The following is a 142,323-nucleotide window of genomic DNA, read 5'->3' on the forward strand; positions in this document are numbered from 1 at the left end:
AGAACTAATAAAAGGAAACATTTCTTCACGCAACGCATGCGAGTAGCAGACTAGATGGATTCTGGTCTGAAATAGCAAGGCGCTTTCTTATGTTCTTAGCCAGGGAAACAGTCGGCACCCTTTTCAAGCCCGCCAACCCCACTTGCAGATGGTCTTTGTATGGCAATAAAGGCAAGGAGGTCATAGGTAGAGCCAAAACATCAACACTGCCCATGAGACTTTTGGAAGGAGTACATTAGGTGACAGTAGGGTTGATGAAGAAGGGGGACATGAGTAGGTTGATGAAAAAGGGTGGGGTTGATGAAGAAGGAGGACATGAGTCCTGCAGTTGAGTGGTGGCCAGTAGGGGACAGAAACCTGATTGGTTCCTGAGAACAGAAGGGGCAAATCAGGTCCTTTAATAAGGAGGCTTCTCAGCTAGGTCATTGAGAAAATAGTTAAACTTTATTTGCTCTCCTGTAGAATTTCTTGTAAAAACTGATCTTTGTATACATAGACAATAAAGATCTCGAGCTTGCCCAACCTTTTGCTAAGCCAAACGTCTGCGTCCACTAATTCCCCACTCTAAAAGGGAAAGACTCCCACTGTTACTTCAAGTAACAGAGTGGACAATAGTTAGTTTTAATAGGAAAATTTAACACACTAACTGGATGAGTGAATTTTAGGAACATAGAAGGGTATGTTCATGTCAGAAAATGCATTCCAAAATACCCCCAGACAATTTGGTCTTGGTAAAATTGCCAAGATGAACAGGCTGAAGCTCTTTAGTGTTCCAAAAATCCAAATTGGACACAGTGGATGCAGGACTTGAAGAGCACGCAAAGTTCCCAGCTATCCATTACGTGGGAAGCAAAATTGGGATCCAACACACAACCTGTGTTTTCCTTACTGTCTGCATCCTCCATTAAGATGTTCCAACAAAAGAGGTCTGAATGGCCCAATAAACAAATACCTGCAAGAGTTTAAATGCAATCAGTAGGTTCAAAATACCTACTTCTTTGATGCTCAAGGCAGATTTGAATCCTTCATGGATTTTGCTAAAATCAGGACAAATATATCGCAGTTAGGACTATAATCTTCAAAATGAAACCAGCAATGGGTGCCTGGATTTATTAAATTTGAAAGACCCCTGAAGAATGCTAACAAGTCTAGTTGAGAAGTGTGGCTGGAATGGACTTGTGCAGCAGTTTTGAAACGGCAAAAAGCTGACTCACAACCCTTCAACTATACAAAAGGACTCACAAGATACAACTCTTTCAACTTCTCCTTTTTGCTACTTCTGATTTCTTGAGGGCCTGGTAAGTATATAAACTCATCTTGGTTCTCTTAATACCTTGACCCTCTCCCTAGTTCTTTCTGTCCTTCCTTCAGAGAGCCAGTGTGGTGTAGTGGTTGAGAGCAGGTGCACTCTAATCTGGAAAACCAGGTTTGATTTCCCGCTCTTCCGTGGGTGCTGCAGGGCTTGAAAATGTGGCTCACTTCCTGGATTGATAAGTCCCACCCGCAATACAATACTATCAACCACATCTTTGCATAACAAGTTCCACCCAAACACTTACTGATTGGTTCCCCACCCTGGGACATGGACAAAATATTCCCCAAATATTCCCTTCTCTCTGGACACAGTGTATAACAGACTTCCCTCTGTGATACACCTCTGAAGATGCCAGCCACAGATGCAGGTGAAACGTTAGGAACAAGATCCACCAGACCATGGTCACACAGCCCAGAAAAACCACCAGAACCAGTTGAATCCAGCTGTGAAAGTCTTCGACAATACGTTCTGGAGCTAACTTCCCTACTTCCATTCATGTTAAACGGATGATGGGATCATCAACATGAATTTTTTTAAAATCTGTCTTGAACATTACATCAAGCAAGCCTTCTCCGTCCCAGCATCTGGTTTTGCTATACGGACTTTTCATACTATAGTACTAACCACTAAGTTGCCTGCAGAAGTGGTTTTTCTTCTTGCACAACCTGCGATTACTGCAAAGATTTAGAATATCAAAAACTCCTTCCCTTCAGTGGCATATTTGCAATGAGGACAGGGGGAATCAAATGTCCCCGGGCACAATGGAGGGGAGGCGCAAAATTGCCCCACTGCTTTCTCTCCCATGACGCCTGTCGGAGCCACCCCCTGTGTCTGAAGCCCTGGGGAGGGCAGGAGGCAGCCTGCAGGGAAGCCGGTTGCAGCTCCAACAGGCACCGCTGCAGTGCCTGTCTAAGCTGCCCCCACCCTAAACCCCTGAGCACAGGGGGTGCAGGGCCAGGTGGGCACTCAGAGCAGATGTTGACCCCAGGTGTCATTTCCCCTAATACACCTCTGTTTGGCTTAGCAAAAGGTTGACTTAGCAAAAGGTTGGGCAAGCTCGAGATCTTTGTTGTCTATGTATACAAAGATCAGTTTTACAAGAAATTCTACAGCAGAGCAAATAAAGTTTAACTATTTTCTCCATTCCCTAGCTGAGAAGCCTCCTTACAGCCACCCATATGCTCTCCTGGGTCACTGAAATTAGTTACCAGTCGTGGTAAGATGGCACAATACTTTAACAATCTCAGAACCCTTCACATCGTAGAGCTTTCATGCTTGCCAGAGTTTATGCCTTTCCCTCTAACATCATGGCAGGAAGATTTTAAGGCACTCCAGCTTTAGAGAGGCACTGTTCACGTTCTGTAAATTCAGTGGACTCAGTCCAGCACATTCTTCTGGATTTTAACTTCATTCTATTCCATGCAACATCCATTTACTTCCGCTTCTCAAAGCAAAAAACAGAATGTCTATGTTCCATGTGGTGTCCTACCTACTGAATGACCATTGTCCTGAGATAACTAACAAAGTTGCCCCTTTTTTAGTTGCAGAGGTGAATGAAAGAGGACAGCTTTCTAAACTGATCTGATTTTAACTAGTCTGATTTAATTATTGAAAGAATGTAGTGATATATATATTAATAAGCTTTGTATTTTTTAAATTCTTTTTAGTTTTATGGGATATTCTAATATTGCAGTGTTTGAACCTTACGGTTGAAATGTAATGTCTCTACATATGACACGCCTAATAAAGGTCCTATTGATACTGCAAAGAAGGCGCTGACCTCTCAGAATCATGGATGAATCATGAAAATGACCTATTTTCTCAAGATGACATAATTTGCCGTTTCTGGCCTCTTTGTACCACTGAAGACACTTTGTATCATTAAATCTGGCCCCTGTGTACCACTTTGTACCTTTAATTAACAGCATCCTTTGCTTTCTGCTTGGTGCCGTACAGCCTGTGACAGTTTTTTAACAGGTGGCCCAGCAGGCAAGATGACAAACAAATATATATATATATATATATATATTAATGCTGGATAATCTTCTGAGAAATGCTGCAGGCTTCCTAGTGAGGGCACCTTATGATGGGTTTATGGAGCTGAACCAACCTCCACATTAACAAGGCAATCAAGGACGGGAGACTTCCTAAGTGGTTCATGTTGTAAGTGACCCAGAACCCTTCAAATGTATAAAAGCTCTAGCGAGTCACAACTGATGATACTCCCAGGAGCTCCTTGCAGCCTTTCTTGACTTCTCCCCTGAGAATCTGGTAAGTGAGAAAACTCAAAAGTCTCACAATGCTTCCTTAATATGTTAGCAGTGGCCTCTATTTCTCTCTGAAGATCAGCTCCTTCTCTTTTAGAAAGGAATCATCCTACCGTATTCCTTACAGCAACGCAGTTGGTCAGTGTAATGATTCTGATATCGCAGAAAGGGTGCTGAGTCCAAGGGAGAAAGCCTCCATACGATCCACCCCGTGGTGCTGAATCCCAGGCAGAACGTGAAGCAGGAAATGTGTTGGAAGTTACATGAATATTTTCTCCACCATCTAGCAAGGGACGTGCAGAGCCACTCCTGAAGCAATTGCAATGGACCAGCTAAAAGTATTGCGCAGGAGTCCAGTAGAACTTTAAAAACTAGCTAGATTTATTTCTTTACGAGCTTTTGTGACCTGTGCCTGATTTCATCAGATTCACAGAGGTGTTCATCAACAAGACATGGTTAAACACCCAGCAGTGAGCAGTGGCGTAAAGGGCAGTGGCGTATCAGGCCTAAATGGCGCCCGGGGCATGACCACCTCCCCAAGCCCCTCCCCCTGGTTCCCCACACTTACAGGAGCCAGCAGGGAGGACGGGGCTCAGGAGTGGGCCTTGTGTGAAGCTCAAAGAGGTGCCATGGTGGAAGGCCACCTCCTGTGCTCCTGGGCTGACCTGTGCTGCAGCACCTGCCTGGGCCGCCCACCATGGTGCCCCACCCTCCTGGCCTGTCTGCAGGCTGGCTTCTGCCCTCCCCAGGCCCTGGGGAGGGCAGGAGCCGACCAAGAAGAAGGAGGAGGAGGAGGAGGAGGAGGAGGAGGAGGAGGAGGAGTTTGGATTTATATCCCCCCTTTCTCTCCTGCAGGAGACTCAAAGGGGCTTACAATCTCCTTGCCCTTCCCCCCTCACAACAAACACCCTGTGAGGTGGGAGGGGCTGAGAGAGCTCCGAGAAGCTGTGACTAGCCCAAGGTCACCCAGCTGGCATGTGTGGGAGTGCACAGGCTAATCTGAATTCCCCAGATAAGCCTCCACAGCTCAGGCAGCAGAGCTGGGAATCAAACCCGGTTCCTCCAGATTAGATACACGAGCTCTTAACCTCCTACGCCACTGCTGCTCAGACCTACAGAGAGACAAGGAGGAGGCGGGGCTCAGCAGTGTGCGGATCGGGCACATGTCTTTTCATCACATGGGGGGATGCCCCCCACGTGACAAAACAGCATGCACCCGGGGATATGGCATACCCCATGTTCCCATTAGCTGTACGCCGCTGTGTATGAGGGTTACAATGTGTCCTGGTTTCAAAGAAAATTCAGTCAAAAGGGAAACCAGTTCAATTTTTCAAAGACAACGGAAGTCTCTGTCACGTACAATCTTTCAATCTAACACATTCGTCTCAATGTCTCTTACCTTGAAAACCCTGTGGGGTCACCCTACGTCAGCTGTGACTTGATTGATTTGATTTGATTTGATTTGATTTGATTTGATTTGATTTGTATACCACCCTGCCCATAGGGGCTCAGATGGCAAACCCCCCCAACACTAAGTTCTGCAACCCCCCTTATGTTTTGACATTGCAGCTTCATAAGCTTCTAAATAGCTCTAGTGTGGAAATATCTGAAGCTGTTGCTATGTTTTTGCTCGGTGTACTGCAAGTTGAATAATAATGATCTTTTTATTGTATTTGAAATTCTTGGCACTGGTTTTATGCCTAATAAAGGTTTTTGGATTTGGATTTGGCATTGCAGCTTCATCTGGGCTAGATGGCACCCGGAGACAGCAATAGACTTGGCGCATGCTGTGATGACCCCGCCTACTGGAAACAACTGGAAGGAAAGTCCGGATTTTGGTTGGCATTATGCATCTGCCTTTATTATCCCAATTAGCCTTATGTTGGCTGTTTCAATCATGTTTGGCCTCTGTATATGGAAGACCTGTCCATAAGGAATGCCAATCAGTTATCCTGATACGATTGCATGAAAGATGATGTCACCGGACTGGGTGTTAGAAATGCTGAGCGACCCTAATCCAACCCCGCTGTTAACGGGATCTCTCGGTACTTGAGCCAATCATAAATATTTCAGGCAAAGCAAAACTGTCTGTTCTTCCACCTTTCTTCCCTTATGTCATGATCTTCATGAGAAAATGGCAGTTCAGTTCTGTGCTTTGTAAAGCACCCGTATGATCTGTGTTATTCAATAGAGCCTCACTGCAGCAAAGCGTGTATCTTCTGTTTTGTTGTCTCTGTGTCGGGAATCACACCACGTGCCTTTTCAAGGCAGAATCAGCCCAAGGGCAGCGGGGGGGGGGTTTGGACTTCTTAACCCAGGGGTAGGGAACCTGCGGCTCGAGAGACGCATGCGGCTCTTCTGCCCTTGCACTGTGGCTCCACGAGCCGAGCCGCCGCTCCCATCTCTTGCTCCGGCCTCTGCGACGGCAGTATATGGCGCACTAACTGCCGCATAACGGTCGGCTGGGCCGCGCCACGGGCTTCCCCTCTTGCCTGCCCCATTGGAGCGGGGTGGGTGCTTTCTCGGCGGCCGGCGAGGCCAAGCCGCCGGCTTCATCCTTGCCTGCCCTGCAGCCAGCAGGGCGGGCGCATCCATGCGCTTCTCAGAATGAGCGGAGTAAAAGGTAAAAAACCCTATATATATAGTGTTATCTTTATTTTAAATGTCAAAAAAAATTTGCGGCTCCAAGTGTTTTCTTTTCCCATGGAAAACGGGTCCAAATGGCTCTTTGAGTGTTAAAGGTTCCCTACCCCTGTCTTAACCTAATATATTTAGCAGAGTAGCAGAAACGAGACCATGGACAGTTGCTTTATAAAAGAGTTCACTTCCTATTAGGGAGGGTTTACACGGAAGAAAATAAAGAACAGCTTTCTAATCCAAAAGTAACTTGGTTACATAGCTTAGCACCATGCGATCCCACCACGGTGCTTACCAAAGGTTTTTTCCTCCTGTGGTTCAAACAAAGAAACATACTTTACTTTATAACTTCTGTCTAATGTGACTAGTCTCACATAGGCAATGCTGGGGTTAGCTGACCCATAGCTTGATCAATGGACTGGCCACAAAACTCTGACCTCGGTAGCTAATTAGCATGCACCCAGTTAACCCCTTCATGTCTGAATTGTGACAGACCCTTGCAAATACCAACAGGTTGGCATTTAAGGGAACTTTTGACAAGGGCTAATGTCCGCTGATCAATATGTACATTGGAAACATCCATTCTGGATTTTCCCTGGAAGGATGTATTTAAAGGGAGTGAGGAAGGTTTGGACTATTACCTGAAGACCTCCAATAACGAATGGGTGAGGCTCCAACCAAGGGCCAGACTTTCTCAAACAGGCTGAGCTTGGCGTTCACAGCCTTTAAGTTCCTGGAAACATATGCAACTCATCTCCGAGTACCAGACTGTTGCTGGAAAAGTGTTGCTCCTAAACTCTGATCTGAGGTAGTTAGCTCGGTACAGAATGACTCGGGGTGATTCCGCACAGCACATTCTGTTGAGCTCGACTTGCGTCCGCCTGAGTTTTTCTTCATGAATCCGACTCGCTGTCTGTCCGCACAGCGGCCGAGCTCGAGCTGCCATGAAAAGTTGGTTAATCCGCACGTTGCTGTGCTCGGCTCTCCTTACCTGAGCTCAGTGGGTGGGGTCGACTCTGTGCGTCAGCCACCCCTCTGCCCCGATTGGTTCCCTTTCCCTGATGGGAAACATGAAAATCCTTTTGTTCTGTGTGTGTCGCAAGGTCGGAGGAACTTTACGACACCATCGCGGAGTTGCTACTTTACGTGCTTCCACACAAATAGGCTGGTGAACCATCATGGATCCTGAATCGGAGGAGCTCTTTGCTGCCCTGTGATACCCTTTTATGCCTTTTCCTTCCTTCCTTCCTTCCTTCCTTCCTTCCTTCCTTCCTTCCTTCCTTCCTTCCTTCCTTCCTTCCTTCCGTCCTTGATCTTACATCTCATTTGATGGATCTCCCTCCCGTCATTTAATAGCTCTATCAAGGAAGTGTCTTCCTACTCTGCTGTGCGTCATCCGCCCCTCTTCCCCGATTGCAAACACAGGTGCTGTCACAATTCAGTATTTCTTATTACTTCCCAGTACTCCTGCCTGTTCAAAGTCAACTATCCCTTCTCGCGTAATCATCCTCCAGCCATTCTGGGTGGTTCTGCAACCGCTTTCCTTGGTGTCCTCTCCCTTTCGGGAAGGATGCTGTTGTCCAAATGGGGAACAACAGCCAATGTGCACACAACTTTAATCCTTTAAGAATGGGAATTAATGTGACACTGAAGCACGTTTTGATTCGTTATCCACTCAAATTGCTCTAATCTGTACCCAGCATTCCAGCAATAAACTAAAGTAAAGAGACAGGACTCATTTGCTGGTGAGAAAGTGCCGGTGAGATAGTGAGTGTGGAAGATTGGCAGCGGTGCCTAATCTGGAATGAAAACACCAATGCATCATTTAATATAGGCATTCCCTTCTCCAGAGATTTCTGTTTGAACCAAGAAACCACAGAGCAAGCTGTCACAAGTTACAGTCCCCTGCTTTGTTTCAGTCCAGCAAATGCTTTTCGGGCGCCGCAAGTTTCCAGCTGTACGCCTGCTCTCAATGGTCGATTATGATTGGCTGGCCAAAAGCGCGCCGTGATTGGTTAAAGGGAAACTAAGCCCTGATTGGGCAGAGACAGGAACGACGCAATTGGCTGGAGGGGCGAGTCGAGCTCAGCAGACTGTCCGCGCAAGTTGAGCTGGACACGAGTTCACCCAAAAAGGATTAGGTCGGAGCAGGGATCGAGAAGACCCCGCCGAGTCGAAGGAGAGTCGGACTTGTGTTGACATCTGTGCCAGTGCGGACTACCCAAGCTGGACCTAAGTCGAGCTCTGCTGGCAATGCACTGTGCGGAAACGCCCCAGGTAACATCTGCACCTGAGCTGGCACATAAGGGAGGCTACATGTTATTTGGGCAAATGCTTTTTGCTGTTTGACACACACACACCCCGCCTCCTCGCTCGGTGCTTCTTTAACAAAGCATGTCGCAGGCAAGCCTTGTCCTCGAAGGCCTCAGTGAAGTGTTGAGAGAAGTTAAAGGTCACTAGCAGGGCTCTTAAAGACAAAACTTCATTAGGGGTAGGTAACTTGGAGATGACTTGGACCCTTCTACCATGAGCCCCCAGATGAGAGCTGTCTGTACAGCTGTCTGTACTAATTATGCCTTTCCATGACTTACATTGGGTCCTTTGTCCAAGGACATTATGGGTGATTTCATGTGTCTTTCCTTCCATATGTGAGCACACCAACATGTCATTCCACAATAATCTATTATCCTGGGTAGGCAGTCTCCACTTAACTTGGTGGAATTAAGACACATAACTGGGATCAATAACCTTTGTACACCAACCTTGTCCCTGGTGAGAACTTTCATATGAACAGTCAGTTGTTGGCACTGAGATGAATTTTATTCATTCAAGGTAATGAATTTTGATCAAACAACATATACACCTAAAACACACAACAACTAGTTACGGGAAAGAGAGGGAGTTGGAGCACCTTCCTTATGAGGAGAGGCTGCAGCGTTTGGGACTCTTTAGTTTGGAGAGGAGACGTCTGAGGGGGGATATGATTGAAGTCTATAAAATTATGCACGGGGTAGAAAATGTGGACAGAGAGAAATTTTTCTCTCTTTCTCACAATACTAGAACCAGGGGGCATTCATTGAAAATGCTGGGGGGAAGAATTCGGACTAATAAAAGGAAACACTTCTTCACGCAACGTGTGATTGGTGTTTGGAATATGCTGCCACAGGAAGTGGTGATGGCCACTAACCTGGATAGCTTTAAAAGGGGCTTGGACAGATTTATGGAGGAGAAGTCGATCTATGGCTACCAATCTTGATCCTCTTTGATCCGAGATTGCAAATGCCTTAACAGACCAGGTGATCGGGAGCAACAGCCGCAGAAGGCCCTTGCTTTCACATCCTGCACATGAGCTCCCAAAGGCACCTGGTGGGCCACTGCGAGTAGCAGAGAGCTGGACTAGATGGACTCTGGTCTGATCCAGCTGGCTTGTTCTTATGTTCTTATGTTCTTATGTTCTTATGGCTAGCGTTTTGGGAAGGATGATAGTTACCCAAACGGCACAACTTTTTTGTTTGTTTATTGATTGATTGATTGAATTTCTTAATCACCCCTCCCAGAGTTGGGTCGGGGCAATTTACAAATCGACAATGATACAATAAAAGTGTCTTGGCATATGAAGACCATAACATTGGAAACCGGGTGACAGTCTAAATTTTGTAATATACCCTGTTTCCCTGAAAATAAGCCCTATCATGATTTTTCAGGATTTTTGGAGGAGGCTTAAAATATACTCCAAAAATAAGCCCTACTCCAAAAATAAGCCCACATGAGGAGGAAGCAACGAGGCTGCCGAGAGCCCGCCTGAATGAATTGTGAAGGTATTGTATTTCCCTTAAAAGAAGCCCTACCCCAAAAATAAACCCTAATGCATCTTTTGGTGCAAAAAAGACCCTGCCTTATTTTCAGGGAAACATGGTAATTAGTTTAGTGAGTTAAAACAATCCAAATTAAAAATTTATTCGATATTTAAAATTTTAATAGATCAGGAGTAAAGGGGCTCCTAGTAATTTCTGGCCCACATGAGGTTTGTTTGGCCTCAATGTGGGCCAGGGCCTTTTCAGCCTTGGCCCCTACCGGGTGGAACAGCCTCCCCGAGGAGATCAGGGCCCCGCAGAACCTCATGGAGTTTTACAGGCCCTGCAAAACTGTTCTGTTGAGGCCCGGCTGTTTCATCTAACCCCCGTGGGTATGTGCTGCAATGTACTGTCGCCATCATTTATCGGTCTGAATCTTGAATAATCCTTTGAGTTTGTTCGATTGTATGAACACCATCTTGGCATCACTACAAGAAGTCCTTTCCTCCTTAGATCTTCATTCCAAACTCCTGCTTTGATACCACTGAGCAATACCCTTTCCTCATTCCCTACCTCATTCCTTGTCTTTTCTATCCCTGATGTTATTCTTACTCATGCCAAAGTGTCCACTAGGCTTCCAGCTTGGGCACTCCTTGGGCTTTATTGCACCCGTGGATGAACCGCAGGAGAGTCCTTGAAGAAGTCGTGGAAGTAGGTGCAAGCTGCCGACACGAATCGGATATACTCCTCGAAGTCCACTTGGCCGTCTTTGTTTGTATCAAGCAACGTCATCAGCTCCTCAAAGGCTCCCTCTTTTATTTTTAGCTGGAAAGGGGAGGGAAATGGGGAGGGGGAAGAATGAGCAAATTGTTGAGGTCCTTCTGGAATTATTAGGCCTGTCTTGGATTAATGCCACAGCTTCCTTTCTACAAGATCTTCAAAAGCTTGAGCTCTGTGGTGGGGCTTATAATCCTGGAGCTTGCCCCCCAACAGAGGCACAGCTCTCATGGGGACATGTGGGGTCATATGTCCCCAGGAGCACCCCAGCTGGTCACGTGGGGGTGGAGAGTCACCCCCCCAAACACACACACTTCTCCCCTCTGGCTTCCCCTGCTAGGCTGCTCCTTCAGCCAGTGGAGCCATCGGAGTGCTGTGTGGTTTCCAGGCTGTATGGCCGTGTTCTAGCAGCATTCTCTCCTGACGTTTCGCCTGCATCTGTGGCTGGCATCTTCAGAGCATCTTCAGATCCTCTAAAGATACCAGCCATGGATGCAGGCGAAACGTCAGGAGAGAATGCTGCTAGAACACGGCCATACAGCCTGGAAACCACACAGCACTCCAGTGATTCCGGCTGTGAAAGCCTTCGACAATACAGTGGAGCCATCGCCAGGCGCCCCTTGGCCCCACCCCACCAGGCTGCTTCCCTCAGTCCCGCCCTTCAGCAGTCTCCCACTGACTAAGTTAAGTGGGGCGTGGAGGGCACGAGGTGGGGGAGCGGCCTGAGCAGGTGTTGCCCCAGGTGCCATTTTCTCCCCCTAGGCCTTTTCCTCCCCCTAACCCCTTACACAGTTCCTGGCTACGTATTGCTGCTTATTGCTGCCTCCTGTTGGGAGCTTGGGACTCGAGAGGCTGATCGCATCAGTATTATGTCACTTAGGTTCACAGGCATTTGGCTTTAATCTGTGCCTGGCTTCTCTTCCCAGCCTCTCAAGCTCCACGCTCGCATGGCCCCTGCCTTCCTAAACCCAGTAGCGCTGGGCAACCAGCAATAATGAAGCTTTGCTACGTAAATCACCTAGCTAGGAGTAAACATTCTGACTATCCTTGCCTTTCCTAGATGCAAGGGGGGGAAGGGCGGAGTTGTTCAAGCTGTCCCCATGTGGGGGTTGTTCAAGCTTTTTCTCCCCTTGGCTTTTCCACATTCCTCAGATCTGACTATGAAATAGTATAATTAATTGCCTTGAACGGACCTTCAGTAAAGACTACCATTATAAATATCAGAGTCTGGTTAATGTCTATTGACAGCCAACCTTACGGTCATCAGATTATAATTATAATTATACTTTTTATTATAATCGTTCAGTTCGAAATGAAGGAAAGCAAACAAGGATTACCCCTGATCTCGAGTAAATCCTGACACACCTGTTATACCTGTTCAGTGCTATGAATGTAGAGGGGGAGGAGAAGAGGAAGAGGAAGAGGAAGAGGAAGAGGAAGAGGAGGAGGAGGAGGAGGAGGAGGAAGAGGAAGAGGAAGAGGAAGAGGAGGAGGAAGAGGAGGAGGAGTAGTTTGGATTTATATCCCCCCTTTCTCTCCTGCAGGAGACTCAAAGGGGCTTACAATCTCCTTGCCCTTCCCCCCTCACAACAAATACCCTGTGAGGTAGGTGGGGCTGAGAGAGCTCTGAGAAGCTGTGACTAGCCCAAGGTCACCCAGCTGGCGTTTGTGGGAGTGTACAGGCTAATCTGAATTCCCCAGATAAGCCTCCACAGCTCAGGCGGCAGAGCTGGGAATCAAACCCGGTTCCTCCAGAAGAAGAAGCAAATGGGACACCAAACCACAGAGATGTTGTAGAGGGGGTCAAGTTCTTGCCCTGCAAGATGGCTTTTACCCATGTCTTTGTGTTAGTCTTTTTCTTTAAAAAAAATTATTCTATTTTATTCTATTCTATTCCCTTTGCAGGTTCAGAGCAGCCTCCAACATAAGATAAATACAATAAAATTATACACAAAGTCTATCAGCCTAATCTATGTACAAACCCTATCCAGACGGTGTTAAAACTCTCATAAATTAAAAGGTAGTAATCTAATCTAGTGCTGTCTAGGGAAATCCAGAAGTGATGTACAGTAGCTCTGGGAATTACCAGAAAATCTATGGTAAATCCTGGAAGTGACATAGAGCAGCTCAAGGAATTGCCAGAATTCTGGGGTAAAATCATAGAGAGAATTATTACGGTAAAACCATAGAGTTTTTGACAATTCCTAGAGCAACCCTATGTCAGCTCTAAGGGTGTTTTATATATATATATATACCAGCCATGGATATATATATATATATATATATATATATATCGATCGATCGATATATATATATATATATATATATAGAGAGAGAGAGAGAGAGAGAGAGAGATAACCAAACATGACCTAGTGATATGTAATACTTACTGTTTTCAGACTGGGGAGCTCTGTTTTCAATAGGTCCATCAGCTCCCCTCTGCTGAGTGTATGTTTGTCGCCTTCCTTCCGGCAATAGCGCTGGAAGGTACAGGTGAGCACTCCGAGGGCTTGCTCTAGATTATTATGCATTCCGTCCATCACAGAACATGTACAAGGAGCTCTGCAAACAGGAAGTAAACAGATGAGTTAGTAAACAGAGCTGGGAGACTCAATGGGACAGATGCCCTTTGAATGAACCAGCAACTGGAGAATCCCCAGACTGCTAGCAAAGGTCAGCCAAGAGCACCCCCCAAGAGCAATATAAAACTGTTCACTTTGGATTGACTTGAAGAGAGCAGGTTGTGGCTCTAGATGGATTAAACATTCAGATTTCCATCCGTTCAGATAGAAATTTGTTGGGGTATAATATCATTTTAACAAGGCATTTTAACAAATGTTCATGATCTTTAATACCCAATGTGGCAATTATATTTATTTATTTATTTATTTACTTATTTATTTATTTATTTATTTATTTTTATTGAATTTATAGGCCGCCTCATCCCTGAAGGGCTCTCCCCTTTCTCTCCTACAAGGAGTCTCAAGGCAGCCTACAAACTCCTTTCTTCCTTTCTCCACAACAGACTTGTGAGGTAGGTGGGGCTGAGAGAGTTCTGAGAGAACTTCAGCTAGCCCAAGGTCACCCAGCAGGCTTCATATGGAAGAGCAGGGAAACAAATCTGGTCCCCCCTCATGTGGAGGAGTGGGGAATCAAACCCAGTTCTCCAGATTAGAGTCCACCTCCTCCAATCCAATCTAATACTTCACTTTTTTTGACCAGTTCTTGTGGAAAAATTGATCAAATGCAGCCATCACGGTGCATAGGTGTTTGGTACTTGTGAGTGTTTAGATGGTCTTGCTTAAGCACTGAAATCTTGTTCATTAGTATAATTAACCAGTTTTTAATAACAGTAACTCCAGTTTTGAGTGTATACTTCTTTGGGTTCTAGGCAGTGGTGGAGCCACAAGGGGTGGGGTGTGTGCCGTGCACCGGACGCACACCGGGGGGGTTGTGAAAAATCACCCCCAGCCCCCCCTTCCCCCCCTCCCCCACGGCACCTCCTTGCAGCGCCCCCCACCCCCCTTCCCACACTTACCTTAGTTCCTTTCCTTTTCCTAGAACTTTTTCAGGCTGGAAAAAAAGGCCTGTTCACAGTACAGGCTAAAAACGGCCTGAGGAACTACAGTTCCCAGGAGACCTTGGGGCTCACAAGGTCTCCTGGGAAATATAGTTCCTGGGAAGTATAGTTCCCATAACATTTCATTTTAATTCTCATGTTTCCCACCCCAAAAAAAGAATTCTGGGGATTGTAGTTTATCAGATGTGCAGCAATCCCCATGAAAGATTACTAGTAATCAAGGTCAGCTCTGTGGTGCAGGCTTGTCATGCAGAATAGAGAAAGACTTGCAATAGCTAGGCAAGCCGTGAAATAGCTAGCCACTCTGTGCCCTTAAGAAGAAACAGCAACCTATTGGAATGCCCGCTGTGTAAAAATAATCCCGTTTTTGGTCCTCTGCTGTAAGTCTTTCCACATTCTCTCTTTCTCCTCTTCTCAAAGTTCCTGTTTCTCCCTTGTGCCTTTTTAAAATTCCGCACAAGTTTTGCTCTCTCTGGGGGTTGAGGTGATATCACACCTTTTTTTTTAATCTGGTTTATCTTTAGATCATGTGACCATTTTGCCTTTTACTAGAAGAAGCGTTTAAAAGCTGCTTCATGAATCATCAGAGAAATAAGATCGATTTAATCTTCTGCATAACAAATCGGCCATTAGAGAGAGTAAAACATGTGTAGAACTTTTAAAAAAAACAGGAACTTTGAGATCAGGCAATGTTGCAGGAACAGCCCGAACAGGCCGGACTAATCCAAGCTTGTCAGAGCACAAAAGTTAAGCAGGGTTGACCAGGGTCAATACTTGAATGGGGGACCACTTAAAGCAGAGGTCTTCAAACTATGGCCCTCCAGATGTTCAGGAACTACAATTCCCATCAGCCTCTGCCAGCATGGCCAAGTAGCAGGGCTGATGGGAATTGTAGTTCCTGAACATCTGGAGGGCCATAGTTTTCCCCCCCCCCCCCCACCCCCCCCCCCCCCCACCCCCCCCCCCCCCCACCCCCCCCCCCCCCCACCCCCCCCCCCCCCCACCCCCCCCCCCCCCCACCCCCCCCCCCCCCCACCCCCCCCCCCCCCCACCCCCCCCCCCCCCCACCCCCCCCCCCCCCCACCCCCCCCCCCCCCCACCCCCCCCCCCCCCCACCCCCCCCCCCCCCCACCCCCCCCCCCCCCCACCCCCCCCCCCCCCCACCCCCCCCCCCCCCCACCCCCCCCCCCCCCCACCCCCCCCCCCCCCCACCCCCCCCCCCCCCCACCCCCCCCCCCCCCCACCCCCCCCCCCCCCCACCCCCCCCCCCCCCCACCCCCCCCCCCCCCCACCCCCCCCCCCCCCCACCCCCCCCCCCCCCCACCCCCCCCCCCCCCCACCCCCCCCCCCCCCCACCCCCCCCCCCCCCCACCCCCCCCCCCCCCCACCCCCCCCCCCCCCCACCCCCCCCCCCCCCCACCCCCCCCCCCCCCCACCCCCCCCCCCCCCCACCCCCCCCCCCCCCCACCCCCCCCCCCCCCCACCCCCCCCCCCCCCCACCCCCCCCCCCCCCCACCCCCCCCCCCCCCCACCCCCCCCCCCCCCCACCCCCCCCCCCCCCCACCCCCCCCCCCCCCCACCCCCCCCCCCCCCCACCCCCCCCCCCCCCCACCCCCCCCCCCCCCCACCCCCCCCCCCCCCCACCCCCCCCCCCCCCCACCCCCCCCCCCCCCCACCCCCCCCCCCCCCCACCCCCCCCCCCCCCCACCCCCCCCCCCCCCCACCCCCCCCCCCCCCCACCCCCCCCCCCCCCCACCCCCCCCCCCCCCCACCCCCCCCCCCCCCCACCCCCCCCCCCCCCCACCCCCCCCCCCCCCCACCCCCCCCCCCCCCCACCCCCCCCCCCCCCCACCCCCCCCCCCCCCCACCCCCCCCCCCCCCCACCCCCCCCCCCCCCCACCCCCCCCCCCCCCCACCCCCCCCCCCCCCCACCCCCCCCCCCCCCCACCCCCCCCCCCCCCCACCCCCCCCCCCCCCCACCCCCCCCCCCCCCCACCCCCCCCCCCCCCCACCCCCCCCCCCCCCCACCCCCCCCCCCCCCCACCCCCCCCCCCCCCCACCCCCCCCCCCCCCCACCCCCCCCCCCCCCCACCCCCCCCCCCCCCCACCCCCCCCCCCCCCCACCCCCCCCCCCCCCCACCCCCCCCCCCCCCCACCCCCCCCCCCCCCCACCCCCCCCCCCCCCCACCCCCCCCCCCCCCCACCCCCCCCCCCCCCCACCCCCCCCCCCCCCCACCCCCCCCCCCCCCCACCCCCCCCCCCCCCCACCCCCCCCCCCCCCCACCCCCCCCCCCCCCCACCCCCCCCCCCCCCCACCCCCCCCCCCCCCCACCCCCCCCCCCCCCCACCCCCCCCCCCCCCCACCCCCCCCCCCCCCCACCCCCCCCCCCCCCCACCCCCCCCCCCCCCCACCCCCCCCCCCCCCCACCCCCCCCCCCCCCCACCCCCCCCCCCCCCCACCCCCCCCCCCCCCCACCCCCCCCCCCCCCCACCCCCCCCCCCCCCCACCCCCCCCCCCCCCCACCCCCCCCCCCCCCCACCCCCCCCCCCCCCCACCCCCCCCCCCCCCCACCCCCCCCCCCCCCCACCCCCCCCCCCCCCCACCCCCCCCCCCCCCCACCCCCCCCCCCCCCCACCCCCCCCCCCCCCCACCCCCCCCCCCCCCCACCCCCCCCCCCCCCCACCCCCCCCCCCCCCCACCCCCCCCCCCCCCCACCCCCCCCCCCCCCCACCCCCCCCCCCCCCCACCCCCCCCCCCCCCCACCCCCCCCCCCCCCCACCCCCCCCCCCCCCCACCCCCCCCCCCCCCCACCCCCCCCCCCCCCCACCCCCCCCCCCCCCCACCCCCCCCCCCCCCCACCCCCCCCCCCCCCCACCCCCCCCCCCCCCCACCCCCCCCCCCCCCCACCCCCCCCCCCCCCCACCCCCCCCCCCCCCCACCCCCCCCCCCCCCCACCCCCCCCCCCCCCCACCCCCCCCCCCCCCCACCCCCCCCCCCCCCCACCCCCCCCCCCCCCCACCCCCCCCCCCCCCCACCCCCCCCCCCCCCCACCCCCCCCCCCCCCCACCCCCCCCCCCCCCCACCCCCCCCCCCCCCCACCCCCCCCCCCCCCCACCCCCCCCCCCCCCCACCCCCCCCCCCCCCCACCCCCCCCCCCCCCCACCCCCCCCCCCCCCCACCCCCCCCCCCCCCCACCCCCCCCCCCCCCCACCCCCCCCCCCCCCCACCCCCCCCCCCCCCCACCCCCCCCCCCCCCCACCCCCCCCCCCCCCCACCCCCCCCCCCCCCCACCCCCCCCCCCCCCCACCCCCCCCCCCCCCCACCCCCCCCCCCCCCCACCCCCCCCCCCCCCCACCCCCCCCCCCCCCCACCCCCCCCCCCCCCCACCCCCCCCCCCCCCCACCCCCCCCCCCCCCCACCCCCCCCCCCCCCCACCCCCCCCCCCCCCCACCCCCCCCCCCCCCCACCCCCCCCCCCCCCCACCCCCCCCCCCCCCCACCCCCCCCCCCCCCCACCCCCCCCCCCCCCCACCCCCCCCCCCCCCCACCCCCCCCCCCCCCCACCCCCCCCCCCCCCCACCCCCCCCCCCCCCCACCCCCCCCCCCCCCCACCCCCCCCCCCCCCCACCCCCCCCCCCCCCCACCCCCCCCCCCCCCCACCCCCCCCCCCCCCCACCCCCCCCCCCCCCCACCCCCCCCCCCCCCCACCCCCCCCCCCCCCCACCCCCCCCCCCCCCCACCCCCCCCCCCCCCCACCCCCCCCCCCCCCCACCCCCCCCCCCCCCCACCCCCCCCCCCCCCCACCCCCCCCCCCCCCCACCCCCCCCCCCCCCCACCCCCCCCCCCCCCCACCCCCCCCCCCCCCCACCCCCCCCCCCCCCCACCCCCCCCCCCCCCCACCCCCCCCCCCCCCCACCCCCCCCCCCCCCCACCCCCCCCCCCCCCCACCCCCCCCCCCCCCCACCCCCCCCCCCCCCCACCCCCCCCCCCCCCCACCCCCCCCCCCCCCCACCCCCCCCCCCCCCCACCCCCCCCCCCCCCCACCCCCCCCCCCCCCCACCCCCCCCCCCCCCCACCCCCCCCCCCCCCCACCCCCCCCCCCCCCCACCCCCCCCCCCCCCCACCCCCCCCCCCCCCCACCCCCCCCCCCCCCCACCCCCCCCCCCCCCCACCCCCCCCCCCCCCCACCCCCCCCCCCCCCCACCCCCCCCCCCCCCCACCCCCCCCCCCCCCCACCCCCCCCCCCCCCCACCCCCCCCCCCCCCCACCCCCCCCCCCCCCCACCCCCCCCCCCCCCCACCCCCCCCCCCCCCCACCCCCCCCCCCCCCCACCCCCCCCCCCCCCCACCCCCCCCCCCCCCCACCCCCCCCCCCCCCCACCCCCCCCCCCCCCCACCCCCCCCCCCCCCCACCCCCCCCCCCCCCCACCCCCCCCCCCCCCCACCCCCCCCCCCCCCCACCCCCCCCCCCCCCCACCCCCCCCCCCCCCCACCCCCCCCCCCCCCCACCCCCCCCCCCCCCCACCCCCCCCCCCCCCCACCCCCCCCCCCCCCCACCCCCCCCCCCCCCCACCCCCCCCCCCCCCCACCCCCCCCCCCCCCCACCCCCCCCCCCCCCCACCCCCCCCCCCCCCCACCCCCCCCCCCCCCCACCCCCCCCCCCCCCCACCCCCCCCCCCCCCCACCCCCCCCCCCCCCCACCCCCCCCCCCCCCCACCCCCCCCCCCCCCCACCCCCCCCCCCCCCCACCCCCCCCCCCCCCCACCCCCCCCCCCCCCCACCCCCCCCCCCCCCCACCCCCCCCCCCCCCCACCCCCCCCCCCCCCCACCCCCCCCCCCCCCCACCCCCCCCCCCCCCCACCCCCCCCCCCCCCCACCCCCCCCCCCCCCCACCCCCCCCCCCCCCCACCCCCCCCCCCCCCCACCCCCCCCCCCCCCCACCCCCCCCCCCCCCCACCCCCCCCCCCCCCCACCCCCCCCCCCCCCCACCCCCCCCCCCCCCCACCCCCCCCCCCCCCCACCCCCCCCCCCCCCCACCCCCCCCCCCCCCCACCCCCCCCCCCCCCCACCCCCCCCCCCCCCCACCCCCCCCCCCCCCCACCCCCCCCCCCCCCCACCCCCCCCCCCCCCCACCCCCCCCCCCCCCCACCCCCCCCCCCCCCCACCCCCCCCCCCCCCCACCCCCCCCCCCCCCCACCCCCCCCCCCCCCCACCCCCCCCCCCCCCCACCCCCCCCCCCCCCCACCCCCCCCCCCCCCCACCCCCCCCCCCCCCCACCCCCCCCCCCCCCCACCCCCCCCCCCCCCCACCCCCCCCCCCCCCCACCCCCCCCCCCCCCCACCCCCCCCCCCCCCCACCCCCCCCCCCCCCCACCCCCCCCCCCCCCCACCCCCCCCCCCCCCCACCCCCCCCCCCCCCCACCCCCCCCCCCCCCCACCCCCCCCCCCCCCCACCCCCCCCCCCCCCCACCCCCCCCCCCCCCCACCCCCCCCCCCCCCCACCCCCCCCCCCCCCCACCCCCCCCCCCCCCCACCCCCCCCCCCCCCCACCCCCCCCCCCCCCCACCCCCCCCCCCCCCCACCCCCCCCCCCCCCCACCCCCCCCCCCCCCCACCCCCCCCCCCCCCCACCCCCCCCCCCCCCCACCCCCCCCCCCCCCCACCCCCCCCCCCCCCCACCCCCCCCCCCCCCCACCCCCCCCCCCCCCCACCCCCCCCCCCCCCCACCCCCCCCCCCCCCCACCCCCCCCCCCCCCCACCCCCCCCCCCCCCCACCCCCCCCCCCCCCCACCCCCCCCCCCCCCCACCCCCCCCCCCCCCCACCCCCCCCCCCCCCCACCCCCCCCCCCCCCCACCCCCCCCCCCCCCCACCCCCCCCCCCCCCCACCCCCCCCCCCCCCCACCCCCCCCCCCCCCCACCCCCCCCCCCCCCCACCCCCCCCCCCCCCCACCCCCCCCCCCCCCCACCCCCCCCCCCCCCCACCCCCCCCCCCCCCCACCCCCCCCCCCCCCCACCCCCCCCCCCCCCCACCCCCCCCCCCCCCCACCCCCCCCCCCCCCCACCCCCCCCCCCCCCCACCCCCCCCCCCCCCCACCCCCCCCCCCCCCCACCCCCCCCCCCCCCCACCCCCCCCCCCCCCCACCCCCCCCCCCCCCCACCCCCCCCCCCCCCCACCCCCCCCCCCCCCCACCCCCCCCCCCCCCCACCCCCCCCCCCCCCCACCCCCCCCCCCCCCCACCCCCCCCCCCCCCCACCCCCCCCCCCCCCCACCCCCCCCCCCCCCCACCCCCCCCCCCCCCCACCCCCCCCCCCCCCCACCCCCCCCCCCCCCCACCCCCCCCCCCCCCCACCCCCCCCCCCCCCCACCCCCCCCCCCCCCCACCCCCCCCCCCCCCCACCCCCCCCCCCCCCCACCCCCCCCCCCCCCCACCCCCCCCCCCCCCCACCCCCCCCCCCCCCCACCCCCCCCCCCCCCCACCCCCCCCCCCCCCCACCCCCCCCCCCCCCCACCCCCCCCCCCCCCCACCCCCCCCCCCCCCCACCCCCCCCCCCCCCCACCCCCCCCCCCCCCCACCCCCCCCCCCCCCCACCCCCCCCCCCCCCCACCCCCCCCCCCCCCCACCCCCCCCCCCCCCCACCCCCCCCCCCCCCCACCCCCCCCCCCCCCCACCCCCCCCCCCCCCCACCCCCCCCCCCCCCCACCCCCCCCCCCCCCCACCCCCCCCCCCCCCCACCCCCCCCCCCCCCCACCCCCCCCCCCCCCCACCCCCCCCCCCCCCCACCCCCCCCCCCCCCCACCCCCCCCCCCCCCCACCCCCCCCCCCCCCCACCCCCCCCCCCCCCCACCCCCCCCCCCCCCCACCCCCCCCCCCCCCCACCCCCCCCCCCCCCCACCCCCCCCCCCCCCCACCCCCCCCCCCCCCCACCCCCCCCCCCCCCCACCCCCCCCCCCCCCCACCCCCCCCCCCCCCCACCCCCCCCCCCCCCCACCCCCCCCCCCCCCCACCCCCCCCCCCCCCCACCCCCCCCCCCCCCCACCCCCCCCCCCCCCCACCCCCCCCCCCCCCCACCCCCCCCCCCCCCCACCCCCCCCCCCCCCCACCCCCCCCCCCCCCCACCCCCCCCCCCCCCCACCCCCCCCCCCCCCCACCCCCCCCCCCCCCCACCCCCCCCCCCCCCCACCCCCCCCCCCCCCCACCCCCCCCCCCCCCCACCCCCCCCCCCCCCCACCCCCCCCCCCCCCCACCCCCCCCCCCCCCCACCCCCCCCCCCCCCCACCCCCCCCCCCCCCCACCCCCCCCCCCCCCCACCCCCCCCCCCCCCCACCCCCCCCCCCCCCCACCCCCCCCCCCCCCCACCCCCCCCCCCCCCCACCCCCCCCCCCCCCCACCCCCCCCCCCCCCCACCCCCCCCCCCCCCCACCCCCCCCCCCCCCCACCCCCCCCCCCCCCCACCCCCCCCCCCCCCCACCCCCCCCCCCCCCCACCCCCCCCCCCCCCCACCCCCCCCCCCCCCCACCCCCCCCCCCCCCCACCCCCCCCCCCCCCCACCCCCCCCCCCCCCCACCCCCCCCCCCCCCCACCCCCCCCCCCCCCCACCCCCCCCCCCCCCCACCCCCCCCCCCCCCCACCCCCCCCCCCCCCCACCCCCCCCCCCCCCCACCCCCCCCCCCCCCCACCCCCCCCCCCCCCCACCCCCCCCCCCCCCCACCCCCCCCCCCCCCCACCCCCCCCCCCCCCCACCCCCCCCCCCCCCCACCCCCCCCCCCCCCCACCCCCCCCCCCCCCCACCCCCCCCCCCCCCCACCCCCCCCCCCCCCCACCCCCCCCCCCCCCCACCCCCCCCCCCCCCCACCCCCCCCCCCCCCCACCCCCCCCCCCCCCCACCCCCCCCCCCCCCCACCCCCCCCCCCCCCCACCCCCCCCCCCCCCCACCCCCCCCCCCCCCCACCCCCCCCCCCCCCCACCCCCCCCCCCCCCCACCCCCCCCCCCCCCCACCCCCCCCCCCCCCCACCCCCCCCCCCCCCCACCCCCCCCCCCCCCCACCCCCCCCCCCCCCCACCCCCCCCCCCCCCCACCCCCCCCCCCCCCCACCCCCCCCCCCCCCCACCCCCCCCCCCCCCCACCCCCCCCCCCCCCCACCCCCCCCCCCCCCCACCCCCCCCCCCCCCCACCCCCCCCCCCCCCCACCCCCCCCCCCCCCCACCCCCCCCCCCCCCCACCCCCCCCCCCCCCCACCCCCCCCCCCCCCCACCCCCCCCCCCCCCCACCCCCCCCCCCCCCCACCCCCCCCCCCCCCCACCCCCCCCCCCCCCCACCCCCCCCCCCCCCCACCCCCCCCCCCCCCCACCCCCCCCCCCCCCCACCCCCCCCCCCCCCCACCCCCCCCCCCCCCCACCCCCCCCCCCCCCCACCCCCCCCCCCCCCCACCCCCCCCCCCCCCCACCCCCCCCCCCCCCCACCCCCCCCCCCCCCCACCCCCCCCCCCCCCCACCCCCCCCCCCCCCCACCCCCCCCCCCCCCCACCCCCCCCCCCCCCCACCCCCCCCCCCCCCCACCCCCCCCCCCCCCCACCCCCCCCCCCCCCCACCCCCCCCCCCCCCCACCCCCCCCCCCCCCCACCCCCCCCCCCCCCCACCCCCCCCCCCCCCCACCCCCCCCCCCCCCCACCCCCCCCCCCCCCCACCCCCCCCCCCCCCCACCCCCCCCCCCCCCCACCCCCCCCCCCCCCCACCCCCCCCCCCCCCCACCCCCCCCCCCCCCCACCCCCCCCCCCCCCCACCCCCCCCCCCCCCCACCCCCCCCCCCCCCCACCCCCCCCCCCCCCCACCCCCCCCCCCCCCCACCCCCCCCCCCCCCCACCCCCCCCCCCCCCCACCCCCCCCCCCCCCCACCCCCCCCCCCCCCCACCCCCCCCCCCCCCCACCCCCCCCCCCCCCCACCCCCCCCCCCCCCCACCCCCCCCCCCCCCCACCCCCCCCCCCCCCCACCCCCCCCCCCCCCCACCCCCCCCCCCCCCCACCCCCCCCCCCCCCCACCCCCCCCCCCCCCCACCCCCCCCCCCCCCCACCCCCCCCCCCCCCCACCCCCCCCCCCCCCCACCCCCCCCCCCCCCCACCCCCCCCCCCCCCCACCCCCCCCCCCCCCCACCCCCCCCCCCCCCCACCCCCCCCCCCCCCCACCCCCCCCCCCCCCCACCCCCCCCCCCCCCCACCCCCCCCCCCCCCCACCCCCCCCCCCCCCCACCCCCCCCCCCCCCCACCCCCCCCCCCCCCCACCCCCCCCCCCCCCCACCCCCCCCCCCCCCCACCCCCCCCCCCCCCCACCCCCCCCCCCCCCCACCCCCCCCCCCCCCCACCCCCCCCCCCCCCCACCCCCCCCCCCCCCCACCCCCCCCCCCCCCCACCCCCCCCCCCCCCCACCCCCCCCCCCCCCCACCCCCCCCCCCCCCCACCCCCCCCCCCCCCCACCCCCCCCCCCCCCCACCCCCCCCCCCCCCCACCCCCCCCCCCCCCCACCCCCCCCCCCCCCCACCCCCCCCCCCCCCCACCCCCCCCCCCCCCCACCCCCCCCCCCCCCCACCCCCCCCCCCCCCCACCCCCCCCCCCCCCCACCCCCCCCCCCCCCCACCCCCCCCCCCCCCCACCCCCCCCCCCCCCCACCCCCCCCCCCCCCCACCCCCCCCCCCCCCCACCCCCCCCCCCCCCCACCCCCCCCCCCCCCCACCCCCCCCCCCCCCCACCCCCCCCCCCCCCCACCCCCCCCCCCCCCCACCCCCCCCCCCCCCCACCCCCCCCCCCCCCCACCCCCCCCCCCCCCCACCCCCCCCCCCCCCCACCCCCCCCCCCCCCCACCCCCCCCCCCCCCCACCCCCCCCCCCCCCCACCCCCCCCCCCCCCCACCCCCCCCCCCCCCCACCCCCCCCCCCCCCCACCCCCCCCCCCCCCCACCCCCCCCCCCCCCCACCCCCCCCCCCCCCCACCCCCCCCCCCCCCCACCCCCCCCCCCCCCCACCCCCCCCCCCCCCCACCCCCCCCCCCCCCCACCCCCCCCCCCCCCCACCCCCCCCCCCCCCCACCCCCCCCCCCCCCCACCCCCCCCCCCCCCCACCCCCCCCCCCCCCCACCCCCCCCCCCCCCCACCCCCCCCCCCCCCCACCCCCCCCCCCCCCCACCCCCCCCCCCCCCCACCCCCCCCCCCCCCCACCCCCCCCCCCCCCCACCCCCCCCCCCCCCCACCCCCCCCCCCCCCCACCCCCCCCCCCCCCCACCCCCCCCCCCCCCCACCCCCCCCCCCCCCCACCCCCCCCCCCCCCCACCCCCCCCCCCCCCCACCCCCCCCCCCCCCCACCCCCCCCCCCCCCCACCCCCCCCCCCCCCCACCCCCCCCCCCCCCCACCCCCCCCCCCCCCCACCCCCCCCCCCCCCCACCCCCCCCCCCCCCCACCCCCCCCCCCCCCCACCCCCCCCCCCCCCCACCCCCCCCCCCCCCCACCCCCCCCCCCCCCCACCCCCCCCCCCCCCCACCCCCCCCCCCCCCCACCCCCCCCCCCCCCCACCCCCCCCCCCCCCCACCCCCCCCCCCCCCCACCCCCCCCCCCCCCCACCCCCCCCCCCCCCCACCCCCCCCCCCCCCCACCCCCCCCCCCCCCCACCCCCCCCCCCCCCCACCCCCCCCCCCCCCCACCCCCCCCCCCCCCCACCCCCCCCCCCCCCCACCCCCCCCCCCCCCCACCCCCCCCCCCCCCCACCCCCCCCCCCCCCCACCCCCCCCCCCCCCCACCCCCCCCCCCCCCCACCCCCCCCCCCCCCCACCCCCCCCCCCCCCCACCCCCCCCCCCCCCCACCCCCCCCCCCCCCCACCCCCCCCCCCCCCCACCCCCCCCCCCCCCCACCCCCCCCCCCCCCCACCCCCCCCCCCCCCCACCCCCCCCCCCCCCCACCCCCCCCCCCCCCCACCCCCCCCCCCCCCCACCCCCCCCCCCCCCCACCCCCCCCCCCCCCCACCCCCCCCCCCCCCCACCCCCCCCCCCCCCCACCCCCCCCCCCCCCCACCCCCCCCCCCCCCCACCCCCCCCCCCCCCCACCCCCCCCCCCCCCCACCCCCCCCCCCCCCCACCCCCCCCCCCCCCCACCCCCCCCCCCCCCCACCCCCCCCCCCCCCCACCCCCCCCCCCCCCCACCCCCCCCCCCCCCCACCCCCCCCCCCCCCCACCCCCCCCCCCCCCCACCCCCCCCCCCCCCCACCCCCCCCCCCCCCCACCCCCCCCCCCCCCCACCCCCCCCCCCCCCCACCCCCCCCCCCCCCCACCCCCCCCCCCCCCCACCCCCCCCCCCCCCCACCCCCCCCCCCCCCCACCCCCCCCCCCCCCCACCCCCCCCCCCCCCCACCCCCCCCCCCCCCCACCCCCCCCCCCCCCCACCCCCCCCCCCCCCCACCCCCCCCCCCCCCCACCCCCCCCCCCCCCCACCCCCCCCCCCCCCCACCCCCCCCCCCCCCCACCCCCCCCCCCCCCCACCCCCCCCCCCCCCCACCCCCCCCCCCCCCCACCCCCCCCCCCCCCCACCCCCCCCCCCCCCCACCCCCCCCCCCCCCCACCCCCCCCCCCCCCCACCCCCCCCCCCCCCCACCCCCCCCCCCCCCCACCCCCCCCCCCCCCCACCCCCCCCCCCCCCCACCCCCCCCCCCCCCCACCCCCCCCCCCCCCCACCCCCCCCCCCCCCCACCCCCCCCCCCCCCCACCCCCCCCCCCCCCCACCCCCCCCCCCCCCCACCCCCCCCCCCCCCCACCCCCCCCCCCCCCCACCCCCCCCCCCCCCCACCCCCCCCCCCCCCCACCCCCCCCCCCCCCCACCCCCCCCCCCCCCCACCCCCCCCCCCCCCCACCCCCCCCCCCCCCCACCCCCCCCCCCCCCCACCCCCCCCCCCCCCCACCCCCCCCCCCCCCCACCCCCCCCCCCCCCCACCCCCCCCCCCCCCCACCCCCCCCCCCCCCCACCCCCCCCCCCCCCCACCCCCCCCCCCCCCCACCCCCCCCCCCCCCCACCCCCCCCCCCCCCCACCCCCCCCCCCCCCCACCCCCCCCCCCCCCCACCCCCCCCCCCCCCCACCCCCCCCCCCCCCCACCCCCCCCCCCCCCCACCCCCCCCCCCCCCCACCCCCCCCCCCCCCCACCCCCCCCCCCCCCCACCCCCCCCCCCCCCCACCCCCCCCCCCCCCCACCCCCCCCCCCCCCCACCCCCCCCCCCCCCCACCCCCCCCCCCCCCCACCCCCCCCCCCCCCCACCCCCCCCCCCCCCCACCCCCCCCCCCCCCCACCCCCCCCCCCCCCCACCCCCCCCCCCCCCCACCCCCCCCCCCCCCCACCCCCCCCCCCCCCCACCCCCCCCCCCCCCCACCCCCCCCCCCCCCCACCCCCCCCCCCCCCCACCCCCCCCCCCCCCCACCCCCCCCCCCCCCCACCCCCCCCCCCCCCCACCCCCCCCCCCCCCCACCCCCCCCCCCCCCCACCCCCCCCCCCCCCCACCCCCCCCCCCCCCCACCCCCCCCCCCCCCCACCCCCCCCCCCCCCCACCCCCCCCCCCCCCCACCCCCCCCCCCCCCCACCCCCCCCCCCCCCCACCCCCCCCCCCCCCCACCCCCCCCCCCCCCCACCCCCCCCCCCCCCCACCCCCCCCCCCCCCCACCCCCCCCCCCCCCCACCCCCCCCCCCCCCCACCCCCCCCCCCCCCCACCCCCCCCCCCCCCCACCCCCCCCCCCCCCCACCCCCCCCCCCCCCCACCCCCCCCCCCCCCCACCCCCCCCCCCCCCCACCCCCCCCCCCCCCCACCCCCCCCCCCCCCCACCCCCCCCCCCCCCCACCCCCCCCCCCCCCCACCCCCCCCCCCCCCCACCCCCCCCCCCCCCCACCCCCCCCCCCCCCCACCCCCCCCCCCCCCCACCCCCCCCCCCCCCCACCCCCCCCCCCCCCCACCCCCCCCCCCCCCCACCCCCCCCCCCCCCCACCCCCCCCCCCCCCCACCCCCCCCCCCCCCCACCCCCCCCCCCCCCCACCCCCCCCCCCCCCCACCCCCCCCCCCCCCCACCCCCCCCCCCCCCCACCCCCCCCCCCCCCCACCCCCCCCCCCCCCCACCCCCCCCCCCCCCCACCCCCCCCCCCCCCCACCCCCCCCCCCCCCCACCCCCCCCCCCCCCCACCCCCCCCCCCCCCCACCCCCCCCCCCCCCCACCCCCCCCCCCCCCCACCCCCCCCCCCCCCCACCCCCCCCCCCCCCCACCCCCCCCCCCCCCCACCCCCCCCCCCCCCCACCCCCCCCCCCCCCCACCCCCCCCCCCCCCCACCCCCCCCCCCCCCCACCCCCCCCCCCCCCCACCCCCCCCCCCCCCCACCCCCCCCCCCCCCCACCCCCCCCCCCCCCCACCCCCCCCCCCCCCCACCCCCCCCCCCCCCCACCCCCCCCCCCCCCCACCCCCCCCCCCCCCCACCCCCCCCCCCCCCCACCCCCCCCCCCCCCCACCCCCCCCCCCCCCCACCCCCCCCCCCCCCCACCCCCCCCCCCCCCCACCCCCCCCCCCCCCCACCCCCCCCCCCCCCCACCCCCCCCCCCCCCCACCCCCCCCCCCCCCCACCCCCCCCCCCCCCCACCCCCCCCCCCCCCCACCCCCCCCCCCCCCCACCCCCCCCCCCCCCCACCCCCCCCCCCCCCCACCCCCCCCCCCCCCCACCCCCCCCCCCCCCCACCCCCCCCCCCCCCCACCCCCCCCCCCCCCCACCCCCCCCCCCCCCCACCCCCCCCCCCCCCCACCCCCCCCCCCCCCCACCCCCCCCCCCCCCCACCCCCCCCCCCCCCCACCCCCCCCCCCCCCCACCCCCCCCCCCCCCCACCCCCCCCCCCCCCCACCCCCCCCCCCCCCCACCCCCCCCCCCCCCCACCCCCCCCCCCCCCCACCCCCCCCCCCCCCCACCCCCCCCCCCCCCCACCCCCCCCCCCCCCCACCCCCCCCCCCCCCCACCCCCCCCCCCCCCCACCCCCCCCCCCCCCCACCCCCCCCCCCCCCCACCCCCCCCCCCCCCCACCCCCCCCCCCCCCCACCCCCCCCCCCCCCCACCCCCCCCCCCCCCCACCCCCCCCCCCCCCCACCCCCCCCCCCCCCCACCCCCCCCCCCCCCCACCCCCCCCCCCCCCCACCCCCCCCCCCCCCCACCCCCCCCCCCCCCCACCCCCCCCCCCCCCCACCCCCCCCCCCCCCCACCCCCCCCCCCCCCCACCCCCCCCCCCCCCCACCCCCCCCCCCCCCCACCCCCCCCCCCCCCCACCCCCCCCCCCCCCCACCCCCCCCCCCCCCCACCCCCCCCCCCCCCCACCCCCCCCCCCCCCCACCCCCCCCCCCCCCCACCCCCCCCCCCCCCCACCCCCCCCCCCCCCCACCCCCCCCCCCCCCCACCCCCCCCCCCCCCCACCCCCCCCCCCCCCCACCCCCCCCCCCCCCCACCCCCCCCCCCCCCCACCCCCCCCCCCCCCCACCCCCCCCCCCCCCCACCCCCCCCCCCCCCCACCCCCCCCCCCCCCCACCCCCCCCCCCCCCCACCCCCCCCCCCCCCCACCCCCCCCCCCCCCCACCCCCCCCCCCCCCCACCCCCCCCCCCCCCCACCCCCCCCCCCCCCCACCCCCCCCCCCCCCCACCCCCCCCCCCCCCCACCCCCCCCCCCCCCCACCCCCCCCCCCCCCCACCCCCCCCCCCCCCCACCCCCCCCCCCCCCCACCCCCCCCCCCCCCCACCCCCCCCCCCCCCCACCCCCCCCCCCCCCCACCCCCCCCCCCCCCCACCCCCCCCCCCCCCCACCCCCCCCCCCCCCCACCCCCCCCCCCCCCCACCCCCCCCCCCCCCCACCCCCCCCCCCCCCCACCCCCCCCCCCCCCCACCCCCCCCCCCCCCCACCCCCCCCCCCCCCCACCCCCCCCCCCCCCCACCCCCCCCCCCCCCCACCCCCCCCCCCCCCCACCCCCCCCCCCCCCCACCCCCCCCCCCCCCCACCCCCCCCCCCCCCCACCCCCCCCCCCCCCCACCCCCCCCCCCCCCCACCCCCCCCCCCCCCCACCCCCCCCCCCCCCCACCCCCCCCCCCCCCCACCCCCCCCCCCCCCCACCCCCCCCCCCCCCCACCCCCCCCCCCCCCCACCCCCCCCCCCCCCCACCCCCCCCCCCCCCCACCCCCCCCCCCCCCCACCCCCCCCCCCCCCCACCCCCCCCCCCCCCCACCCCCCCCCCCCCCCACCCCCCCCCCCCCCCACCCCCCCCCCCCCCCACCCCCCCCCCCCCCCACCCCCCCCCCCCCCCACCCCCCCCCCCCCCCACCCCCCCCCCCCCCCACCCCCCCCCCCCCCCACCCCCCCCCCCCCCCACCCCCCCCCCCCCCCACCCCCCCCCCCCCCCACCCCCCCCCCCCCCCACCCCCCCCCCCCCCCACCCCCCCCCCCCCCCACCCCCCCCCCCCCCCACCCCCCCCCCCCCCCACCCCCCCCCCCCCCCACCCCCCCCCCCCCCCACCCCCCCCCCCCCCCACCCCCCCCCCCCCCCACCCCCCCCCCCCCCCACCCCCCCCCCCCCCCACCCCCCCCCCCCCCCACCCCCCCCCCCCCCCACCCCCCCCCCCCCCCACCCCCCCCCCCCCCCACCCCCCCCCCCCCCCACCCCCCCCCCCCCCCACCCCCCCCCCCCCCCACCCCCCCCCCCCCCCACCCCCCCCCCCCCCCACCCCCCCCCCCCCCCACCCCCCCCCCCCCCCACCCCCCCCCCCCCCCACCCCCCCCCCCCCCCACCCCCCCCCCCCCCCACCCCCCCCCCCCCCCACCCCCCCCCCCCCCCACCCCCCCCCCCCCCCACCCCCCCCCCCCCCCACCCCCCCCCCCCCCCACCCCCCCCATGTCAAACTCGTGGCCCTCCAGATGTTATGGACTACAGTTCCCATTATCCCCTGTCAGCATCATGCTGGCAGGGGATGATGGGAACTGTAGTCCATAACATCTGGAGGGCCACGAGTTTGACACCTGTGGCTTAAGGCCTTAAAGATCAACACCTTGAAAACAATCTGGAATTTCTGGGGCGTTGTGGGGTTTCCGGGCTGTATGGCTTTGTTCCAGTAGCATTTGCTCCTGACATTTCACCTGCATCTGTGGCTGGCATCTTCAGAGGATCCGATGGTAGTAAAGCCTTTGAGAAGATCCTCCGAAGATGCCAGCCATAGACACTGAACATATTAAGACCATACATGGTGGTGGTGGAAAGTGCTATTTTAAAAGCCAACTTATGGTGACCCCCCCACTAGGTTTTTCAAGGCAAGGGGCCATAAGACATGGTTGGCCACTGGCTGCCTCGGTGTCACAAAATCCCTTGACTTCTTTGGTGGTCTCCCTTCCAAAATATGAACCAGGACCAACCCTGCTTAGCTTAAGAGATCTGATGAGATTGGGATAACCTCAGCTATCCAAGACCAGGCAAAGCTACCCTATATTTAGCATAGCACATAGCAAAGATGTGGAGAACCCAAAATTTAACAAAAATATGAATAACTATAAAAAGAAATAAAAAGAGGGAGCAGAAAACAAAGCTCCCACTGCATGGCCTCACCTGGATAAAAGCGGGCATCTCTTGAAGAAGCAGCTCCCTCATCTCGGCCTTGCTGAGCGTATACTTGTTCCCAGTCCTACCCGAATATTTGTGGAAGGTGTTTATCATCACTCCCAGAGCCTTTTCGAGGGGTGCCTCCATCTTGGCCTCTGAAAAGAAAGAAACACAAGATTAGCCCCTCCGGAATCAGAAGACATGCTTGAGTCTGTCTACTTTTGTGCTGGAAACTCCATGTTCTTCTCCTCAAGACTTCCTCATAAAAAGATCAGTTTGCAGTCAAGTTGCAACTGATGTGTGGAGCCCCTTCCATGGAAAGGTCCCTGGCTCAAAAAATATCTGGTTGTCCTCAATCAGAGGAGAAGAAGAAGAAGAAGAAGAAGAAGAAGAAGAAGAAGAAGAAGAAGAAGAAGAAGAAGAAGAAGAAGAAGAAGAAGAAGAAGAAGAAGAAGAAGAAGAAGAAGAAGAAGAAGAAGAAGAAGAAGAAGAAGAGGAGGAGGAGGAGGAGGAGGAGGAGGAGGAGGAGTTTGGATGTATATCCCCCCTTTCTCTCCTGCAGGAGACTCAAAGTGGTTTACAATCTCCTTGCCCTTCCCCCCTCACAACAAACACCCTGTGAGGTAGGTGGGGCTGAGAGAGCTCCAAGAAGCTGTGACTAGCCCAAGGTCACCCAGCTGGCATGTGTGGGAGTGCATAGGCTAATCTGAATTCCCCAGATAAGCCTCCACAGCTCAGGCGGCAGAGCGGGGAATCAAACCCGGTTCCTCCAGATTAGATACACGAGCTCTTAACCTCCTACGCCACTGCTGCTCCAGAGCGTTCTCAGTTCTGGCCCCTTCCTGGTGGAACAGTCTGTCAAATGACACCAGGGCCCTGCAGGACTTATCTCAGTTCTGCAGGGCCTGTAAGACAGAGCGATCCCACCAGGCCTATGGTTGAGGGACCGCCAGTGGAGTAGGGGGTGTAACATCCTGGGCGGAGCAGCAGCAGAAGTGTGGCTGGGCCGCCAGGGGGGCATTCCGGGGCAGGGGCAGGCAACGCCACGGCAGGGGCGCAGGGTACGCACACGCCCTGGGTGTAGTTCCCCCTTGCTCCGCCTGTGGCAACAGCTCTCTCCATCATCACAGGCCTCCCTGTAGCCCTTTCTGCACAAGCAGAATAATGCACTTTCAATCCACTTTCACAGTTGTTTGCAAGTGGATTTTGCTGTTTCGCACAGTAATATCCAGCTGCAAAGTACATTGAAAGTGGATTGAAAGTGCATTATTCTGTAGGTGCCGAACAGGCCTCTTCCTCTTCCCTAATCGTCTTCCCTTTCCCTTTTTGTTTTATATTTTTCCCTTCATTTCACTAGCTAGAGTGGAATTTTAAGGCTCTGTTAAGTGTTAATAATGTAACTGGGTTTTAACTGGATTTTCTGTGAGCCATGCTGAGCCCACTACGGGAGAGGGCAGCGTATAAATAAGTACATACATTAAGTAGCGCGGGGTCCCCTTCACTCCCCACTACAGGGGCGGCGACAACGCAGCTGCCCCGATGCTGCCGCTGTCGCGCCCCCTCAGTGCGCGTCATTCCTGGCGCTCCTCAAAACGGCGCCTTTTGATGACTCTGCACAAAGCGCGGGGTCGTGGGGAAGCCCGGGAGCGCGCCAGAAATGACACGCGCTGAGAGTAGCGCGCAGCACAGGGTGGTCGAGGTAAGTGGGGAAACGACCAATGTGTCCTCCCACCAGGGGGTGGGGGCCGGAGATCTCACACTGAATATCTCCGTTCAGCTTCAGAAAATGACGGCTTCTCAAAATGGTTGGAATATATTTGGGAACAAATTCAGTTAGAGATTTTTGAGAGACTGGCAAAAAAAAATACACTATGGCAAGAGAAACTAAAAGATATTATGAAGCTATGGACATTGTATGACAAATGGATGGAAGAAGCCGGATTTAACGAAGAACCATGGAACAAGAGAATAAGAAGAATGAACCTTCTGCTGCTTGCTTGAAATATTCAATGGAAAAGAGGGGGGAGGGGGGTGAAAAAGGAAAAATGTATAGTTGGAACAAACATATTGAATGTAACAAATATAATAATATTCTATACAATTAAAAATTATTTTTAAAAAAAGAGAAAATGACGGTTTTGGTGGGTGGACTCTATGGCCGTGGTGGCGAACCTTTGGCACTCCAGGTGTTATGGACTACAATTCCCATCACCCCCTGGCAGGGTCTGATGGGAATTGTAGTCCATAACATCTGGAGTGCCAAAGGTTCGCCACCACTGCTCTATGGCATTATACCCCACTGAAATACCTCTCCTCCCCGAGCTCCGCCCTCGCTGTTCTCCGCCCCCACAATCCCCAAGACTTCCCCAACCCAGAGATGGCAATTTGAAGCGTTCCCTTGCCAGAGATGCGGGCCAGAGTTCCCCCCAGCTGCCTGAGACCCTAGCCACATCTGGAACGACAACCGTCAGGTTTCATTTGAGCCTGACCACTCTTCCGACCGAATACACATCTGGCTCTCTCTTTTTTTAAAAAAAGGATTCAAGGTTAGAAGAAACAGCAGTTTGCAAGAGGTGGGAAAAACCACTCACCCGGAGGTGCAGAGGGGGGGAAGCCAGCAGTTGTGGGGAAGAGAAGAGAGGTGATCTGAGCCAAAAAGAGGTGTGTGCGCATTCAGTGAGCCTCGTATACCGCCCACACCCCCAAGTGCCAGCCGATTGTTGCTCTACCACTCTGTCGCTATGGGCCCTTGCCAATTCTTTCCTCCCCAACCAGTTTGAGCCTCGCCCGGAACAATTCATTCCCAGGAGAGGAGGGAAGGGGTTTTTTTCTCATCCTTCCAAAATTAGGTTTTCTCAAAGCCTGAATGGCACGGTGAGGTCAGGGAGGCTGTGCACTCCCTGCGCACTCCCACACACGCCAGCTGGGTGACCTTGGGCTAGTCACAGCTTCTCAGTGCTCTCTCAGCCCCACCTACCTCACAGGGTGTTTGTTGTGAGGGGGGAAGGGCAAGGCGATTGTAAGCCCCTTTGAGTCTCCTGCAGGAGAGAAAGGGGGGATATAAATCCAAACTCTTCTTCTTCTTCTTCTTCTTCTTCTTCTTCTTCTTCTTCTTCTTCTTCTTCTTCTTCCTCTGCTCTGATCATTCCACAGAAAGTGCAAAATGGAAAGCCTTTTCATATTGAGGAATAAGGTTAACATGTGTTGGATTTAGGTCGTTTAAATCACTTTATTCCTTGCTCACATTGCAGTATTTACTACCCTGATCCCCAATTTTGCAGTTCGGCTCTGTTACATGATTTGGGATGTCGTACTGTTCTCATGTATGCATTGTACTGTTTTCAGGGCACTGATATTTCATTCATTGTCAGTGGTATATTTTCCTTTGCTCCTGTTTGCACCAAGGCCCATAAGACTGACTAGGCTGAATCTTAGAGGCCCAGTCAATTATTTGTTTGTTTTGTCGAAGGCTTTCACGGCCGGATTCAACTGGTTGTGGTGGATTTCCCGGGCTGGGTGGCCGTGGTCTGGTCAATCTTGTTCCTAACGTTTCGGCTGCATCTGTGGCTGGCATCTTCAGAGGTGTATCACAGAGGGAAGTCTGTTAGGACACAGTGTGTAACAGACTTCCCTCTGCAATACACCTCTGACGATGCCAGCCACAGATGCAGCCGAAACTTTAGGAACAAGATCGACCAGACCACGGCCACCCAGCCCGGAAAATCCACCATAACCATTTATTTGTTTGTTTGTTTGTTTTGCTGAGGCGCTGTTACCAGCACCCAGAGAGTATCTATTATTATTATTATTATTATTATTATTATTATTATTATTATTATTATTATTATTAATTGGATTTAATATACCACCCTATCCCCGAAGGGCTCAGGGCGATGAACAATATAAAATCATATATAAAAAAATATACATACAATTTAAACAGTTACATTTTAAAACAATGTCCCATGAAACCTATATACAACCCTCCCAGAAAAGAATAATGGTTCCCGATGATATTAGGGACCCCTATAGAGCAGAGGGGGGGAGGGGGGCAAATGTAGCCCAGTGCAAAATCTGAATGTGTCCACATACACCGCCTCCCCCCCCCACCCCGTATGGGCAGCTGCTCTCCCCCACCACGACCAAACAACTTTTTTTGCACCAGGTCTCAAAGTCAGTGTGTGGACCCGGGGGAAAGGAGGAGGGGTGTGGGCAGTGGTGGGAGTCAAATAATGTAACAACTGGTTGGTAACAAGCACCATTTTAACAACCAGTGCTGCCAAAGTGGTGCGAACCGGCTGAATCCCACCACTGGGTGTGGAGGATGATTTTCCTTCTCCCGTATGACTAAATGGTCGCAGCCCAGGGATATTTGACCCCATATGTTGTATAATAAAATACAGGATTGCCATAAGTCAACTGTGACTTGACGGCATTTTGTGCACACATGTTACATTGTCTTAAACTGTATAAATCCGTCTTGAGTCTCAGCAAGAAAGAAGGGAAGAATTTGGATTTATACCCCTCTTTTCTCAAACATAAGGCTTACAAACTCCTTTCTCTTCCTCTCCCCACAACAGACACCTTGTGAGGTAGGTGGGGCTGAGAGAGTCCTGAGAGAACTGAGACTAGCCCGAGGGCACCCAGCAGGAATGTAGGAGTGCAGAAACGCATCTGGTTCACCAGCTAAGCCTCTGCCGCTCAGGTGGAGAAGTGGGGAATCAAACCCAGTTCTCCAGATTAGAATCCACCTGCTTTTAACCACTATACCACATTGGCCACACAAGATGAAGTTCCAGTACCTATGAGCTGAGTTTGATAGGGCTGGTTTTTCTCCATCCCCAAAGCACTAAGGAGCAGTTGAATCCACCCAATGTTCTATAAAAGGGTAGCATCCCTGAGCTTTAAGTCATTAATCTCCTTTTTTTAAAACATGCCTACAGAGTTGTATCAGCAGCCTGATAGCCCAGCCTAGCCTGATCTTGTGAGAACTTGGAAGCTAAGCAGGATTGGCCTTGGTTAGTATTTGAATGGGAGACCACCGAGAAAGACTGTGGCTGCTATGCACAGGAAGGCAGTGTCAAAACACCTCTGTTCCTCTCTTGCCTTGAAAACCTGCTGTCTTAAAGTTGCCACGAGTCAGTTGCAACTTGACTGCACACAACCATTATATGATGTATCATCTATCTGGAAGACACCTACCATTTAGGAGAAATCCAGTAACCAGTTTTTTCCCGGAGATTAATATTACTTCTTCCAATCCGAACAGGCTCAGACCTAACCAGAGACACTGGGCATTCCTTGAAACCTGCCAAACAGGTATTGGAATAAGACACTCCCAGGAATTTGCATTTCTCTCTGCTCCTGGGGCCTCTATATCTAAGAAGACTCATGTTCCAGGGGGGGACATGATAGCTATGTTTAAATATTTGAAGGGATGCCACGTCGCAGAGGGAGAAAGCTTGTTTTCTGCTGCCTCGGAGACTAGGGGCGATTCCGCACACGAGTAAAATAGGTTCGACCCAGTTCCCTGAGAAGGATACTGACCTAGGTCAAAGCCATTGTTGTTCCCCACTGCAACCAGCTTGATCCCAGCTCGGAGGGCAGAATCATCCTGTGCCTCTTCACCGCTCCGTTCCGATTGGCTACTGTTCTACGGCCATGTTCCGTCTATCCCCACACACGTTATAAAAAAACTGCCACAGGAATGGAGGGACGAAGGTGGCGTTTTTTGATTGGCCGGCTGTACGCATGCCCAAAACACTCAGCTGTGATTGGCTGAATGGGGGACTCCTGGGACCAGAGATTCCGCACTTTACTGGAATTGAGCTGAGCGTGGTTCCCTGAAAAAGTAGTAGTTCCCAACTGGAGTCGGAAATTTGACTGTTACATGGGGCGAAGCTGGTACAAAACCACGTCGATCCCAGTGGATGTGCGGAGCACTTAGGTCGAATGCAGCTCGAACTTAGGTCGATAACCCAAGTGCGGAATCGACCCAGGACACAGAGTAATGGATTCAAGATGCAGGAAAAGAGATTCCACCTAAACATTAGGAAGAACTTCCTGACTGTCAGGGCTGTTCAACAGTGGAATTCACTGCCTCAGAGTGTGGTGGACTCTCCTTCTTTGGAGGTTTTTAAACAAAGGCTGGATGAACATATGTTGGGAGTGCTTTGATTATGTGTTCCTGCATGGCAGGGATTTGGACTGGATGGCCCTTGGGGTCTCTTCCAACTCTACGATTCTATGATTGTATGCATCATGTACTGTGTGCCAAGGTCCTCACAACTACCAAGCCCAAAGACCCTCAAACACTGTGTGCTGTTAGTTTCCAGCCCCCAAGAGCCAGCCTCCCAACACAGTCCTTCCTAGTTACCAGAATATTTAAGCCTTCCAGTCAGAGGTGGGATCCAGCAGGTTCTCACCAGTTCCCGAGAGTGGGTTACTAATTATTTGTGTGTGGCGAGAGGGGGTTACTAATTGGGTCTGCTTTTCCGTTAAAAATTCCATGAGGACCAAAAATCATAAAAGTCCTGTCGTTTCCTATGTGGCTGGTTAGTGAAGGTAGAAAACGGGATAATTCTCCCTGTTGGGCTGTTTTAAAAACATGTTTTAGAAATATGGTCAAGTTCCTTGTTTAAGGAAAGTATCCTTCTTTTGATTTCTAGAAACAAAATTAAGTATTTGAAAGTATTAAGTATTTGACAGGCAGTCAATGAGAGGAGAAGTAGTTGTTTCTGTTGGCAGTAGATGATAGGACTTGCTATAATGAGTTTAAATTATGAACAGAAAGATACCAGCTGGAAATTAGGAACTTTTTTTTACAGTAAGAGTTTTTTACAGTAACAGAGAAATTATTAATGCCCCGCCACCGGAATGCCCGTCATGCCCCGCCCAGCCCCATTGGCGCTACGCCACTGTGAATCCCACCACCATGGGAACCTGTTACTAAAATTTTTGGATCCCACCACTGCTTCCAGTCCTGCGGAAGGAAGTTCACCTGCAAATGGACATCTTCCAGAATCTAGCTACAATAGATGCAAAAACAACACACTGCATAGGCGAAGTGGAAAGCTGACTCGGAATGAAAGTAAACTGGGCTGCGAATCAAATAGGGTTGACAACTCTGAATGGGGAAATGGCTGGGAATTTGAAAGCAGAACCCAAGGAAAGAAGGGAACTCTGCAGGAACGTGATCCCTTCGAGTCTAACTTCCCAAGGTGCCATTTCTTCCAAAAGCTGATCTCTTAAGAGCAGCAGTCGCATAGTGGTTAAGAGCAGGTGCACTCTAATCTGGAGGAACCGGGTTTGATTCCCAGCTCTGCCGCTTGAGTTGAGAGGTTTATCTGGGGAATTCAGATTAGCCTGTACACTCCCACACACGCCAACTGGGTGACCTTGGGCTAGTCACAGCTTCTCGGAGCTCTCTCAGCCCCACCTACCGCACAGGGTGTTTCTTGTGAGGGAGAAGGGAAAGGAGATTTTAAGCCCCTTTGAGTATCCTACAGGAGAGAAAGGGGGATATAAATCCAAACTCTTCTTCTTCTTCTTAAATCTGGAGATCAGTTGCCCAAATCTAAGCTCTTCTAGGAAGTCACTAGCTGAGCTAAGGGCTACACTGTGTGGGGATTCTGAACCTAGAATAGTTTGGGGGTGCCACACAGAGAAAGGGAAAAGGATAACCTTTCTCCCACTACCATTTTCCCTGGTTGGAAGTCCTCCCCCACCCCCACCATACACAGACTGCTTTAAGCTTCAAGAGGGGAGAAAGACAAGCTACCTGTCTTGATATATTAAATTAGAGGAAAAAGAAGAGAGAAGATGAGTTTGGATTTATATCCCCCCTCCTTTCTCTCCTGCAGGAGACTCAAAGGGGCTTACAATCTCCTTGCCCTTCCCCCCCCCCACAATAAACACCCTGTGAGGTAGGTGGGGCTGAGAGAGCACTGAGAAGCTGTGACTAGCCCAAGGTCACCCAGCTGGCATGTGTGGGAGTGCACAGGCTAATCTGAATTCCCCAGATAACCCTCCACAGCTCAAGTGGCAGAGCGGGGAATCAAACCCAAGGCCTTTCCCCACTTACCTTAAGCCCCGCGCTACTCTCCTCAAGTTCCCCAGGCAGGGTCCCCAGGCACTCCCCACAACAGGGGCGGTGACAGCGCAGCCGCCCTGACGCTGCCGCTGTCGCGCCTCCTCAGCGCGCGGCATCCCTGGCGCTCTTGTAAACGGCACCTTTTGATGACGCCCAGGCCCGCGCCAGGGATGCCGTGCGCTGAGAGCAGCGTGCGGCATAGGGGGAATCGGGGTGAGTGGGGAAACGCCCCCAGTTCCTCCAGATTAGAATGCACCTGCTCTTAACCATTACACCACTGCTGCTAGATTAAGATTGATTAAGATAGATTAGATTTAGACAGACAGACAGACAGACAGACAGACAGACAGACAGACAGACAGACAGACGAAATATGACTACAGGCGACTATCTTATTCCCTTCCAAACTCAAATATTAACATGAAGAACTTTGAACGCACCAAATGAGCTACAGAGAGAGTTTATAAGCAAAAAAGACTCCAGTTCTTCAGAAGCAGAATGAGTAGGGGATAAAGATGAAGATAAAGAGTCGTGGTGTCAAGAGAAAGAAGATGAATTGATTTACTCACCAGGCCCACAAAGGGAGGTTAAGAGAAATAGAAAGAACCAGTTGTGTCTTGTGAGTCTTTATACAGTTGAAGAGTTGTGAATCAGCTTCTTGCCACTCCGAATTTCTTTTCTGCACGAGGCCATCCCAACAACCCATACTTACCAACCGGGCTTGTCAACATTCAGGAGGTGTCGTACATATTATATAAAATTCAGGCGCCTGTTTCCAGTTATATTTTGAAGATGATACTCCTGCTTGGAATATTCTTGGGCCTTTCCCCACTTACCTTAAGCCCCGCGCTACTTGAGGAGAGTAGTGCGGGGTCCCCCGGCACTCCCCACGACAGGGGTGGCGACAGCATACCGCCCCGATGCTGCCGCTGTAGCGCCCCCTCAGCGCGCGGCATCCCAAGCGCTCTTCTTAAGGGCTCCTTGAGGAGAGTAGCGCGGGGTCATGGGGACGCCCAGGCGCGTGCCTCGGATGCCGCGCGCTGAGAGCAGCGCGCGGCATAGAGGGGATCCAAAAGAGTGGGGAAAGGCCCCTTATCTTGTTTTCATTGAAATCCAGAGCTGTCGCACAGGGGAGGGGACGTGTCCCCTGACGTGGGCGATGCGCTGGAAGGTTGGAGGGAAGGGAAGGCGTTCGGGCAACGGCGCAGCGCTGCGCCGTCTTCTCTGCCCCTACGTCGGTGTCATGTATGCCGACGCACCCCCCCAATCGTGACTGTGCGGAAACAGCCTCCCTCCTGTTGACTTCAATGCCGCTATCTTGCACTACACTTGGTAGACCTTCCAAAGCATACAAGCAGGTAAAGGTTCAAGCTGCGTATGTTCTCCGCTAGGAGATTCTTGCGGTGGCTCCCCAGGTAATACAAAAGGAATGCAGCAGTAGAACAAAGAGTCACTCAGAACAACACCAGCAATTCATCCCCAAATATCCAAAACGTGCTCTGCGGTAAAATGGTCATGTTTTCCACTGTTAGTCTTCGTTTGCGGAGTACTGTATGGTTGTTTCTATTTGCTGTAGATTGATGATATCTTTATGGTTCTGGGTGATGAATCAGTGGGTGAGAGATGTTGTCAGTTTAATGCTACAATTAAATTTACCCACACTACCAACACAAAAAAATTAATTTTGGGGGATACATTTGTGTTTGTGGACAAAGAGAGAAAGTTAGCTATTAAGCCATATTTTAAGCCGACTGATCAAGACATGGCACTACACTGCCATTCTCATCAACCTGAACATTTCAGGAATAGTCTATCATACAGTCAACTGGTGATAATAAAATAAAATTCCACATGCCATCAGGATTTTGTAAATGAGAGCAGGAAGATGCTTGATCAGTACAGAGCATGGGGATATCTTGAGTATACTTTAGTGCGTGCATGGAATAAAATACAAACCATTGACAGGAAACAGCTCCTATACTTAAAACATAAAGTACAGAATGATAGGATTACAGCAACCCTTGAATATTCAGCAAATGCAAATGAAATAAAGGGGATTGTTTATTGACACTGGCCTCTGCTTTCAGGCATACCTGGTTGTCTTGAATGCCCAAGAATAGGTTTTAGGAAAACTCATAACATCAGACAGATATTAATCAAATCAGATTTTTTTTTAAACAGAGAGGAAATTACACAGGGCAGTTTCAGATGTGGCAATTTTTGCGCATGTGGACTGTCCTTGAATATCAAGGTGTTTGTCACCCATTTACACAATTTAAATAGACATTGCAATTTTTTCAGCATATGAAACGTGTGTGTGTGTGTGTGTGTGTGTGTGTGTGTGTGTGTGTGTGTGTGTGTGTGTGTGTGTGTGTGTGTGTGTGTGTAATACATATATATATATAATGTATGTGGGGATTCCTGTATGAGGGTATGACAGCTAGGAGATTGTGGACTTGAATTTTTGAATATTGGTGTAACATCAACAATAGATGAATGGAGGCTCCCCTAATACAACACTTTTTGGGCAAAAATTGTAAAAACGTCAGATTCTGAGTCTTGCATAAGTTTCAAAAGAAAGCACACAAAATGGCTGGCATTAAAAAGATAATGGTTGATTCCGCACTGTCCAAATATCCTGGGTTGAGCAAGGGAAATATTGGTTTGGCCAAGAAGTTTGCATGCTTCCCGATCCGAAAGTGGGTTTGTCCTGTATGATTTCTCTCCTGGGTTTTTCAAAATCCACTAAAATGTTGATCTTTTTCCAAAATCCCATGTTAAATTGCTTTCATGCGAAGGCCACGGGAACAAAAGCGATTTATTTTTCCCACCCCACCACCTGATCTCCCTGTCTTACATCATGCTCTTTTCCATTTCTTGGACATCTTAGCTCAGTTGAAGGTTCTTTAGACATCCATCCTGGTTTCTTAGACACCTCCCATTGTTCTTCCTCATTGGAACTGTTTCAAATTGTGCCTTCAAGATCTCACTTTTAAGAAATTCCCATCCATCATGCACTCCCTTCTCTTTTAGTATTTTTAACCATGGGATCACACCCAGTTGTTTCCTAAGCTTACTGAAGTCTGCTTTCTTAAAGTCTAGGATGTGTGACTGACTACACTTAGTATCCCCTTTCCACTGTTTAACAAACTCCAGGAGAACATGATCACTCCCATCTAAAGATTCTACTCCACTTCTACTCCACTAATCAGGTCATCATTATTGGTTAGAAGCAGATCTAAAATAGCCATTCCCCTTGTTGCTTCTTCCACCTTCTGGACCATGAAATTGTCTGCAAGGCAAGTGAGAAATTTATTGGACCTGATAGTCTTGGCAGAGTTTGACACCCACATTAAACACGTCACCCACTAGGCAGCCACTTTAGGTTTGGTATTTCTTATATATTAACAATGCTCATCACGTACAATTGTAATCATATATCTATCTCATATCAACAGAATTTCATCATTCACTGTTGTATCATCACATGAATTATTTTTCTCTTTTTCTATTCAATAATCTAAACATAAACAGTCCCTTCAAAGGCGTTTCCACGTTCATTCAAATTCCAGGTTCTTGCAGTTCATCACAAAAGTTCATTAATAAGAGTTTGACTCCCAACAAATATCAGGATAATTGAAATCTCCCATTACTACTACGTCTTTCCTTTCTGAAAGTTTGGTCATCTGTTGCAGGACAGCTTCATCCAACACTTCAGTCTGGCTTGGGGATCTGTAATAGACCCGCACAATTATGCTGTGTGAAATCAACCATTGTTACAAGCAGAAGCCAAGTGGATCCACAGACTAAATAGCTATTCTGAATGCGGACTAGACAATAAAATGGACTGACCATGCTTGCTGTAAATGAAAAAAACATTTTATTATACAATTATTATGCTGCTGTAAGATTCGATGGTATTGCCACTGTAATTGACATGATGGATTGTTTGGGATTCTTATATTTGTGCTTACTTGACAAATTGCATCTTCTGTAATGAGAAAAAACAGTGTTATTATTTTACTTTTCTCCATCCCCATCCTCCATTTTACTTTTAAACAGTATTATTATTTTACTTTTAATGGTACACTTACCTTTAAGAGCAGCGCAGCTGCAAGTAATTAATATATAACACTCTAATGCGAAGCAATGCAATTATATGATGCCAATGTAGGTGACTTAGCCTGTTCGGGATTCTGCCTGACAGAATTTTCCTGTGTGTAATATGCACTGTAACCTATTGATTATTTCTTGATTGTATGCTTTGTTCACATTCTATTCTATATTTATGTATTATTTTAGTTTCAGCCTGGGATTGGCTCCAGGCAAGTGGAATAATAATAATCATACAACCACTGATGAAGACAAACAGTTGAAAACATGACCATTTACCACAGAGACCGTTTGGGATTTGGGAGGATGAATTACTGTTGCTGTTCTTTGTTCTACTGCTGCATTCCTTTTGTATTACCTGGGGAGCCAACGCAAGAATCCCCTAGTTGGAGAGCATACACAGCTTGAGCCTTTATCTGCTTCTGTGCTTTAGAAGCTCCCCCGAATATATTACGAAAGGGTGGGTTTGAAGTCAACAGGGCGTGTTTTCACTGACTTGCTCTGTAGTACATCCTTGAATGGACAATTGTTTTTGAATATCTTATTGCTGCCAAGTATATCTCGCAGGAATGATTTTCAGTAGCGTGCACATGGTTGCTGGCTTATCTTTACTGCACTGTATTTATTAAATTGCACTGGCTACGCCATAGTGATCTTTACTTAGTTGCCAGGAGTACAGTCATCCTTCACTTTTCTTTCCAGTCATTACACTTCGCTCCCCTTTTCTTATCTCTGTCAGAGAGAAAAAGAGGCCACTGGTGACTTATTAAAGAAGCATTAAGAACATAAGAACATAAGAACATAAGAACTAGCCAGCTGGATCAGACCAGAGTCCATCTAGTCCAGCACTCTGCTACTCGCAGTGGCCCACCAGGGGCCTTTGGGAGCTCACCTGCAGGATGTGAAAGCAAGGGCCTTCTGCTGCTGCTGCTCCTGAGCACCTGGTCTGCTAAGGCATTTGCAATCTCAGATCAAGGAGGATCAAGATTGGTAGCCATAGATCGACTTCTCCTCCATCAATCTGTCCAAGCCCTTTTTAAAGCTATCCAGGTTAGTGGCCATCACCACCTCCTGTGGCAGCATATTCCAAACACCAATCACACGTTGCGTGAAGAAGTGTTTCCTTTTATTAGTCCGAATTCTTCCCCTCAGCATTTTCAATGAATGCCCCCTGGTTCTAGTGTTGTGAGAAAGAGAGAAACATTTCTCTCTGTCAACATTTTCTACCCCATGCATAATTTTATAGACTTCGATCATATCCCCCCTCAGACGTCTCCTCTCCAAACTAAAGAGTCCCAAACGCTGCAGCCTCTCCTCATAAGGAAGGTGCTCCAGTCCCTCAATCATCCTCGTTGCCCTTCTCTGCACTGTTTCTATCTCTTTGATATCCTTTTTGAGATGTGGCGACCAGAACTGAACACAGGACTCCAAGTGCCGTCGCACCACGGCTTTATACAAGGGCATGACAATCCTTGCAGTTTTATTATCAACTCCTTTCCTAATCATCCCCGGCATAGAGTTTGCCTTTTTCACAGCTGCCATGCATTGAGTGGACATTCCCATGGAACTATCAGCTAAGACGCCCAAATCCCTTTCCTGGTCTGTGACTGATAGCACTGACCCCTGTAGCGTGCATGTGAAGTTTGGATTTTTTGCCCCTGTGTGCATCACTTTGCATTTTGCTACATTGAACTGCATTTGCCAGGCTTGAGTTTTCTCACTTACCATTTCCGTAGAAAAGCAATGCAGGAGCCCAATTTGAACAGGGACCACCATGTGGGAGGCCTTCCCTCATTCTGCTTCATGGAACCAAAACAACGCAGGGGCATGGGATGTGTTCTTCGCCCTATCAAAGGGGCTGCAGCCGAAGAAGAGATGGGTTTTTAAAATCTTGTCCCAACCCATTAAAACCTTATGATAACAAAGGATCTTTGGGTTGGATTGCAACTTAAATGAAACGTGTAGTATTCCTTGATCTGATGCCACTATCTAGGTCAGAAGTCAGAACCCAGTGTTTTCCAGATACTCAGGAACTCCACCTCTTATCAGCCTCTGTCAGCATGGCCAATTGGCCATGCTGGTAGGGGCTGATGGGAATTGTAGTTCCTGAACATCTGGAGAGCCGCAGGTTCCCTACCCCTGATCTAGGTCAGTGGTTCTCAACCTGGGGGTCGGGACCCCTTTGGGGGTTGAATGACCCTTTCACAGGGGGCGCCTAAGACTCTCTGCATCGGTGTTCTCCATCTGTAAAATTGATAAATGTTAGGGTTGGGAGTCACCACAACATGAGGAACTGTATTAAAGGGTCGCGGCATTAGGAAGGCTGGAGAAACCACCGCCCAAGACTCTCTTGCATCAGTGTTCTCCATCTGTAAAATGGATGCAAATGTTAGGGTTGGGAGTCACCAAATACGAGAGGAACTGTATTAAAGGGTGGCTGGTCACACAGGGAAGGTTGGAGGAACCACTGCCTAAGACTCTCTGCATCAGTGTTCTCCACCTGTAAAATTGATAAATGTTAGGGTTGGGAGTCACCACAACATGAGGAACTGTATTAAAGGGTCGCGGCATTAGGAAGGTTGAGAACCACTGCCTAAGACTCTCTGCATCAGTGTTCTCCATCTGTAAAATTGATAAATGTTAGGGTTGGGGGTCACCACAACATGAGGAACTGTATGAAAGGGTCGCGGCATTAGGAAGGTTGAGAACCACTGCCTAAGACTCTCTGCATCAGTGTTCTCCATCTGTAAAATGGATAAATGTTAGGGTTGGGAGTCACCACAACATGAGGAACTGTATTAAAGGGTCGCGGCATTAGGAAGGTTGAGAACCACTGCCTAAGACTCTCTGCATCAGTGTTCTCCATCTGTAAAATGGATAAATGTTAGGGTTGGGAGTCACCACAACATGAGGAACTGTATTAAAGGGTCGCGGCATTAGGAAGGTTAAGAACCACTAATCTATGTAATGCAAATACGCCCTGCCGCTTCAGCCACTTTTCAGATAAACTCAATGTTTCTGAGGATAAATTAAGAGAGATTATGGTTGCCTCATTTTCCCTAAGCAGTTTTCTCTACCATAAGAAGTCTAAGAAGGGAGCAGCAGTGGCGTAGGAGGTTAAGAGCTCGTGTATCTAATCTGGAGGAACCGGGTTTGATTCCCAGCTCTGCCACCTGAGCTGTGGAGGCTTCTCTGGGGAATTCAGATTAGCCTGTATTATTCTTCATTATCGTGCTAGTTGCGGGACCTTATTAGTCACAGCTTCTCGGAGCTCTCTCAGCCCCACCCACCTCACAGGGTGTTTGTTGTGAGGGGGGAAGGGCAAGGAGATTGTAAGCCCCTTTGAGTCTCCTGCAGGAGAGAAAGGGGGGAATATAAATCCAAACTCTTCTTCTTCTTCAAAGTGGTTTACAATCACCTTCCCTTCCCTTCCCCACAATTGGCACCTTGTGAGGTCAGTGGGGCTGAGAGAGTTCTGAGAGAACTGTGATTATCCCGAGGTCACCCAGCAGGCTTCATGTAGATGATAAAGAATTGAGTACATGAGCATACTATACACATATGTGGATAGAATGCAAAATGGTGAAAAAGTTCTGGGAGAATATTTTAAAATATGTAGAACTACTGGTCAAAGTAAAGATTGAAGTAAACAAAGAATTATTAATTGTGGGGATAATAGATGACAGTAGAGTGAATAGAAGTCTAGAACCAATGTATAAAATAATGATCGGGGCAGCACACGCGAAAGTGTTGGCGTTGGGCTGGAAAGATAATAAAAAATGGACAGTTTCAAGATGGTTGGAATATGTATGGGAACAAATACAGCTAGAGATATTCGAAAGACTGACAAAAAATATTTTATGGAAAGAAAAAATAGAAGATATTAAGAAGATATGGACAGTGTATAAAGAATGGATTGAAGATGCTGGATTTAACGAAGAGCCATGGAACAAGAGAATAAGAAGAATGAACCTCCTGCTGCTTGCATGAAAAAATCAGCAAAGAGAAGGGGGGAGGGGGGTGAAAATGGAAAAAATGTATAGATGAAAGAAAAATATTAAATGTAACAAATGTATAAATACTCTATACAATAAAAAATCTATTAAAAAAAAAGAATTGAGCGCAGCTCTCCAGATTAGAGCATGCCACTCTTGACCGCTACGCCAAGCTGGTTGTCATCCAGCAAGAATCCAGTTCATATGCAGCCCTCCCAAGGGACAAATAATACCCCCCCTGTTTCAATTCAGCTCTGTAAAATATCACAAAGAAAAGACAGTAACCCCATCCTTTGTGGCTGTCCCGGTCCAAACTGGCACCTTGCAGCAATTTCACAGTGTTGCCATCCAGAACTGGCAGTCGTAGTTCGGCTGCAAGTCCCCAAGGTGAATTTGTGTAAAACATAACATATAGCCTGGCCCCAAGATGGTCATCTGTGTTTACGGGCATTTCCCCACTTACCTTGGCCCAAAGGTTGCTGCGCGCAATTCCCAGCGCGTGCCATTTCTGGCGCGCGCCCGGGCTTCCCCACGGGGTCATCAAAAGGCGCCGTTTCAAAAGACGCCAGGAATGTCGCGCGCTGAGGGGGCGCGACAGGGGCAGCGTCGGGGCGGCTGCGTTGTTGCCGCCCCTTTAGTGGGGAGTGCTGGGGGACCCCACGCTACTTGAGGAGAGTAGGCCACCGCTTAAGGTGAGTGGGAAAACGCCCTACATCTACTTGTGCCTTAAGGAAAGACAGGTGCTAAAGACAGAGTGGGGAAACCTAGTTGAATGAGGCAAGGCCTGGAGAGATCTTGTAATTCATGGGCATATTGACTTGGACTCAGTAGCCACTAATCTTGTCCCAACCCATTAAAAACCTTACGAAAACAAAGCATCTTTGGGTTGGATTGCAATTTAAACTAATGAATAAGATTTTGATCTGAGAGTTGCCATCGGTGCGAGACGAACACACCCTACGGCTTTTGCCACTTTTCAGCTAATCTCAAAGTTTATGAGGATAAATTAAGAGGGATTATGGGTGCAGCGTTTTCCCCTAAATACTAGCCCGTGCCACAGAATAAACTTATGCTATTGAATGCCGGAAGCACGTTCAACTCATTCTTTTTAAGATTTCACTGGTCATCTTCCTTCCGGGAATATTTGTGGAACATGACATTTGTGGCGAGAGCTTTCTCCAGAGAAGTTGTCCTTTAGAGTCTGACCTGAAATACCACAAGAAGGATCTCAGTTCTGAGGAAATTAAGCTCCGGTGTTGGGTGGTTTTAGGAGCGTGTAGAGAGGAGGAATGAGGGAGAAGCTGGGGGTAGAAAATTAGGTGGGCTGGGAAAGTTGAGAAATTGTGTGGATGAATGCAGGAGAAGTCTGCAGAGTTAAATAATGAACATAGGGACACAGAATATGATGGAATAAGTATTGAGTGGCAAATGAACGTACACAGTTATCTGTATGTGTCAAAAAACAGTTGCAAAAGCCTCTATGACACTCTGATAGAACCAAGAACATAACTCAGAATGTTTCTAATATATATTTTATCCTGCCTTGTTTCTAAGGAGTTCAGCAGGATTTTCCCCTCTTCTATTTTATCTTCCCAACAACTCCATAAGACGCTACACAGAGGCCTCTTCCGCACATGCAGAATAATGCACTTTCAATGCACTTTAGAGCTGGATTTTACTGTGTGGAATAGCAAAATCCACTGGCAAACAATTGTAAAAGTGGATTGAACATAAGAACATAAGAACATAAGAACAAGCCAGCTGGATCAGACCAAAGTCCATCTAGTCCAGTTCTCTGCTACTCGCAGTGGCCCACCAGGTGCCTTTGGGAGCTCACATGTAGGATGTGAACGCAATGGCCTTCTGCGGCTGTTGCTCCCGATCACCTGGTCTGTTAAGGCATTTGCAATCTCAGATCAAAGAGGATCAAGATTGGTAGCCATAAATCAACTTCTCCATAAATCTGTCCAAGCCCCTTTTAAAGCTATCCAGGTTAGTGGCCATCACCACCTCCTGTGGCAGCATATTCCAAACACCAATCACACGCTATGGAAGAAGTAGTTTCCCTATTAGTCCTAATTCTTCCCCCCAGCATTTTCAATGAATGTCCCCTGGTTCTAGTATTGTGAGAAAGAGAGAAAAATGTCTCTCTGTCAACATTTTCTACCCCATGCATAATTTTGTAGACTTCAATCATATCCCCCCCCCTCAGTCACCTAAAACTAAAGAGTCCCAAACGCTGCAGCCTCTCCTCATAGGGAAGGTGCTCCGTCCCTCAATCATCCTTAAGGTCTTTCTCTGCACTTTCTCTTTTTCTATCTCCTCAATATCCTTTTTTGAGATGCTACACCAGAACTGGACACAGGTACTCAAGTGCCAGCCTACCACTGCTTTATATATGGGCATGACAATCTTTGCAGTTTTATTATCAATTCCTTTCTAATGATCCCCAGCATAGAGTTTTGCCTTTTTTCACAGCTGCCATGCATTGAGTTGACATTCCCATGGAACTATCAACTAAGACTTAAACTCCTTTCCTGGTTCACAGACTGATAGCACTGGCCCCTGTATGTGAAGTTTGGATTTTGGCCCTCTATGTGCAATTTCACTTTTACATTTTGCTACATTGAACTGCATTTGCCATTTCTGCTCACTCATCTAATTTATCAAGGTCCGCTTGGAGCTCTCAAGTAATCCTTTGTGGTTCTCACCACCCTGCTAATTTGGTATCATCTGCAAACTTGGCCACCACGCTTACCCACCCCTACTCTTTGGTGGTCATTTATGAATAGGTTAAAGAGCACTGGTCCCAAACGGATCCTTGGGGACACCCACCTTACATCTCTCCATTGTAGAACTCACTTGCATTCCTACTCTTTGTTCTGTTTCAACCAGTTTTAATCCATAGGAGGACTTCCCCTTATTCCTCATTGCTGAGTTTTCAACAGTCTCTGTGAGGAACTTGTCAAAAAAGCCTTTGGAAATCCAAGTAGACAATGTCCACCGGGTTCACCCTCTGTCCACACATGCCTGTTTACACCCCTCAAAGAACTCTAGTAAGTTTGTAAGACAGGATTTGTTTCTGCAAAAGCCATGCTGACTCTTTCTCGGCAGGTCTTGCTTTTCTACATGTTTTATAATTTTATCTTTAATGATAGATTCTACTAATTTCTCTTACTCAGGAACAGGATGTCAAACTGACTGGCCTAGAATTTCCCGGTCCCTCTAGATCCTTTCTAAAGATTGGTGTGACATTGGCCATCTTCCAGTCTTCAGGGATGGAGCCTGATTTCAGGGATAAGTTGCATATTAAAGTGAGAAGATCAGCAATTTCATGCTTGAGCTCTTTAAGAACTCTTGGGTGAATGCAATCTGGGCCAGGGGATTTGGTAACATTTAGTTTATCAATGGCTGCCAGAACTTCTTCCTTGTCTAAGAACTTCTTCCTTGTCTAACAGTGTGGACAATTTTTCACAGGACAGTGCATTATTTTGCATGCGCGGAAGGGGCCAGAGAGAGTGAGAGAGCATACATTGAAAAAAAAAATTCACTGGGCAAGCCAGTAAAGCATATGTGACTTTTTTTTGGACACCATAGTTTATATTAATAAGGAATGAAATCTGGATGTGAAACAACTTAGCAAATCCACAGATGAGAATATGGTGCTTCACGATTCACCATTCCATCCCAAACATCTAAAAAACTGTCTGCCATTCAGTCAACTAGTCAGAATAAAAAGAAATTCCTCGAGCATCAAAGATTGCAGAAAAGAAGGCAGGATTCTTATAGACAGATTTGCTGACAAGAGGATATTCTAACGATGTTCTGTCTCATGTCTGAAATAAAATGGAAAATGTACCATGGGAATCTGTATTCAAAGAGAAGTCAGAAAATGAAAGAATTGGCTGTACCTTTAATTATACTCTATTGGGAGGACAACTAAAATCTATTATTCACAGATACTGATACACTGTGAGAGACTTACCTGCAAGGACGTAGGTAAGGGTGGGTTCCCGGGTTCAACCCCCCCCCCCATTACATGTCTGAAGCTCCTAAGTCCCCCCCCGCCCCCGTTGCTCCTGATACAAAGTGTTCCGAAAGTGGATTCAAAGTGCATTATTCTGCATGTGGGGAAGCGGCCTGAAAAGGGAACTCCGTCCTGTGAAAAATTGTCCACACTGTTATCTCTTAATAATGCTGGCCGTTTCCCCACTTTGAAAAGAAAAGCAAGGCTTACTGAGCTTCGTTAACTGCGGGTGTTTCTGAGCGTGCAGTCATGCTCCCCACTGCCTGTGCTCTGCGCGGGATTTTGCAAAACGCGCCATTCTGAACAGGACCAGAAATGACGCGCACTGAGGGGTAGCGAGGGCGGCAGAATTGGGGCGGCTGCGTTGTCACCGCTCCGGTAGTGGGGAGTGCTGCTGGACCCCGTGTTACTTGGAGCGAGTAGCGCACAACAAAAGGCGAGTGGGGAAACGGCCGCTGTCAGCTTTGCCATATCTACATATTCTGTAACTTTTAAAATCCAGTTCTCTATCGTTGGTGTCTTATTGTATCCCCATTTTTTTTGCATATAGAGTCCTTGCTGCAGTTGCCCCCATACATAAACGGAGTTCCATATTGCTTAGGGAGGTCTTCACCTATTATTCCTAACAGAACAGCTTCAGGTTTTTTCAAAACTGCTATTTTAAAAAAAAAATCAATTCCTTATGTATCGTACCCCAAAAGTATAATATCTCATTTTTACACATCCACCACATACGGGTAAGAGCCCTCTTGTGGTTGACACTTCCAGCATCTCTTTGACACACCTTTATACATCCTTGCCAAATGTTTTGATGTTAAATACAGAGTCTGCTACTCTTAACTACTACGCCACACTGGCTCTCTGTTAGCTGATTTCCTCAATGAGAATATTACAAGGAGGAGGAGGAGGAGGAGGAGTTTGGATTTATACCCCCCCTTTCTCTCCTGTAAGGAGATTCAAGGTGGCCTACAAGCTCCTTTCCCTTCCTCTCTCCACAACAGACTCCTTGTGAGGTAGTTGGGGCTGAGAGAGTTCTGAAGAACTGTGAGTAGCCCAAGGTCACCCAGCAGGAATGTAGGAGTGCGGAAACACATCTGGTTCACCAGATAAGCCTCTGCCATTCAGGTGGAGGAGTGGGGAATCAAACCCAGTTCTACAGATTAGAATCCACCTGCTGTCAACCACTATACCACACTGGTTCTCCACACCTTTTCCACACCACCAGTCTTCCCAGCCAATGCCCATCTAGCGTGTGAGAATTGGGGATGTCATAAGGGAGCACTCTGAATTAGTGTCATTGAGGTGAGGCCTGGTAAACCCCACCAGTGCCCTGTGTGACCCACTTCTTGGGTATGCCCCAGAATTCCCCACACAGAAGCTCCATAGCAGGAACATTGAGCTTTCCCCAGCTGGCAAATTGTTGTGGGAAAGTGCAAAGCTTCAAAACCATGGCTTACTTGAATGAGTAAATCATTTATTTCTCGGTAATTAGTCGACAGTTTCATTGTAATTTCAGTAGACATTAGATGATCTGTATGATAGGCAGTAGCAAAGGATTCAGGAGGCAAGGAGAATTCCCTGATACCTCAACCCTGAAACTGAACTTGGGAGATTTCACATGAAAAGCCGGTGCCTTACCACTGAGCCACACCTACTCCCTTTTGTTAATCCAAATGCTCCATTAACACCCTGGAAACCTTCAATTTTATCACCACACACTCAAGAAATTACTAGATCTACCATTTCTGTCTTGTCAGCATTTCCAACCTGTCTTATCTTCTCTGTACCTACAATCTGAAAACCACTGAGCGAGTCTGTGGCTGATTTCAGAACAGGGCATTCAGGTCCATATATAATAATTTATTCGTTGGATCTGTATAAGCTTTCCTGCCCGTGGGCATGCACAGATGAATGCAAGAAGCTGTCTTACATTGAATCAAACCATTGCTCCATCAAGAAGAAGAAGAAGAGTTTGGATTTATATCCCCCCTTTCTCTCCTGCAGGAGACTCAAAGGGGCTTACAATCTCCTTGCCCTTCCCCCCTCACAACAAACACCCTGTGAGGTAGATGGGGCTGAGAGAGCTCCCAGAAGCTGTGACTAGCCCAAGGTCATCCAGCTGACATGTGTGGGAGTGTACAGGCTAATCTGAATTCCCCAGATAAGCCTCCACAGCTCAGGCGGCAGAGCTGGGAATCAAACCCAGTTCCTCCAGATTAGATACACGAGTTCTTAACCTCCTACACCACTGCTGCTCAAGGTCACAAAGTGTTACACACTGTGTCCAGATAACTGTGTTTTTATTTTCTCTGTGATACCCCTCTGAAGATGCCAGCCACAGATGCGTGCGAAATGTTAGGAACAAGATCTACCAGACCACGGCCACACAACCCAGAAAGCCCACAACAACCAGTTGAGTCTGGCTGCGAAAGCCTTCGACAGTACACTAAATCAATCTGTTTGCTCTTCCAGCCGGGGCATATGATATCTGCATTCCCTAAGTCAAGTTCCTGGGGGTGCGGTACAGCATGCATGTATGTAAAAACCGCACATCCTTTTGGCTGTTTGTTGAAGTGAGGGAAAGGAGAAATTATTTGCAAATTTTATTGTCTTCCGTTTACCCTGTCGGAACGACAATGCGCGCTTGTTTGGTCAGGAGGCGGAAAGTCAACGCATCAGCTTGTTCTGAGAAAGTTCCCAAGCTGTGGGCGAGGTCCTTTGATTTCAGAAGAAAAAAGTGACCGGGGGGGGCGAGGGGGAGGTTGCCGATTAAGCAAGAATTGTTTTGGCGCGCTCCTTAGGCTCTGTAAAGGTGACGATTCGTCTCTCCGAATCTGCATTCCGCCTTCTTCCTTCCCTTCCCTTATAATCATCTATAATTGTCGGGATGGTTGGCTCTGGTTGGCTCCTAAAGCTTCATTTGATTGATATGGCTTACAGGACGTACCATTCTGGCACCACAAGGAAATTCCAGTTCACCTTGTGGGGTGGTATAGCCTATGTCTGGACCATACCATTTCCAAATGAAAAGGGGGGGGGGGTTGCTGAACATCTCCCCATGAGGAAAAAAAAGTATCTGTATGTAGAAAACTTACCTGGGAGAAGGGGGTTAGAAGCCTTACCTCTGGCACGCTAGGTTTTTACCTAGAATTTTTCAAGAGGGAGGAAGAGACCCATGGAGCCACCCACACCTGAAGAGGTAACGGCCAGACACAAGTTCACTATCACATTGAGAATGAGGAAATAGGAAAGCCAGGGCACTTGGACAACCAACCTTACAGCACCTTGACTTTGGCCCCTTCCACACATGCAGAATAATGCACATTCAATCCACTTCCGCAATTGTTTGATTTTGTTATTCCACACCGTAAAATCCAACTTCAAAGTACATTGGAAGTGGACTGAAAGTGCGTTATTCTGCATGTGCGGAAGGGGCCTTTGAAATGACACTCAAATGAAACAAAAGTCTGTCCTTTCCTCTTTTATCAGCCAAGAAACTGGATGGATGAAAAATGGCTGGACAGGAATTTGGAGCTCTGGTCTGGCAACCCTACCCTCCAGGTAGCCCTACAGTCTTAAGAGTTTTGGGGGGAAATATAGTATTCAGTCATGATTGCTAAATGGAACTTCCGGGTTCAGAAGCAGTATACCCCTGATGGAAAGTTGCTGCGACTTCAGAGCACAACACTCTTTGTGTCCTGGCAGTGGGCCTTCAAGTCACATTGGGATGGCCTCTCTTAGGAAGAGCATGCTGGACTAGAATGCTCTGACTCTGATGTCCTCACTTGTATAGCTGATGCATTACCAAAGCAAGCTGTGGGTTACTGAATGGTGCAATAAATCCGTTGGGAGACAGCAAACAACCGTTGGAACTGGATACAAAAGATCTGAGATGTTCCAAAGGTCATGTCAAGGGGCAGCGCCCAGGGTGGGGCCAGTTCCTTTGACATACCCATTCTGTACCTCCCGCACAATTTCCCACCAGCTGGCCTTTCTTGCTATTCATCCCCTCCACACCTGTTCCATTGTAGAACCAAAGAGTACTGTTTCCTCCCGGGGATAGCGGTTCTGCACAGCTGCCTTCCAAGAGACACCTCCTCGGTAGTCTTCTGTTCCCCTCCCTCCACCCTAGCAGTTGCCGATGGTCTGAGACCCCTTCCGCACATGCACAATAATGCACTTTCAATGCACTTTCAACACACTTTGCAGCTGGATTTTACTGTGCGGAAGAGCAAAATCCACTTGCAAACAATTGTGAAAGTGGATTGAAAGTGCGTTATTCTGCGTGTGCAGAAGGGACTTGAGAGCAAATCAGCCTCACACAATTGAGGGTCAACTTAGAAACAATCTCAAAACAATTCATTTATATAATACCTTGGACCAAAACAAAGAATCATTTCAAAATCATCTCTACATGCATCTAGCAAAAATGTACAACAGAAAAAAATGTGACATATACATTCACAGATGTCTCAGCGATAGAAAGTAATCCAAACGTGCAAATTTTTAACACACGCATCAAAAGTAATACCTCCTCCAGATTGGGTAGGTCTTTCATACAGATCTTTTTCAAGCTTCAAAAAAAGAAATTCACCTTTCTTGAGAGTCCGGAGAGCAGCTGGTGGCGGGGGGGGGGGGTTACAGTCAGTGGTGGGATCCAAAATTTTTAGTAACAGGTTCCCATGGTGGTGGGATTCAAACTGTGGCGTAGCGCCAATGGGACTGGGTGGGGCATGGCGGGGGCGTGGCCAAGCATTCCAGGGGCGGGGCATTCCTGGCCGGGGCTGTGGCAAGGACGCAGCTGCTGCGCCAGTCCTTGGGTGGGAAACGAATGCATGCAGGCGCAGGCTGCCACGCATGCTGGTGCACCTCCTGCTAGACTGCTTCAAGTTCTGCGCGCTACTGCTGAGAGGAGGGGCGTAACTAAGGCAAAAATCACATGGCAAAATCACCCATTAGTAACCCCCTCTCGGCACACACAAATAATTAGTAACCTACTCTAGTTTTAGTTTATTGGTAATGTTTTATATTGTATATTGTACTGTTATTGTTTTGCCTTGTTGCTTAAATTAGTTTATTGGTTATGTATTGTCATGAAGTTTACATATTGATGCGCTGGAGACATTTGGTTGGAAATGTATCAATATATTTCTGCTTGATTGTTGTGTATTTCTACTCTGAGGTTGCTAATGTATTGATTTATATTAACGTATTAGATATTGTATTTAAGGATGTAGGTAAAGGGGGGGGGTTCCCAGATTCAATGCAGAGGTGGGATCCAGCAGGTTCTCACCAGTTCCCGAGAGTGGGTTACTAATTATTTGTGTGTGCCGAGAGGGGGTTACTAATTGGGTCTGCTTTTCCGTTAAAAATTCCATGAGGTCCAAAAATCATAAAGCCCTGTTGTTTCCTATGTGGCTGGTTAGCGAAGGTAGAAAACGGGATAATTCTCCCTGTTGGGCTGTTTTAAAAACATGTTTTAGAAATATGGTCAAGTTCCTTGTCTCAGGAAAGTATCCTTCTTTTGATTTCTAGAAACAAAACTAAGTATTTGAAAGTATTAAGTATTTGACAGGCAGTCAATTAGAGGAGAAGTAGTTGTTTCTGTTGGCAGTAGACGATAGGACTTGCTATAATGAGTTTAAATTATGTACAGAAAGATAGCAGCTGGAAATTAGGAACTTTTTTTACAGTAAGAGTTTTTTACAGTAACAGAGACATTATTAATGCCCCGCCCCCGTCATGCCCGGCCACGCCCCCGTCATGCCCCGCCCAGCCCCATTGGTGCTACGCCACAGTTTGAATCCCACCACCATGGGAACCTGTTACTAAAATTTGTGGATCCCACCACTGGTTCAGTGGATTTAGTAGCTACCTGACTTGTCTTTTAACGCTGCTGTTTTTGTTCTTAGAGGTTGTATAGCCTGAAGTGCCAAGCCGCCATCTGAAATTGGCTCGATTTAGCCTTACGTATTTTATTACTGTTACTGTTTGTTACTGTTATATTGTTGAAATGTATCGTTTATCATGTTGTTAGCCGCTCTGAGCACTTCAGGGATAGGGCGGGGTACAAATAGAATTGAAATGGAAATGAAATGGGAAAAAAATGGGTATGATCCCCACCTCAAACCATGCTCTCTCCAGTCCCTGCCCACCAAATAGCCAGGTATTTCCCAGCTGTACTTTAAGCAGGAGCCTGACATCCACACTTCTTCTCTAGCAATTATCCGAATTCCTTCTCCACACTTTGTCATTGCGAGAGAGGCAGCAGCTGCCGAGGAGTCGTCACAGGTGGTCTGAAACAAGGAGTGAGGCACACAGACCCATCATTAAGTGGTGCCGCCCGCTAGCCCAGCCAGCGCCTGCAAACGAATCGACAGCCCAGCTCTGAAATGACAAGTTGGGAAGAATTTCTCCAGCTTTCCGCCCATCCCCACCCCCCAACTTCTGGAGCTGTTCTTAGACCTAATTTGGGCCCCTTCCACACCTGCAGAATAACGCACTTTCAGTCCACTTCCAACGCACTTTGCAGCTGGATTTTACTGGGTGGAATATCAAAATCCACTCGCAAACAACTGTGAAAGCGGATTGTTAGAAATGTGGGTTTGGCCACCCTAAAAGGAAACTGGACGAAGTTGGTGAAGCAGCAAAGCTTTATCGATTACCGTATGTTCTTGCAAGAAGGAGGAGGAGGAGGAGGAGGAGGAGGAGGAGGAGGAGGAGGAGGAGGAGAAGAAGAAGAAGAAGAAGAAGAAGAAGAAGAAGAAGAAGAAGAAGAAGAAGAAGAGAAGAAGAAGAAGAAGAAGAAGAAGAAGAAGAAGAAGAAGAAGAAGAAGAAGAAGAAGAAGAAGAAGAAGAAGAAGAAGAAGAAGAAGAAGAAGAAGAAGAAGAAGAGGACGAGGAGGAGAGTTTGGATTTATATCCCCCCTTTCTCTCCTGCAGGAGACTCAAAGGGGCTTACAATCTCCTTGCCCTTCCCCCCTCACAACAAACACCCTGTGAGGTGGGTGGGGCTGAGAGAGCTCCGAGAAGCTGTGACTAACCCATGATCACCCAGCTGGCATGTGTGGGAGTGTACAGGCTAATCTGAATTCCCCAGATAAGCCTCCACAGCTCAGGTGGCAGAGCTGGGAATCAAACTAACCAGTAATTGGTACAAGCTTTTGTTCTCTAGCCCCAGACGCTTTTTCCCTCCCTCTTTTCCCCATTGGCTGGATACTTAGAGGTTTACAGCCAGTGGTGGGATTCAAATAATTTAACAACTGGTTGTTTACAAGCACCATTTTAACAACCGATTCCACCGAAGTGGTGCGAACCTGCTGAATCCCACCACTGTTTACAGCCTATCCCATCCGCCTAAGCACATTACATGAATCCCCGCCCCGATTGCATCTCCCACTACCCAAATTATGCAGCCCCTACTCCTATTTACATCCATCCTTATTTGGTCATAGTTTCTATCAGCTATTTGTAGCTGTCAGCCACTCCGTATCTGTTTCCTCTGCACTGTCAGCTGTCCGGTATTTGCCTATTTGAAATGTCTACTCCAACAGATGAGGATTTATTTGCTTCACTCCCTTATCGCATCTTCCATATTTACAGTTTTGGCTAAGTTATACTTCCTTATACTTCTCATCCCAATTATTTTTGCTGTGAAACCGCTCTGAAGATGCCAGCCACAGATGCAGGTGAAACGTCAGGAGAGAATGCTACTGGAACACAGCCATGCAACCCGGGAAAACCCACAACACCCTAAGCACAAATTTCTTACAAGCATCTGCGTTTCCTTTACTGTCAGCTCACACGATCAGCTACAACAGATAAGTCCAGCTAGAAGAATTTTTATTGGTCCCACTTCCTCCTAGCAGTAAATACACAATTTCAGTAGACGCCTCCTATCCTTGTAAAATTGTAAACCATTCCTATCCCATTGGACTTTTTAAAAGTGTCGTGTGGACAAATACTTAATTAGCAGAGTTAATGTGATAATGAGGCAGAGACCAGTTGCTTTACTGGAATAAAGTTTACTTACTACAGGGAAGGGAAACTTGGAAGAAAAACAATAAAGAAGAAGAAGAAGAGTTTGGATTTATATCCCCCCTTTCTCTCCTGCAGAAGACTCAAAGGGGCTGACAATCTCCTTGCCCTTCCTCCCTCACAACAAACACCCTGTGAGGTGGGTGGGGCTGAGAGAGCTCCGAGAAGCTGTGACTAGCCCAAGGTCACCCAGCTGGCGTGTGTGGGAGTGCACAGGCTAATCTGAATTCCCCAGAGAAGCCTCCACAGCTCAGGCAGCAGAGCTGGGAATCAAACCCGGTTCCTCCAGATTAGATACACGAGCTCTTAACCGCCTACGCCACTGCTGCTCCTCTTTCTTACTAGCTAGCACCAGCAGCCAGCTTGCTGCTTAGACTATTACATGGCTACTAAGCTATAGACTGAACTGAACTGAACACGTGCAGAGTGCAACACAAAGAAGATTAGATATATCTGCAGTGCAGACCTGCCTGTAGCCCACCCAACCAATAGGTATCAATTACCTGGTCACTGACTTCTGACCTCACTAGCTAATTAGCATGCAACAATTAACTCCTTTATTGCTGGATTGTGTTACTGGCATTTGCCAAATCCCATCGCAAAGCAACCTTCTTTTCTTCCTCCCACTCTGTGCTGTGTAGAAACCACCACTGACAAAAACCCAGCAGACCGTTTTCATTTGCTGGTTTCACAGCTTTTTCCTTTTGTTTGACCACCATCCCACGGCAGGATATTCGAGCTGGCCAGCTGCCCTGCCCGTTTCCTTTCCAAACCGAACTGACGATGAGCACGCTTAAAATGGGACCGGGAAGATTTTGAAAGAAAAGAACCGAGAAAACCGCTCCCAAGTTTTCTTGATTCCTTTCTTTCAAAACCTTCCTGGTCCCATTTTGAGCGTGCTCATCGTCAGTTCGGTTTGGAAAGTTGTTGGGATTTCCAAGTGTCCGTCACAATTCAGATACTAAGGGGTTAACTATGTGCGTGCTGATTAGTCACTGAGGTCAGAGTTTTATGATCAGCTCATTGATTAAGCTATTGGTGAGCTAACACATTGCTTTGTGGGACAAGTCACGTAGGTCAGAGGTTATAAAGTTATCTGAGTTTCTTTGTCTCACTCAGTTGAGTTGTTCAGTTCAGACTCGAGGTATCTTTTTTGTTGAGATTCATCTTAAGAGATGAATCTTAAGAGATGAATTCATCTTAAGAGATGAATCTTAAGAGATGAACTCATCTGCCTTGCTACATAGGTACCATGTGGGCTCACCTGGTCCTAAGCAATGTAACCAAGTTAAGTTACATTGCTGAGGAGCAGCGGTGGCATAGGAGGTTAAGAGCTCGTGTATCTAATCTGGAGGAACCGGGTTTGATTCCCAGCTCTGCCGCCTGAGCTGTGGAGGCTGATCTGGGGAATTCAGATTAGCCTGTGCACTCCCACACACACCAGCTGGGTGACCTTGGGCTAGTCACAGCTTCTCGGAGCTCTCTCAGCCCCACCTACCTCACAGGGTGTGTTTGTTGTGAGGGGGGAAGGGCAAGGAGATTGTCAGTCCCTTTGAGTCTCCTGCAGGAGAGAAAGGGGGGATATAAATCCAAACTCTTCTTCTTCTTCTTCTTATCCCTGCACAAGGAAATGAGATGCAAATGTTTTAATGACATAAGAACGTAAATTGAGAAAGGGCTTTTAGAAAGAGCTTGGTTTGAGAAACATTTTTCTGGGCAAATTCTCTTTGGGCTACAGGTTAGGTTTAGAGTTCATAGAATCATAGAAGGGCCATCAAGTCCAACCTCCTGCCATGCAGGAACATACAATTAGAGCCCTTCTGTCAGGTGGCCATCCAGCCTCTCTTTAAAAACCTCCAAAGAAGGAGACTCCACCACACTCTGAGGTAGTACATTCCACTGTCGAACAGCCCTTTCTGTCAGGAAGTTTTTCCTGATAGCCCTGAGCCCTGAGAATGTAAGAAGAAGAAGAAGAAGAGTTTGGATGTATATCCCCCCTTTCTCTCCTGCAGGAGAATCAAAGGGGCTTACAATCTCCTTGCCCCTCCCCCTCACAACAAACACCCTGTGAGGTAGGTGGGGCTGAGAGAGCTCCGAGAAGCTGTGACTAGCCCAAGGTCACCCAGCTTGCATGTGTGGGAGTGTACAGGCTAATCTGAATTCCCCAGGTAAGCCTCCACAGCTCAGGCGGCAGAGCGGAGAATCAAACCCGGTTCCTCCAGATTAGATACACGAGCTCTTAACCTCCTACGCTACTGCTGCTCCTCCTACACCACTGCTGCTTCAGAAATAGCTGAAGTATATTCCACTACCTCAACTACCTGCCATAGCCTCATTCCCACCTAGCGTTGCCAAGTTTGTGTTGGAAAATATCTGGAGATGTGGGAGGGGAAAACCTAGAGAAGGCAGAATTTGCAGAGGAGGAAGACCTCAGAGGTATATTTATGCCATACAGTCCACCCACCCCCCCACCCCCACCCCAAAGCAGCCATTTTCTCCAAGGGAACGATTTCTGTAATCTGGCGAGAAATTGTAACGCTGGGAGATTTACGGGCCCCACCCAGAAATAGTCAACTGTATTCCCACCTTGTTCTGCGGTGTGTGATGTTGTGCCCTGGGCTCACCGCCTTTTTTGAGACACACCTGCGCCGTTCCCACACCTGCACTCCTCAGGTCTGTTTACCCTGGGGCGTTCCGTCAAGAGCCTTCTGCTTGCGTGCCCAAACACACACGCCTTCGTTCATTGACTTTCTCGCAACCGCAAATGTTTAACCATTCCGTGCACACACATATGTACAAATGCTTTACTTTGTCCTCAGGGCCGGCCTGTAGAATCCATGCTCTTCTTCTCACTGGTAGTTTTCACACGGCCCGAATATAATGGGCTGAGGGAGCTTTTCGTCCAGTTTTAGAATCACGGAGTTGGAAGAGACCCCCAAGGGCCATCAAGTCCAACCCCCTGCAATGCAGGAACACACGATCAAGGCACTCCTGACAGATGGCCACCCAGCCTCCAAAGGAGACTCCGCCACACTCCGAGGAAGCGTATTCCACTATTCCACTATAGCCCTTACTGTCAGGAAGTTTTTCCTAACGTTTAGATCATAGGTGTCAAACTTGCGGCCCTCCAGATGTTATGGACTACAGTTCCCATCATCCCCCGCCATCATGATGTTGACAGGGGGTTATGGGAACTGTAGTCCATAACATCTGGAGGGCCACGAGTTTGACACCTATGGTTTAGATGGAATCTCTTTTCCTGCACCTTGAACCCAGTGTTGGAATTCAAATAATTTCACAACCAGTTCCGGTGGTGGGATTCAAATAATTTAACAACTGGCTGTTTACAAGTACCATTTTAACAACCGGTTCTGCCCGTGCAAACCTGCTGAATCCCAGCTTTTTAAAGAGAGGTTGGATGTCCACCTGACAGGAGTGCTTTGATTGTGTGTTCCTGCATGGCAGGTGGATTGGACTTGATGGCCCTTGGGGGTCTCTTCCAACTCTATGATTCTATGAAACACTACACTACCCTGGGGCCTCCCTTTTGCAGATGTGGGCTGATAAAGGCCCCCTCCACACATGCAAAATAATGCACTTTCAATCCACTTTCACAATTGTTTGCAAGTGGATTTGGCTATTCCACACAGCTGCAAAGTGCGTTGGAAGTGGATTGAAAGTGCATTATGCTGCATGTGCGGAAGGGGCCATTGGGGAACCAGTGAGGCCCAGCTAGAAATCCATCAATAGAAGTCCAAACAATATACATAACAGCATTATTTCCAGTTAAATAGCTGGAAATTGTCATGATATATAAAAAAGAGAGAAAGGTTCACAAAAAAGGTCATCTTCTAAGTTAGCAGAAGTTTGCCCAACCCCAAAGGCCGGAGACAGTCAGTCTAGGGGCGATGGAGCAGTTAACCTTTACTATGATTGGTGAGTTCAACTGTGACTCTAGACCAATGAGAGGCTGATGCCGGGGCGGGGAATAGCATTCAGTTGGATGTATAAGCAATGCATTGTATATGCTAAGTTCAGAGATAGAGTCTGTGTTTAAGAAGAAGAAGAAGAAGAGTTTGGATTTATATCTCCCCTTTCTCTCCTGCAGAAGACTCAAAGGGGCTTACAATCTCCTTGCCCTTCCCCCCCCCCTCACAACAAACACCCTGTGAGGTGGGTGGGGCTGAGAGAGCTCCGAGAAGCTGTGACTAGCCCAAGGTCACCCAGCTGGCGTGTGTGGGAGTGCACAGGCTAATCTGAATTCCCCAGATAAGCCTCCACAGCTCAGGCGGCAGAGCGGAGAATCAAACCCGGTTCCTCCAGATTAGATACACGAGCTCTTAACCCCCTACGCCACTACTGCTGTGTATGTTCACTGTGTTCTTGCTGAAGAGTTCTGTATAGCTTTATAGTCTTGTATAGAGTAGACTTGTGTAACCTTGCAACTGCCAAAGTGAAAACCCTTCCTATGGGAAGAACATATTGCGGGGAGAGTATTCTTTTCCAGAGCGGTAGGAGGCTGCAGTGAGTGCAACGAGACTATAGACCTTCTCATCTTACCAGAGTAGCTCCGCTTTAAACTCTGCTGATAGAAATAACATCCTGGCATCGTAGGACGCTGTTCCCCCACTCCCCGGCTCAGTTTGAAAAACAGTCATGATGGTGAAATGCTGGTGGGTCTGGAGGGAGTCAGCATTTTCGGGACATGCCATGCTCAAGAAATCCTGCAGAGGGCCTGAGGTGGAATCCCACCGCTGCCACCACACAATACATTTTTCCTCTTAAGCCCTGACTCAGGCATGTGTCCGGCTAACTGAGCTGGTTTCAATTTTCTTCTTATTTGCAGACACAATGACTCAGATCAGCCGAGCCCACTGGCCAGAGCAATGATTCCACAGCAGTGATTCACCCGGCAAACACACGCTTTTCTCGCGTTGCCAAGAGACTGCAAATGAATGCATTTAACCCCCACCCGCTTCGCTCGCCCGCACTCCTTTGGTCTTCTCTGCACAAGAGGAAAAGGCCATTTATATTTGTTCGGTTCCTCGTTTTGCGGTCTTTGTGGGGCGTTTTCCAACATCAGTTGCCTTTAAAGCAGCACAAAAAGAAGCTGTAAACACTGCAAATGTTTTTCATGTAGGGCGTGGGGCAGACAACCTTTAGATTGGGTCTGGAAACCTCTCCGAATTCATAAACAAATAAGGGCGGGGGGGAACTAACTTAACCCTGCAAGCTAGAATTAAGAAGAAGAGTTTGGATTTATATCCCCCCTTTCTCTCCCGTAGGAGACTCAAAGGGGCTTACAATCTCCTTAAAGCCATATGTGTTTCTCTGATTGTTTTGATTCTCTGATTATCTTTAAATATGACACTGTTTGGAACTTATGGTGAAAACCAGGCTACCCCATTTTGACTATGATCCTTCCAGTGGCGTAGCACTAAGGGGACAGGGGGGCACGATGCACCATGGGCGCACCAGTGTGGGGCGTTCTAGAGGCATTCCAGGGGTGTTCTGGGGCATGGGGGCAGGGGCACAGGGTGCACGCATGCTCTGGGCACAGTTCCCCCTCGCTCCGGCCCTAGATCCTGTCCATCAACCTGGCTCTCTTTCCTTTGCTAAACCTGTGATGACACCCTACCCAAAGACAGAAACAAAGACTAGAGCGACAGATGATTCTGTCACAGTTCTAGATGGAGGAGAGAGGCTGATACCAAGTAGTAGGTATAATGCTGGACTGGGACCGAGGAGACATGGGTTCAAATCCCCATTCTGCCATGGAAGTTTGCTCAGGGGCCTTGAGCCAATCACCCTCTCTCAGCCTGACCTACGTTACAGGGCTGTTGCGAGGATAAAGTAGAAAAGAGGAGAGCCGTGTTTTGACCCCTTTGAGAAAGGGCAGGGTGAAAAATGTACTAACATATATACATCTCCCTGGAAACCAAGAGAGGAGTCACATCGTTACAATGCTAGATTGGAGTTATGGTTGCCAAACTCCAGATGCAACCTGGAGTTCTCCCGGATTTAAAACTAATGGCCAGATTTCCAAGAATCGGTTTTTCTGGGGAAAAAAGGACGGATGTTATGACATCCCATCTCTGCTGAGCTGCCTCCCCCACCCCAAAATTCTGCCCTCCTCAAGCAACCCCTCCCCCAATATCTTGAGGAATTTCACAAGCTACAGCTGGCCACCCTGTCTCTGTGCAACAGATGTTTCTGAGGATGTGTAGAGTGCCTTCCTTTCTCTCACATTCACGCCCACTCCAATAAGTACCCAAACCAGCCTCCACGTATTTCTGATTGGGGAACTAGCAAAACCGTTGAGAGGAAGTGGATTTTCGTAGCTGGGTTGTTGTTTGCTCTCATTTTAAATACTTTCTACTGCTGGAGGCCATCTCAGAATTGAGTGTGAACACTGGTCATTCCACAACCTTCAGTTGCCTGTTGCTGCCCCCCAGTGATTGCTGCTGCTCACTGCAGGAGTACACACCTAAAATAGGACAGCAGCGTGATTCATGTCTTACAGAACATTTGCTACCCTCTACTGGATACATCGAAGAACTGCACGTCTGAAAGACCTTTTGCTACCCTCTACTGGATACATCGAAGAACTGCACGTCTTAAAGACTTTTTGCTACCCTCTACTGGATACATCGAAGAACTGCACATCTTAAAGACCTTTTGCTACCCTCTAGTACAGTGTTTCCCAACCTTTTCGAGGTCAGGGTACCCTTGACCTCACTCTTCATATCTCACGGTACCCCTGCCGCCACCCCCCACCTTCCCCTCCCATTGCCCCTGCTTGCCACACACCCCACCTTCCCCTCCCAGGGTGAAGGGAAGCACTGGGGGGGTGGCTGCTGACCTTGTGGCAGCCCCTGCCCCATGGGCCAGTTCCATGTCCTTGCTGGCGCCGGTGGGAGACACCACAAAATGAAGGGGGGCGGTAGTGTTGCCGTGGTACCCCTGGGACATGCTCACGGCACCCCAGGGTACCACAGTACCCTGATTGAGAATGGCTGCTCTAGTAGATACATCGAAGAACTGCACGTCTTAAAGACCTTTTGCTACCCTCTACTGGATACATCGAAGAACTGCACGTCTTAAAGACCTTTTGCTACCCTCTACTGGATACATCGAAGAACTGCACATCTTAAAGACTTTTTGCTACCCTCTACTGGACACATCTAAGAACTGCATGCACATCTATTTTTTTCCCCAGATGAGTTGCTGATATTAGTCAGGGTCATTAGCACATCTTAGCATGCAGCCATGAGAAGAAGAGTCCATACAAGTGGTGCCTCATGGTGAGCTCCCATTCCAAAAGACATGTGACACTTCTTTTGGAGTAGTGAGAAGATACCAAGCAGCCGAGGTTAAAGGAATATTGAGAAGATGGATTCTCCCAGAGGACAAAGACACTTTGAGTCAACTCTAGATTTTATTCAAATAATGTTCCAAAGATGCTGTGCTCCCCTGAATTATTAACCCAAAACAAAACCTCACCCAGTTGCCGTATCCCCCAGTATAGTCCAGAAGAGGGAGCAAGTTCCCATTCCCAGCCTCCTCTGAGTTAGACTTTACGACACAGTCAGGAAGAACCTCAGGAAAGGAGGCAGATGATACATGTAGGACCAGGTTCAGCCAGCAGGGGGAGCTAGAAAGACATCAGTGGTTGGATTGTTTTGGGGCCGGCAAAACAGTAAGTCTAGAAGGGGCGCGAGCAGATGAGACATTGGTTTCCTTTTGCTCACTGCTACGAGTCGTCCTTCTCCGGCTCTTCCATCGTGGACAAGTGTGACATGGCAATACTGCCCATTAAAGTCCAGTACTCGTGAAAACGGATCAGCCCGTCTTGATTCTTATCATAGGTTTGCCTCAGATCGTCAATCGCCTGCTTGTCCTCAGTGTGCTGGAGGTGGAAAGATAGGACAGGAATGGTGAAAACGCAGAAGCAAAAAAAGCTGGAAGGGACCTCAAGGGTCATCTAGTCCAACCCCTGCCCAACAAGGTGCTGGTATTGACCTTTAAGGCCTTACGCGGCATGGGGCCCTCATACCTGCGGGACCACATCACCCCTTATGTCCCACATAGGCCACTGCGTTTGGCAGCAGCAGAACTGCTGGTGACCCCTAGCCCCACGATGATACGGCTGGCCTCGGCCCGGGCCAGAGCCTTTACAGCTCTGGCCCCTGCCTGGTGGAATGCTCTACCTCCAGCTGTCCAAGCCCTGCGGGACCTTGGTGAGTTCCGCAGGGCCTGCAAGACAGAGCTATTCCACCGGGCTTTTGGAGGGGCCGGCCGTGGTTCTGCCGCCCCCCACTGAAACTGAGGCTGCCGGGTTCCATCTTTTATTACGGTTGGGCCTGATTTATGGATTCCATCGCGGGCCCGGCCTACTCCCTCCCTTTCTTTTTAGCCTGAGATCGGGCGCCTGTTTTTAAACAACTTCTGTTTTATAAAAAACCTTGGTTGTCTTAATTTACAGCTCTCTGCTGTTTGTAATCGCTGCATAGGTTTGAATGGGTTCAGTGTTTTATGTTGTTGATTTTATGCTGTTGATTGCTGTCCGGTAGAACAGCCGTATTGTGAGCCGCGCCGAGCCCTTCGGGGATGAGGCGGCCTATAAGTTCAATTAATCAATAAATTAAATAAATAAACACTGGAAATTCACCACTACCTCCCCTCCTGACTCCCCTAGTGACCCCTGCTTTATGTCTAGCAATAATGACAGCTACCTGCTGAAGTGCTGGGAAAAACCTGCCCCCACTTATTTCTGGAGATATTTTTTATGGCCAAACAAAAACATCGCAGCAAGTCAAGTACACTTATCTGTAAAAGCAAACATGTAATTTATGTAGGGTTGCCATGCTGAGCTTGGTAATTTGTGGGAGAGTTTCAGGCATGGGTGAGGTGGTGTGTGACGGGCATGATATCACTTGGGGGGGGTCTATCACAGGGGTAGGGAACCTGCGGCTCTCCAGATGTTCAGGAACTACAATTCCCATCAGCCCCTGCCAGCATGGCCAATTGGCCATGCTGACAGGGGCTGATGGGAATTGTAGTTCCTGAACATCTGGAGAGCCGCAGGTTCCCTACCCCTGGTCTATCAGCTGGCAGAGACAGAAAAGCTGGACTATAAAGTGTTAAACTCTAACGGAGCCTGAGAGTGTGAGTGACAGGCGGTGAGAAGGTGGCTTTTAGGAAGAGTTGGAACTTCAGGCAAGAATTGGACATGTTCCACTCTGAGTTGCAGGGACAGCAGACACGTTTTAGTGCAGTGATGGCGAACCTTTTCGAGACCGAGTGCCTAAATGGCAACCCAAAACCTACTTGTTTATCGCAAAGTGCCAACACGGCAATTTAACCTGAATACTGAGTTTTTAGTTTAGGAAAAAACGGTTGGCTCCGAGGCATGCGTTACTCAGGAGCAAGCTTGGTGGTAGTCGGTGGCTTTGCTTTGAAGCAACTGTGCAACTCTTCCAACGGGTGAATCATGACCCTAGGAGGGTTTAGAAACAAGCCCCATTGCCAGCAACCGAGCTTACTCCCAGGTAAAGGATCACGCTTTAGTTCTTCGCATGAAAATCAGTGGGGTTTAACAGCACTTAACAGGGTTACCTCCACTGCTTCCCCAAAACTAGGTCTTAGGTTTAATGCTAATAATCAAGCCCAGCGGCCCAGGCCAGCCTAGATGTGGGGGGGGGACTCTGTTTGTGCGTGCCCACAGAGAGGGCTCTGAGTGCCACCTCTGGCACCCGTGCCATAGGTTCGCCATCACTGTTTTAGTGTCTGGGAGAAACCTTTAATTTTGGTGGGAGGTGAGAGCGTTGGGAGAGAGAGGGTCCTGAAATCTAGCCAGGAAGGGGATTTACTTCTAGAAGAATTCCTAGCCCAGTTTCTTGGAACAGAGCTAATCAGTCTTCTGGTCAGAGTGAGTAGAACTGAGGGAGCTGACAGGGAGAAACCCCAAAGTGAAAAAGGGAGCTCAGGGCTGGGAATTCCCCAACTCCTCTGGGGACTTAGCAACCCGGGATACAGGCAAACATAGGATTGTGAAGATATTAAGTAGGGTTGTTCACGTGTTTATAGACATGTGTATCCACTTGAAAACTAAATAACAGAAATGCCCAAAAGCTCCTTCTGAGCCTCACAAAAAGCTGGAATGAAAACCAAAACGAGTGGGGTTTTAAATGGCTGGGGGGAATGAACAGCTGGGAAACTCTGTGGGCCCAATCAGAAGCTTGGGGTCACAGCCCCTGCCCCACCTCAGTACAGACACCTGCCCTGCAGTGGCATAGCTAGGGAAAATGGAGCCCGGGACAAAATCTGAGTTTTGCTGGTATCATCAGGAGAGTCACCTGACGATAGCCTGAAATTTTGGTGCCACTAGCCTAAAAACTGCGCCCCCTGCAGGCCAAAATTGAAAAAACAGTAAAAAAATACAGAAAGCCACAAACGAACCTGCAATTTTTGCGCCCGCTACAACGTGGCGCCCGGGGCACTTGTCTCCGGATGTCCCCATGGTAGCTACGCCTGCGCTGCCCTGTCTTAACCCCACTGATTATTGCTTTAGTCCAGGGGTCCCCAAACTTTTTAAACAGGGGGCTAGTTCACTGTCCCTCAGACTGTTGGAGGGCCGGACTAAAAAAAACTATGAACCAATTCCTATGCACAAATGATTGTAAAATGTTTGATTTCACCTTTCAGCCTTTCTGTCATGGTCTATTTTTAGAACAGTGACCAAAGTATGTCAAGTACAGGGTGGGCTCCAAATATTGTTGGGGAGGCTGTGGAATACCTTCCCCTGTAAAAAAAAAGCAGAACTTTCCCAATGAAGCATTCCATCTAACCCCAGATCAGGTATCTTCCTGGGTTCTTTCCTCCCTAGCAGCCAGTGAGCGATTCGCCAGCCTGGCTGATGCCAATGGGAGTGAGGCGGAACAGAAAGCCTGAGAGCAACACATGGAATAGCTGAGAGGGAAGGGCGGAGCAGGCGTTGCCACATGTAAGGTTTCCAACTCTGGGTCAGAAAATTCATGGAGATTTGGGGGTGCCATCATGTAATTGCAATCAACAGCTGTTGGGGCCGGTTCCTCCTCTCCCTCGAGCCCCCACTGCACATGAATGGAGCCATCGCCGCCATGCCTGGCGGGCCGGATAAATGCCTTCAGGGGGCCACATTTGGCCCCCGGGCCGTAGTTTGGGGACCCCTGCTTTAGTCGGAGATTTGGATCTACCATCCCATCTGCATCCAAAGCCTTCGATCCAACAGTGGATTTAGGGGTACCAGAGGGATCAGGTGACCCGGGCGCCACTCTAACATATCACATGTGGGGGACATGGGGCAATCCCCCTGCCCTCCCCCCCCCAGAAGCAAGTCATCTGCCCACTGCACGCCCGCTCACTGGCCACTTAGTCAGCCACTTCTTTGGAGCAGCCTCCATCTGCGGCCCCCACATGCCATATGCATGCCAAACTTCAAGACTCCTCCGCCAATGACCAGGGCACCTGGCTATGATGTCAGGACCCAGGGCACCCGGTGGAGCCCAGGGCGAGCCCAGCATTCCTGTGGGCTCCTGAAGCACCATGGTGGTGGGGTGAGTGACTAGGGAGGCTCTCAGGCCAGAGGCGTAGCTGGGCCAAACTGCGCCTGGTGTGCATTTTATATTTTCTCCCCCCCCCCGCAAACGCCCCCCCCGCAACGTCCCCCCCTTCCCACACTTACCTTAGTTCCTTTCCTTTTTGAGAACTTTTTCAGGCTGCAAAAGGCCTGTTCTCAGTAAAAAGGTCTGATGGGAACTATACTTCCCAGGAGACCTTGTGAGCCCCAAGGATGCTCCCTGGGAATAACAATGATGGTCCTCCAGGGTTTTTACTGTGAACAGGCCTTTTGCAGCCTGAAAATCATGAAAATGGAAAGCAAGTGTGGGAAGGAGGGAAGGCTACTCGAGGGGGCACCACGGAGGGGGAGAGGGAAAGGGGGAGGGGCCTGGGGCAATTTTCTACGCCTCCCCAGGCATGCGCCCGGTGCACGGGGCACACCCACCGGTCCCCTTGTAGCTTCGCCACTGTCTCAGGCACAATTGTGGGGTGGGAGGAGTGGGTGTGGATGGTGCCCGGAGCTTGCCTTGGACACCACTTTAGCATGGTACACCTGTCTTGGCCTCTCATCTCACCATCAGGGCGTGGTGGAGCTCCTGGCTCACCATCTTCTGAAAGCTGTCCTTGCTGATCCCACGCTTTCGCGAAAAGAAACCTCTGGTGGCGTACTTGTCATAGTTTTTCACCAGCGTCCCAATGGCCTCCTCCAGCTCTGTGAGCTCACTCGCCATCGTCTCTGCTCCCGGCGCCCCTGCAGGAAGAATGGAGATAGGCATCCTTCTTTGCTGATGTGTAGACACACAACTCTGCTTTAAAATGTGGTTCAAGGAAGCACTGCGGCACTGCGGCAGGGGAGGGGAGCCACATAATGCTGAGCATATATTTAGCACCTCCACATGAGCCACCACAAGTCTGGGGAACTAGATTAGCTTGTGTACACCAACACATGCCAGCTGGGTGACCTTAGGCTAGTCACAGTTCTTTGGAGCTCTCTCACAGTTCTTTGGAGCAGCAGTGGCATAGGAGGTTAAGAGCTCATATATCTAATCTGGAGGAACCAGGTTTGATTCCCAGATCTGCCGCCTGAGCTGTGGAGGCTGATCTGGGGAATTCAGATTAGCCTGTGCACTCCCACACACGCCAGCTGGGTGACCTTGGGCTAGTCACAGCTTCTCGGAGCTCTCTCAGCCTCACCTACCTCACAGGGTGTTTGTTGTGAGGGGGGAAGGGCAAGGAGATTGTAAGCCCCTTTGAGTCTCATGCAAGAGAGAAAGGGGGGATATAAATCCAAACTTTTCTTCTTCTTCTTCATGCAGATGAAGACTGTATCTCTCACCATCCAGCCACATAGATTAAAATAGAGAACCTCTCTCTCCACTTTTCTATCCAGAATGGAGTGCACCAATTAGCAGTGGCGTAGTGGTTAAGAGCAGCAGTGGCGTAGCGGTTAAGAGCAGGTGAATTCCAATCTGGAGGAACAGGGTTTGATTCCCCGCTCTGCCGCTTGAGCTGTGGAGGCTTATCTGGGGAATTCAGATTAGCCTGTGCACTCCCACACACACCAGCTGGGTGACCTTGGGCTAATCACAGTTCTACTAAGCTCTCTCAGCCCCATCCACATCACAGAGTGTTTGTTGTGAGGGGGGAAAGGAAAGGAGATTGCAAGCCCCTTTGAGTCTCCTACAGGAGAGAAAGGGGGGATATAAATCCAAACTCCTCCTCCTCCTCCTCCTCTTCTTCTTCTTCTTCTTCTTCTTCTTCTTCTTCTTCTATTAAAGCCTCCTCTTACTAGTTAGAAACTATGAATTGGCTCCAAGTTTTTTTTTTGTTGCCAGCAAACACGTGCATGCCTGAGGAAGCACTTCTGTGTTTTGCCTCAGCACACCGTGCTTATAATGCAAAGGTAGCTCTTACCAGAGAATTACCAACACAATTGACCTCTAGTTGTAAGCTGCCTTCAACCTGTTGGATCCGACAGCCTGGCATGCAGCAGGCACGGAATTCTGGGAGAGCTCAGCGAACATTCTAAAAGTGACAGTTGGAGACTGCAGCTCTCTGACTGAGGAAAGATGTTGTCAGTGTTCTGTTAACTAAAGCAACGTAAAAGCCTCTGACTGGAAGTTTAATACTGTAAACTGTGCTTGTTATTGGTAACCAAATTGTAACCAAAATGATGAACTGTAAATGTATTGACATATAAGTGTTACTTTGCTTATATATATTTTTCTCTCCGTATAAGTAAAGTTCTTTTGCTTATGATTTCTGAGGTAAAATGGCTGGTCTTCACCAAGATGGCTGTTGTTATTTAAAGTGGCACACACACAAAATCGATAGATAGATAGATAGATAGATAGATAGATAGATAGATAGATAGAGAGAGAGAGAGAGAGAGAGAGAGAGAGAGAGAGTGAGTGAGTGAGTGAGTGAGTGAGTGAGTGAGTGAGTGAGTGAGTGAGTGAGTGAGTGAGTGAGTGAGTGAGTGAGTGAGTGAGTGAGTGAGTGAGTGAGTGAGTGAGTGAGTGAGTGAGTGAGTGAGTGAGTGAGTGAGTGAGTGAGTGAGTGAGTGAGTGAGTGAGTGAGTGAGTGAGTGAGTGATTGATTGATTGATTGATTGATTGATTGATTGATTTTGTACCCCCACATGACCAGATCAACTGCGCCGGGGAATCTGTAACTGGGGCTTATTTTTGGAGTAGGGCTTATATTTCAAGCATCCTCCAAAAATCCCAAAAAATCATACTAGGGCTTATTTTCGGGGTATTTTCAGGAAAACAGAGGGGTGTGCGATCGCGTGCGATCGCGTCGCGTGCGATCGCGATCGCGTCGCGTCGATGGCGTCGCGTCGCGTCGCGCGATGCGTGCGTCGCGTGGCGATGCGTGCGTGCGTCGCGTCGCGTCGCGTGCGATCGCGTGTACACATATACACATGTAAATACATCTGTTAACCTTCACAACCAAGGGGGGGAGTGGGAAGGCATGCAGTCACTGTTTCAATAAATAAATAACAAGAGGGCGCAGTTCCTCTGGGGGAAATGGCTGCTTTGGAGAAGGGAATACTGTAGCATTGCACCCCACTGAGGTCCCTTCCTTAACTCCCCCCACCCCCCAAATCTCCAGGCATTTCTGAACTCAGAGTTTGTAATCTATGAGTTTCTGCCTGGTCCCTAAAGCTCAACAGGAGAACTGATTCCAAACTAACCTCTGCTGGAAACTGGTTTAATCACTGGGGATAGTCCTATTGGGACACCTTCAAAGCACCCCACCTTTGACTTCAAACTCTTGCGTCCTTGTTTCCTAGAATGACTTGAATAGGAAGAGGAGCTGGTTTTTATACGCCAGTTTTCTCCCCCTTTAAGCAGTTTCAAGGTGGCTTACGAACTCCTTTCCCCTCCTCTCTCTGCAACAGGCACCTCGTGAAATAGGTGGGGCTGAGAGCATTGGGAGAGAATTGTGACTGGCCCAAGGTCACCCAGCAAGCTTTATGGGGAGGAGCAGGGAATGAAACCCAGATCTCCAGATCAGAGTCCATCACTCTTAACCATCAAACCACTCTGCCCACCAGCAAGCCCACAGAAGGAATTGTTCCCTTTACCCCTGGGTCGAGGACACCCTTGTGCAAACAGTACATAAACCAGGAAATTCCCATGTTGCTTCTCCTGCCTTCTGTCATTCCTGTGAGCCTGCAGGAGGGATCACAACAGGGGTCGTCAGATCCAAGAAAGAGGAAAAAATCGGCCCTATATTGATCCCAAACTTGGACTCACATGCTTTGCCGCCCTTTCTCCATAGCAAGAAGCTTTGATCAATCTGTTGGTAGAGATAGAGGCGTTGGGGTTTGGAAAATAATCGTTTACCTGTCACAGCCGGTCCTGGGTTCCGAAGGCCGTTTTCTGTGTGCGTTTTCAACGTCCAGTCCAGAGCTGCCCCTTTCTGTTTGCTAGGAGAAAGTCCAGATGCTCAGAGTAATTTACTTAACTCTGTGTTGAAGGTGCGGTCATCCCTCCGAGCAGGCCTCGAGTGGAAATGGAGGATGCGGCGCCATCCACAAAACAGCAGGAAAGCCAGCCCTTCCTGTCCAGATACCCAATAGGGATGAATGGATTTTCTTTCCTGGTTTCTTCTCGCTTTGTTGTGTGAGTTCACTTCAGGTTCAGGCCAAGTTCCCCGTCCCTGGTTAAACAGACAAAGGGAAACAAACAAGCTATTGATGATGTTTTGGCAGAAACTGCGAGTCAGAGTATAATTCTGGCCAACTTAGTATTGTCTACTCTGACTGGCAACCGCTTTCCAGGATCCCTGCCAGAGAAAGGTCTTTGTCAGCACCTGCTACTGGGATCTTTTAACTGGAGACACTGGAGATAGAGGATGGAACCTGTTGTACGCAAAACAGGCGCTCTATCACTGAGTAGCATAGTTAAGAGCGATTATTTTAATTCCTCCTTACCTAGTTTTTTTCTTCCAGAAACCGTGTATTTTCTTTCTTTTCAGGTGTCCAGAGGCTTTTTCGGGGTCGGAAGAGAAGATCTGCAAAATTTCAGATTGCTCTCTGCAAATGCTCAGAGGCAAACAAGCGGCGTCTTCCCTATCCATCCTCCTGCTGCAACAGGAGGTGGTGATGGCCACTAACCTGGATAGCTTTAAAAGGGGCTTGGACAGATTTATGGAGGAGAAGTCGATCTATGGCGACCAATCTTGATCCTCTTTGATCTGAGATCGCAAATGCCTTAACAGTCCAGGTGCTCGGGAGCAGCAGCAGCAGCAGAAGGCCATTTCTTTCACCTCCTGCATGTGAGCTCCCAAAAGCACCTGGTGGGCCACTGCGAGTAGCAGAGAGCTGGACTAGATGGACTCTGGTCTGATCCAGCTGGCTTGTTCTTATGTTCTTATGTTCTTATGCTCACTAGAGTTCCCTGTGGTGAGAAACGTGAACTGCTGCCTTGTGCTCCCGTAATTATATTATTGTGAAACTGTCATTTTCAAACGATGCGGACGGGCTTAGAAATGCAGCCAGATTCCCTGCACGTGTTTGAAAATGATCTTGGTATTTCTTGTTTTATTGTCGTGCCCTTTTTTATTTATGATCCTGCCAACCTTTGGTTGAAGGGATTGAAAATGAAATGAAGTTTTGATTGTTAGCCAATTTGGAAATTTGATGCTCAGAGGCAAGCAGCGTATCCTTCCTGCCTCTATTACAGCCCCCCCATGGTGCATAACTTAAAAAAACTTTGGCAAGGGCTGAAGTTACAAAACGGTGCAAAGAATCTCTGGAAAGAAAACACGGAACTTCATTTTTACATATGACAATAGCAGCATGAATACTCTTTGCGCAGAAATGGAAAACTCCAGCTATGCCTGTGTAACCTGTAACTGTGGGTTCTGTGGGGCAGAACCTGGAATGAGTTTGCAACAACAATTTTTAAAAACAAAATGGTTCACTTTCTTAACATATAACATCAACATTTAACATCACACTTCAAGGTCCTGTTCAGGTTGCATTTTCAAGTCCTTATATTTACAGTCTACTGATACTGCCAAGTCCAATTCTTCTTTGCAAGTGGGTTGGCTCCTGAAGACTCCAAGGGCTTGATGAACAGGATTCAACATGATGAAGGTTTCCAGGAGAACTCTCACCCATTACAACCACAAAAAGAAACCCTTAACAAGGTGTTAAGGGCTTATACAACCAAGGTCCAAGTCTGGTAGCCTTGTCTCCTCCAACTACATGAGGTCTGCTGCAGCCTCTTGCTGCTTTGAGTCTCCACCCCTTACTGGGTCAACCCATTCTGAGCATGGGGGTTACACCTGCAAGTGGAAAAGTGAAGGTAATAGAGCTGGCATTGACTTGTTAATTTAAGAAAAGAATTTTTTGGATAATTGGAAAGCCTTGAAAGGTTATTTGGATAAAACAGGGGGGAAACTGATTGTATGTGGTTTTGAAGGTTAGGGTTTATTAAAGTAAGAGCCCACAGAGAAAAGTGGGTTTTTTTTTTATTTGTAGTAGCACTAAAGATCCAATTTTACCTAGGTTGTTAAATCAGCAAGTGGTTAAAATATTTTAGTGTTACTAGCGCAGACAAAACTGGGAGTCCTTATGGAAAATGTACTTGGTTTTCCTGCGTTTCTTTTTTGTGTCCTTTGTGATGTAAACTTGTGTAAGTACTAATTAAAACATTAGCTTGGCAAAACAGCATGTAGAGATGGAACAGAAAACTGCAAAGAAGAAGAAGAAGCAGAGTTTGGATTTATATCCCCCCTTTCTCTCCTGTAGGAGACTCAAAGGGGCTTACAATCTCCTTGCCCTTCCCCCCTCACAACAAACACCCTGTGAGGTAGGTGGGGCTGAGAGAGCTCTGAGAAGCTGTGACTAGCCCAAGGTCACCCAGCTGGCATGTGTGGGAGTGCACAGGCTAATCTGAATTCCCCAGATAAACCTCCACAGCTCAGGTGGCAGAGCTGGGAATCAAACCCGGTTCCTCCAGATTAGATACACGAGCTCTTAACCTCCTACGCCACTGCAGATCCAATTTTACCTAGGTTGTTAATCAGCAAGTGGTAAAAAAAAAATTAGTGTTGCTAGCGCAGACAAAACTGGGAGTCCTTATGGAAAATTTTCACAACTGTTGGCAAGTGGATTTTGCTATTCCGCACAGCTTCAAAGAGCACTGAAAGCAGTTTGAAAGTGCGTTATTCTGCATGTGCGGAATGAGCCAGAATGTGTTTTCTGAGGACTGGAATTGCCACTGGTTGGTAGCCACTCTTTCCTGCAGAATTGCGTTACTGTTTAACGCCGTCCCCCCAGAGTGGGTGGGCCTTTATTTGTTTGTTTGTTTACTTGTTTACTGATTGATTGATTGATTGATTGATTGATTGATTGATTGATTGATTGATTGATTGATTGATTGATTGATTGATTGATTGATTGATTGATTGGGTTTTGTATGCCGCCCTACCCCCGAAGGGCTCTGGGCAGTGAACAACATAAATCACATATATACAATAACCCTTAAATACATTAAAACAATTTAAAACGCAGCGATCAGTAACAAACAATGTCCGCAATAACCCTCATTAAAACCCTCCCAAAAGGGGGGGGGGGAGAGGCGGGTCCCATAGGTGGTAAGGGACCCAGAGGTGAAGAAGAGGAAGAGGAGGGGGCACCTATCAGCGTTTGGACACTCCAAAAGCCCGGCGGAACAACTCCGTCTTACAGGCCCTGCGGAACTCACCAAGATCCCGCAGGGCCCGGACAGCTGGAGGGGCAAGGGCTGTAAAGGCCCTGGCCTGTGTGGAGGCCAGCTGCATCATTGAGGGGCCAGGGACTACCAGCAGATTGGCCTCTGCTGAGCTCAGAGGCCTAGTAGGGACATATGGAGTAATGCGGTCCCGAAGGTACGAGGTGAGATGAGATGATGGCCCCCTCCCCCTCCTCCCAGGGTGGGTGGGCCATGACCAAATGACGGGGCCCTCCCCTCCGTCCCCCCAGGGTCCTGATGTGGTAAAGTGGTGAGCGATTTTGTGTTCAAATTCCCATGCAACCATGAGGCTTCCCAGTAACTTTGAGCCAGTCATTTTCTTTCAAGGTAGCGAGCAGATAAAACGCAGGAGGAGAGAGTCACGTCTTAACCATCTTTTTCCCTAGCCGCCCCCTTCTGTCCACGGTGAAATAATGGTGGCATCACAGCAAACAGTTCTCTACCACGCCTCCACAGTGAATCAGGAACATAAGAACATAAGAACTAGCCAGCTGGATCAGACCAGAGTCCATCTAGTCCAGCACTCTGCTACTCGCAGTGGCCCACCAGGTGCCTTTAGAAGCTCACGTGCAGGATGTGAAAGCAATGGCCTTCTGCGGCTGTTGCTCTCAATCACCTGGTCTGTTAAGGCATTTGCAATCTCACATCAAGGAGGATCAAGATTGGTAGCCATAAATTGACTTCTCCTCCATAAATCTGTCCAAGCCCTTTTTAAAGCTATCAAGGTGAGTGGCCATCACCACCTCCTGTGGCAGCATGTTCCAAACACCAATCACACGTTGTGTGGAGAAGTGTTTCCTTTTATTAGTCCTAATTCTCCCCCCCCCCCCCAGCATTTTCAATGGATGCCCCCTGGTTCTAGTATTGTGAGAAAGAGAGAAAAAATTATCTCTGTTTACATTTTCTATCCCATGCATAATTTTATGGACTTCAATCATATCCCCCTTCAGACGTCTCCTCTCCAAACTAAAGAGTCCCAAACGCTGCAGCCTCTCCTCATAAGGAAGGTGCTCCAGTCCCTCAATCATCCTCGTTGCCCTTCTCTGCACTTTTTCTATCTCTTCGATAGCCTTTTTGAGATGCGGCGACCAGAACTGGACACAGTACTCCGTGCGGTCACACCACGGCTTTATATAAGGGCATGACAATCTTTGCAGTTTTATTATCAATTCCTGACTAATTATCCCCAGCATAGAGTTTGCCTTTTTCACAGCTGCCATGCATTGAGTTGACATTCCCATGGAACTATCAACTAAGAACGTGGTGTGATGGTGGTATGATTGTGGTCAACTCGTTTTCATCCTCTGCAGGATTTATGTTTGCTATTTGTATTGACTGCATTAAATAAAGTTAATAATACTATCTGTTTAAAAGCAAATTCTCCAGGGTTTTTCTGACTCACGTGCTCTGCCCCAGTGCAGGAAGTACCCCCCAAAAAGCCACACCTATATAATTATGTAGCTTGTAAGTATATGTTCCCCCAAATGTGCCTTGGCCAGGGACAGAGTCACTGAGTTGCACTCTTCCTCCCCCTCCCCCCATCGTGTTTTTTTTCCAAACACAGACACGTAGTGCACTGAATAGCTACAAATTGCTTCAGTCCCACCAGAGTATGATCGCAAGCAGCACATACAGGGTTGAAGGAGAACTGGTGGAAATCAGAAATAACAGCAAGACCATCGTATCACAGAGGCGAAGCTACCGGGGGCGGGGGGGGGGGGGGCGTTGCACCGGGCACCCCCTTGTGGGAGGCACAAAAATTGCAGTTTCGTTTGTGTTTTTTGGTATTTTTAGTGGTTTTTCAGTTGTTGGCTTGCAGGGGGTGCAGTTTTTAAGCTAGCAGCACCAAAATTTCAGAGATTTTTTGGGATACTCTCCTGATGATAACACCCAAGGTAGCTGAGGTTTGGTTCAGGGAGTCCAAAGTTATGGACTCCCAAAGGGGTGCCCCCATCCCCCATTGTTTCCAATGGGAGCTATTAGGAGATGGCAGCTACACTTTTGAGGGTCCATAACTGTCGACCCCCTGAACCAAACTTCACCAAACCTGGGTGGTATCATCAGGAGAGTCTCCCAAAGATACCCTGAAATTTTGGTGCTGCTAGCTTAACAATTGCACCCCTGACAGCAGGCACCCTCCAAATTTCCCCAGATTCTCCTTTTAAATCCACCTCCTTCGGCATAGATTGAAAGGGAGAATCTGAGGTCCCCAGTTTAAACATTGAAAGTGATGCTGTTTCAGGGTGGGGGAGAATCCACCCCAAAACAGCATCACTTTCAATGCTGTTTTAACTGGGGACCCCAGATTCTCCCTTTAAGGTGGATTTAAAAGGAGAATCTGGGCTCCCTAGCTTAAACACTATTAAAAGTGATGCTGCTTGGGGGTAGATTCCAGCATCACAGCGGTTGGCCATGGGGGGGGGGGGGGCATGAAACTCATATTTTGCACCCGGCTCCATTTTCCCTAGCTACGCCTCTGTCATATCATTTCTAAGTGTTTGCACTCATCCAGTAATTTTGTAACCCCTAGAAAATGCAATTGCTTTTTTGGATGCAAAGATGCTTGACATTTGGGGCGGTGGTAGAAAGAACCAGTAGATCTCAGCTGATTTACGATTACCCCATGAGATTTTTAAGATAAGAGATATTCAGAGGTGGTTTGCCATTGCCTGTCTCTGCTTAGGATCCCTGGATTTCCTTGGTGGTCTCCCATCCAAGGACTAACCAGGGCTGACTCTGCTGAGCTTTGGAGATCTGAAGAGATGGGGTTATCCTTGACTATCCAAACAAAGGCAAGAGATGAATGGAGGTGGTTTGTCATTGCCTGGCTCCCTTGGTGGTCTCCCACCCAAGGACTAACCAGGGCTGACTCTGCTTAGCTTTGGAGACCTGACGAGATGGGGTTATCCTTGACTCTCCAAGCAAAGGCAAGAGATGAATGGAGGTGGTTTGTCATTGCCTGGCTCCCTTGGTGGTCTTCCACCCAAGGACTAACCAGGGCTGACTCTGCTGAGCTTTGGTGATCTTAAGAGATGGGGTTACCCTTGACCAGGGGTCTGCAACCTGCGGCTCTCCAGATGTTCATGGACTACAAATCCCATCAGCCCCTGCCAGCATAACCAAGTGTAGTCCATGAACATCTGGAGAGCCACGGGTTGCAGACCCTTGCCCTTGACTATCCAAGCAAAGGCAAGAGATGAGTGGAGGTGGTTTGTCATTGGCTGGCTCCCTTGGTGGTCTCCCACCCAAGGACTAGCCACGACTGACTCTGCTGAGTTTCAGAGATCTGAAGAGATGGGGTTACCCTTGACTATCCAAGCAAAGGCAAGAGATGAGTGGAGGTGGTTTGTCATTGGCTGGCTCCCTTGGTGGTCTCCCACCCAAGGACTAGCCACGACTGACTCTGCTGAGTTTCAGAGATCTGAAGAGATGGGGTTACCCTTGACTCTCCAAGCAAAGGCAAGAGATGAATGGAGGTGGTTTGTAACTGCCTGGCTCCCTTGGTGGTCTCCCACCCAAGCACTAGCCAGGGCTGACTAACCCTAACCCTAACCCCTAACCCATCCAGGTCCGAACATTTAACTTCCCTCTCTAAATGTAAAGTTAATGGATAATTTCAGCCAGCTACAATCCAAAACAGTGATCTGGAAAAGGCATGTTTAAGCCCAGTTAATACCATTTAACGCGGTGAGAAATATTGACTGAGCCATTTCATAGAGGAGTCTCCTTCTGATCTTTTATTTGAAGAACCTGGCCTTTCCAGTGAACAGTAGAGCGTTCTGAGAGTTGGCGTTGTTCTCCCGCTGGTCGCTGTATTTGTTCACCTGGCGTGTCTTTATTCTTTTGGGTGGGGCCAACCCAGTTTGCTTTGAATGGCTTGGTTCAAACAGAACGGCAGATCAAGGTTTCCTTATGGCATGACTGCCCTGACCTAGGTGGCACAGTTGGCCTTATCTTGTCAGATCTCAGAAGCTAAGCTGCTTAGTATTAGGATGAAAGACCTGCCAGGAATGCCAGGGTCACTATGCGGAAGAGAGATGGACTAGATGGACTCTGGTCTGATCCAGCTGGCTTGTTCTTATGTTCTTATGTTCTTAATGGCAAACCAGCTCTGAATATCTCTTGTCCTACAGCATTGCCAGAAATCAGCTGCATACATACACGCACATATATAACTAGCAGGGCCCGGCCACGCGTTGCTGTGGCAATTGTCCTTCTCATCACAGTCCACAACCCACACAGATGTCCATGCAGGTCCAATGATCCCCAGCATAGCCTTTTGGGGTGGTCAAATGGAATCCCTCTTTCCCTTTTCAATTCACATTGTTATATGGTGGTGTCTTTTTTTTTTTAAGTATAAGTGTAACCCTTTCCATTCCACCAAAGCGGAACTTGTGTCCAGAGTGCGTAATCCCGCTGTCCATGAAGGTCTGGTTGACAAGCACAGTGAAGTGCCTATGGCTTGGAGTAAAGGCAGAACACTTGGGAGCAAGTGAGGCTATCCCAGGCAGGCAGCAGAGGCCAGGGAGGTGAGGCGCTCAGATCCGAGGGGCCAGCTCCCTGGGTTCTTAAGGAGCCACCGTGCAAAAGAAGCTGAGGAGCCAGTAGTAGTTGGTTAAGCTTCCCCATCTCCAGCGTGATTTTCTTAGAAGAGAAAAGGCAAACTCCAGCTGCAGCTTTTAGTAAAAGGGAGCTGTGGCAAATATGGGTGAGGAAGTGGGTAAGAGATGGTTGGATGTGAGGGAGGGCAGAGTGAGGAGTGTGAGGATGAGCTGGATGTGTGTTGTGTGGTAGCAGTGGGCGAGGTACAGAGAGTGAAAGTTACCTGCGTGTGAGGGGGGGAACCCCACTTGACGCGTCTCCTACGGCAAAGTGTGGCCCATGTGTTTCAGACTTCCCACCTTTCAGTATCTACCTAGGTATTACCTATTTACTGTTTCCACTGCTTCTCTCTGCCCATCTGCGGGAACATCCTAAGCCCTCAGGCCACAGACAGGCAGGCTGCACGGACATTCTAAGGGTGACAGTTAAACACAGCCAGCTTCATGGCCTGGTGCGCCAGGAAAAAGACGTTTTACCTGGCTCAGGTATGGACTTTTGGTGATCTGAAGGTCCGATTACCTGCCCAGAACAGGGAGGAACGTCATGTGAAAATTTGGGGGCGATCTGTCCAGCCGTTTCGGCGTTAGGGCATGACTAACAAAGTCACGGTTCGCTTTTTATATATAGAGATATTGATGTTACTTTCCACCACCAGAATTTGGAAGAGGGCTTTATCCTCACCTGGATAGCACAATTTCAGCAGATCTTGGAAGCTATGCAAGGTCAGCCCTGGCTAGGACTTGGGTGGGAGGCTCCATTTTTTAAGATCTTTGCACGTTGTTTTGTATAAACACTTTCTCCATAAATCTCGAGCCACTTTCTTGGTCCATCAATCTTCGTCCATAAATCTCGAGCCACAATTTAAATTTCCAAGCATCTTCAGTTTAAGAAAGATTTCGTTTTTAAATGTCAGAGGCTGTGTCAGATTTGCTGGCTCTCCGAGAGCTTTCAGCCTCTTGCGGCCGTCTGAGGTTACTACTGCTCACTACAGGAGTTAGGAGCAGTTGTTTAAAATTCCTCCTGCGCAGACTTCCAGCAGGGACAATCCGATACCAGCCCCACCCAGGAACTTTTTATCTGCACGAAAGTCTGACAGGAAGCCACGAGATCAGTGCCTAAAATACTTTCCCCTCTCCTATCCTGCTTTATTTTAAGCATCCGTCCTGTACAAGATTTCTGTGGGGAGCAGACAAGAGGGGGAATGCCACGTCTATATTGGCTCTCTGCTGCCATCTGTTGAGCAGAAATAAAAACTGCAAGCGTGTGACAACATTTGGGAATTTCCAAGAGTAAGCATCTAGATTGGCAGAGATTATTGGCATGCTTTTAGGAGCAAAGTGATGCCATTTTTGTATCTCCACACTTCCTCAGTTTGTGTGCAGTTTTTTAAAAAGATCTCTCTGCTCCAAAACTGTTGAGGGTATTAAGGTGATGTTCATATCATTCAGCTGGCAAATAGCACAAATACCACTACTATCTTACATCTAGCAATTCCTTACCACTATAACAAAAGGGGCTTCGATATTATACTAAATATCACACTATACTGAAACAGAGGATTTTACTCAGAATGTCAACTCAATGCATGGCAGCTGTGAAAAAGGCAAACTCTATGCTGGGGATAATTAGGAAAGGAATTGAGAATAAAACTGCAAAGATTGTCATGCCCTTATATAAAGCAGTGGTGCGACCGCACTTGGAGTACTGTGTTCAGTTCTGGTCGCCACATCTCAAAAAGGCTATCGAAGAGATAGAAAAAGTGCAGAGAAGGGCAACGAGGATGATTGAGGGATTGGAGCACCTTCCTTATGAGGAGAGGCTGCAGCGTTTGGGACTCTTTAGTTTGGAGAGGAGACGTCTGAAGGGGGATATGACTGAAGTCTATACAATTATGCATGGGATAGAAAATGTTAACGGAGAGAAATTTTTCTCTCTTTCTCACAATACTAAAACCAGGGGGTATACATTGAAAATGCTGGGGGAAGAACTAATAAAAGGAAACACTTCTTCACGCAACGCATGATTGGTGTTTGGAATATGCTGCCACAGGAGGTGGTGATGGCCACTAACCTGGATAGCTTTAAAAGGGGCTTGGACAGATTTATGGAGGAGAAGTCGATCTATGGCTACCAATCTTGACACTCCTTGATCTGAGATTGCAAGTGCCTTAGCAGACCAGGTGCTCGGGAGCAACAGCAGCAGTAGCAACAGAAGGCCATTGCTTTCACATGTGAGCTCCCAAAGGTATCTGGTGGGGTCTGCGAGTAGCAGAGTGCTGGACTAGATGGACTCTGGTCTGATCCAGCAGGCTCTTTCTTATGTTCTTATGTTCTTAGACTGAAACATAATATACATTGTATGGTGTGCACTGTAAGTTGCTTATTGTTGGAGATTTAAAAGAGACTGTGTCATTTAGTATAAAGCAGCTTTTGTTTGTGGCTTTGTCTACACAAGTCCCTGAAAACATTTGCAAAACATTTTTGATCTTCCCTCCCATTCGTCCACATTCACCCCCCTCAAAATCATTCCTGGCCTCCATTTTGTATTTCTCTCTGAGGCACAGTTTCTCTCCCATGGCACTGTTTTGCTCTCTGGGCCATGGAGAGAAACACATCTCACCGTGACGTGCCTCTGAAGATGCCAGCCACAGATGTGGGCAAAATTTAGGAACAAAAACTAGCAGACCACGGCCACGTGACCCAGAAGAACCACAACATCCAGTTAATTCCTGCCAAGACGGCCTTCAATAACACACAGAATCTTCACTGGCAATCAAAGAGGCGAAGGAAAGACATGCCCAAGAGCAGGAATTGCTACGTTCTGCCTGCCAGTGCCAAAGAGTTAATTAATTTGAAAATTTCAACCACCTCAATGCACCCTGGGGCATCTTTATGCATCGGTGCAAGACGTAGCTCTTTTTCCCGGGCTAATTTGCATGCCACCTCACGGCACAAGCAATTGCCAGTCTGACCCTGACAAGCCTTCTGATCGGCCATTTGACAATTGATTAGTGGTGCTGATTTTTTAAAAAAAAACAACATTGTTTTGGCAATAACTGCAGCCACAACGCAAAGATCTTAATTTCGTGACCGACGATAAGCCACAACAGCCGTTCTGTGGCCGGTTGTGCATCCTGCTACCGATTATCACTTCCGGGTTGTACCTGGGAATGACATATTGATATCTGTGGCGTTACCAAGATGACATGCCCGCCTCCTTGTTCCTACCCCTCAACCAGAGGTGGGATCCAGCAGGTTCTCACCAGTTCCCGAGAGTAGGTTACTAATTATTTGTGTGTGTGTAACCCCCATGCTCAGAATGGTTGACCCAGAAAGGGGTGGAGACCCAAAGCAGCAAGAGGCTGCTGACCTCATGTAGTTGGAGGAGACAAGGCTGCCAGACTCGGACCTTGGTTTGTATAAGCCCTTAACACCTTGTTAAGGTAACTGCAATATTGTTGGGAACTACTGGGAAGCTGGTCGTTTATTTTTGCTATGTTGTAAATGTTGGAGTTTATTGTTTCAGGGTTTCTTTTTATGTTTGTAATGGGTGAAAGTTCTCCTGGAAACCTTCATCATGTTGAATCCTGTTCATCAAGCCCTTGGAGTCTTCAGGAGCCAACCCACTTGCAAAGAAGAATTGGACCTGGCAGTATCAGTAGACCGTAAATATAAGGACTTGAAAATGCAACCTGAACAGGACCTTGAAATGTGATGTTAAATGTTGATGTTAGATGTTATATGTTAAGAAAGTAAACCATTTTGTTTTTAAAATTTGTTGTTGCAAACTCATTCCAAGTTCTGCCCCACAGAACCCACAAGCTGAGGTTACATGTGCCGAGAGGGGGTTACTAATTGGCTCTGCTTTTCCATTAGAAATTCCATTAGGTCCAAAAATCATAAAATCCTGTTGTTTCCTATGTGGCTGGTTAGCAAAGGTAGAAAACGGGATAATTATCCCTGTTGGGCTGTTTTAAAAACATGTTTTAGAAATAGGGTAAAGTTCCTTGTTTAAGGAAAGTATCCTTCTTTTGATTTCTAGAAACAAAATTAACTATTTGAAAGTATTAAGTATTTGACAGGCAGTCAATTAGAGGAGAAGTAGTTGTTTCTGTTGGCAGTAGACGATAGGACTTGCTACAATGAGTTTAAGTTATGGACAGAAAGATACCAGCTAAAAATTAGGAACTTTTTTTTTTACAGTAACAGAGAAATTATTAATGCCCCACCCCCAGAATGCCCAGCCACGCCCCCGTCGTGCCCCGCCCAGCCCCATTAGCGCTACGCCACTGTTTGAATCCCACCACCATGGGAACCTGTTACTAAAATTTTTGGATCCCACCACTGCCCCCAACCCCCCACTAGTTGCCATGTTCAGTTTGAAAACACTATGGTCCCTTCTGCACATGCAGAATAATGCACTTTCAATCCACTTTCACAATTGTTTACAAGTGAATTTTGCTATTCCGCACGGTAAAATCCAGCTGCAAAGTGCATTGAAAGTGGATTGAAAGTGCATTACGCTGCATGTGCGGAAGGGGCTAACTGCGTAACGTTGCCATTCAGTTTGCGAGAGACTTTTAACAGGCACGGTTGAAACAGAAAGAATAGACTGTGCGCTTTGTTTTTTGCAAGGCAAAGTGAAACAGGAGTGTTTAAATCCAACCAGCTGGCACAGTTGCCCAGTGTCAACGAGGTCAGAGAACACGATATGAAAAATGGCCTACATGGCATCAGAATTGCTTTCAAATTCTTCAGTTTTGTGAGAATTTGTAAGCAACCTCATCTCCTCTTAAACCTGAGGTGTTTTTCTTCCCTTATGTATTTATTTGTTTGCTTATTTGCTTGCTTGCTTCGCTTTTATCCCACCTTTCTTACACGGTGAGGGCCCGAAACAGCTCACAGCATTCTCCTCGCCTCTGTTTCACGCTCACAACAACCCTGAGAGGTGGGTTAGGCCAAGAATGTGTGACTGGTCCAAGGTCACCCAGTCACCTTCTGGGACAAGGTGAGGATTCAAACCCAGGTCTCCCAGATCCTAGTCTGGCACTCTAACCACTAAACCGCACTGTCCACTGACTGTTACTCCTGGAAACTCAATTTACAGGTTGTGCTGACCGAGGCGAAAGCAGTCATTTACGGAGGAGGCAACTTTTCGTTCATGGAAGGTTGCCAGGTCTCCTCAGCCACTGCTGGGGGATGGAGAGTTGGGTTGCCAGATTCATGACAGGGACCCCAGTGGAGTACGATGCCATTTTCACCCTCCAAAGCATCCTTTTTCTCCACGGGAACGAATCTTGGTAATCTGCGGATTAACTGTAATCCCAGGGCAGTGGTGGGATCCAAAAAATTTTTAGTAACGGGTTCCCATGGTGGTGGGATTCAAACTGTGGCGTAGCGCCAATGGGACTGGGCGGGGCATGACGGGGGTGTGGCCAGGCATTCCGGGGGTGGGGCATTCCTGGGCAGGGCTGTGGCAAGGACGCAGCTGCTGCGCCGGTCCTTGGGCAGGAAACAAATGCACGCAGGCGCAGGCTGCCACTCACGCCGGTGCACCTCCTGCTAGACTGCTTCAGAGAGCAGCAGTGGCGTAGGAGGTTAAGAGCTCGTGTATCTAATCTGGAGGAACCGGGTTTGATTCCCAGCTCTGCTGCCTGAGCTGTGGAGGCTTATCTGGGGAATTCAGATTAGCCTGTGCACTCCCACACACGCCAGCTGGGTGACCTTGGGCTAGTCACAGCTTCTCGGAGCTCTCTCAGCCCCACCTACCTCACAGGGTGTTTGTTGTGAGGGGGGAAGGGCTAGGAGATTGTAAGCCCCTTTGAGTCTCCTGCAGGAGAGAAAGGGGGGATATAAATCCAAACTCTTCTTCTTCTTCAAGTTCTGCGCGCTACTGCTGAGAGGAGGGGCGTAACTAAGGCAAAAATCACCAATTAGTAACCCCCTCTCAACACACACAAATAATTAGTAACCTACTCTCGGGAACCTGTGAGTACCTGCTGGATCCCACCTCTGTCCCAGGGGATCTCCAAGTCCCAAGGCACTCTGTCGAAACAGGACCACCAAGTAGGCCTCACACAGATCGTCAAGGCTTCCCCTTACCAGATGGGAGCAAAATTGTTTTCATTCTTCCTCACCTTTACACCAAATTTATCTGGCCAGGCCGCACTCCCATGCAACGTTCGAAAAAGAAAGCAAACTGCTTCCAAACTTACTTTCTGCCAGCCAAGAAGCGTTGTGGCTTCGGCCTCCGACGCTTCACGCCTTCGTCCCCTGCCCGGTTCTACTCGGGCTCATCCAGCTCTCTTGCAGAGGCACCCCACAGAAATATGGAAATAATTTCTTTCTTCCAGCGTTCCCTTTGAGACCGACTTGCAGCTGCGGCAGCCGCTGTGTTTTAGGCTGCGTTCCAGATCCCGGGCCTTTCGAGGGGGTTGCGAGGAGGAGAAAAGCATTCCACAGCGGAGCTTAGTTTACTTTACTGCACACTTGTGCGAGCATGTCACTATTAAATGACTGGTTTTCTTGGAAAGCTCTCCTCTTTGTGAATGTACAATGATATTGCTTATGCAAGGGGTTAAGACCCCGGAAACATTTGTAGACAGAATCGGAAGGGAAAATCGGAAGTATATTTTGGACGCTCCACGCTTACGATACGGGGCGATTGTTTTTTGGTCCTCATTTTAGGTCAGATTTTTCCCCCCTGCTATTTGGCACAATTATTCATGCCTCTGGGTCAGGTCCAGTCAAATTCCAGTCTGGTGACTTCACATTGAACAGAAGTTTCAGGCCGAATCTCCATCTCATTTTTAGCCCTCTCTTCCTTTGGAGAATTAAGAGCGGCAGGCGTGGTTCTTCCTTTCCTCCATTGTCTCCGTACAACCACCCTGTGAGGTAGGTTAGGCCCAGGCCCTTTCTGCACCTGCAGAATAATGCACTTTCAATCCACTTTCGATGCATTTTGAAGCTGGATTTTACTGTGCGGAATAGCAAAATCCACTTGCAAACAATTGTGGAAGTGGATTGAATGCGCATTATTCTGCATGTGCGGAAGGGGCCCAAAAGAGTGAACTGGTCTAAGGTCACCCTTTCACAGAAGAAAAAGAAGAATGGCATAGCGGCAAACCACTAACAAACCTGCACAACTTCTCTAGAAAACTGGTCTCTGACAATGGTCTGTAGTAAAATTCTTTGCTGTGGTTTTCCTTTTGCTTTCCCCACCTGCCTCTTTAAAACGCTTCATGGTCACCTGGCCGCTCTCTTCCAGCCCTGTTACTCCCCTTCCCCTGGGGTGGTGAGATTCATTCAGCCAATTGGCCATACTACCCCCAAAAAATAGCTACCGATTCTGCTGAACTGGTGCAAACCAGCTGAATCCCACCACTGGGTGTGTGCCTGCTCGCTCTCTGCTCAGCCCCTAGGCCGCAGAGGTGGGATCCAGCAGGTTCTCACAGGTTCCCGAGAGTAGGTTACTAATTATTTGTGTGTGCCGAGAGGGGGTTACTAATTGGTGATTTTGCCACGTGATTTTTGCCTTAGTTACGCCCCTCCTCCGCTCCTCAGCAGTAGCGCGCAGAACTTGAAGCAGCCTAGCAGGAGGTGCACCGGCGTGCGTGGCAGCCTACGCCTGCGTGTATTCGTTTCCCGCCCAAGGACCAGCGCAGCAGCTGCGTCCTTGCCACAGCCCCGCCCAGGAATGCCCCGCCCCAGGAATGCCCGGCCACGCCCCTGTCGTGCCCTGCCATGCCCCATTGGCGCTACGCCACAGTTTGAATACCACCACCATGGGAACCTGTTACTAAAATTTTTGGATCCCACCACTGCTAGGCCACTTTTACCAGTGGTGGCTTGGGGCAGCGATCATATCATTATGTGATGGTTGAGCCAGGGTAGGAATTCACGAGGAGAACTGAAGGCAACTTGCCCATCTCCTGATAATGCAGTAGAGAAAATGGATTGCCTGCCTCCAGTGTGTGGTGGTGGTGGTTAGACTGTTGGATTAGGATCTAGAAGACCCAATTTCAAATGCCACAACAGTCATGGAAGTTGCTGGGTGACCTGGAGCCAGTCACACTTTCTCAGCCTAACCTACCTCATAGGGTCGTTGTGAGGATGAAATGGAAAGGACGGGGATGATGTAAGCTACATAGGGTTCCTCACTGGAAAAAAAAAGACGATGGGATATAAATGAAGCAAATAAATTATGAAGCTCAAGGTCAACCTGCCAATAAATGTTTTGCGATAGACTCAAGACGGACCTGATAAAATACGCACATAAGCACACATGAAGCTGCTGTATGTTGAGTCTGACCTTCAGTCCATCAAGGCCAGTTCTACTCTGACTGGCAGGAGCTCTCTCGGGTCCCAGGAAGAGGCCTTTCTCATCATCTACTGCCTGGACCTATTTAACTGGAGATGCTGAGGATTGAGTCTGGGACCTTTGTGGTGTAGTGGTTAAGAGCAGGTGCACTCTAATCTGGGGAACTGGGGTTGATTCCCCAGTCTGCCACTTGAGCTGTGGAGGCTTATCTGGTGAACCAGATTAGCTTGTGCACTCCAACATGTGCCAGCTGGGTGACCTTGGGCTAGTCACGGTTCTTCAGAGCTCTCTCAGCCCCTCCCACCTCACAGAGTGTTTGTTTTGCGGAGGGAAGGGAAAGGAGATTGTAAACCCCTTTGAGTCTCCTTGCAGGAGAGAAAGGGGGGATATAAATCCAAACTACTCTTACTCCTCCTCCTCCTCCTCCTCCTCCTCCTCCTTCGAGTCTCCATTAACAACTGGTTCCGCTGAAGTGGCGCGAACCTGCTGAATCCCACCACTGGCCCCTGCCCTTCCTCTCACCGTGAATAATTAACTTGAGGAATTCACTGCCACAAGATTTGGTGATGATGGGTCTTGTTGGCAATGGTGTTTTAGAGGCCCAATGACAGTTCTTGGCTATGGGCTTTTCAGCACAATTCATTTAAAACGTTTTGAGGCAGGAAATAAAATGTTTCCTCCGTGGAGTTCCCATTGTTTCTATCCAAAAACAGTTTATATCCAGCCTCAAAATGTTTCAAACAAATCCCCTTTGAAATCAATTCTTTGGCTGAGACATTTCGAAAGCGTCTTCAGTTGCTGTACAATCTATTGACTAGGTTTCCCATGCTTCTCTGCTTCCCGGAACTTCCTCTTCGGCACAATTCTCCCTCGCTCCAGCCCTGGCTGTTTCTATCCCTATTGTAGCCTTGGAGGTGCCTCAGTCTCAATCAACTACTTTTCACACTCTCTGGGAAATCTGGCGGGGGGAATTGGACAAAGATAGAGGAGTCCGGGAAAGCCAGGTCGAGCAGAACTGTTTTTTCTCAAGCTAGGTACTTTCAGCCTTTCAATGAATGCTACTAATCCAGAGTCTGTTTATTGGCTTAAGGTCCAAAACTGATTGAGTTCCGGATTATGTTTAAAGTGTTGGTTTTGACCTTCAAAGCCGTTCGCAGTCTCGGACCTGCATACCTGAGGGACCGCCTCTCCCCATATTGCCCCGGTAGGCCCCTCCGCTCCTCGGAGGAAGACCTACTCATGATCCCTGGCCCAAAAATGATCAGGCTGGCCTCGATGAGGGACAGGGCCTTTTCAGCCCTACCTGGTGGAACAGGCTCCCTAGGGAGATCAGGGCCCTGCGGGACTTACAGAGTTTCCACAGGACCTGCAAGACGGACCTGTCCCACCAGGCGTTTGACCAGCCTGGTTAAAAATACATCTACCGTGTCATCTGGCCTCCCGTGGGCACAAGGGGGGGAGGGGGTAGCCAGACGCCGTCCACATTTTTAATGGGTTCTGTTTTTATGTAATTGGTATTTAAATTATGTTTTAATGTATGTTTTAACCTGTTGTGAACCGCCCTGAGCCCTCAGGGGGAGGGCGGTATATAAAACTAATAATAAATAAATAAATGGCAACCAGGAATCATTTCAAGTGGGTGAGTGTGAACAAAAGGGGGGTGGCTGAATTTTTTTTTACTAACATTTTACAAAAAAAATTAAGAGATTTGTGTGGAAAGGGCTTATGATTGATCCATGGAACTTCCCCTTGTGCTTAACTTCTGGGCTTCCCAGTATATCTGGCCATAATGCTGGATTAGATGTTGTCCTTTCATCAGCGGAGGCAGGGAGAAAGGTTGAACAGGAGGACCAAGAATGAACATGCATACATGAGGCTCTGATATTCAGACTCCAGATTTTATTGCAACCGCATTCACAGTTTGAATACAACGCATGCTGAACCACCACCGCCCACTTCCAGATACAGTATCCCGTACAGATGTCCAACAGGGTCAGATGGGTTTGAAACAGATAGATCCACGTCCCCAGTCCTTTCGGGCTTCAGTGTCACACCAAGAAGAGGAGAAATCTCAAAGACCTATGGATGGTTCATGTCACGCACAACCCACCCAGCAGGGGGAACTGGAGATACGGCAGTCGTCAGGAGGCGGGGCAGCTGACATCTTTGCTCCCATTGGCTTTCTACTTTGTGAACTTCACGCTCTCTTCCTGCTGTCGGATCAGGCACGAGATTGGGCTGGCTATGCCGCCGATCAAGGTCCAGTACTCGTCGAAACTGATCATGCCGTCGTGGTTCTCGTCCAGGTCACAGATCAGTTTGTTGGCCGCTTGTTTATTCTTGGTATCCTGAGGGCGGAAAGTGTAGGGGGAGAGGCTGATGAGAAGCAAGACAAAAATCACCTGTCCTAGGAAGGTGAGAAACCTTCCTCCTTATTTCTGAACATAAAAACTGTTCTATTTCATACAGAGCATCATCCCCTGACCAAAGTGTTAACTGGCTTTCTATTTCACATTGCATTCGCCTGTTACTTTCTGCTTGCTTTCCACCATAAAGGCAGACTGGCTTGCTATTGCACCTTGTATTAGCCTGTAACTTCTTGCTTTCCACCATAAATGCTGACTGGCTTGCTATTGCACATTGTATTAGCCTGTTACTTCTTGCTTTCCACCACAAAGGCAGACTGGCTTGCTATTGCACCTTGTATTAGCCTGTAACTTCTTGCTTTCCACCATAAATGCTGACTGGCTTGCTATTGCACCTTGTATTAGCATGTTACTTCTTGCTTTCCACCACAAAGGCAGACTGGTTTGCTATTGCACATTGTATTAGCCTGTTACTGTCTGCTTGCTGTCCACCATAAATGATAACTGGCTTGCTATTTCACTTTGCATTACCCTGTTACTTCTTGCTCACCATCATAAATGCTATTGCACCTTGTATTAGCCTGTTACTTCTTGCTTTCCACCATAAAGGCTGACTGGCTTGCTATTTCACTTTGCATTAGCCTGTTGCTTCTGCTTGCTTTCCACAATAAACGCTGGCTGGCTTGCTATTTCGCATTGCATTAGCCTGTTTCTCCTGCTTGCTTTCCACCATAAACACTGATTGGCTAGCTATTTCAGTCCTGGTGTCTAATTGTTTCTCATCAAGACAGCAAAAGGAGTAGACTATTGTGCATTTTCCCCTGTTCTTTGAAAGTGGTTTTTATTATGAAACATGTTGAACAACATCCTCTCCCTACTTTCTTTGTGAATGAGTGATAACTGACTGGTTTGCTGTGATGTGTTGCACTGAGCTACTTCTCCAAAGACAATCTATGCAGTTCCACCCATTTCCCCAGTCTTTGTAGCTGACTTAATCATACCACGGTGCTACTTTTCTTCTTCACAGTGGCTCCTTCCACACATGCAGAATAATGCACTTTCAATCCACTTTCACAATTGTTTGCAAGTGGATTATGCTATTCCACACAGTAAAATCCAGCTGCAAAGTGGATTGAAAGTGCATTATTCTGTGCTTGCAGAAGGGGCCAGTACCTTCTTGGCAAATCTAAAATCACTGTCTCTCTTTCTATTTCACTTGGTACTGAACCTTTCTACAAAAGTCTATATCATTTTCCATCTCTTCCCGTTCTTTGCCACCTCTCCTCTTTCTTTTCTTTTTTGGCAAACTTATAACTGCCTTGTCGCACATGGCACTGAACTATTGGTCAACAGGATGGACTGTTCTGCATCTCCCCCCCCCTTAATAGTGGCTTAATAGTGCCCCTTCTGCACATACAGAATAACCCACTTTCAATCCACTTTCAGTGCATTTTGCAGCTGGATTTTACTGTGCGGAATAGCAAAATCCACTTTGAAGCAATTGTGAAAGTGGATTGAAAGTGCATTATTCTGCATGAGTGGAAGGGGGCTTAGTGAATATCAGCACGTTCTCCCCCCCCCCCTCCCCGCTTTCCTTAAGGTGACCAGATTTTCACCTTTTTAAAGCGGGACGCGTGTGCACACGGCCGTAGGAGCGCACTGCCTTCTGGGGCGCTTCCCTTTTCCCGGGAGTGCCCCCGAAGGCAGTGCGGCAGCCTTCCAAAAATCGGGACATTTAAAAAACCCCGCGGGACGCGGGACAAATTGGTTAAAAGAGGGACTGTCCGGCCAAAAGCGGACATAAAAAGGATTGCAATGTTCCCTGGAAGATGAGGATTGCCTCGTGATGGGCATGCTCAATTCTGGCAGCTTTCTGGATGCCTGGAAAACCATAGGCAAGAATTATGTCAGGAATTGTACTCGCTGCCCTCGGAGCCCTCCGCCATCTCAGCTGCCCGAGAAGCCCACCCGTTATCCTCTCACCGTCAGCATGTGGTTGAGCTCATGGGTCAACATCTTCCGGAAGCCCCCCTTGGTGATTCCGCGCTGCCTTTTGCAACAGCAGCAGCAGCCGCCTTTGCTGGCGTATTTGTCATAATTCTTCACCAGTGTCTGGACAGCCCATTCCAGCTCGGAGGGGTCGCCGATCATTACCTGTCCTCCCTTTGAACCTGCAAGAAGAATGGAGGTGAGTCTCAAATCAGCATCCCTCTTAGCCGATGCACATCCATGCACCTCGGCTTTCCAATGTGCAGGTGGAAATCCACCATCAGGTCATGCATGAAGGAGAAAGCACATAATATTGAACACATGCTTTAGAGAACTGTAAGATTTTCACAAACGTTGTCTTGGTGTAAGCCTAACAACACCCTTGTAAAGTAGGTCAGCCTTGTTGTTTCCATAAGTGGCGGGGCTGAAAGGCAGAGGTTTTAATGAGCCTGAGGGCATTACCAGCGTTCCTACACAACCATTGTGCCCGTTTTTCTTTATTCTTTCATTCATGTTCTCCCTTTCCCCTTCCAGTACATTTATACACTGTTGTTTTTATTGTTCTGGTTTTTCTGATGTGTTGCATCTCTGTCAACCATTTTTAAAGGGAAAGGCAGGGTAAAATGTCATGGTAATAAACAAAGGAACACATACGCCATTCATACCTCCACAGCAACTCCTTGATTATGGTGCTGGCTCCCTTCTCTGTTGAAATACACACAGCTCTACCTTGTGCCTCAGCCAAGAAGTTGGAATGTTCATGAACGTTCCATAACACCTCAAAAACGAAGCGAGCAACCAGAGCTCATCTATTTCTGCAGCAGTTAAAGCTTCCAAAATAGAAACCTTTTCCCCCAATAACGGTACGTTTTTCGTTTTTGTAGGTGTAAAAACAGCAACGCCTGCTCAAATCTGAGAAACCGGAGAGGTGGTAGGGTAAGATTTCTAGTAGTTGGGCTGCGTCAGAACTCTCCTTAGTTCCTTGCAAAACCCACCTCGTGACCCGCAAAACACAAATGCATTATGAGGGATCATAAAACCTTTACGCATTAGCTCGGTTTGCATAGCTTCACATCGAGCCGTTGCTGTCGGGAATTGCTTGTTTATTTGCATTGTGGGCAAACAGAAAGGCTGTTTTTACGGTTCTCCTACAAGAAAAATTGGGACCAGCCTTGCTCCTGGTTTTATAATAACCTGGGGGGGGGGGGGTTCCTACGACTATGGCTCCAGGCTATTTTCAGGCATTTGCAGACACACCCACAAAGCAGGGATCACAATTCCCACACCAAAAACCTCACGGGAGAGAGAAGGAGAGGCCTGGTTGCATCTGTTTACCCAGAGATGAGATATATTTTCATGCAGCTGAGCCTTCCTCCACAGAGCTCAGCGCAGTCTACCTGTGAGGTAGACTTGCGGCTTGTTTTTTCGTTTGGGGAACTGTTCCTTACTTACTGTGAAAGATAGTCTTCCTTCCTCTATTTATTTGGCCCCACTTTATTTATTTGGCCCCACTTTTGTACACTTAGGCCCCTTCCGCACTTGCAGAATAGTGCACTTCCAATCCACTTTGCAGATGGATTTTACTGTGCGGAATAGCAAAATCCACTTGCAAACTGTTCTGAAAATGTATTGTCGAAGGCTTTCACGGCCGGAATCACTGGGGTGCTGTGTGGTTTTCCGGGCTGTATGGCCGTGTTCTAGCAGCATTCTCTCCTGACGTTTCGCCTGCATCTGTGGCTGGCATCTTCAGAGTGGATATGACAGGTTTTCCCACATTTTTTGTTCAAACAGGAACCTGCCTGCTGCTAACTGTCCCCAAAAGAGCTGCCATTTTGCCCACCCGCTGTTTCCTTGGTCTTTCTGTATAACCCCCCCTCCTAGGGAGATTCCTTAGTCTTTCCTCTTGGGAGGCTGCTTGCTGCCTTTTGAGAGGGCAACGTCTGTCCATTTCAAGTGTTCCATTTTTTTTTCAAGTCCTGTCAATTTCAAGTGTTCAAGTCATTATTTTTTTTTTAAGGAAGTCCTTTCAATTGGTCTGCAAGGCTGACCTGGACGGTGGAAGAAGGCGGGACAGTGAGGGAAGGCGGGAGGAATAGGAAAACCCAGAGAAAATAAAAAGCATACTAATTCCCTTTTATTTCTCTGCAAGCTTTCGGAAACTGTTGAGATTCTCTGATCTGAGAGCGCAGTCGCTTTTGAAGGGGAGGGAAAGGTGTGCGTAACCGAGAATCCGATCCGAAGAGAACTTCTGCTCAATCCAAAAAAGACCTACAAGTGCATAAATACCCTTTCTCTGCAACCGAGTGCCCAATGGAAAAAAAAGCAATTTTAATTTAAGTGTTTCCCAAATCAGGATATTCTAATGAAGTCCTAGGACTGTCCTCACACATTGAAGTTGTCGTTTAATGTTCTTCTTTTGAAGCTTTTCAGCTTCAAAACCCTACTACCAAGGGAGAAAAGACAGCCTGAGGTCACCCTGAGAGCTTCACAGCTGAGTGCAGATTCTGAACTCATTTGTCATAGTCAAGCACCTCTAACCACTATGCGGCACTGTCTAAACCTACGACTGCCTTTCGACAGAGGAGGATTGGCTCGGTCTCTTGGTGTCCCTGGAGGCAGAGAAAGTGCAGGGCATGATGGGATTCTCTGAGCCAAGCCAATGGAGGTTGAGCTCAGAAATTCAACCGCTGGGAGCGCACATGGATTACAACCTCATTTAAGAAGATGGTTCAAAATTGGCCTGGATTACCCGGAGAGCTCCATCATTCATACCCGTCAGCTCGAGTCCCCACGCCTTTCCACAAATATGTCGCAGGACTGAAGCACCACAGCCTCGACACGGGGCAGAGCTCTGAATCGCAGAGGGCCGAGAACAGGGGGTGCCGGAGCAACCTCCCAGCACTGACCAGAGGGTGGGGAGAGAACAGGGAGATCAAAGCAATGGGAGTCAACTTGCTCCTACTTAGCAGGGATGGTCTGTAATTTCTCATTCTTGTCCCTAACACAAGCATAAGCATAAGCATAAGCATTTTTATTGTCATTGTGCACGCCCAACAAAATTTACAGCAGCATTCCTCAATGCACACAATTTCAGACTCATACCCCATCCTCACTTTCCCCTTCCTCCACCCATCCCTACACAGCCCCAAACACATCAACACGAAGCCGCGGAGTTTAGCATAGCCACAGCTCTAGAGTAGAAGCTGTCTCTAAGCCTCTTTGTCCTAGTTTTGATAGACCTGTATCGTCTGCCGGATGGTAACAGTTCAAAAAGAGAGTGTGCTGGATGAGACGTGTCTCTCAGAATATTTTGGGCTTTTTTTAGGCTTCGGGAATTATAGAGTTCTTCCAAGGAGGGGAGAGGGCAGCCGATAATCCTCTGTGCTGTAGTGATCACCCTTTGGAGCGCCTTCCTATCTGCCACTGTGCAACTGGAGAACCATACACAGATGCAGTAGGTTAAGACACTCTCTATAGCACAGCGGTAAAAGGACAAATTATTATGCCTGTCTGGTCTCTGTTTTCTGCCTTTAGGGGGAGGCCGTGTGAACATTGAATGTCATTGGCCTTTACGTTCATCAGAGTTCAACATTTTCTTCAGAGTCTCCAAAAGGTAAATATGTGAACAGAGGCAACCTTTTCTCTTGAACATGTTTGGTTATTTGGTTTTATTTATTTGCTGCATTTATTTCCCCAGAGCAGTTGACGTCATTCTCCTTCTCTCCATTTTATCCTCACGACAACCCTGTGAGGTCAGCCGTGAAAATGCATGACTGGCCCAAAGTCACCTGTCCGGCTTCCATGACAGAGCCTGGGTCTTCCAGATCCTAGTCTGCAAGCTCTGCCTCAACATACACACATTCAGTGGAAGATATACAAAGAGTGTATGCACGAAGAGATTATAGGTGCAGGTGTCTGCATGTACATTTCAATCTATGCCCGTAGCTTAGACTTTCCAATTGCCAAGAAATTCCTTAGTCCCAAGAAAATAAGAAGCAGAAGGGGGCTGAAATGGCTTCTGTACCTACACTTGAGGAGTTTCCACACTCTCTATGGTTTTTACTATGGAAATCAGGGGGGATTCCTAGCAGATCAGCTAGAACTGACATCACATCCTCTCCAAACTCCACCCTCCCAAGTCATCATTCCCAAATCTCCCGGCATTTGCCTAGGGAGTGTTCAGAACTCTAGCATAGTTCTGGCCCAGAGCGTAGCACTGTGATATTACTTCCCCTGTGCTTTCTTTTTACATGTGACATAGTAAAACCAAAGCAATTCTCAGTAGGGTGATGTGGTTTATAGTAGGGTTGCCAGCTTCTACAAGAGGCCGGAGCACTCCTAAAATGAGTGTGGATCAGTTCCCATAAGAACATAAGAACTAGCCTGCTGGATCAGACCAGAGTCCATCTAGTCCAGCATTCTGCTACTCGCAGTGGCCCACCAGCTGCCTATGGGAGCTCACGTGCAGGATGTGAAAGCAATGACCTTCTGCTGCTGCTGCTCCCGAGCACCTGGTCTGCTAAGGCATTTGCAATCTCAGATCAAGGAGGATCAAGATTGGGAGCCATAGATCGACTTCTCCTCCATAAATCTGTCCAAGCCCTTTGTAAAGCTATCCAGGTTAGTGGCCATCACCACCTCCTGTGGCAGCCTATTCCAAACACCAATCACGCGCTGCGTGAAGAAGTGTTTCCTTTTATTAGTCCTAATTTCCCCCCCCCCCGCCCCCCAGCATTTTCAATGAATGCCCCCTGGTTCTAGTATTGTTATTCTTCCCCTGAAGAATAAGGTCATGTCACCCATTCAAGATCCTCCCGGCTCCTGCTTTACCCCATAACCTCTCACCTCCCAAATTGTGTTCAACACACAAGCATTGTAGGATAAGGAGTTCTTCAAAACCTTGCGTTTAATTCCAACCTAATTCAATTGCCTCTTTTTCTACCGATGGTCACCCGATACGTACCCCAGCCTTTTTGCTGAGGGCCTGCTGCTATCCTTCCCAGCCCGCCTTCCCAGCCCTTTCTAGCAGGACCAACCTTCCACTGAGCCCCAAATAATTATCAGTAATTATTTCATTGGCAGGTGCTCCGCCTGGCCCCTGCGAGGTAGGAATCGGGCGAACCTGTCGCCAGGCGTTCATCAGAATGGAATGCGGCTCCCTCCCAGCCAATCGGAGAAGGCAGAGGAGGAGGCGGTGGCAGGGCGCCAGAGAGAAGGCGGCAATTACAGGCCATCCCCTACCTCTTGCCACACAGCAACTTGTTGGCACCGGTGCGATAACAAAGACGTGTCGCACCAAAACCCTCCCTTTTCCTGGCAGGGGTTCCACCCTGCGAACGGGGACAAGGCGTGGGGATCGTCTGGGAAAACAAGGAGCAGCCGCAGCCTTCTGCCAGGCCTCCGGGACAAAATGGCAGCTCGCCACCAGAATGGGTGGACTTATCTCAGCCTGCATCGGCGACAGCTCCCGAAAATGCCATTTCGACAACAGAGTTGCTTTAGACCAGGGGTCTGCAACCTGCGGCTCTCCAGATGTTCACGGACTACAATTCCCATCAGCCCCTGCCACCATGGCCAATTGGTCATGGTGGCGAAGAAGCTGATGGAAATATGATCCGTGAACCTATGGAAGAAACACAGGACAAACGAACCTACTGGGCTGAAATAGCCAGCTGGTTGTTTCTTTTGCAAAATGTAGCACAGGGTCCCAAGTCTGAAAACACTGTTCGGGTAGAATGGGGGACACTCTTCAGTTGTTTTTATTGTACAGTGCAATGTTTTAACTTTTTATTTTGTTGGAAACCGCCCTGAGCCTTCGGGGAGGGCGGTATACAAATACAATAAATAAATAAACAAACAAACAAACAAACAAACCTTTGGCACTCCAGATGTTATGGACTACATTTGGCCATGCTGGCAGGGGCTGATGGGAATTGTAGTCCATAACATCTGGAGTGCCAAAGGTTCGCCACCACTGGTATAGGGGAATGTTCTATAAATAAAGGGCTGGGAGTTTGTGCGTTTTATCATTTCAGATGGTGGACTCAGAAATTAAAGCAACCTGTGAGTCTACATTTTTCTTTTCAGACATCAAGTTTCCAGTTCTTAAGACTGTGTGACCAGAGGGCTTATGAAACCACCTAGTGAAAATTCAGAAGTTGGAATGGGGGGGTAGAACAAGGCAGGATTTGCCGATGCTTGAGTCCCGCACACATTTTCTTTTCCTCCTCATAACTGTCAAAACCAAAAGATAAAGAAACTTCTGCACATTGTTGACGTTAGCTGAACAGGTCATAGAATCTAAGACCATCAAACGGTAAATATCCATCTAGTCCGCGCCGTCATCCTGTTTCCAACGGCAGCCGACGAAACGACTCCCAAGATGACCGTTCTTCATGGTCTATCACCCATTTGTGCTTTTCAATAGATAGACATCCCGGGCATATGGAGGCTCCATTTAGCTGTCAGAGTTAATAGCGATTGATGGAGCCTGCATTTATCTAAATCCTCCTTCAAAGCAGATGTCAATAATCTCGGGCAGAGCTCCAAACATTAATCATGGCCACCCCTCTGTTGTTTCCTGGCCTACCACCTCAGAGATACATTCCATCCCACAGAGTATCGTAATCCTAAATGCCTCTCTGATGTCCCTGAAGAAACAATTCCCATCTCATCATCCCAGGACCGACCTCGCCCTGATGAAGGAATTCCATCCCTTGCCCTCAGGAGAGGGCTGGTCCTCACAGAGGCTCAAGATGCCACCCAAGTTGGGTGGTGGGGGTCCTGTAGGTGCCTCCAGATTGCTAGTTGGTGCGTCATAGACGGGGACTGTGCAAGAAAGTGTAGGCGGTTGCACCGCACACCCGCTGTGACAGGACAAAGGAGCTGGTTCCCAAATTCTCGCTCGACCACAACAATCCGGTCTCGCTGCCTTTAGAGACACAGACATCCCGATCAGATACATCACTTAAGTGATGGCATGCCAATTACCCTGAGTATCAAAACACAACATCGGTCTTGCCGGATCAGATTAAAGATCCGCCTAGTCCTGCATCCTGTATCCATTCTTCCCAGGGGCCAACTCCGTGCCGACAAGAAGAACGACCAAGGGCCCTTTCCGCACACGCAGAATAATGCGTTTTCAAACCGCTTTCACAACTGTTTGCAAGTGGATTTTGCTCTTCCGCACAGTTTCAAAGAGCACTGAAGGCAGTTTGAAAGGGCATTATTCTGCATGTGCAGAAGGAGCCCAAGACAAAAGCCACACACACCAGACAAGGAGCTACTCCTCCTCTACACGAAGCCTGCGGGGTGACCCTGGGCTAGTCACGGTTCTCTCAGAACTCTCTCAGCCCTGTCTGCCTCACAAGGTGTCTGTTGTGGGGAGAGGAAGGGACAAGGAGTTTGTAAGCCGCCTTAAGTCTCCTTACAGGAGAGAACGGCAGGGTATAAAGCCAACCTCTTCTTCATCATCATCATCTTGAAAGAGGCATTCTGTCCTGCATGTGAGCGAGAGATGCCTCTTCCAACATAGAAGAACAACCTCCAGAAAATTGCAAGCATGAGCCACGCTGGAGCTCCGTTGTGCTTCCTCCAAATGCTGCCTGTTTGGCTTCAACGGCAGAGGTTGCAGTGATCTCAAAAGGGAAATATCCTCCACGATCTCCCACACACTCAACCAGTGAAGACCACCTCAGGTCTCATAAGAACATAAGAACACAAGAACATAAGAACAAGCCAGCTGGATCAGACCAGAGTCCATCTAGTCCAGCTCTCTGCTACTCGCAGTGGCCCACCAGGTGCCTTCGGGAGCTCACCTGCAGGAGGTGAAAGCAATGGCCTTCTGCGGCTGTTGCTCCCGAGCACCTGATCTGCTAAGGCATTTGCAATCTCAGATCAAAGAGGATCAAGATTGGTAGCCATAGATCGACTTCTCCTCCATCAATCTGTTCAAGCCCCTTTGAAAGCTATCCAGGTTAGTGGCCATCACCACCTCCTGTGGCAGCATATTCCAAACACCAATCACACGTTGCGTGAAGAAGTGTTTCCTTTTATTAGTCCTAATTCTTCCCCAGCATTTTTCAATAGGAATGCCCCTGGTTCTAGTATTGTGAGAAAGAGAGAAAAATTTCTCTCTGTCAACATTTTCTACCCCATGCATAATTTTATAGACTTCAATCATATCCCCCCTCAGACGTCTCCTCTCCAAACTAAAGAGTCCCAAACGCTGCAGCCTCTCCTCATATGGAAGGTGCTCCAGTCCCTCAATAATCCTTGTTGCCCTTCTCTGCACTTTTTCTATCTCCTCAATATCCTTTTTGAGATGTGGCGACCAGAACTGAACACACAAGGACTCAAAGTCTCTGCAGTGCTTCCACGGCTTTATATAAGGGCATGACAATCTTTGCAGTTTTATTATCAACTCCTTTCCTAATGATCCCCAGCATAGAGTTTGCCTTTTTCACAGGGTCTCGGCCTATCCCCTACCATAAAGCCTCCATTTAGCTCCGGATTGTCTCTATTGGCATTTTGTCCCACAGAGCAAAGTTTTCCGATGGAGAACTGGGATAAAAGCAGAGTAATTCAGCAGGGCCAGTTCGGCAAGCGTCAGGTATAAATCAGATCAAACAAGACAGGACGAGTTTCCTCTCAGCCTCAGCCCGTGGCTTTCCCCATTCTTGGCCTCCTTCCCGCCCTTCCTTCTCTCTCTCTCTCTCTGCTACACCGTTGGGAGCAGGAGTTCCTTTCTCAGTTCCCTTCCCCTTCTTTGAAGCTAACATTTCCTAACCCTCATGGCTGGTGTCTAATTTCAAATTCTCTTCAGCCGCAAGGTTCGTTGAAACGGATTGGCAGGAGGCTCTCGATTAAAAAACAGGAAGGCTTCAATGTGAATTGTAATTAATGTGCGGGAACTTCGTTGTCGCAAGATACGGCGATGGCCAATAGATTCAATTGCTTTTGGAGAGGGGGGGAGGAAAATCTGAAGAAGAAGAAGAAGAAGAAGAAGAAGAAGAAGAAGAAGAAGAAGAAGAAGAAGAAGAAGAAGAAGAAGAAGAAGAAGAAGAAGAAGAAGAAGAAGAAGAAGAAGAAGAAGAAGAAGAAGAAGAAGAAGAAGAAGAAGAAGAAGAAGAAGAAGAAGAAGAAGAAGAAGAAGAAGAAGAAGAAGAAGAAGAAGAGCAAAAGTATCCCACCTATCTCTCCTGTAAGGGGACTGAAGGTGGCTTACAAGCTCCTTTCCCTTCCTCTTCCCGCAACAGACACCTTGTGAGGCAGGTGGGGCTGAGAGAGTTCTGAGAGAACTGTGACTAGCCCAAGATCACCCAGCAGGAATGTAGGAGTGCAGAAACACATCTGGTTCACCGGATAAACCTCAGGTGGAGGAAAGGGCAATCAAACCCAGTTCTCCAGATTAGAATCCACCCGCTCTTAACCACTACACCATTGTCTCCTTATGTCATTATAGTGTGAGAAGTTGTACCTGATGGAATTTTCACTTCTTTGTGAGATATACATGCTTTCTCAGAGTCTGGACCTGGAAGTCCTAGTAATGTGCCGTATCTGAATACACACCACTAGAAATTCCTGTTGTTAAAATAAAACCTGGTAGGTAAGAAAAGCCATCTGAAAATGAATGTTCTTGGTCCTATTTCTCAGGCCCCTTCCACACACGCAAAATAATGCATTTTCAAACCACTTTCACAACTGTTTGCAAGTGGATTTTGCTATTCCGCACAGCTTCGAAGAGCACTAAAAGCAGTTTGAAAGTGCATTATTCTGCATGTGCGGAATGAGCCTCAGAAACAGATGCCCAGTGCATGTTGAGGTCTGTCATAGACGTGCGTGTGTGTGTATTTCATAAATATTTTCAGATAGTTCATATTGTTAAAAGGGATGATTTTCCTTCTGCCCCCTCTACTTCTTGTGCAAGTCTATGGAGGAAAGTCCTTCAGTTGAATAAGCTTTGCTAACAGATGTTATGGACTATCTCGTCTTACCTAGTCAGGAAAAGGAGTTCAGGTTTATTTTTTTGGTATTTTCTTTACTCTCCATTAGCATCTTAAAATATGAAATTAAACTTCCTTTTTCATGGGGGGGAAAAACCCACTACACCACCCTGGCTAGGCTGAGCTCTGTAGATCTTGGAAGCGAAGCTGTGTCCGCCCTGGTAAGTAGTCGAATGGGAGACCTCCAAGGAATGCCGGGGTCATGCCATGGAGGCAGGCAATGGAAATCACCGCTGAACGTCTCTCGCCTTGAAAACCCAAAGTCAGCTGTGACTTGGTGGCAAACCAAAAAAAGGCCTGTCGAGGTCTATGAGTCATGATATCTCGATGGAACCTCCATGTTCAAAAGCAGTATACCTCTGAGTTAGATAAAGATCTAAATAAATAAATAGCCTTCAGTCACCTTGGCCGAGATAAGCTGTGGTCGCAGTCTATGTCACTGCATGGCATAGCTTCACACTCAGACTGATATGAAATATATAATATGTATTTACTTCGTTTGCACCTCGGCATTCTTCCCAATGGAGTCTTACATTGGGCTAGCTAAAATGCAATTGTGTGCTCCTCTTGAGCTGTTATGAATGAAAGTTCACTTCCTCTGGTTTGGAATATTTCCCCCGTCATAACTCTTGGGGGCTTTCCACACTGACAGAGTTGTACTGGTTTCTACCTAGGTTCGCCTCAGTGAATCGGCACTGCAACCGAGCTCAACATTGTTTTGTCTCAGTCCCCCCCACCCCAGAACTACGACATCCTTGTCTCAGTTATGAACTACACTTTTCTGCCAGAACAAGGTCGATATCGCTTCGAAGCTTCGAAGTGCGGACGCATCGAAACGACACCTCATCTGTTCAACCAATCAGGAGCCGCTTTTGTGGCATGCGCAGAACGGGAGAGTCATGGCGGGCAGAAAGCGCATGTAACTGTAAACTGTAAAAACTGTAAAAAAAAAGAACGCTCCCGTTTCCCATCACCAAGATGATCCCGCCCACTTAGCTCGGTTCCAGGGGGCCAACTCAGTTGCTGTGCGGACAGCCTGGAATCGCCCTCCACTGAAGGGAACCGAGTCAACCTTAGCTCCCTTCTGTAGTGCGGAAAGCCCCTTAGAGACCCTGTTTGAGTGGAAAGGTGGCATAGAAATGTTTTAAATAAATACATAATGAATAATAAACCAATCCAGGCTGTGTAAAAGCTGAAAGGAGGGGAGACAGTTTTCTGCACATTCTTAAAGGTGCTCTCTTCTTTATTATGAATTCCCGCATCATGTCCCAGTTCTGAAATGTCTGTACTAACGGGCTCGGCCCACTTGGCGAAATGGTTAAGAAAGGCAGAGTCTAGCCTGGAGAACCGAATTTGATTCCCCACTCTTCTACATGAGGTGCAAACTCTCATCTGGCGAACCAGGTTTGTTTCCCCCACTCCTCCACATGAAGCCTGCTGGGTGACTTGAGCTAGTCACGGTTTTCTCAATCCCATGCAGCAGTGGCGTAGGAGGTTAAGAGCTCGTGTATCTAATCTGGAGGAACCGGGTGTGATTCCCAGCTCTGCCGCCTGAGCTGTGGAGGCTTATCTGGGGAATTCAGATTAGCCTGTGCACTCCCACACACGCCAGCTGGGTGACCTTGGGCTAGTCACGGCTTCTCGGAGCTCTCTCAGCCCCACCTACCTCACAGGGTGTTTGTTGTGAGGGGGGAAGGGCAAGGAGATTGTCAGCCCCTTTGAGTCTCCTGCAGGAGAGAAAGGGGGGATATAAATCCAAAACTCTTCTTCTTCTCTTCTTACAAACTCCTTTTTCCTTCCTCTCCCCACACAACGGTCACCTTGTGAGGCAGGTGGGGGTGAAAGAGTTCTGAGAGAACTGTGACTGGCCCAAGGTCACCCAGCAGGCTTCATGCGTAGAAGTGGGAAAACAAACCTGGTTTACCAGATAAGAGTCTGCCACTCATGTGGAAGATTGCAGAATCAAACCTTGTTCTCCAGATTAAAGTCCACCAGTCTTAACCACTACACCATGCTGTTTCTCCAGAGAAAGGTTTATATTATCTGATTTAGAAATCATATTAAAATTGTTATACCAGTATTCCTCTTAATTAAAATGGATCCTATGTTATAGCTATGGTTGACTTTTAAAATAAAAAACTTTTAATGTAATAGATTGAATCAAATGTCCAAAGACATTGTGGAAAAATATAGGTAGTGGCGTAGTGGCAAAGAGCAGTGGCATGGTGGCTAAGAGCAGTGGCTAAGAGCAGGTGCACTCTGATCTGGAGGAACCGGGTTTGATTCCCAGCTCTGCCGCCTGAGTTGCAGAGGCTTATCTGGGGAATTCAGATTAGCCTGTAGACTCCCACACATGCCAGCTGGGTGACCTTGGGCTAGTCACAGCTTCTCGGAGCTCTCTCAGCCCCACCCACCTCACAGGGTGTTTGTTGTGAGGGGGGAAGGGCAAGGAGATTGTAAGCCCCTTTGAGTCTCCTACTGGAGAGAAAGGGGGGATATACATCCAAACTCTTTTCTTCTTCTTCTCTTCAAATATAGAATATTATTAAAGTTAAGATCCAATTTCGTTAACAATACATGTATATGTTTTTGTTAACTAGGAAAAAATAATAAATGTATCAAAAAAGCAACCCTGTGACTTTCAGTCGCAGTCTTTCTACCTGTACAAATAATACTGACCTACCCACTCTTCAGGGCATTGGGAAGGTGTCTGTGAAATGCCCCGAAAGCTTGAAAATTTTCTGTATAAGTATCGCTATGTAATTATCCCCCCCCCCTCCCAAAGATGACGAATCATCTAGAAAAAAAATCTCAAAACGCCTAGTTTAAAAACAATAAATCAAGAGTAAAAGTGACAGAGATATAGAAGTGGGGCTAAGGAGTATTCCTTCTGCCCCAGTCTCAAAACAACTCCTAACCCCACAAAATATTACGACAGCCTTGGACACACCACGTCTGAGACTTAGCAGAGATGAGGATCTATCAGAAACAATTCTATTGGTGCAGGACCCTGTAAGAACATAAGAACATAAGAACTAGCCTGCTGGATCAGGCCAGAGTCCATCTAGTCCAGCTCTCTGCTACTCGCAGTGGCCCACCAGGTGCCTTTGGGAGCTCACATGCAGGATGTGAAAGCAAGGGCCTTCTGCTGCTGCTGCTCCCGAGCACCTGGTCTGCTAAGGCATTTGCAATCTCAGATCAAGGAGGATCAAGATTGGTAGCCATAAATCGACTTCTCCTCCATAAATCTGTCCAAGCCCCTTTTAAAGCTATCCAGGTTAGTGGCCATCACCACTTCCTGTGGCAGCATATTCCAAACACCAATCACACATTGCGTGAAGAAGTGTTTCCTTTTATTAGTCCTAATTCTTCCCCCCAGCATTTTCAATGAATGCCCCCTGGTTCTAGTATTGGGAGAAAGAGAGAAAAATTTCTCTCTGTCAATATTTTCTACCCCAGGCATAATTTTATAGACTTCAATCATATCCCCCCTCGGCTGTCTCCTCTCCAAACTAAAGAGCCCCAAACGCTGCAGCCTCTCCTCATAAGGAAGGTGCTCCAATCCTTCAATCATCCTCGTTGCTCTTCTCTGCACTTTTTCTATCTCTTCAATATCCTTTTTGAGATGTGGCGACCAGAACTGAACACAATACTCCAAGTGCGGTCGCACCACGGCTTTATATAAGGGCATGACAATCCTTGCAGTTTTAAGGTGACTCCATCTTGAGAAACCCTTCCCATTTCTTACAACAATGCAACCCTAATGAGAGTTAATCCCTTCAAAGCCCATTGAAGTCAGAGGAATTAGGAGAACATAACTCTTCTCAGGACTGAATGGTTAATGTATCAGTCTACCCGCCTCCCTGTGGGTCTCTTTTCTCAGCATACCTGTCCCTCAAAATACATCAGAGGTGGCCAGAAAACTGGTCACGGCATCTCAGATGACCACCAGCCAATTTCCAGTGGAGCACCTAAGTGGCAGGCATCTTCCTAAGCTAGATTTGATGCATCAACACTTTCAACAGTTCCTGGATAAACACATACAGCTGCCTAATACTGAATCCCTCTCTCTATCCCTAAAAGTCAGTACTTATTGCCTACTCAGAGTGGCAGATGCCGCACCCCTGAGCTACAGCCCCTTGGTCATAAACAAAAGTGGCAAGATTGGGATACGTTCATGCCACTGAGTTATGCTGTCCCTGTGAAGTCTTAAGAACATAAGAACAAGCCAGCTGGATCAGACCAGAGTCCATCTAGTCCAGCTCTCTGCTACTCGCAGTGGCCCACCAGGTGCCTGTGGGAGCTCACAGGCAGGATGGGAAAGCAAGGGCCTTAAAAACATAAGAACGAGCCTGCTGGATCAGACCAGAGTCCATCTAGTCCAGCTGTCTGCTACTCGCAGTGGCCCACCAGGTGCTTTTGGGAGCTCACAGGCAGGATGGGAAAGCAAGGGCCTTAAGAACATAAGAACGAGCCTGCTGGATCAGACCAGAGTCCATCTAGTCCAGCTCTCTGCTACTCGCAGTGGCCCACCAGGTGCCTTTGGGAGCTCACAGGCAGGATGGGAAAGCAAGGGCCTTAAGAACATAAGAACGAGCCTGCTGGATCAGACCAGAGTCCATCTAGTCCAGCTCTCTGCTACTCGCAGTGGCCCACCAGGTGCCTTTGGGAGCTCACAGGCAGGATGTGAAAGCAATGGCCTTGCTTCCTTGATACAGTCCAAATGCATCCAAGTAAACCAAAATGATAGACCGTACCAGTGATAAGCTTCACCCACCCCTGCAATACAACACACTCAGGACTTAGTGGTTTAGACTGGTGGTAGAAACCGCCATCCAGTCGCAGCCGACTTACGGTTGACTCCACCGGGTTTTCGAGGCGAGAGACAAACAGAATCGGTTTGCCCTTGCGGCACAGAGACCCTTCCCACGAAACCTGCTCTGAGTTTTGAACACCGTCCCGGCCCCTTTCTTTTCATCTATTCCTTCTTGCGAAGCCTCGACTTCTTTGGCCAGCCAGAATGGAAAAGCTCTCCTCGCAACTTGTAGCGGCACGCTGCATTCCTCGCGACCGAGCCCAAATTAAAGAGGCGACCCTTCCGCTGTTAAGGTAGCTCCTTCCTCGGCTTTTCCCCAACACGTAAACACGTGCGTGGACAAGACTTACCGTGCATGATTGCAGAGCTTGCTATCTGTTCTGTCTCCCAAAGTCGCCCGGTTCTGTCGGAGTCTTTCTGGCTCTTATTGTACTTGAGGACGGGCTCGGACAGATGTGGAACCTCCCACCTCTGGCGTTCGCCTAGCACCTGTATCACGAGGCCCGAGCTGGCTTCCTTTTAAAGAGAAACATCCTCGCTATTTTTTTTTCCCCGAAGGATGCCGACACTGTTGGGGCGTTGCTCTGCGAGGCTTTACAACTTGGCATCGGGGAGAGCCGTCGGATTGCACAATTGGAGAATCCTGTCTTTCTACCTCCTCGTTCGGGCTGCAGGTGACATAGAATACCACCTACACTCCGTGCCTGTGCGTAAGGCCCCAGGTATGGCTGCATCAAGAAGCCAGAATAGATGCAATCGGCGCTCAGCCAAACCCAGTGTCCCGACTCCAGGAGCGGCCAGACAATTCTTAGGAAATCCATGAATATCACAAGGCCTTCGCAACTGGCACGCTGGTTCATTTCTTCGTTGCCAGCTTCTCTCCATGAATGAACAGTTATGGAATTCCCTGACACATGCCCCATTATAGAGTGACAGCCACTAGCTTGGTGGTCAAAAGTGTGATTACAGATGACCTATGGAGATCATACAATCATAGAGTTGGAAGAGACCCCCGAGGGCCATCCAGTCTAACCCCCTGCAATGCAGGAACACATAATCAAAGCATTCCTGACATATGTTTGTCCAGCCTCTGTTTAAAAACCACCAAAGAAGGAGACTCCACCATACTCCGAGGTAGTGCATTCCACTATCAGACAGTCCTGACAATCAGGAAGTTCTTCCAGATGTTTAGGCGGAATCTCTTTTCCTTCCCCTTGAACCCATGACTCCTGGTCCTAGTCTCTGGAGCAGCAGAAAACAAGCTTGTTCCCCCACCAACATGACTCTAAGTGTGGCAATCATGTCACCTCTTAACCTTCTCTTCACCAAACATCCCCAGCTCCCTAAGTCTCTCCTCACAGGGCATGGATTCCAGACCTTTTACCATTTTGGTTGCCCTCCTCTGGACCCGTTCCAACTTGTCAATATCCTTCTTGAATTGTGGTGCCCAGAACTGTACACAATATTTTAGGTGAGGTCTAACCAATGTAGAACAGAGAGGTACAATTACATCTCTCGATCTTGACACTATCCCAAGGAGTTTTCAAAGCAAGGGACAAATAGAGGTGGTTCACCATGGCCTCTCTCACTGTAGCAATCCTAGACTTTCTTAGTGGTCTTCCATCCAAGTACGAACCAGGGCAGACCCTGCTTCGTTTCCAAGATCTGACAAGATCAGGCTAGCCTTGGCTATTGAGTCATGGCAGCCACTACCTTATGTGTGAGTGTTAAGGGCCTTCACGGCTCTGGCCCTTGCCTGGTGGAACACTCTCCCTCCAGCTGTCCGGGCCCTGCGGGACCTTGGTGATTTCCGCAGGGCCTGCAAGACTGAGTTGTTCCACCGGGCCTTTGGACAGACCAGCCGCTGAGTGTGCCCCCCCCCCATTACTTCCTGGGTCTTCAATGTCATCAGGACCCATTACCTCCCCCCCCCTCCTTTTTAGGAGGGTTAAGTTTAAGTTTTAGTTTAAGTAAAGTTTCGTGAGATGCCTTTTCTGGAAACAATTACTGTTTTGAGTGTAATTTTGAAAATTATATTCATGCTGATTTTATATACACTATTTTATGTTGTACACCACCCAGAGCCCTTCGGGGATGGAACGGTATATTAAATGATGATGATGATGATGATGAAGAAGAAGAAGAAGAAGAAGAAGAAGAAGAAGAAGAAGAAGAAGAAGAAGAAGAAGAAGAAGAAGAAGAAGAAGAAGAAGAAGAAGAAGAAGAAGAAGAAGAAGAAGAAGAAGAAGAAGAAGAAGAAGAAGAAGAAGAAGAAGAAGAAGAAGAAGAAGAAGAAGAAGAAGAAGAAGAAGAAGAAGAAGAAGAAGAAGAGTGGTCAAGTCACTTCTAACTTAATGTATCCCTGTGACCCGACCAAGAACAGCCTTACTCCGTTCTTGCAGACTGAAGACCATGGCTTCCTTTATGCAGTCAATCCATCTCATGTGGGGTCTTCAGCAGTGTGATGCGGCGGCCAAAAAAGCCAATGCGATTCTGGGCTGTATCAATAGGAGTATAGTGTCTAGATCAAGGGATGTAATTGCACCTCTCTATTCTGCATAGACCTCACCTGGAATATTGGGTACAGTTCTGACCACCGCAATTCAAGAAGGATATTGACAAGCTGGAATGAGTCTAGAGGAGGGCAACCAAAATGGTAAAAGGTCTGGAATCCATGCCCTACGAGGAGAGACTTAGGGAGCTGGGGATGTTTAGTTTGGTGAAGAGAAGGTTAAGAGGCAACATGACAGCCATGTTTAAATATTTGAAGGGATGTCATGTTGGTGAGGGAGCAAGCTTGTTTTCTCCTGCTCCAGATACCAGGACCAGGAGTAATGGTTATTGCCAGAGTTATCAGATCTTGAGAAAGTTCTGAGAGAACTGTGACTAGCCCAAGGTCACACAGCAGGAATGTGGAAACACATCTGGCTCACCAAATAAACCTCTGCCACTCAGGTGGAGGAGTGGGGAATCAAATCTGGTTCTCCAGATTAGAATATACCTGCTCTTAACTGTTACACCATGCTCAATTAACAGCTATTAAGTATGATGGTTCAAATGGAACATGCACGTTCACGGGCAATTTACATCTGAGCAACCATCATTGGACAGTTACTACAGGAGGAGGCTCTTACAGATATTCTAGGAGCATTTATTTATTGAGATTCTAGCAGAGGTGGGATCCAGCAGGTTCTCACAGGTTCCCGAGAGTAGGTTACTAATTATTTGTGTGTGCCGAGAGGGGGTTACTAATTGGTGATTTTGCCACGTGATTTTTGCCTTAGTTACACCCCTCCTCTCAGCAGTAGTGCGCAGAACTTGAAGCAGTCTAGCAGGAGGTGCACCGGCGTTCGCGTGGCAGCCCTGCTCGTAGCCTCGCGTGCCATTCGTTCCCAGCCCAAGGACCCGGCTGCGGCTGCGTCCTTGCCACAGCCCCGCCCTGCAATGCCCCGCCCAGGAACGCCCGGCCACGCCCCCGTCGTGCCCCCATTGGCGCTACACCACAGTTTGAATCCCACCACCATGGGAACCTGTTACTAAAATTTTTGGATCCCACCACTGGATTCTAGGGTTGCCACGTTCCCCCTGGCCAACGGAAGAGGTTGGGAGCGAAAAGGGTTGCTGTATCGAAGTTGGAAAACTCCTGAAAAATCAGGGATGGAGCCTGGGACCTCAGCGGAGATTCGGGGATGGAGTTTACCCTCCAAAGCAGCCGTTCCCTCCAGGGGAAATTGATTTATGTAGTCTGTGAATGAAATGTAATTCTGTACGATCTCCAGGTCTCACCTGGAGGCTGGCATCCTTAACTGGCTTACAGCACTCTCTTCTCCTACATTTTATCAACACAACTTCGAGAGATAGGCTAGGCAAAAAGTGCGTGCTATTTGCCCATGCTTCCATGGCACAGCGGCAGCCTCCAAAGCCGCCATTTTCCTCAGCGGAACTGATCTCTATCACCCAGAGATCAGTAGTAATTCTGTGAGATCTGCAGGCTCGTTACTGCCCTGCCTGGGTAACTTTTATTCTCCCAGGTCCGCCAGCTCTCAGCAGCGCAGAGGAACAGAAATGGGACCCAACACAGCGAGAATTGTGAAAATAAAAATGAGTTTATTGAGATGCTGACCTACGTGCCAGCACCTCCACACCACGGCAACGGCAACTGCCTAGCAGCTTTACAACAACTTTTATACACTTTCTCCCGCCCTGGAGTCGGTGGGGGGGGGGGGTACAGGACAGCCTCCAACCATTCGTTTACAGATACACAGCAACCAATTAGAGTTCGGAGGGCAGTCCCTTCTTGAATTTCGCAGCAGAAGCAGGGCAAGAGGCGATGGCGGTGGAGGCTTGCTGAGGCCGGGAAAAAAAAACACAGAAGAAGAGTCCCTTGGGTGTTTTGGGGTCAGGAGGAAGCGAAACCCTAACGACAACGGCACCCTTATCTGCCTGCTGTGGGATTAGGCAGATGGAGGGTCTTCTTCCGGGGTCTCTTTTGTCAGGCGTTCATTCATGGTTTTAGCACATGAAAAGGGACGTGCCCAGGTAGAAACGAGGTGGTGGACTCCTGCCTTGAGCAAGGGAGGTTCCACCCAGATACAAACACAAAACACAACTGCAATTCCTACTTTCTATCTAATACAACTTATTCCTATCTAACTTATAAAGAAATAAAACATAATTTCACCTTTATTAGAATAATAATAATTCATTTCTGACTCCGCGATCAGGCTGACAACCTTAGTGCAGTCCTACACCGAAGCCCACTGGAAGTCACGGGGCTTAAAAGGAGTAGCTCTTCTTAGGATCATGTTGTTGGTCGTGTAGGTTTCAGTCAGTTGATCAACTTCCACAGTCGGCAGCCGTCTGACTGAATATCATGGTAGTCCTGAAATGAAAAGTACGCTTCCTTGGAGTGTGTACTCCAAGAAAGTGCACTTGAATGTCTTGCGGGAGGGACAACTCAAAAGAAGTATTCCTCTTGGGTGTGATGGAAGAACGAATGCTTTTCTAAGTTCGTTCTGCAGAATATTTAGGTGGGGCAAGCACCATCTTTGAAATGTTAGAGAAGAAGTCTAAACACTATTTCTAAGCTAGGAAAAAAGAAAAGGGGGGATTTTTTTGCTTTTATATTTATTTATTTATTTATTTATTTATTTTATTATTTAGACTTTTATACTGCCCCATCCTCGAGGGGCTCTGGGCGGTGTACAACATAAAATCTCAATACAAGTATAAATATAATTAAAACCTTTTAAAAACAGCAGTAAAAATAACCAGAGGCGTCCAACAAACCCTAATTTTAAATCCTCCCCAGGAGGGAGGGAGCGGCAAGTCCCATTAGATGGAAAGGGCCCAGATATTAAGGGCCAAAAGGGGGGGCACCATATCAGCAGCTGGTCCCTCCAAAGGCCCGGTGGAACAACTCCGTCTTACAGGCCCTGCGGAACTCGCCAAGGTCCCGCAGGGCCCGGACAGCTGGAGGAAGAGTGTTCCACCAGGCCGGGGCCAGAGGCCAGCCACATCATTGAGGGGCCAGGGGCCACCAATAGATTGGCCTCAACCGAATGGAGAGGCCGTGTGGGGACATATGGGGTGATGCGGTCTCGAAAAGACATCCATGGCACAACGGCAGCCTCCAAAGCAGCGATTTTCCTCAGCGGAATTGAGCCTCACTTCAGAAGGAGGATTTCCCTTCCGGTTGTGAAAGGCAGGCGGGCGCCCTTCTGAGGCGATATCTGCTGTGGGGAGTATTTTTTTTTCCTCCTTTTTAAGCATCCACTGTTGAATTAATTGGAGAGATGGCCTATTTAATTGATTTAAATTTCCACGTTTCCTTTGAATGCCGGCACCAGGGCCCACTTCGCATGTGAGAACTTCGCACAGCTGCTGCCTCCAAAACAAGGCAGCACCTGTGCTCCCCCCCCCCCAAAAAAAAACCAGTGTTTTTAAAACTCGGTAAATAAGTGAGTTTTTCCAAAAACAGCTACTTGCACCCGGTGCCAAGCGAACAGCACCAGGTGGGAGGTGCCATTTTTAGGCATGTCCTGTTTTTTTAAAAACCTTGCCTTCCCTCCCTGTGCAGCTCTTCGTCCCTGCAGAACTGTGCAGGGATGTTACCACCCAGGAAAATAAACAAAATATTTTCCTGAGTCAGGTTGTCTGGCTTCACTAGCTCCATGCCCAGACGTGGAGACCTGTTCAGAAGCCTCCATAAGGCTCACAGAGAACGTATATGTATGATTGTGCCAATGCAATATGGTTTCCCTCTTGCTTATGCCCTTTTAACATGTATTAAGCCCCTCTTTGGTTGAATTTATGATGTGCTTGCTGTTGAGGATTTTAGTTTGACTAGGTTCTTCAGTTAGTTTAAGGTTTTGTTATTGTTAGTTTAGGAAAGTCTTGCCTATAAGTATATGTGTTTATATATAAGGTTTCCCTAATGTTTAAGTCTAGAAATGTTAATTGTGAAATTTGTGTCTGATAGCAAAAGCAGTGGCCTGTAAGGTTTGGTATTAAGGGACAAGAAAGTTGGCTCTGGAATGCAGCTTAGACCAACACCCAGCTGACTCCTTAACAAAGACAAAGACCTTCTTTGGACTTGCAAATCAAATCTGTTGCCAGCACCCAGAGGTACCCCAGCCATCAGAAGATGTGCAGGGACTACCGTTGGACAGTTTGAACTTTTCTTTGTTGCAACGATGTGAGGCGGGAGCCTCAGGGTATTACTAAAGGAAACAGCCATCTGATAAAGGAGATAGCTGGGTGTGGTAGCAAGCCCACCTGGATTTTCTGAATGGACCTTATCTGCTCTCTCTTCAGCACCAATGCGAGATCCCGCGAGAAGACCTTTGACAGCGGGATTTTGTAATCCCATTCAGAAGTTGTAACTGTATCTTGATTTTGTGTTGTTTGTTTTCTTATTGGTGTTTGGTGAGGGACTTGCCCCCTCACCTCCCCTTTCCCTGTCCCTTTGCCCCTTCGAAGTTTGGGAATAAAGGTTCTTGCACTGGGTTGCAAGGGCGCGATTCTCCTGCCCAAGCTGTGTCCATCACCTGCAAATAAAATCCTTTTGCTTTGAAGAACGTCAGCTTCCTGCGCATCATTAAGTTGCTGAGCTGAAATCACTTATTGTTACCCGAGCAGCAGCGGTAACAGGGAGAGAAAATAAGTTTTTTTTAAAAAACAGGACACAGTTCCATGCGAAGGCTCCTCTGGGGTCGCCTACACAGAAGCATGTGAATGGCCCCGGGGCTGGACCAGCATCATGTACTCCGGTGTGCAGTCATTTTGCTGGCCCATGTAGAGTAGGCCTAGGGGGCAACATTGGGGGAAGCATTGCCTGGGCCTGTTGGCCCAATTTGTTGGCCCTCCAGGGCACCTGATTTGCCTTTGTGTGAAACAGAAAGGTGGGCTATAGTCTGTCTGAGACAAAGATGTTCTACTCCATTCAACATAAAGTGCGGTCTGCCTTCTGCGGCAGAAGTAACAGCACCACATTTCCACTGCTTAAAATAGTTCAGATTGTCTTTCTGCAATAAAGAATCTTATTTAAGCACAACTTCCATCAAAATCGTTATTCCCTGCAATGTTAAACATAGGCCTTTGGGGAAAAGAGCATTTATATTGCCCCGGATGGCCATTAACAAGACTTGCCTTTTTGTAAAGTTGAGCCCGCTATTTTGTTTCCTACGGCAGGAACGGGAAACAAAATGGCGGGTTCAACTTTACAAAAAGGCAAGTCTTGTTAATGGCCATCCGGGGCAATATAAATGTTTTTTTTTTTTAGGTCTTTGTTTAACAGTGTAGGAAATAATGGTTTTGACTGAAATGGTGCCTTAACAAGATTTTCTAATGCAAAAAGAGAATTGGAAGTGGGGAAAGGCAGGCACTAGGACCCAGGTGGAACATTTCACCACAAAAAAAAAGATCCAGGAAGATGTGGCAGAGTACTTCACACAGTGGTGGGATCCAAAAAATTTAGTAACAGGTTCCCATGGTGGTGGGATTCAAACTGTGGCGTAGCGCCAATGGGGCTGGGTGTGGTGGGAGTACGACAGGGGGCATGTGGCCAGTAGGCATTCCAGGCGGGCATTCCTGGAGTGGGGCTGCGGCAAAGGTGACACATAGCCGCTTCACCGGTCGCTTTAAGCGGGAAATGAATGCACGCATGAGCACAGGGGTGCCACGCCGATAGCGCCCGGTCTGCACCTCCTGCTAGACTGCTTCAAGTTCTGCGCGCTACTGCTGAGAGGAGAGGCGTAACTAAGGCAAAAATCACGTGGCAAAATCACCAATTAGTAACCCCCTCTTGGCACACACAAATAATTAGTAACCTACTCTCGGGAACCTGTGAGAACCAGTAGCGCATTTGTTTCCCGCCCAAGGACCGGCACAGCGGCTGCGTCCTTGCCACAGCCCACTGAATGGAATGCCCCGCCCCCTGAATGCCCGGCCACGCCCCTGTTATGTCCCGCCCAGCCTTATTGGCACTACGCCAGAGTTTGAATCCCACCACCATGGGAACCTGTTACTAAAATTTTTGGATCCCACCACTGGTCCTAAGAACCCAGGGATGATCTCTCCAGAAATCAGAAAAGGGCGCTGGAATGGAAAGGGATGTTGGGGAAACAGACCAAGCTGCCCTTGCATTGCATCCTTGAGCCAGCATGGTGTAGTGGTTAAGAGCAGGTGCACTCTAATCTGGACAACTGGGTTTGATTCCCCACTCTGCCACTTGAGCTGTGGAGGCTTATCTGGTGGACCAGATTAGCTTGTGCACTCCAACACTTCCAGCTGGGCTACCTTGGGCTAATCACAATGGTTCAAAGCTCTCTCAGCCCTACCCACTTCACAGGGTGTTTGTTGTGGGGGGGGGGAAGGGCAAGGAGATTGTAAGCCCCTTTGAGTCTCCTTGCAGGAGAGAAAGGGGGGATATAAATCCAAACTCTTCTTCTTCTTCTTCTTCTTCTTCTTCTTCTTCTTCTTCTTCTTCTTCTTCTTCTTCTTCTTCTTCTTCTAATACAATATCACAAAAAAGGAGATTTGTTCACGTCATCTGCCCAACCTCTAAGGAGTGGCTCACACACCCTGAATAATGAGGAGGTGGTATCATTCCTGGTTGGTTGGCCAGTAGGCAGCGGAGGTACTGACGGCCCAACCCCACTGGAGTGCTCTTATGGATGTGTGTGAGCCTCATTTTGTAAGCTGGCTGGGCGTGTCTCTTGGCAAAATGCCACTTGACTCTTTGGTCGATTGTCTGTTCTCTGCAGTGTACGATCTGAGGTTTAATTGAGACCTCCTAACTGATTCCATTCAGACAACCATGTTTCCCACCTGGGGTCAAATGTCCCGGGCTGCAGTCATTTAGTCACATGGGGGGATGAAAAATCGCCCTCCACACCCCTCCTCCATCCCCCTGGGTCCATACACTGACTTCACGACCTGGTGCAGAAGAAGAAGAAGAAGAAGAAGAAGAAGAAGAAGAAGAAGAAGAAGAAGAAGAAGAAGAAGAAGAAGAAGAAGAAGAAGAAGAAGAAGAAGAAGAAGAAGAAGAAGAGGAGGAGGAGGAGGAGGAGGAGGAGGAGGAGGAGCTTGGATTTATATCCCCCCTTTCTCTCCTGCAGGAGACTCAAAGGGGCTTACAATCTCCTTGCCCTTCCCCCCTCACAACAAACACCCTGTAAGGTGGGCGGGGCTGGGAGAGCTCCGAGAAGCTGTGACTAGCCCAAGGTCACCCAGCTGGCATGTGTGGGAGTGCACAGGCTAATCTGAATTCCCCAGATAAGCCTCCACAGCTCAGGCGGCAGAGCTGGGAATCAAACCTGGTTCCTCCAGATTAGATACACGAGCTCTTAACCTCCTACGCCACTGCTGCTCCTAGTTGTTTGGTCGTGGTGGGGGAGGGCAGCCACCCATACCGGGTGAGGGGGGTCCCCAGAAAACTTAGATTTTGCACCGGGCTACATTTTCCCAAGATACGCCTCTGACTGAGACTGAGCCATGCTGGAAATCAATTCTGGCTCTAAACTGCGTGAAAATTAGCCGGAGGGAAGTACTGCGTAAAGGTTAGATTTATGCATGGGAAAGCTACGGTGAAGTCACTAATCACAATAGTTTTCCCTGGGTGGCCTGTGGCAGGTGCCGGCGATCCACCAACCCTGCCTCGTGGAATCATAACACAGATGCAGAAGATTAGACTTCGAAAGCACGTTGTCTCCCGAATAATTGGAGAGGAGGATCATCGCTAATGGGCCTGGCCCTCAGAAGCTGGATCCGTTGCATTCCACCTTGAAAAGAATCCATGGCATGAAAGGTTTATTTTTACTGCTGACCCATCGAAGAGGCACCTCTCCGACTGAAGCCTTCCAGATTCCTGCTCCCAGCCCACATCCTGTGGCAGAGAGTTCCACGGATTAATTGCCCGTCCTCTAACTGGAAAAGTATTTCCTTTTCATAAATTCGGGATGCGTCACCCTCCCTTTGAGTCATCTTCCCCATTGGTCGAGCGGGGAAGGGAAAGGCGGAATTCGGTGAACCCACAGGAAATGCAGAGATGGTGGCGGAGGCAATTCAATTACGGAGCACTTGACTGAGTAACAACTCTAACCACTACATCATACTGCCTCTCCATCCTCCATCCATTCCCTGCTGCAATGCAATGCAATGCAAAGGCAATGCAAAGGCAATGCAAAGGCCACTGAAGTGGGGGCAAAGCCTATTAGGGTTGCCAGATCCAATTTAGTAAATGCCTAGAGATTTTTGTAGGGCAAGGGGAGGGTGAGGGGAGGAGAGGGGAAGGGAAGGGAAGGGAAGGGAAGGGAGGACTTCCATGGGATATAACTCCAGAGGTGGGATCCAGCAGGTTCTCACAGGTTCCCGAGAGTGGGTTACTAATTATTTGTGTGTGCCGAGAGGGGGTTACTAATTGGGTCCGCTTTTCCGTTAGAAATTCCATTAGGTCCAAAAATCATAAAGTCCTGTGGTTTCCTTTGTGGCTGGTTAGCGAAGGTAGAAAACGGGATAATTCTCCCTGTTGGGCTGTTTTAAAAACATGTTTTAGAAATATGGTCAAGTTCCTTGTTCAAGGAAAGTATCCTTCTTTTGATTCCTAGAAACAAAATTAAGTATCTGAAAGTATTAAGTATTTGACAGGCAGTCAATTAGAGGAGAAGTAGTTGTTTCTGTTGGCAGTAGACGATAGGACTTGCTATAATGAGTTTAAATTATGGACAGAAAGATACCAGCTGGAAATTAGGAACTTTTTTTTACAGTAAGAGTTTTTTACAGTAACAGAAAAATTATTAATGCCCCACCCCCAGAATGCCCAGCCACGCCCCCGTCGTGCCCCGCCCAGCCCCATTGCCGCTACGCCACTGTTTGAATCCCACCACCATGGGAACCTGTTACTAAAATTTTTGGATCCCACCACTGTATAACTCCATAGAGTCCATCTTCCAAAGCAGCCATTTTCTCCATGTCACCAGGTCTCTGTCACAAGGAGATTAGTTGTATTCTCAAGAGATTTCCTATCACCCCCTGGAGGCTGGAAACCCTAGCAAGGAGGCAGGAATTGTTTGGGATTTCCCCAGAGAAATGGCTCAAAGGGCTTGGAACAAGGTGAGGGAGAAGTCAGTCAGCAAACCCCTTGGCTACAGATCCGGTTCATCAGCAACCATCATTTGGCTCTGAGGTTGATAATTAAGGAGAAAGGTCAAATGGGGATATCTCTGGAAGCCAGACTCGGTCAACACCAGTGGTTCTCAACCTGTGGGTAGCGATCCCTTTGGGGGCCGGACGACCCTTTCACAGGGGTCACCTGAGACCATCAGAAAACACATATTTCTGATGGTCTTAGGAACCGAGACACAAATAATTTTATGGTTGGGGGTCACCACAACATGACAAGCTGTATTAAAGGGTCGCAGCATTAGGAAGGTTGAGAACCACTGGTCTACACCCACTGAGGGGCTGATTCTTATGGCAGGCAGATGGATAAGGGGCCCCCCGTCAGCCAAATCTCCATTTACTTCCCCATCTGAAGCTGGCAACCCTACTTTTCTAGGGGATGGGTTGGCTGGGGCATGTAATGGACCATAGAGTTACCAGTCCTCAGGTGGGATCTGACCTTCTGCCGGAAACTTCAGAGGGTGGACTCTATGGAACCATATTGGGGCCAAACTTCCTCCCTTCGTCAAATTCTGCGTTCCCCCAGCTCCTCTCCCAAATCTCGAGGAATTTGGTCAAACTTGTGGTTGCCAACCTCCAAGGTTCTGGGTCTCTGGGTGAGGCCCAAACTGTAACGAAAGGTGAACAACCATAAGAACATAAGAACATAAAAACAAGCCAGCTGGATCAGACCAGAGTCCATCTAGTCCAGCTCTCTGCTACTCGCAGTGGCCCACCAGGTGCCTTTGGGAGCTCACATGCAGGAGGTGAAAGCAAGGGCCTTCTGCGGCTGTTGCTCCCAAGCACCTGGACTGTTAAGGCATTTGCAATCTCAGATCAAAGAGGATCAGGATTGGTAGCCATAAATCGACTTCTCCTCCATAAATCTGTCCAAGCCCCTTTTAAAGCTATCCAGGTTAGTGGCCATCACCAAGAAGGTAAAGCAACAGCAGAACCTATGGCACGGGTGCTGGAGGTGGCACTCAGAGCCCTTTCTGTGGGCACACGCAAACAGAGTCACCCCACACACACACACACACACACACACACACATCTAGGCTGGCCTGGGCCACTGGGCTCGATTATTAGCATTAAACCTAAGACCTAGTATTGGGGAAGCAGTGTAGATAACCCTGTTAAGCGCTGTTAAACCCCGCTAATTTTCATGCGAGGAACTAAAGCACGATCCTTTACCTGGGAGTAAGCTCGGTTGCTGGCAATGGCGCTTGCTTCTAAGTAAACCCTCCTAGGGTCGTGATTCACCCATTGGAAGAGTTGCATGGTTGCCTCAAAGCAAAGCCACCGACTACCACCAAGCTTACTCCTGAGTAACGCACGCCTCGGAGCCAACCGTTTTTTCCTAAACTAAAACCTCAGTATTCGGGTTAAATGGCCGTGTTGGCACTTTGCGATAAACAAGTGGGTTTTGGGTTGCAATTTGGGCACTCAAAAAGGTTCGCCATCACTGCCTTGGGGATATTTGTTTGTTTGTTTGTTTCCATTGCTTGGCAAAATCCAGCCTGGCTGCAGTACTCATGTGTAAAGGAGCTATTTGCTGGTCTCTAGGGAAATCAGGTCGGTCATTCAACATGTTTTCTGGTTTGTGCCGGATTTGTTTTCCCAACCCAATTGGATTTCCCAAGCTGGTGCTGGCAACCCTACCTGGAAGTACACGAAGAAGGAATTGGGACCAGCATCGCAACTGGGAATCGAGCTGAAGATAATCCTATATTTTTCCCCCTCAAGGGATGACTTGTGTTGTCAGTATGAGGTCATAGCAACAAATACGAGATGTGAAAAGGTGGTTGGCGTATCCTACGAACATGCCGCCCGGACACCCCATGATTCATGGTCACCCCGATACTTTTATCAACTGCACTTCCTTATGACACGGAGCAGCCTCACAGAGACTCCCTGCCGTCTCCAAACATTCCCCAAATATTTCTCCGGAGATTAACTAATGAAGAAGGAGAGGCTAAAATTAGAAAACGGGATATGGCTTCTTATGCAAGAGGCAAAGGTGAAGCAACCGGGTTTTGGGAAAGAGGTGCCGGCACCCCTGGTTTCTGGCCGCATAGCTGAGTGACGTAGTCAGCCCAATTTCACAGACGCAGAAATCAAACCCTGTTTCTATTGCATAACAGTATGAGATCAAATGGGAAGCATTTGCTTACTTAGAAAATGGACTGCCTCTATAGACACCTGCTCAGAGTGGATCACAATGCAGTGAAATGATTTTTTTTAAGACAGAAGCATGATCAATATAATAATAATACAATAATACAACAACCTTTATTAGGCATATTAAAATAGGCTCCAGAGCGTTACAGACATTTCTGAAGTACAAATCAAAAGTACATTCAAAACGCAGACAGATAAACTGTATCTAGCATTGGACATTACTTAGAAAGTTCTGTCACTTGTAAAAGAAATTTTGCTACTTTTCCCAAGAGCATGGCCTCTGTATTATTTAACAGAAGTTCCACAACAGAGCTGTCAGAGTCTCCTTCAGGTTTGTCTAAGACCAGCCCAGGAGAGAAATTCCTAATACCCACATATCTTGTGAGCAAGAATCTCCACTTGGTTTTTACAGTGTGGACAGACCCGATCCTGGAGAGGGATAGATAGGCAGCGACCCTTTGTAATGGCCGATGGGAAAGTATTGCATCTGGCCCTTGTAATAATCCATCTCTGTTGGGGTTCAGTTAATAAGATATTTGACTATGTGCCCCTGTTCTGGTACTATTCCAACAGAGCATGATTTATTTGCTTGCCCCAACAAGATATGGTATTCCTGTTCTAAAAGTCTGCTTTTTAAGGTTTGCAGAATCTCTCTGGGTGACAGCATACAGAGATCTTCAATTATTAAACCTAGGGAGTAGATTTTTGATTTAAGAAATTGATACCATTCGGAGGCAAATAGGTCTGGGCGCACAATATATGTTAAACTGCGCTCATCAGAGTTAAAACATAGTTTCAAGCCATGCTCTTGTTTCAAGTAGGTTCTGACCAGTTTCTAAGCATAGTACAGCATATGGTACAGAGTGTGGTACCCCAAGTATTTTTTAGAGAAAGCCAGATTGTATTCTTTCAACTGAGTTGTTCCATGCAGTTATCCATAGGGGAACTCCATAGAGAAGTTGCTGAACTACCTTGGAGTTGACCAAGAACTGGGGTCCCTTTTAAACTGCCCTTATAATCTGTTTGAGCAGCCAGTTAATGTATTTTTGGTGTCATTTCAGACACAACCATTTTGGCTCCTGGCTGCTAACCCTTATTTTGTTTTTGCCTTTTCAGACAAAGCCGCTTGTGTTTCGATGGCGTCCCGGAGCTCACCCATTTTTTTATTAAAACCGCTTCCCCCTGTTTTCAGTTCTTCTTGAATTTCTGAATTGCTCCAGCCAGAGGCGTAGCAGGGGAAAATGGCTCCGGGGGGCAAAGTGGCACCCCTGCACCCCCTGTGCCCCCCTGTGCCCCATGGTAGCTACGCACCCTGCACCCCACTTACCTGAGCCAGTGGCAGTGGCACTGCCAGGCAGCCTGGCGGGGAGGGGCCAGGATGAGAGGTGAAGCGACCATGCAACGCTTCGAATGGGTGAATCATGACCCTAAGAGGGTTTACTCAAAAGCAAGCCCCATTGCCAGCAACTGAGCTTACTCCCAGGTAAAGGATTGTGCCCGGGCCAGCGTAGATGTGTGTGGGGGGTGATTTTCTGCCCTGCCCACATGATGAACTCTGGGCACGCGTGCCCACAGAGAGGGTTCTGAGTGCCACCTCTGGCACCCGTGCCATAGGTTCGCCACCTCTGCCCTAGATGATGTGAGACCTTAGTGTGAGACCCTTCAGACCAGCTGCCAGTCAGAGCAGGGAACACTGATCTTGATAGACCAATCGTCTGACTCAGTGGAAAGCATGTGATCATGGGCTACGTAAGACTACCTGTTTCCAGCAGTCCACTGCCAGATAGAGAGAGTGGTTAGAGTTTTGGACTAGACTAGATTAGAGGGAATCAAGTTTTTGGATTAGAGCTGGGAAGTTACAGAGCTCAGATCCCCCTCGGTCACCCCTGGGCAGGGGCGAATCTGCCAGAGGGACATGTGGGGCTACATGTCCCCGGGTGCCACCCATTTGATCATTTGGGGGATGTAAAATTGCCCTCATGTGATCAAGGTGCCAGCCCCCCACCTCTATTGGAGGCCACGCCTGTCTCGTTTGAGCAGGCTCAGCCACCGATGGTGGAGGGGGTGGCACAGCAGCAGCCAGCCCTGGGCCCGCTGGACATCCCTCAACTCGAGGGGTGCCTGGCAGGCCTGTGGCAGACTCTCCGTACAGTGCCAGCTGCTGCCAGACTCCCCCACCTCTATCCGAGGCCACGCCTGCTCGAGCAAGGCAGGCGCAGCTTCCAATAGACCAGTGGTGGCGAACCCATGGGATAGGTGCCAGAGGTGGCACTCAGAGCCCTCTCTGTGGGCACGTGTGCACAGAGTTCGTCAGGTGATAATAGTGTAATTATTTCAGGGAGATTATTAGCATCAAACCTAAGACCTAGTATTGGGGAAGCAGTGTAGGTAACCCTGTTAAGCGCTATTAAACCCTACTGATTTTCATGCGAAGAACTAAAGCATGACCCTTTACCTGGGAGTAAGCTCGGTTGCTGGCAATGGAGCGTGCTTCTAAGTAAACCCTCCTAGGGTCGTGATTCACCCATTGGAAGCGTTGCACAGTTGCTTCAAACCCTGTTTCCCACCCGAAAAGGGGAGCGCCCCAGAAGGCAGTGCAGCAGCCTTTAAAAAATCGGGAGAATTAAAAAAAACCCTGCAGAACGCGGGACAAATTGCTCAAAAGCGTGACTGTCCCACCAAAAGCAGGACGTCTGGTCACCTTAGAATATATGCTTACAGCCATTCCCCGTGGTTCATGCCTCCAGTATCTGGTGGTCAAAGGTATAGTGTCTTTGAACATGAAAAATTCGCTGCGCTTCCATAACAGCACTCCGCCAAGCGAGAGGTTGGTATTAAATCACCATTCAAACAGCATTGAGTTGTGTTTGACAATTTATGCAAGGGCAGGGTTTTAGGGCAGGGAATCATGCCTAAAGGGTGCATTTCTGTGTGATCAGCTGTTCCATGGGAATGCTGCCCTGTTCCTAGGTACAGGTCTTCCCTGTACAACAAAAGGAGCATTGCATAGTTTTCTAAGCAGACCTGACACCGTTACACACCCTGTATAAAGACATCAGGGCAGTCATTGCCCCAACAGGCCAAGGGTCCAGAGTTTAAATCTCTCCGTTGTTCTCACATTGCAATAGTGTTTACCATACAGTTTAACCAGAGGTGGGATCCAGCAGGTTCTCACAGGTTCCTGAGAGTAGGTTACTAATTATTTGTGTGTGCCGAGAGGGGGTTACTAATTGGTAATTTTGCCACGCGATTTTTGCCCCTCCTCTCAGCAGTAGCGCGCAGAACTTGAAGCAGTCTAGCAGGAGGTGCACCGGCGTGCGTGGCAGCCTGCACCTGCGTGCATTCGTTTCCCGCCCAAGGACCAGCACAGCAGCTGCATCCTTGCCACAGCCCCGCCCAGGAATGCCCCGCCCCAGGAATGCCCGGCCATGCCACCGTCATGCCCTGCCCAGTCCCATTGGCGCTACGCCACTGTTTGAATCCCACCACCATGGGAACTTGTTACTAAAATTTTTGGATCCCCCCAATGGATTAGAGTGCACCTTCTCTTAATCACTACACCATGCTGAGTGGGTCCAAAATAATACTGTCTCACAATGACTCACTTCTATCCCCCCCCCCCCAGGACAATTACCCACCGGCGTTCTAGCACGCAGTGAGACCAGAAGCACTTCGGGTCAAAAAACCTTGTCCCAACACGCTTCCTCTCTGCAGCGCACTGAGGCTCCTTCCGCACATGCAGAATAATGCACTTTCAAACTGCTTTCAGTGCTCTTTGAAGCTGTGCAGAATAGCAAAATCCACTTGCAAACAGTTGTGAAAGTGGTTTGAAAACGCATTATTTTGCATGTGCGGAAGGGGCCTGAGAGAGGAAGCACGCTGGGTCAAGGCCCCACCGCACCTTCCTCTTACCCTGTGCATGCCCCTCACTTTTCCGCGGGAAAAGCAAGAGCACTTCTGGCGCAATGTTTCATGCCAGAGCGGGGTGAGGGCGGGAAAAGTCAGCAGTGGGTAGTTGGCCCCTAGCTACCTTTCTGTTTAAAATGCATACATTTCCAGTTTGCAAATCCAGCACCCAGGGTGGCTTGCAGAACCATAAAAACAACAGCCAAGACAAGAATGAACGGCAGCGCCCGTGAATCCGCCGTCAGCACATTTGAAAAGTAATAAAATAAGATTACGTCAAATGAGAATTAACTAATTATAACTCACCCCAGGAAAAAATGGCAGCCGGGTGTTTGTTCCTGCGATTGTTTAATGTGGAGGGGAAAAAAGCAGCCATACATTTTGTATTTGAAAAGGTTGCCAACTCCGGCTTTGAAAATTCCTGGAGCTTTGCAACGGTCACATGGGTTTGGGTGAGGGAGAATAGAACCATAAAGCCCCCTCCTCCCTCTGGCAACCATTTTCTCCAAAAGAACGCATCTCTTTCATCTGGAAATCAACTATAATTAGGAGGCCTCTGGACACAACTTGAACGTTAGCAGTGCTAATTTCAGAGCACCGGCAAGACAGGAATAAGAGCAGAGGTGGGATCCAGCAGGTTCTCACAGGTTCCCGAGAGTAGGTTACTAATTATTTGTGTGTGCCGAGAGGGGGTTACTAATGGGTGATTTTGCCACGTGATTTTTGCCTTAGTTAGGCCCCTCCTCTCAGCAGTAGCGCGCAGAACTTGAAGCAGTCTAGCAGGAGGTGCACCGGCGTGCGTGGCACCCTGTGCCTGCGTGCATTCATTTCCCGCCCAAGGACCAGCACAGCAGCTGCATCCTTGCCACAGCCCTGCCCAGGAATGCCCCACCCCCAGAATGCCCGGCCACGCCCCCGTCGTGCCCCGCCCAGCCCCACTGGCGCTATGCCACAGTTTGAATCCCACCACCATGGGAACCTGTACTAAAAATTTTGGATCCCACCACTGAATAAGAGAGGTTATGTCTGTCGCCAGAATTTTCCGGCTCAGCTCTAAACCTTCCCTCCCACAGCCAATCCACAGAAGAGAGGAGGAAGGTCTTCTGTTTTCACAAACCCCAGATTTTACGAGCTGAATTGTAGAAGCATGATTATAGGCCGCTCTGTCGGCAGAGAAAGTCTCCGCACGCACTGTTAAAACCTGTTCATTACTATCTGCCCAAGAGGCTTTGGATACCTTTAAATGTTGTCAAGAGCTGGGATCAGTTTTAAGGTTGATTGAAAAGAAACTTTATGTATGCTCATCGGCTCAGTGTTCTCATGTGTCCACCAGGCCAGAAGTAGGGTTGCAACTTCCTGGTGGGACCTGAAAATCTCCCAGGATTACAACTGATCTCCAGGCTACAGAGACCAGTTCCTCTAGAAAAATGACTACTTTGAATGGTAGACTTTGGCCCCTTCCGCACATGCAGAATAATCCACTTTCAATCCACTTTCACAATTGTTTACAAGTGGATTTTGCTATTCCGCGCAGTAAAATCCAGCTGCAAAGTGCATTGGAAGTGGGTTGAATGTGCATTATCCTGCATGTGCGGAAGGGGCCTTTGTGGCATTATATTATGCTGAGATCATCTGGTGTATCGGGGGGAGGGGGCAGAGGGAGCAGACAACCTAGGGCATATTCCCCACTTACCTCGCCTCCGCCTTGCTGCGCACTTCTCTCAGCGCACATCATTTGTGGCGCGCGCCCCGGCTTCCCCACAACCCCGCTCTGCGCGGGGTCATCAAAAGGCGCCATTGCAAAGAGCGCCTGCAATGACGCGTGCTGAGGGGGTGCGACAGCAGCAGCGTCGGGGAGGCTGCGTTGTCACCGCCCCTGTAGTGGGGAGGCTCGGGGGACCCCGCGCTACTTGCATGCAGCAAAAGGTAAGTGGGAAAACGCCCCTAGTTGCCATTTATCTGGGTCACATGGGGGTGCATTTTGGCGCCTCTCTGCCTCTACCTTCAGCACGCTCTCCCCCCCCCCCACTCTCAGACATTGGCTGAACTCCCCACCACTCCTGAAGTCCCCCCAACCCCCCACGGCTGAACTCCCACCCCCACCGCACCACCACTCCCACAAATGAAACCCCAACAATTTCTTTCCTCTGATGAGCCACGCCAGCCAGCAACAAACCGGGGGCGGGATTAAGGCCAGCAAAGGAGTGTTCCCTCCCTGGCCTTGTCCCTGGGCGCCACTCTTCTGGTCACATGGGGGGCGCAAAATCAGCCCACACGTGACCAGAAAGTCCTGCTGTCTTGTCATTTTCATGTGCCTCGACCCCATCCGAGGGGGAGTCTGGGGGGGAGGTGGGCACCCTAGACCTTGCCCATGTCCATGGGTGGGGTCAAGAGCAGTGGGGGGCAGAGCCTGGGGTGGGGCAGGGTGAGGGGCAGAGCCTGGGGGCATCCTGGAGACAATTTGTCTCCAGGCGCCATTTACTCCAGGTACGCCTCTGCCAAGAGGCATCCTACCTTTGAACGTGAAGGTTCCACATAGCAATTGCGACTAATCATGTAACTCCCTGAACTGGGTGAATCCCTTTCAGGTACTGCAATTCATGGATTCTCAGCCTTTCGTGCCTTTTATCTCACCAGTCTCTATCAAAGAACCTGTGTGTTCCACCATTGCTGTGTTCAGATTTGTGAGTTGGGGCATTTTCTATAATGGGATGATGATTTAGAAATGACCTGGTGCAAAAAAAATTTGGGGGGTCGTGGTGGGGTGGCTGCCCATGGGGGGGCATCCAACTCAGGTTTGGCCCAGGGCTCAGGTTTGCCTCTGCCCCCTTTCCTGGGGGGGGGGGCTGGCGAGGGAACCTGTTACTAAACATTTTGGATCCCACCACTGATTAGACCTCACTCCAAATCCAAACTCTTCTTCTTCAAAATCTCCAGGTGCTTCCAAATCTGCAGCTGGCGATCCTACGTTGCAACTCTTCGGGGGTAGGGTGGTCTAATAAATCGAATAAATAATAATAATAATAATAACTCAGTTGTCATACCAAGGAACTCGGTTGCAGGTCCTATGCCTCCCACACACGCATACCTGAAGAGTTCTTTCTACGTGCTGTTTGAGTTTGTTTGTTGTGCTAGGCCATATCCTGCATTTAAAAGTCAAGAGGGTGTTTATTATTTCAGTTCTCATTCATTCAGGTCATCCGTTGGTTCGGTTTATATGCCGCCCTTCCCCTCAAAGGCTTGGGGCATCCCAGTTGACATGAAATCGGGACAGTACTTCAACAGTGTTAGAAAACAGAAACCATGTGTCGAGGAAGACACTTTCCTGCCTTTTATTCTGTTTCCCGTATGACCTAAAGAAGTATGTGTGTAGAAAAATATGCTTCTAACCCCACACATTCTGGAGAATAAACTGGATCTCTGGAACACAGGAAGTCATTTATCTGCTTGCTAGATTACACTGCTTCCTCTCATTTTGGTTGCTTCCAAGATTTGAATTTCCTTCCCCCCACCCCCACCTTTTAGGTACTAAAGGACAATTTTATTTCAGTTAGCCAGTTCTGGGAATCAAATGCTGGGACTGGATGAACCTTGAGTTGGTTCAGCCAGGATATTCTGGCGGTGCTATGCTTCTGAGCATGCACGAATGTCTTTTCCAATGAACAGGAAGCAGCTTCTAAACCCTCCAGGATTTCTAGGGACATTGTATTGTTGAAGGCTTTCACAGCCGGAATCACTGGGGTGCTGTGTGGTTTCCGGGGTGTATGGCCGTGTTCTAGCAGCATTCTCTCCTGACGTTTCGCCTGCATCTGTGGCTGGCATCTTCAGAGCATCTTCAGAGGACCATCAGATCCTCTGAAGATGCCAGCCACAGATGCAGGCGAAACGTCAGGAGAGAATGCTGCTAGAACACGGCCATACAGCCCGGAAACCATACAGCACCCCAGTTTCTAGGGACAAGCTTGCTAACATAAAACCTCTCAGGCCAAGGATCTCTTCCCAACCCCAACTTCAATCTCACCCTTAGTACACGTTGCTTGAAGTTCTACTCTCGCTTCTGTATATTACAGACCTACAAGAGTTCCGCAGGGCCTGTAAGACTGAGTTATTCCGCCGGGCTTTTGGGGAGGCCGGCTGCTGATAGGTGCCCATTAATAACAACTAAGACCCGCTGTTCCCCCCCTCTTAGGGAAGCGGGGGAGCTAATAGCTGTATGCCATCTGTTTAATTGTTTTAACTGTTTTAAATTAGGAGCGTTGCTTTTAACTATTATGAAGTTTTAGTATTTTATTTTGTTATTCACTTGCTGTATTATGATGTGAACCGCCCTGAGCCCCCTGGGGGAGGGCGGTATAAAAGTGAAACAAATAAATAAATAAATAAATATTATACTGAGGTCCAGAAATTTAAAAGCCAAGATGATGTTTGTTCTTCCGGTTAAGACAACAAGCATGGCATAGTGGTTAAGAATGGTGAACTCTAATATGGAGAAGAGGGTTTGATTCCCCGCTCCTTCACATGAGCAGACCTTGGCCCAGTCACAGTTCTCTCCAAACTCTCTCATCCCCACCTACTTCACAAGGTTTCTACTGTGGGGAGAGGAAGGGAAGGAGTTTGTAAGCTGTTTTGAGGCTCCTTGGGGTTGAGAAAAGTGGGGTATAAATCCAAACTTCTCAAAGATACACTTCAAAATATAATTATCCTACAACACTGACAACTTGTCAAAGGTGTCTGTGGAGAGTGAGATGATCAGCTACGTATTGTATGGTACCTTATTGTTTATATGCTAGAGACAAGGTGCATTCCTCCCACGTACCTTCTAGAGAGCCTGATAAAACAGTTGGATCCTGAAGGATAGCAATGCTTTGAGCCACTGAGGGAAACTGGATAGAGTGTCAGACTAGGACTTGAAAGAACTTCAAATCTTCACACTACCATGAAGCTCTCTTGGTAGGCTTCCCAATTTCCAAGGCAGGGAAACGCCCACCCCAGCTCCGATCTCTCACCCTCAAAAAACTGAGGATCAGGAGGAAAAAATGGCCACTACAATGCCATTCTAGGAATGTTCTATGCCGGTACGATCTTTACCATTGAGAAGAGGGGAAATTCCTAGACTGTCACTTGAAAGTGACACATATCCCACACGCATTCCATCCTCCTCACGCACCACTCCCAAAACGTCCAAGTATTTGCCTACGCGGTGTTGAGAACCCTATCTTTTGGAACTGGGAACAGGGAACGCCCCTGTTCAACCGGAACAAGCGGGAATGTACGAGCTTCTCAAAGTGGACAGTGCGGATGAAAAGTCTTCCGGATGAAATCCTGAGCAAGTTCATTAGATTCCATCAAAACTGCAGTTTCAGCGATCTCTGCCCCCGACCCCCTCCCCAAACAAGGACTGAAGAAAGACATCCAAACTCATTGTTTCTTTTGCCTTTTTAATTTTATTTTATCGATTCATACAAAAAAAATTGGCAAGCAACACATGAGGTCATCAGGAATCACCCTCCAGTACAGCTCTTAGAAACCAGTAGCCAGTAAGCCTGCCAAATGGATGGGACAGGAAAAATCCAGTACCAGGAGGCCACTAGTTCGACAGCTTCAATACACTGGCTTTGGCTCCAGGATTTACCTCAAGGTTCGGCAACAATGAAAGAATGCTTATATATGACACATTTTATTTGATTTGGTGTGTTTTGCCGCGAATCTGTGTGGAGACCGAAGTTAGTTTCAGATTTCTTCGGTCACCAGTCTTCCGTTTGGACCATCTCAGAGTAGGGCATTGGATACAACTTCTGGCTATAACCACTGGCTTTTGCTTTCTTCCCGTGAGAAGAACAGAAGCTGGGATACCCACTTTACAGCTGCCCATACACGTAGGCCTCAGGCCTTCCTGAGGGCAACCTCTAAATACATAACATAAATCTAAATTAGGTCTCCCGGTGAATTTTCAGAGGTTCAAAAAGCTTTGAAAAGACCGAGAAGGACAACTGGGTCTCATTAGCTTGGTGTATGAGAGAGGGTGAGGGAGATTCTTCCTTTACCTTCAAATACATTTAGGAGCATATCTACAGAAAATAGCAACTGTGGAAAGCTGGAGGGCCGTGCCACATTGCTGGCTCAGGGCAACCAGAGCCTATCTCCAAAGCTCTGGGCAGGTGTAGTGCTGCCAATGGCTGAGGAGGGCCAAGGGGTTGGACCAGTGGTGGGATTCAGCAGGTTCGCACCACTTCGGCAGAACCGGTTGTTAAAATGGTGCTTGTAAACAGCCAGTTGTTCAATTATTTGAATCCCACCACGGGAACGGGTTGTTAAATTGTTTGAATCCCACCACTGGGTTGGACGGCATGCAGAGCAAGGCACATTGATGGCACAGAGGGTAGGCAGGCAAGCAGGGGTGGTGCCCTCCTGCAAGTGACACCCAGAACACATGCCATACCTGCAGTTGCGGGATCCAAAAATTTTAGTAAAAGGTTCCCATGGTGGTGGGATTCAAACAGGGGCGTAGCGCCAATGGGGCTGGGCGGGGCACGACGGGGGCAGGGCCAGACATTCCGGAGCGGGGCATTAATAATTTCTCTGTTACTGAAAAAAAAAAGTTCCTAATTTCCAGCTGGTCTCTTTCTGTCCACAATTTAAACTCATTCTAGCAAGTCCTATCGTCTACTGCCAACAGAACAACTACTTCTCCTCTAATTGACTGCCTGTCAAATACTTAATACTTTCAAATACTTAATTTTGTTTCTAGAAATCAAAAGAAGGAGACTTTCCTGAAACAAGGAACTTGACCATATTCTAAAACATGTTTTTAAAACAGCCCAACAGGGAGAATTATCCCGTTTTCTACCTTCACTCACCAGCCACATAGGAAACAACAGGACTTTATGATTTTTGGAATTTCTAACAGAAAAGCAGACCCAATTAGTAACCCCCTCTCGGCACACACAAATAATTAGAAACCCACTCTCGGGAACTGGTGAGAACCTGCTGGATCCCACCTCTGCATACCTGCCATACCTTAGATACATCACTGAATGCACTGAGTTTTGGGGCGTAATGGATAAAGAAATGGGCATCAAATAAGTTAGGCTTTTCCTAATTTTGATTACAAGTTTACTGGGCATTTGGCTAGGTTATGGTGCCAGGTTAACAGAACACAACCTTATCTGGAGGGACCAATAAATAACTGTTAGTGCAATTTGTATTCTCAACAAACTTTCATTTATGGCTGTCTTACACCTCCGTTCACAGAAGTTCTGAGTGCTTACCTAGCCTGTGCCAGCCACCCCACATTCACACATTCACAATCCAGAAGCTGGTTTGTAAAGATAATCTAAAGCCCGCCTGCATTGACAACTTCTATCGTAAAGATACTCCAAACCCATCTGCACTGAAAACTTTTGTAGCTATTCCCTTTTTATTAATATGAAAGGCAAGAAAGGTTGGACAAAACGCACGTCTGGTCTGTGAACCAGCGACTTGAAAACAAGGCTGGCACAGAGAGGTACTTCAACGCAGTCGAGAACGTACGCGAGAAAAGTTGGTCACAGTTAGATAACTCATACTTGGGAGGAACTGAAGAAAGTTGATCCAAGAACTAACACAACTTCCCAAAATGGGCGATTGAAACCATGAGGTCTGGACTGATTTGAAGGTTTTCAATGTTTATTATTTTACATTTCCAGAGTCTGGAGCAAATAATTATAGGATTCTGGATTCCAGGTCTGGAAAGGAGGAAAATACAGTGTCGCGGTGTTTGAGATCCAGAGTTGAAGAAACCAACTCTTGATGGATCTAGAGGTTCAAAATTTGTTTCAAGTAAAACACTGGTAAATTTCAAATAGAATATCTAAAACAGTCTAAAACAAATGAAACATCATTGGATACCAATCCAGAAATTTACGATCTGAGCAGAATTTTTTACATACTAAAATCATATTTTATGGTTCCAGATGTGGTGTCATAAACAAACTCTCCATCTCCAGATTCTAGAGTTGAGTGGTCATTAACCTAGAATACAAACATTCTAGAAAGCTAGTGACTGTGGTGCTCTAGAAAAAAAAAATCTTGAAGAAGGGAGCTTTCACCCAGCCAGAAAACCTGGGCTATAAAACTGAAAGATTCTTGACTTGAAGGAAAAAAAGCTCTTTGATACTCCAGAGCCTGAGGAATGGGGAGGGAACCCCCAAAATATTAACACTGAATTGACAACTCATTAACATCAAGGCAGACTGTCTCTCGTTCTTTCTGTGTAAATGGTCCTAGGCCTTTGGGTTCTGGTCTTCTTACTTCTTTTGGCCTTTGCAGCCCTTGGCTGCGTCTCCCATGATGTCCCAGTACTCGCCGAACTGCAGTTTGGCATCATCTGCATCTCCGTGGCATTCAATTTTGCTGTCCAACGTGCCCATTCCCTGCAACAGAAAAAGAACGGGTTTCAAAACTCAGCAGAGAAGCTACCAGCAGCAGGATTCGGCCTACCTAAGCAACACTTCCTTTCACATCTTCTTATTGCTCTTCCCATTATACATTCTTACCCCACCCCACAAACCCCACATTGTCTTCAGCTGCCTTCCCCACTCCTCAGGGACAACTTTGGCTGCCCTGGATTAATTTTTTCTTCTCCTCCCCAACCTTCCTTGCTGTGATTCCTCCCTGAGCGTGTCGATTTCGCTGGGGCGGAATTTTATTCCTTTGCACCGGACTCTTTCCCTGGCCTGTAAGAAACTGACATTTTAATTCTACTTCTTGTCTTTCAAGAAGCACGAGAAAAGGGGGCTGCAATCAGAAAAAGAAACAGATAGTGGACACATCTCTGCATCTGTCCCCTTTTAAGGCAATTTCTGGTCAGTTTCAAGTCCCTCAAACTCTGCCACCCGGTAGGGCTGCCAGATTCCCCCCTTGAAACTGGCAGGGGGTGGTTGGGGATGGTTGCCAGATTCAGGTTGGGGAACTCTTAGAGATTTTGTCTCCAGGATGGATGGAGAAGCTCCAGGGATGAAACTTGGGGAAGACATGGACTTCAGTGACGACTTCACTCTTAAAATCGGCCAGAGCCCTTCAGGGATGGGGTGTATACTAAATTTATTATTATTATTATTATTATTATTATTATTATTATTATTATTATTATTATTATTATTATTATTATTATTATTATTATTATTATTATTATTATTATAAATCTTCCATTTTCTCCAAGGGAATTTGATCCCTGTCGTCTGGAGATGAGCTACCATTTCAGGGAATCCCCAGATCTTACCTGTAGGCTGACATCCCTGTTTCCCGGTGACCTCTTGGATTGACCCTACTCTGCTCTCCCTATCTCACTGGGGATGGAACATGCTGTCAAATAACAGCTACTTGTGGCAACCCCATAGGATCGTCAAGGGAAAAGATGTTCAGAAGTGGGTTGTCATTGTCAGGCTCTGTAGTGACCCTAGATTTCCTTGGTGGTCTCCCATCCAATCACTGAACAGGCTGACCCTGCTCAGCTTTTGAGAACTGTTGAGATAAGGCTAGCCTGGGCCAACCACCTCTCATTACCTTTGCTAAATGTGGCAGTCTCTGCCCGACCAGGTCTTTTAGCTCATTGGGGGTGAGGCACTCTTTCCGGCCCTTCACAGCATAACAGTGGAAGTTGTTGATGACGATTTCGATGGCCCTCTCGACGTCAGTGAGCTCTTCGCTATTCTGAAGCCGGAAGGGATGGAGGAGAAAGAGAGAGCGAGGAGGAGATGAAATTGTTATGAGTTGCAAGACATTAGCAGAAGTCTGGGATGGTAGAGAAGCTGTCAAACCTGCCCGTCTCCCTCCTACACAATTACACCCTCCCTGAAACTTTTAGTAGCATCATTAGACTCACAAGATCGCATGCCGGCCTGGCTGAGCAATCCATTTTCTAGATGATATCCTGTCTATTTTTTTTCCTCAAGGGTGAGGCTTGAATGCTTGTAAATCCCGCTCCATCCCAAACGAAGACAGTAGACTTTGAAGGCCAACATCCTCCTCCACACCAGACCAAACGAGAGTTGGTCTTCTGTCTTCTCGCTTTGTACCGAAACAGCTCCATTCGTGTATTCATAGTGCTACATCTTTCGCCTGAACTGATCAATTGCACAACTCTCCGTATTTTCTTACAGGAAACTTAAATGCATTCTTTTCAGATAGAGCTAGTAGGACGTGCCATCTCCTAACATGTCAGGAGACATCCAGATTTCCCCTGAATATTTCTAAACTATTCTCTAACCCCTATGGACTTGACCCTCTGCATCAAGCCAGTTTGAAAAATAAGAGTTCTGTTTCTCCTGACCAACATAAACCCGGTTTGAATATAGGAACTGGAAAAGGGGAAAGGGTATCTGGGGTCCCACTGAAGATCCTAAAGTAGTGGTGGTGAACCTTTGGCACTCCAGATGTTATAGACTACAATTCCCATCAGCCAATTGGCCATGCTGGCAGGGGCTGATGGGAATTGTAGTCCACAACATCTGGAGTGCCAAAGGTTCGCCACCACGGTCCTAAAGGATTCCAGAGGCCCATGTGGAATCTATTTGAAATTCCAGCCAGTCAGGCTCCAGACAGTCTCAATTCTTTTAGGCCTCAAGCATTCATTTCCTTCCTATAAGCAGATGTATCCAGGGCACCCTCAGGTCAAACTGGGACCCAGTGGGAATTTGATACACTCGAGTGTTTAGCACAGTCATGGCTTTGTGGCAGGACGTCCTATGTGCCGCTTCTTCAGCTTATGCTGATCCCTTTGTCTGCGCATAACTATGTACAAGAGAGACCAACAATTGTCTTTTTATAGAAACTCTTCTCCTGATTTTATTTTTGTGTGCTTGCACAGGAAACTCTACCTCAGGCATGCCCAGGATCTTTTTCCTCATTTATAAATAGTCAACGCAAGTGTTTATTTACTTCATTTGTACTCTTCACTTTCTTCCCAAGAGGCACTAAAGTAGTTTATATAATTCTGCTCTCTTCCATTTTATCCTCACAATAACTCTACAAGGTAACTTAGGCTTGAGAGTGTCAGACTGGCCCATGGTCCCCTAGGAAGTTTCTACAGAAGACTGAGGATCCAAAAACCGGGATCCCAGTCTAATGCTCTAATCACTACACAACACTGCTATCAGACATTTGTAAGGCTGTTCTTATTTTTCTTACAAAATCCAAATGGCCGGTCCTCTAATTAACATGATAACATTCTCAGGTTTTTTTAAAAAAAAATCCCCATTAACGGAGAATGCAAAATTATAAAGTGGTGGCAAGTTGCATTGTGATGGTAAAGGTATTTATTCAAAATTAAACCCACTGAATTCAGTAGGGTTAACACCCAAATAAGTAAGCATGGAATGGCAGCTCCCCCCTGCCCCCCGCATCCCTTAAAAAAAATAGAAAACCATATTTGAAAATCAAATGAACTTTAAAAAAACCCACAATTTACTATTGCCGAATTCTGAAAATTCGGCACTTTTACGAAATTTCTACTCTACTATTGCTGTTTTCAATGAGAAGAGATCCTGTTTGGATGCCTAGAGAAACAGAAGCCTTTGGCCCTTTTCCTGGAACGGGCCTTGTTTTCCAGTCAGCCCAGAAGTTTACTCTGAGAAATATAAATTCTACTTGGGGACTAATCTACATCCATCACAGAATCCATTTGCTGAGCCACTGGCAAGGCCCAACGTGGCTTTTCCCTGGCCACAGGACAACTACTCTGAGCTCTGAGGCGCAGATGATAGTTTCAAATGGGACTTGGGCTCTTAATTTCCATTAAACAACTTCTCCACTGCCTGTTTTTGGCTTTTACCCTACGTCAACCACAACCCAGTTAACATTCCATTTGAATTCACAGCTAGACTTGGCAAAGATCTCAACTCCCACTGGAAACCTGGCCCAGATATTTTTTTTCCCAAACCACCCAAGCCACTCCCATCAAGACACTTCTAGCTGAAACATTTCTATGTATTGGGGAAAGCTTTAAAAAGCTTTAAAAAGGGCTTGGACAGATTGATGGAGGAGAAGTCAGTCTCTGGCTACCAATCTTGATCCTCCTTGATCTCAGATTGCAAATGCCTTAGCAGACCAGGTACTCAGGAGCAGCAGCAGCAGAAGGCCATTGCTTTCACATCCTGCATGTGAGCTCCCAAAGGCACCTGGTGGGCCACTGCGAGTAGCAGAATGCTGGACTAGATGGACTCTGGTCTGATCCAGCAGGCTAGTTCTTATGTTCTTATGTTCTTAAAGAATAGATCCGAAGGAGCTAAGAAAGTTGCCACAGCACCTGTCAAGTCTCTGTATGCCCTAAAGTCAGAGTCCCACGGAATTAGAGACAGCCAGTTCGGTCTCGAAGACCAGACTAAAATTTCATTACAGCAATCAAGTGGCCTTGAGTAAAATTTGGAATCATAAGGGCCATCTTTAGTCAATTCCATTCTGCTCCCATTAGCATGGATGTCAGGCAGCCTTCTCATGGCTATTAAGAACAACCTTCATTGTTGGAAAGTCCATGTGAGACGAGGGGTGCTCAGGTGACCCACAATCACATTCCAAACATATGCAAATATTGCCCTCCAATTCCCCCGAAGGTTCTCCTCCACTTCTCCTCTCCCTTCCCCAAACAACCAGAAGACCAAAAGAGACTTTCAAATGACCTTGTTCTTCTTGCAGCATTTACAACCCATTCTTCTGCCGTTGACTTAGTTCGACGAGTCGGTGAAATTCCCTCGGGGTAAACGGCTGGCTGGGGTATGGCAGCTGGTTCTTCGTAGCCTCTGGGTAATCCCCACCGAGCGGCTCAGAGGATCCCACGCCGGGGTTTCACTAGCACACGCAATGGGAGAAGAAAGAGAAACCTTAGTCTTTGATTTGCTTCTGCCTCCCCCGTCCCGTTCCACTTTTCTCCCCAGCACATCTGCAAAAATGAAGGCTTGGGAAGTTGCCCATACTTGTCCTAGTGAGGCTATTGAGCAAAACCAGAGAGAAGCAGAGGTGGGTGGAAGGGCATCCGAAAGATCAGGTTCCCCCCCCCCACCAATATATAAACATGCACTCATTGGGAACCAGGCCCGAGAAGAAACCTTGAAGAGGATAACTACTCACCTGCTCCAAGGAATTCTGTGTGCTGAAGAGGGCTGTGTCTCTATCCACTTTTATATCTTAGGAAGGCGTGTGTGGGAGACAGCTCACAGAGATACCAGGAGGTTGCAGGCAGCCGTCTATGGTGCAAGGTGTCTCGTTTCATCGTCTGGCACATGGCCAGCGCAGAATTCGGGCACCTCCCATTTCCCAATCTTTAGTCATAGCTCAAAGGATGAAGAACGTGAATGACGGGAGCCCGGTTGTCAAGCGCCTCCCTCCCGCTCCCCGAATCCTCGGCTCTTCTTCGTTCGAGACACGCGTTCGCTCAAATGTCTGCGGACATCAAGAACGGAGCCTTGGCTCAATTGGCTGAAGGCAGTGGTGGGATTCAGCAAATTTGTACCACTTGGGCAGAACCAGTTGTTAAAATGGTGCTTGTAAACAACCAGTTGTTTTGTTTATTTATTTATTTATTTTTATTTGTTCCACTTATATACCGCCCTCCCCCATGGGGCTCAGGGCGGTTCAATTATTCAACCAGGGCGGTTAAATTATTATGTTAAATTATTGTGTGAAATTATTTGAATCCCACAACTGGACGAAGGCCCTCCTGAGCTCGGTCTTTTGTTTCCGACAGTGGCCCTAGGGAAAAGCAGAGCTGCCCGCACCTACTTCTGTGAGGTATTCTGCCTCTACAGATGGAGGCTCTGTTCAGCTATGGGAATCTCGTTTTTATTTATTTATTTCATTTGTACCCCCACTTTTGCCCCCAGTGGAAACCCAAAGTGGCATATATCATTTTCCTCTCCTCCATTTTCCTCTCCTCCATTTTATCCTCACAACAACCCTCTGAGATAGGTTGGGATGAAAGGGCGTGATTGGCCCAATGTTACCCAGTGAGCTTCTATGGCAGTGGTGGCGAACCTTTGGCACTCCAGATGTTATGGACTACAATTCCCATCAGCCCCTGCCAATTGGCCGTTCTGGCAGGGGCTGATGGGAATTGTAGTCCATAACATCTGGAGTGCCAAAGGTTCGCCACCACTGCCATAGAAGCTCACTGGGTGACATTGGAATTGTAGTCTATAACATCTGGAGTTCTATGGCATGAGAGGAAACCTGAGCCCTCCAGATACTGGTCTGACGTGCTAACCCTAACCCTAACCACTACACCACACTGGCTGTCTAGGTCACAGATATCGTTAATGCGTTCTGCCTAATGTTTTCAGACTCCAGTGAGGGCCCCTTTAGAAGAAGAGTTGGTTTTCATACCCCACTTTTCTCTGCCT

The 142,323-nt window shown here is 52.0% G+C and overlaps 4 protein-coding genes across 4 annotated transcripts; all 4 read right to left on the reverse strand.

The window, feature by feature from the left end:
- Positions 1-9,720: 9,720 nt before the first annotated feature.
- Positions 9,721-33,718, reverse strand: LOC125436395. Its single transcript, XM_048503354.1, has 5 exons — positions 33,584-33,718; positions 30,986-31,147; positions 30,895-30,940; positions 13,181-13,352; positions 9,721-10,838 (listed from the first exon to the last, which is right to left on the reverse strand). Exons 1-5 carry the CDS (start codon positions 33,663-33,665, stop codon positions 10,674-10,676), a joined length of 627 nt encoding a protein of 208 aa, XP_048359311.1. The 5' UTR covers positions 33,666-33,718; the 3' UTR covers positions 9,721-10,673.
- A 32,957-nt stretch (positions 33,719-66,675) lies between these two features.
- LOC125440307 (protein S100-A16-like) lies at positions 66,676-89,247 on the reverse strand. Its single transcript, XM_048510064.1, has 4 exons — positions 88,927-89,247; positions 74,712-75,027; positions 71,433-71,608; positions 66,676-67,165 (listed from the first exon to the last, which is right to left on the reverse strand). The coding sequence occupies exons 3-4, from the start codon at positions 71,586-71,588 to the stop codon at positions 67,010-67,012; spliced, it is 312 nt and encodes a 103-aa protein (XP_048366021.1). The 5' UTR covers positions 71,589-71,608; positions 74,712-75,027; positions 88,927-89,247; the 3' UTR covers positions 66,676-67,009.
- Positions 89,248-92,910: 3,663 nt separating this feature from the next.
- Positions 92,911-110,709, reverse strand: S100A16 (S100 calcium binding protein A16). Its single transcript, XM_048510021.1, has 3 exons — positions 110,557-110,709; positions 95,381-95,568; positions 92,911-93,379 (listed from the first exon to the last, which is right to left on the reverse strand). The coding sequence occupies exons 1-3, from the start codon at positions 110,561-110,563 to the stop codon at positions 93,215-93,217; spliced, it is 360 nt and encodes a 119-aa protein (XP_048365978.1). The 5' UTR covers positions 110,564-110,709; the 3' UTR covers positions 92,911-93,214.
- Positions 110,710-135,599: 24,890 nt separating this feature from the next.
- Positions 135,600-141,193, reverse strand: LOC125440316 (protein S100-A14-like). Its single transcript, XM_048510076.1, has 4 exons — positions 141,056-141,193; positions 140,608-140,776; positions 137,498-137,644; positions 135,600-136,365 (listed from the first exon to the last, which is right to left on the reverse strand). The coding sequence occupies exons 2-4, from the start codon at positions 140,635-140,637 to the stop codon at positions 136,240-136,242; spliced, it is 303 nt and encodes a 100-aa protein (XP_048366033.1). The 5' UTR covers positions 140,638-140,776; positions 141,056-141,193; the 3' UTR covers positions 135,600-136,239.
- Between the last annotated feature and the right edge of the window lie 1,130 nt (positions 141,194-142,323).

This window comes from Sphaerodactylus townsendi, linkage group LG01 (genome assembly GCF_021028975.2).
Source record: "Sphaerodactylus townsendi isolate TG3544 linkage group LG01, MPM_Stown_v2.3, whole genome shotgun sequence".
In the NCBI taxonomy this organism is placed as follows: domain Eukaryota; kingdom Metazoa; phylum Chordata; class Lepidosauria; order Squamata; family Sphaerodactylidae; genus Sphaerodactylus; species Sphaerodactylus townsendi.

What these genes read in the sequence shown, in the direction of transcription:
- LOC125436395 (XM_048503354.1), bottom strand. Translation starts at nt 33,665, where the DNA reads ATGCGCACACACCTCTTTTTGGCTCAGATCACCTCTCTTCTCTTCCCC. An exon ending in GTTCTCCACATCTTTGCTAT is followed by an intron (nt 13,353 to 30,894) that starts GTGCTATGCTAA and finishes TCCTGTTTGCAG; the next exon opens with AGCTCCTTGTACATGTTCTG. An exon ending in AGCTCCCCAGTCTGAAAACA is followed by an intron (nt 10,839 to 13,180) that starts GTAAGTATTACA and finishes TCCCCTTTCCAG; the next exon opens with CTAAAAATAAAAGAGGGAGC.
- LOC125440307 (XM_048510064.1), bottom strand. Translation starts at nt 71,588, where the DNA reads ATGGCGAGTGAGCTCACAGAGCTGGAGGAGGCCATTGGGACGCTGGTG. An exon ending in AGCTCCACCACGCCCTGATG is followed by an intron (nt 67,166 to 71,432) that starts GTGAGATGAGAG and finishes TTCCACCTCCAG; the next exon opens with CACACTGAGGACAAGCAGGC.
- S100A16 (XM_048510021.1), bottom strand. An exon ending in AGCTCAACCACATGCTGACG is followed by an intron (nt 93,380 to 95,380) that starts GTGAGAGGATAA and finishes TTCCGCCCTCAG; the next exon opens with GATACCAAGAATAAACAAGC.
- LOC125440316 (XM_048510076.1), bottom strand. Translation starts at nt 140,637, where the DNA reads ATGGGTTGTAAATGCTGCAAGAAGAACAAG. An exon ending in AATGCTGCAAGAAGAACAAG is followed by an intron (nt 137,645 to 140,607) that starts GTCATTTGAAAG and finishes TTCCGGCTTCAG; the next exon opens with AATAGCGAAGAGCTCACTGA. An exon ending in GACTGCCACATTTAGCAAAG is followed by an intron (nt 136,366 to 137,497) that starts GTAATGAGAGGT and finishes TTTCTGTTGCAG; the next exon opens with GGAATGGGCACGTTGGACAG.